We start from the raw sequence: 144,179 nt of genomic DNA on the forward strand, positions 1-144,179 counted from the left end.
GCTGGCCAGCTTGTCATTGTAGCACCCAATCTGAAAATGCAAGACTTTGAAAACTGTCAAGTACTTTCTCTCCTTTCACTTGTTGATTTGAGGTCTCTTGGTGCTGGGAGCTTTGTGTGCAAGTTTTCTGTCTGTGTATATGAGAGAATAGAGGAAAACTGTCTGCAAAGTTGCAAGAAAGCATGAAAGCAGAGAGACGTATAGTCTCTATAGCTGTTTTCACACATGCACTACAGCCCTGAACTTTTTTAGACCCTGCCCAACGGACATGCATGAGTGAATGCAAAAGATTCAGTTGGAACTGGCATTGAGCAGTCTTTAACCTGTCAGCTCCCTGCTCCATTGTAAAAATTGTGAAGGTAATAGTTCTGTGTATTCATACAGACTGAGTGCTTTTTCTATGTAAAGCCTCCAGCACACTCTACCCAAGCAGCACCCTCGCCTAAACCAAACGGTGAGAATGCATCTGAAGCAGAGTGTCTCACACTGTCAGCTACATGAGAAACAGGGATAGACATTTGAAAAATGATCTCTTTCTACTGACATGGTCTGGAGTTCATGTGTGAAAATCCCTTATGAGTCTAAGGATGTAATGCCACTTCAAGCTGTACATTGTCTTCTGATACAGCATTTAGGAAAGTACTTGCTAACGGAGCGTGACTGACAGGTCTCTTCACACAAGCACACAGAGTATTACCTCATTTATCCAGGCCCACCGCACAACACACAGATATGTGGGCACGCAAACTATATACAACTCTCTAAACTGTTAAGAGCTGTCTGCTTTTTCTTGTTGAGGCCTGATTATTATCCCCAGAGACTGTGCCGGCTGGTAGAAGGAGCTGGAGAGTCCAAAATAAAAACAGCTTAAATGGTGCAATATGAAGTAATAGCCTGTTCTGCTCCCTGTCAAGGGAGCTCTCAACAAACCCAGAACTCACTTTTTTTTCTTTCACAGCTTTACTCTCACATACTGGAACTGCATGAATGAATACCCCAAAGCTGCTTTATCTGTGTGCCTCCTGTTATTATAGTATAACTTACCAGCGTGTGTCTGTCATGTTTGCCTGTCTACATGTATGTTCATGTGCTGTCACTAAAACCTTTAATCATGTTAGAAATAACTGAGCCTCCCCTGACAGTAGATATAAAAACAAGAACGAAGAAAAAAAAACACATCCAGCAAATTCAAATTTCATTATAACTGCACCACGAAGCATTGATTCATGTGTCAAAATGAACTTGAGTTTGCTTTTTTTTTTCTTGGCATATTTTATATTTGTTATTGCTTCCTTTGTCATGGTGTTGGCGCATGAATAAAACAATGGATCCTAACTGACTCTTGATAGAGCATTTTTGTTCTTTATCATTCCATCTCGCCTATTCTCTACAGACCACTTCACTTAATCAGACATTCCCTTCCCACTGACAAACAAGAAATAGATTTGCTTTTTGGGGGATTATATGCTACATACCCTCCAGAGCTGATAAAATGATAACGCTTGCCCTGTCGTTGTGTCTTTATAGGACTGCTGGGGCTTTTCCTCTGGTGCGAGCCTTGCAGCTACTCTTGGTTGTTATTGTGACTATCAGCATTCGTCCTAGAAAATACACTGCTTAAAAAAACATTAAGGGACACGCGATCGTGAACACAAAGTCAGTTAAATTTCAGAGATATTCGTCTCTCCCGTTAGGGAACGTAAACCATTGTGAATCCATTTCAGCTGCTTAGGTGCAAATAAAAGTGGCGACAGGTTTACTGTAGAAGCAAGAACAAGACAACCCCTTAAAAAGGAAGTGGTTTTGCAGGTGGTAGCCACAGACCATTGTTCTCTTCCTATCCTAACTGATTTTTCTCTTGTTTTTCTTTTTGCTGCTGTTTTTGTCCCTACTGGTAACATGAGATAGCACCTGCAGGTCATACAAGTTGCACAGGTAGACCAGTTCCTTCGGGATGGCACATCCAGACCTTTTGTCTCAAGAGGGTTTGCTGTGTATCCTAGCACAGTCTTAGCAGGCACACCAGGACATATGCCACTACACGAGGAGAGCTGGACAAGGTCAACAATCCAGCGGCAGTATCTGCTCCTTTGTGTGAGGAGGAACAGGAGTAGCGCTGCGAAAGCCAAAAAACGTCCTCCAACAGGCTACTCATGCAGCGATACCACGGCATCTCCAGATGTTTTCCACATCTGTCACATGTGTTCAATGTGAACCTGCTCTCATCTGTGAAGAGAACAAGGTGCCAGTGGCAGGCCAGCCAGTTCTGGTGTTCGCTGGCAAATGGCAATCAAGCTGCACAGTGCTGGACTGAGAGCACAGAAAGGACGTCGGGAGCTCGTGCCACCATCATGAAGTCTGATTCTGATAGCTTGGCCAAAAGTATGCAGGAGAGTGATATATTGGAAGTTTTACTGGGTTAGTGATGCTTGACTGTTCTCTTAATATTTTGGGCAGTGTACTAACAAAAGTCTGATTAACTAAGGAGACAGAAGGCCCTTAGTTATGAGATGAGATGTCATCAACGGCAAAAGTTTTTTACATTTAAGATCATGTCTTAGAAAGCCAAAAGAAAAAAAATGAATGCACAAGCAGATTTGTTACCACATTAAATTTGTCTCACCTATGATCGATCATTTAACCACTCACTATATACTGCATAGAGTGTGTGTATACATATATATATACTCCCTCAAGTCTCTCCGTCACCTGCAAACTCATCATTCTGATTAATTGAGATTTTTGGCTAGATTCCTTCTTTATATTTCTTTTATTTTTTTCACAGTTCAGATTTTCGTGTGTATTTTTATTTCCTTGTGTTCTTAGTGGAGTTCTCCCGGTGTATGACCTTTTGCCTCGACGATGCACTTTGCTTGCTTCCTGCTGGAACTGGTTGTCCTACTGACTGCCTAATTTAGATCTAGGATTTTGCTCACCACTTCCTCGTCCTCCTACACTTGGGTCCTGTTCTCTACGAACTTTTACATCTTTAGAACATAGAAGCCAATCTAAAGCACCTCGAGATGACCGCTGCAAACAAGTTATACATAAATTCGACTGATTAAAAAAGTGTAAAAGGATCAGGGAAATTTAAAGAAAAGGCTCTTAGCAAATTCTAAACATTTAGCAAAAGCCAACATAATGGCACACAATTGGATTCTGACTGAAGTTATTGAATGAGAACTCTCTGTGGTGAGAAAATGGGAAAGCGGCTAAGCTGGTTCAACACTGTCTGTTTACAGTTTATCTGATTTCAATACTGACAGCAGTGCTACAGAGAAAAGGCCTCTTAGCTATAAGGGATGAGAGCCGAGAAAAATGTCAGCTGCCTCCAAAACATTCGTTCGCTGGTATCTCAGAGCAGGGCAACAAATGCAGCTATCAGGGAAGCCTATCAGCAGCGGCCTTCCAAGCTGCTAATCAGCCGATACATCACCCTCTGGCACTCAGGCTTTCCTCATAACCACTGTCCAACAGGGTCTCGCATCCAAAATGTTTCCCTGAAAGGTAGCAAGGTGAGAAATGTCATGGTCAGTTTGACTTTGACTACATGCTCCAGCTACAAATTTTCTTAGAGGAATGAGAATGAGATTGCTACCACCGTTTTTGGTGTTAGCTGCTAGGAAAATCTGGCTGAGGAACCTGTGGTGTCTGTTTGCCACCTTCCACCACAAATTATGTGTGAAACCTGTCTGCTGCTCCATGCAACTTAATATAGCTCCCTTTTACCGAATATATTTCTTTACGCCCTTCTTATTTATAATTTCAAACCCTATGTTTTTTCCTTCAGGAATACATTATTTTTTCACCATTATGTGAACCTACATCAAACTGAAACTCACATTTAAGAGATGCAAGTACTGTTTCCTGTACTCTCTAAATTGTCATAATAATTCAAAGAGATAAGCACAACGAAAGCCACCTGAAACTTAAAAAAATAATAGAAACTTTCAGTCGCCCTTGCTGCTTATGAGCCACTCTATTCCAGTCTTTATGGATTATTGTATTTGCCTGTGTATCCAAATTATGCAGCAAAGACTGAGATGACACAAATCGGCTCAAAGCTCAAATCAGACGGATCCATCGAGTAAACAGAGCCAATCTGATTGTATTTACTTTTTTCTTTACTTTAGTTTTGAACATTTGAGTAGCTGTGCACTGCCATCAGGACACCGACACCCCTACTGGAGTGGGATAATTGTGTGCTCAGAGGCACAAATGTCTCTGTTCTCCTCACTGGCATGTTGAATGTCTGACGATTCTGCGCTGTCTGAGCAATTTATTTACGCCATAATGCCAGTTTTGACGGCTGCCTCGCCTGTGACTAAGATGGCTGTGCCAACAAGCTGATGTCTTCATTAGCAGTGGTTTAGAAGCATTACCCCCCCACCCTCCTCCCAAGTCACCAGAAATGATGCTCTGCTGCGCCCATCAGCTCCCATCAGCCTTTCTCTGCATGTGAGGCACTCCCCCAACTGCTGTAGCACTAACTCATGTTGCTAATTAGCTGACAAACAGTGCTGTTCCATGGAGGGGCTGGCATCTTACAACACATATTTGTATACATCAGCAACCACATGCAAATATCCAAAATGTGCACTTACTTATGAAACTCACGTATGCAGTATCACATTCACATGGCCATAAAAGGTAACATGCATTCATACATATGCACATAGATTTACTCAGCATTTATAGGGTTTTTCCTTATTAAGTGTATACACTATAGTTCTTTGATATTCAGTATATGCATGATCATCTCTTCTGTGATGGAGAATCTGATTACCATCCCCCATTTTAAATCACCCAGTGGCTACTATGGTAACCCACTCCTTGAGAATATTAAGGGTAACTGTGAAGAAAAAAAATCATAAAGTAAATTAAACAGTAATTTATAACTGACATTTATCTTAGATTTATCTCATATAAGATTCATGTGATTCCTTTGTTTATACCCTGGACTACCGGTCAAATAAATGGAGAAATATAAACCATTATATCTTTTAATATTTCTGTAACTGTCTCTTTCACTTGCACTGACATTTTGAGCATCGGGTTGATGTGACAGTGAAGCATGCAGTCCTGTCAAACATTGTAAAAGTCTTAAAGAGCAGCACAGTAGGGCTTTAGGGCAGAGACATGATCTGGTCCAAGTCCACATGTAGGTATATCATATTTCCTAGTATATGGAACAGGATTACTCAAAGTCCTAATGGAGCTAAGAAAAGATCACATGATACCTTTATTACTTGTTTGGAATACATTCCTTCATTATCAGCTAGGTAAAAATGTGAATGTTATATTATCTCATCTATAAATTCTATAGATCTATATTTTCTCTCTTTATTGTCATTATAATCCATGCTGATTCACACAGGGAGGAAGGTTGGCAGTGTAGGGAAAGTTTGAATCGCTTTGCATCTGTAAGCAAACTGCAATTAGAGATGTAAATGCAGTTGATTTTCTTTTTGCTGCTAATTGAAAACATTACTGATTGGGATGTGGCCAAGAGTGCAGCAGCTTGACAGTTTAGCCCACAGAGAGCATTTCAGCAGCAGTTTCTACTCTCTCATTCAGGGTGAATTTCTAAACAAAGTTTAATTCCTTAGACACATGTCCTGAACAATTTAGACAAGAATAAATGTTCTCATCCTTTCTTTTCTCTTAATTAGAATTTAATATGGCGAATATGCTGACTAGTTAGTTATTTACAGCTTGCCTAAGAGGGTTTATATTTTACCCCCCAACCTCAAGGGCATGAGAGGAGTGTAAAAAGAGAATGCAAGGGAATAAAAATAAGCAACTTCAAGAAGAAGCTGGGCTTTTAAAATGGGTAAACTACTCTGAATGCTACCTGGAAATACTGCTAACAAAACAATAACTCAAACTTGAAGTAAACTAACCAAACCAGCCAATTCATACATACTAGTGATTCAAACCATTACTACAGCTAAGAAGTGAACAACAAAGTTCTTTGGTACACTTCTGTATTTTTAACGGGCCCTAAAGTATTCCAAGAAAATATCCCCCGCACCATTTCTGCCTTCGATCAACAGCAGCCTGATCCAAGGCAGGATGGATTCGTGCTTTCATATTGTTTATACAAAATTCTAACACTATGAATGTCTAAATGTCACAGGAGACACTGAGACTCATCAGACCAGGCAGTATTTTCCCAACTTTATGTTGTTCTGTTTTACTGAGCCCGTGTGAATTTGGTTTCCAGTTCTTTACTGGGAATAGTGACACCGGGTAGTGTCTTCCCATCTGCTTCAAGGTTAGACATATTGTTTGTTCAGAGAGGTTTTTCTGCTTTTTTCTACTGTAGAATTAACGAGTTGTTATTTGAGCTACTGTAACCTTCATATTAGCTCAAAGCAGTCTGTCCATCATTCTCCATCAACAAGGCATTTTTACCCAGAGAACCATCGCTTACTGGATATTTTTTGTTTTTCTGACCATTCTCGGTAAACCCTAGAGAGGTTCGTGTGGGCAAATCCCAGTAGATCAGCAGCTTCTGAAGCAATCAGATTAGTCTGTATAGCACCAACAACCATGTCATATTCAAAGTCCCTTAAATCACCTTTCTTCCCTATTCTTTTGCTCGGTTTGAACTTCAGCAGGTTGTCTTGATCATGTCTACATGTCTGAATGCTCTGAGTTGCTGCCATGTGATTGGTTGATTAGATATTTGCTTTAATATTAATTTAAACAGGCATTTCCAATGAAATGGCTAGCGATGTCAGCAGAATCAAACAAATCAATCTAAATTATTTGTGGTAAACTGTATGCTAAACAGCAAAGAAAATTAATCTAAATGTGGTAAAGATGTGGGATAACCCATGCGCCTGAATTTATGATTTGTGCTGTTGACTGTAGGGAGAGTGCATGGATATGATCACATTTTTACTTTGCTTTACAGCTGTGGATATATTTGATAACCTGTGTACAGTGGAAATAGCAAAATCTTGCACAGACACAGCTAACATAAACAGCTTACGCCTGGCAAATCTCAAACAGGAGATATGGCCCCATAGCATGTTTGTCACGCTTAGCCTCGCTTTTCTGGGTGAAAGTATTAAACCGACAAAGCTCATCCAAGTTTAAATCCTTGTCTAACAGCAAATGCTGTTGTTTAAATGAAGCATCTGCAGTATATTAGGGTTGTATTCGTGCTGAACAATGTGCCATAAATATACATATACAAATAAATGAACCCAGCATGAACATTAGGTTGTTCAAAACCATAATGCCAGTGGTCTTTAAACAACTTGGTGAGGGCTGGGATACAGGTTTCACTGTAAAAGAACTTAGAAGCCTTTCATCCTGAGCATCTCTCCACCACAGCAGGCCCATTAGGCGTCATGATGCAGTGTGCAGTAATTGGTATTTCTGTTGGTAAGCAGCTTCCTTATCCCAGAGCTCAGCCTCACGCTGTGCTGGAGACAGTCTGATATCAGAGCTGCAGAAAACACACGACTGAACCTGTACAGTGAGCAACATATCACTCCGATAAACACCTACCAGGATTTTTTTTTTAAGACTCCAATACTTTACTAACAAAATTCAGTCATTCTGTCGGGAAAGAATTTGTTTATTTTCCAGCCACATTCTGCAATAATATCCATATTGAACATAACAGCAATCCCTCCATAAAAGATAATGGCTTTTGGATATTATGAGCATAGTTAATAAAATGACCCTAACGAAGCTAAAGGGAAGTTTATAAATTAAAATTTTTAAATGGTCCATGCCATCAAAATTGGCTGCTCACTTTCCACGAATGGCACAAGGGTGGTCGCCCCTTTGATGTGGTAATAGGCTGTTTTGATTTCTGTGTGTCAAGCATGTTTTAAACGGTGAGAGGCATTCCCAACAGCTACTACTTCAAAATCAATTAAAACCTTTTTGCTAACAGCCCTGCCTGGTTCAAAAGGAGGAAAACTAATTCTCTCACTCTTCCCTCCCTCTCTCTCTGCCTCTTTCATACTCATACACTCAGTCATTTGAAGAATGTAGAAGAGACGAGATATACAGAGTCCTGAGGGTCCTGGATTCAGATACTTTGGCTGGAGCATTTTCTTTGCTTCGTGTGTGCAGTATGCTTACAGTAAAGCATGCACGTATGAGCCATGAGCTGAATAATGCCCTGTTCTTGATTTTTTTTTTTACATTTTATTTTTTCAGTTTTTACAAAGGTTGAGAGCCTGTTTGTAAGTTTGCTGTTGCCACAGGGATTAAGTAAATCTACGGTCATTACCTCAGACAAAAGCTGAAAGGGAAAGGGGATTTTAGTCTTAAGCCACCATTGATTGTTGCAACTAATGCTTATCACTTGTGCAATCCAAGCCAAATCTTCTCAATGACAATCTGATTAATTACTCATCTGAACTTCCTGTAGCATTTGCAAGTCCTTGAACTAACATCCCCTGGAACATTTAATATGCTTACACTAATATCATGTTTTGCTCATGCTGATCTAGAATCATATTTGCTCATTTAATCCTAACCTATAATTACCTTTAACTAGTATAAACTGTCATTATTTTCTTTGAAATAACACATTCGGTGCAAAGGGCTAACAAATCGAGTTGCAAATAGAAAATGTCAAGGCGTGCAAAGTGTTTTATGTTATGTTTCATCGGATTAAGGGCCCTCGTTGCCCTTAGTGCTTACAGTAAGAAGGCTTTGAGTTTTGAGGTGTATTTGGGCAAGATCAGATTTTGAGCACAGTCGACACATTCTTGTATGAGCCTGTATGTAGCCATGCATGACTGTTTGTGGGTCTGCACAAGATGGTTACATGTTCATATTTTTGCACCCTTTCCCCACCCCTGCAGAACAGTATTTCACCAGGAGCAAAAATACAACATTGTGTGAATCTGTTTACGGCTGTGGAGGGACATGAAAAGCACATATGAACGTGACTAATCGATGCTGGAGCGAGGAAAAGGGAGAACAGGCTCGAAGGCATGATCGGGAAGGCATTTTTGCATGCAAGTGATAGCATGAGATAATGCTTGCATCAGAGTTGTGTTGTGGTTTTCACAGCTGATGTACGTGTATCCCTAAACGTCTGCGCACCATGAGTCTCTCTGTGAGTGTCCGTGCAGATAAATATGCAAGTGTGTTTGCTTAAGAGAGTGAAGTGCATGACTCAGCCTGAGGTAGGCAGGCAGCTCATGTTTCTTCTGCTTGGCAGGCAGCACAGATAAGATCGAACTGAGCTGACCATTTAAGAAGCCCTGGGCTTTACCTCTGCCAAAAAATAAACACGGCCGACTCAGAAATCCTTATCTGCAAATGCTCAACTCCCGTGTGACTGGTTTGATTAAGTATCAGTTCACAGATTCAGATGAACTCAACCAAAAAAAATATATATATACAGATATACGGACAGATAGATACAACAGTGAGACCGTGGTACTGTCATCAGTCTACCAAGTCAGATTTCACAACTGATGATGATGTCACATTGTTTTCTGGCTGGCACAGCCATGCCCTTGCAAAATTTGTAACTTTTGTGGTTTTAGGTTCAAGGAAACTCAGGCAGAGGCTTTCCCGGATAAGTGAATGCATTACTGAAATCTGGTTACTATTAAGTTTCCCCCTGAAAAACCTGCTAGGTTAATGCTGCCATCTGGGCCCAGGGCACTCTTGCAAAATAGTTTTTGTATCTCAAGAGTTTCACTTACAAGTTAATGATTAATAAACTAGTGCTGTTTGAATTACTGCACAGTTTTGTTTTGGGCTTTCTTAAATAATATCACGACTGAATATTATTTGCCTTATCTATGATACAAGAATGGCATAAGAATGGCCATAGTGCTAAAGGCAGGTGGTTCCAGCCTGTTGGCTGGCTGGGTGGATACGTCAACTTATGACTCAGAATTGCTTGTAGGTGCGGGAAGTTGTGTGTCACCTCTTCCGTTTGTAGTCTTGTTGTCACTTACTCATTGTCCGTTGGTATGAGGGAGTGGATAATTGATGCAACCTAGTAGCTCAGTGATAAACACACTGTCACCTTAATAGCTTGACAATTTAAGTCAGTATTCGTTTTGCTTTATTGCAGAGATAATGGATTGATGCTGCTCTCATCTTTGCATGCTAAACATGAAGCTACAGGCAGCAAGCAGTTTGCGTTTCTTAATATATCAACCAGAAGCAGGGAGAAACAGCTCAGCAAAAGTTCACTAATTAGCTAGCACATTATGGCTTGTTTGTTTGGAGGATTAAATCATCTGTTACTTACTCTGCTCAGCGTGCTGGTAGGTTGATTTTTATCACCTTTTGGTTGGAGCCAGGCTTTTTCTTATTCAATGTTTATGCTAAGCTAAGCTAACTGCCTGCTGGCTTTAGTCTTCTTTCATTTCAGGAGAGAAGTGTTTGATCAAGAGCAACCTCCAGGGCTGGAAAAAAGAACCACCGCTGAAGTCCCAAAAAAAACTGCAATTCGTCAAATGTGCACTTGAGGCTGACAAAAATCCCTATTCAGTCCATTTTATTGTAAACTGCCAAACTTTACAGCAGAGATAATCATGACTAAAATCTGATATATATATATATATATATATATATATATATATATATATATATATATATATATATATGTATATACATATATACATATATATATATATATATATATATATATATATATTTATTTTTTTTATTATTTTGTTTTTCGTCTACTATAAGATATAGCAGGCATGATTTTGTTTTATTTGTGTTGCTGGATCATTTTAATGCAATTATAAAATGCTGAAGCAACAGCCCATCTGCAAAGTCTACTTCAGTAGTGAAACACTAGTATTTATACTAAGCACTAATTAGCGGGTATCTGTGTCTGAGCCATGCATCTCTCTAAAACACTTGCTAGCATTGGTTTTGATAACTTGAGCCACCTCAGGCTTAAAACGTTCATTGTTGACAAGGTTTATAGCTAGTCCTGGATTAGATGGCCCTGAAGCACCCTTTAATTTTGCTGCTATAGGCTTAGACTGCAGGTGGACCTCCCAGGAAGCACTGAACACTTCTCCTGTTTTCCACTCCTCAGTTATTATATGCCACTACTGAATGTCATTCAGTTTTGCTTTCTCTCTCACACAGTTTGCATTTTAACTTGTTTGTTGTCTCTCTGTGCTCCTCTGCCTTTTGTTTCTCTTCACCACCCAACTAGTTGCATTAAGGTACAGACACAGTAGGGAAAACAGCGGTTATAGACCAAAGCACAACCATATGCAATCCAATCACCTAGAAAGTGAACATGGTTCAATTGTTGTGCTGACCAGTCAGTCAACACAGCTGCTACTCAGTCTACTACTAACAGCAAAAAGTTCAACACATTTACTCCCTTACCACCAGTTTATCTTGGTCACATGCAGGTTGCTGTTTTTAATCGGACATAGGTCTCTGGTGGCTGTTTCTGCCGGGGAACTTCTTCCTCCACACCACAACCCCAGTGATCCAAACCTCATACTTGGATTGTTGGAGTTCCCTTTTTAATATTGCCTTTCACATAGAATTAAAAAAATGCCATGAGATTATATTGTCGCTAACTCACATTATATAGGTTGAAAATAAAGAAATAAAGCTTAATTAATTAAAAAATTAATTAAACCACTCATCAAAATATCGTCCCTTATTGCACGTAACATACAGCATGGCAGTGGCAAATATGCTAATATGCTTTTCTCAGTGGCTACATGGGATCTTTTAAATGCAGTGGGTTTGATTCCCAGCCATTGGCCACTGTGTCTCTTAGTACTTTGATGGACTGAAAATTTGACTGGAAAAAGAAACCACAGGCAATGAATGCCAGAATTGGTTGCACCACCCTTACAATACAAACAGGTATTAAACATGTGGCAAAATAAAGATACTGACCTGAAAGCATGCTGTTTGAGACAGAAGTAATCGCCATTTCACACTCACCAATTATATGCCAGCTTGCTATGACATAATTAGTACTTAATGTTCCTGCTGTCAAATTAACCCCTTAAACCACTTTCATGCACAGACCCTTTATTTAACACAGGATTATTTGAAACCAATTTGACCAATTTACCAATGAAACTGCTGTCAAGGGTAGGCGACATAACTCTAATGCTCACCATTGTTCCATAGAGATAATTACACACAATTCCCATACCTCTACCAAAGTGTTTAACCAGTTAACACTGAGTGCTGCAATTTTATTTCTTAGATATTTTTAAGAATTATTTTATTCTTTTCATCTGTTAAAAAGGCCTCTAAAAACCTGTTAAAATATGCAAGAGAACAGTAACAATTATGGTTTAGATGACCAGCAGCAGACTAATAGCCTGAAGGTAGAAGTGCTGCCCTGGTAAGCACATATTAATCCCATAATTATTGTTTTAACATGTGTTAGCACCTTTTCATAAAAAGTAAAACAGTGTTAAATGCGTTCAATGCCCAATATGTTAATATTAGAATGAGTTGTTCATTGTGAGACATTCAGATATTATTAGAAATACTAAATGTGACTGCTACTTCTCCAACAACAAAGAATAACCTGCAGTGTACATACAATTTATTGCTTGGTTTATACTGAATGTAGGTAGTAAACACAATATAGAAATATAGAGTAAAGGTAAATGATACATGTGAATGCAGCTCTCAGGATGATCCTCAGTGTCTATAAAAATTAATAACATTTTGCATGGAGTGCTGCTCCTTTGTTACCAGCTTGGATAATGATGTGATTCAGTAATCTGGTGCTGTATTAACTCTGCCTCCAAAAGCCTTTATTGCCCACATGCTTTCTCTTCCAGCCATGAGTCATGTCAGTTTTACATGGGTTGTGCGGTGTCAATGAGTTACCTTGCTCTGCAAAGCAAATGCTCCAGTAAATGTGACCATGACGAGCAAATAATGTTTTGTAGCCTGGAGTTGATAGATAGCATCTGCCTTTGTTGCTGTTACCCAACAGCAAAAAAAAAAAGAAAAGAAAAAAGGAAAAGTCTGTACCTGCGAGGGATGATGATGAAACGCGTGTGTTGTTGTGTAATGTCGTTGGTGTTTTGGGGCGTAAAGTCGAATGATTTCCCGAGCTCACCTTGATGCTCCTGCCTTCATGAGCTATTCCCTGAGAATATCTCGCCTGCGTGTGCGTCAGTTTTTGTATGTGTGTGTGTGTGTGTGTGTGTGTGTGTGTGTGTGTGTGTGTGTGTGTGTGTGTGTAAGAGAGAGACGGGCATGAACCAATGAATAATGCATGACATTCATCTGTGTTTGCATGTTGGGCAACACCCACATAATCAAGAAGAGAAAGAAAGAGAAAGACAGACAGAGAGAAGAGAAGAGATGAATGCAACACAAATGCATGAACCCTACTACAATTACTTTTAATGAAGATCCCAGAAAAAAAAAGAGTTCTGCTGCCTGCATTGAAGAACGAGTGTGCACAGCTGTCCTTCACTGAGACACAGGAGGATTTTTTTTTTTATCCACACTGCTGCCAGAAACTACCGTAATTGTATTTGACTTGTTCTGCTGCTGACAATGTGTGTATGTGAACACCTGGTGTAACACTGTGTAATTTTACCTACAGACTAGTCTAGCCAGGCTGGGTGAAAGCATCTTCTGTGGTGTCCAAGGATTTGTTCATTTTATTCAAAAGGAACAATCACGATTCATATTTAACTATACATATATATATATATATATATATATATATATATATATATATATATATATATATATATATATATATATAGATATAGATATAGATATAAAATTCCCCGCTCGCCCCTGCGGGCAGTCAATCCTTCAAGCTCGGGTCCTCTACCAGAGGCCTGGGAGCTTGAGGGTCCTGCGCAGTATCTTAGCTGTTCCTTAGACTGCGCTCTTCTGGACAGAGATCTCCGATGTTGTTCCCGGGATCTGCTGGAGCCACTCGCCTAGCTTGGGAGTCACTGCACCTAGTGCTCCGATTACCAATGGGACCACCGTTACCTTCACCCTCCACATCTTCTCGAGCTCTTTTCTGAGCCCTTGGTATTTCTCGAGCTTCGCGTGTTCCTTCTTCCTGATGTTGCTGTCATTCGGAACCGCTACATCGATCACTATGGCCGTCTTATTCTACTATGTCTGGTTGGTCAGCCACCACCATTTTGTCCGTCTGTATCTGGAAGTCCCACAGGATCTTAGCTCGGTCATTCTCCACCACCCTTCGGGGCATCTCCCATTTTGACCTCTGGACTTCCAGGTTATACTCGGCACAGATGTTCCTGTATACTATGCCGGCCACTTGGTTATGGCGTTCCGGCTTAGCGTACAGCCTCAGGGTGCTGGACTTGGGGTGAAACCCTCCATGCATGGTCAGGAGCTTTCTTGTCTTGATGTCAATGGCTTCTATCTTCTCCTTTGGCCAGCCTATTATCCCAGCAGGGTACCTGATCACGGGCAGGGTGTAGGTGTTGATAGCCCGGATCTTGTTCTTACCGTTCAGCTGACTCCTCAGGACTTGCCTGACCCTCTGCAGGAACTTGGTGGTTGCAGCTTTCCTAGCGGCCTCTTCATGGTTTCCATTTGCCTGTGGGATGCCCAAGTACTTGTAGCTGTCCTCTATGTCTGCAATGTTGCCTTCTGGTAGTTCTATCCCCTCAGTTCTGACTAACTTCCCTCTCTTTGTTATCATCCGACTACACTTCTCCAGTTCGAACGACATTCTGATGTCATTGCTGTATATCCTGGTGGTGTGGATCAGTGAATCTCGTTCACTCTTGGCATACAGCTTGATGTCATCCATGTACAGGAGGTGGCTGACAGCTGTTCCATTACGTAGTCGGTATCCGTAGCCAGTCTTGTCAATGGTAACACTGAGGTTAAGGGGTTAAGGCCTATGCAGAACAGCAGTGGGGACAGAGCATCTCCTTAGTAGATCCCACACTTGATGGTGACTTGTGCTATGGGCTTGAAGTTGGCTACGCCACATCCCCATTGAGTTCCTGATGAAGGTTCTTAGGGTCCTGTTGATCTTGTATAGTTCTAGCCATTCCATGTGTGGGGCATTGAGTCATAGGCCTTCTTTAATCAATCCAGGCAGTGCACGGGTTGGTCAGTCTGGTCTTGCAGTCTCAGCTGATTGTTCAGTCTACCAGTAACTGGTGTTTTGCGCCTCGGGTATTCTTGCCCATCCCTTTCTGTGCCCCACTCATTTATTGAGCCATGTGCCTGTTCATCTTAGCCACTATGATGCCTGACAGGAGCTTCCACGTGGTGCTGAGGCAGGTTATTGGTCGGTAGTTGGAGGGGACCGGTCCCTTCTGGGGGTCCTTGAGGATCAGGACTGGCCGGCCTTTGGTTAACCATTCTGGGGGTCTCTCGTCAACTAGCAGCTGGTTCATTTGTTCTGCCAGACGCTTGTGGAGTGCAGTCAGCCTACTGGCTGCAGTCTTCAGCCAGTAGGCGTGAACCATGTCGAGGCCTGGTGCTGTCCAACTCTTTATACTGGAGACCCTTTCTTGGATGTCTGCCACTGTGATGGTTACTGGACCCTGTTCAGGGAGGTTGCTGTGGTCTGCCCCCAGATCCACCCGTTATGGGTTGCGTCCTTCTCCCATATGCTCTTCCAGTATTGTTCAGTATTGTTCCAGCCTTGGTGGTGCTGTTCTCATATTGTTCCCCTGCCTTGGCTGGTTCTGTGGAGAACAGCTGGTTTATTCTCTTGCCTTCTATCTGTCCGGTGTACCTCTTTAAGTGGCTGGCCAAGGCTGTGAGTCGTTGCTTGGCAGTTTCCAAGGCCTCAGGTATGGACAGCTTTCTGTACTTAGGCACCTTCTTCATCGCACCTTTCTGCAACTCCGATAGTTGGCTAGCCTCCCTCTGTGCTATCTTGATCTTAGCCTCTAGCCTCCTTCTCCATGGAGGGTACTGCCCCTTGTGGCTGTTCAACTTGTAGCCAAGCATCTCACTGATCACTCATTCCAACACACGTATAAGCACCAGTACATATTATCAAGCAATCATGGCATCAAAGCAAGTGTAAAGAAGCGAGGACATAAAGTCCCACAAGGAGAATGCAGCAAGGGAGAGAAATAGTCTAAGAAAGCTGAGGGATGGAAAAGGAGACAGAGATAGAAGGAGATAGAAGGCCCAAAAAATTGGTAGCTTGACAGTCATTTCATATTAATACTCTACATTAAGAGCCCCTATGATGAATAATTAATCTGCTGGAAAATGTAGTGATTTGTGCTCCTGGCAGGCTAATGCAATGTAAAATAAAGCCCTGTGAGTGAGTCTGTGGATGTACACAGAATAAGTTTGATGAGTATTAAGTTTGAGCATGAGGCTGTATATTTGCAGACCTTAGCTTGATTTAAAAAAAATAAATAAGTCATGCATTACATTTGGTTTATAACACAAAGGTAAAATTACATCTTTAACTGCACCAGTCACTGTGTAGTATAATAACAGGTTATCTGACAAAGCAGTATGCAATCTTTCAAGCCGATGTGAAGTGTGGCATGAGAAATTGAGTAGTATTACTTTGACTGTGCAGTGACTCAACCCACATTAAATCCAACATGGAAGAGTGGCACTTGAATCTAACTGTTTTGACCAAACTGGAGAGCTTATCCCCCTTTTTTCCTCACTTGAACCTGGGAGCCAAATATTACAAAACACTTTTCTTTTTTTTTTTGGCATACAAAATGCTAGAGAGCACTTTCTCTGTTTATCTTTCCCTCGATCTTAACCCATCTGGATTATTTCCCCATTCCCCTTCTGCCTCGCTCATTGTCTCTGTCTCATTCCTCTTAGGGAAGCCTCTCAAAATAATTATAAGCAGAAGTAGTTTCAAAAGTTTACTGCACATGCTTTCTGACTCCATCAGCACTTCCCCCCCCCCATTCCCATTTATGTCAAAGATCATTTAGGTAACCAGATTCCGTGTATCCTCTGTGTACCCCATATTACAGTCAGGATTCATCAGCAAGTTGGCTGGGTGCACATCAGATTCCATGCTAGTATGGGACTCCTCTTTTCAAATGCAAGTTTATTATCTCAAAAAGCAGCTTTCTTCTGTAATTTAAAGCGACAACGACGTCTGCGCGCCTGCATTTCCATTTAAAGGATCCAAATGTTTGCGCGCACGTGTGTGAGCGAACTGCCTCTTTACACTATCATCTGTGTAATACTGACGCATTCATATGATGCAGTAGGAAAAAAATGCTCAGAGAAACCTAATAAATCATTCATATATTTTTGAGACGTTGTATGAAAATCTGAGTATGATGAAATAAGTGAAACAAAACTCCCTCGTTCCCTACAATGTGCCTCTCAGCTATACGACATAACCTTGCTGACACCACCTCAATGGATAACGCCACAGGGTACTGAAATAGTAAGTCCATATTAATAAAAGTAATAATAAGTGGGCCTGTACAAGTGTCAAACAGTGCGGAACAACTGAAAGATACTAATGAGAAAGCTGTGGCTCTCAAGGCATCATCTATAAGGGTCCTGTTATGAAGTACACATAATGCAGACTTCTCTGTTTCCATGGAGACCTATTGTGATCCCTAGCACACACTATACTCAACATGCCCCTCAAGCTTTTATTCTTCTATAAGCATGTGTTCGACAGTTGTGAAAACAGGTGCAATTGGGTCAAAGGTGAACTTGTCTTTAGCGCTGAAATAATGCTAGGCTCAAACAATGCTACTCTGGCTTTTAGCTGCCTGCATGTACAAAAACGTGGCCTCACTTGGCTGTGCAATAAGGCCTCTGCGGAGAACTGAGCTAATTTTAAGTGTGGAGCAAAAATTTAGATCAGGAGTAACACACATGCCCTACCTAGCCGGCTCTTTTTGGATGTGCATTAACTCAGCAGCACTGGACCTGGACAAACCTTTGGAAAAGCTGAGGCAGTAGTCCACATGCTTCATAGCGGTGTCTAATCCCATTCTCACTTACATTTTCTTGGCAGCAGCGTCTGCTAAAGCCTTTGTTTGCTCTATAAGCACTCTAAAAGATGTCTCTTTTTTCCCTCTTAATATCATGACACAGTTTAGACAGAGGGAGAGACAAACAGATGTATTCTTCCCATTAAACTCTCGTCTTTTAGATGTCATGTTACGGTTTATTGACGCACTTGTGCTCTGTAAACATCTCTCCCTCTGTCTCTGGCTGTTGTTCAGGACCCACACCCGTGTCACCGGTTGTTCGTTAAGTTTCATTTGAGCTCAAATCCGAAGGCGAAAGGAGAAGAGAATCATTTTTACTGCTTTCCAAAAAAATGGTTTTCATGTTGCATTCAGGCGGTTTCGGAACTTGCAATTCCCAGCTGATGAAGAAAATAACAGATGGGTCCACTGCAATTGCATTTTTTTTTTTGTACGCACATGCAAAAGGCCTACTCATTTATTTATGTGCTACACAGGAGGGAGCTTAGAGTTTTACTAAGTTAGAGCTTTTTGGGCTTTTCAATTCAATTTTTCAGAGAGCAGCTCTCTCACTTCACAGCTTCTCACCCGAGCAGTTTTATTCCACTTGTGCTATTTTCTGTCTCCCAGCAAACTCCCATTCACCCTGTCTATTTTAGATCCTGCTAATAATGCAGCAGCGTCACGAAAATCAATAAATCTGTGCTTATGTCAAAGCGATGCGTGGTTTATGTTCTCATAATCTGATTCAAAGAGGGATGGAGTTTCAACCCATGAAAGGTGAACTGCGTTTTTTTCTCAGATATTTTTCTGCAGTTCCCAAACAGAGTGGCACCTCATTATGTTGATTGCCAGTTGTGTGTAACGCAGGTGGTGTATGGAGAAGTGGGGTGAGGGGAAGGAGAGGTACAAAATCTGTCTATAACACGCAGACTGCTTTGTAAATTATACATGAGATGGCGACATTTGTGATCGGCACAAAATAAACAAACACCATCAAAGAATAACCTGATATTTTATTTTTCAAGTGATAATCATCATGCGTTTAATATGCAGTAAACAGATGTTGCGCGAACAATTCGTGTCTACCTCAAAAAAAGTGGTTGAACTCTACCCTGTAAATAAAAAGCTGGGAAAACTGGTAGCTTAAGGGGCTTAATTGCCCTCCACTCCGATTAACCTATTCAATCTATCAACGGCCTGCCCTAGAATTTCAATAAACAAATGCAAATGCGTCCTTGTCCCACTGCACCCCAGACCCACACGGCCGGGGCGTGGTTTTAGGGGTGGAGCAAGGCAGCACGCTTTCAAGTTTTCAAACTGCCAAAGTGCTTGGTCAGGCAGAAAACAAGGAAATAACCTCCGGAGAGGAGAAGCAACGGGTTGGGTTGTTTCTTTCTGGGGATGAACTGCCTCATTTGTTTGAGCTCGTAAAACCTTTTAATAACCTTGTCAAGATTTAGACGCATAGTGTCTTAAATTAGGACGCAATGCCCACTTGAATTGGCAGTAACAACTTCAAATCACTTATTTTGGGTTAGAGTATTGTGATCAATCTGATGTGGGGGTTTTTTATACAGAGTATAAAGCCTTGCTTGCCTCATGTGGAGCGCCCGCCCATTGGGCTTTCTGCGGAGCGATAGTGGAGAGATTGATTGTAAGGTCTACGGGATTTGCCGTGGAAAAAACCAGAGCCTGCTTGGACTGCTTGCTCGTGATCTTGCGCTCCCATCAGTGAAGGAGAAGGAAAATTATCCGGGACTTATTCCAGTCTGACTCCCAAAACCGTCAGCACTCCCCGCCCCCCTTCGTGTATCGAGATACGCAGGAGTCACGCCGGACTTTTAGTTTTTACTGAGGAGGCTGCGAGTGCGAATCGCCTCCGCAGTCTCGGATGCGTAGTGAGCCGGTGCTGCGAGTGAGTGGGTTGGGTCGCCTAGGCGCCGGGCATACGCACACTTCATCGTCCGCGATAAAAACAGATAGGTGAGGGTAAAGGCGAGAGGAAACGACATCCGAGGCTTTTTATTTATTTATTTATTTTAAACAGAAGGACGTTGTAGAGAGGTGGGTCGCACATTTGGAAAGCCGCCGGCTGTGGATTTGACTCTCAAGGAAGCTTTTTTTTCTTCTTCTTGCCTCCGGGGTTTTGTAGACCTCCTTATTTTCTGATTCAGGACCAGCAGCTGACCACACTGTCAGACTCCACCGGCTTCTCATCTAAAAGGAGGGGATATTAAAAGTGGATCAGCGGAGCAACACACACACATACAATGGCAACCGGTGCGCTCCTTCTAGTCTGCGCGCTGCTTGGTAAGTCATCTGAAAAAAGAAGGGGAAAAAAGCTTTCAGACTGCGTTTGTTATCTGATTTTTATTTATTTATTTATTTTTATCAGTGCTCAGATTTCCGAGATAAAAACGGCATCTGCTGTTTCGCTGCACACCTGTATGAGACATGTCAATAGACCGCTTTACAGGCAGAGGAACTGGGCTAGTAGTCATTCTGAGTCAGGTGGAAGTAGACTACATCGGTTAAATCGCTGCAATAATAACAGATGCCCGTGAACAGCTGTGTGTGTGTGTGTGTGTGTGTGTGTGTGTGTGTGTGTGTGTGTGTGTGTGTGTGTGTACACGGTGAACTAGGTTAATGTGATATTTGGTCTTTAGTTAGAGACTAAGCTTATACAGTCCTGCAGTGTTAAATGGATTGATCATATAGGCAACCAGCTGCTGTTGCCACACACACGTGTACCAGTACATCCCGTATAGATGCACATAATATAGACACACCTGGATCTGTGCATAATAGATTCTGATGTCACCCAGTGCCTGCTCTGCTTTACAGTAAGTCATCATCATAAAAACCATTTGTCACTTAGTGTAATTTATGAGACCTTCCTGCAAATGCAAGTTTAGACACATTGATGACACACACACCACACACACACTGATACAAACATTCATGCAGACATCACTGCTGACACACACATATACATTTCATCCTGCCTGTGAACTGTCCCAAACAAACACCAGATGGCTTTTCTGTTCCTGGACTGGGTGGCCTGTCAGCACTGCTGAGGGGGGGCACAGAGGAGGGGGCGGGCGGGAGTGGGAGTGGAAGTCGGCCTGCTGGAGGCCCCCACTTGGCCAAGAGGATTACCAGCCTGTGCCTTGCTTCTCATCCCCTTTCAGCACATCGTGAGTCACTTTCACTAGGATCGGGCCTCTGTGCAGGTTTCCCAATTCGAATGTGAGATGCGTTGGCCTTCACACGGTCACAGTACAGATGAGATATTGGTGGTAAAGAGGGATAAGAGAGGGGTTTTCATGTTGCATAATCATGATTCAATTTGGAAGCCCTTCAAGGTGGCGAAGAAGCTTTTGGGTGCAAGGAGGGAGACAGTAAAATGTAACAACTGTCTGTGTGGCTCCTGCTGAAGTAACAGTGTTTAACATGATACTAATGCTATTATTGCCAACATTATCAGTAATGTGAACCTGACAATTGGGACATAGTCCAAACCAAAGGCAGAAAATCACCACAACTGAAAAATTATAGACTCAGAGTAAATTATCTGGAACCAGTGTGTTAACAAAAGTGCAAATTCTCTGGCTCTGGCTCTTTAAATTGGAGTCTTTTCAGACTATTCTGATTGTTCTGTAAACAATGTCTGTGGGATTAGACTGCTAGTCAAACAAAAGCATGACATGTCTTTAGGCTTTGGTAACTTGTGATTGGTATTTTTCACTGTTAGCTGACATTATAAACCAATCCCCCTCGAGAAGACAGAAAAAAAATATTGGGGTGGCAGTCAACTGGCAAGCAGTCAAGTTCAGTTATTCCAAAATAGAAGTGGTAATTTAAATCAGCATGATGGCATCAGGAACTTTTTAAATTTTCCTACTTGAATCATCTCTGTTCGCAATGATTTCAAATTCTATACCTGTCCTGCACTTTTACAGCCATCAGAGCCATGAACTAAATAACTAAATAATGTGTCTGAAGGAAAAATATACTTATATTTCATATCAGCAGTACTGGTATTGCTATATTGATAATGCATCACTAGTATATGCACTGCCATATACTTTCATATCATTTGTCTATCTGTCATCTACTTGCATACACAAGCAGCTGTGGTAGGTTAGAGGTACTTGTCTGGCGGTGTGTGATCAGCTGTGTGATTCATTCGCACTGTGTCAGCAAGCACATGTTTGAACTTACTTTTTTTATGTTTTAGTGTTTGTTTGTGTGTGTGTGATAAAGAAGAACATAATAAAGATGGCTGACAGCTGTGATAGATGAAGGCTGTATCAGTCATTATTAAAGACAGAGGTGCCACTTACACATTTTTTTGGCAGGCAAATGTTATATTGGCTTATTTATGCTGCTGAGTTTGCAACCAGGTACGAGTGTGTGTGGGGGTGTGGGTGTGTGTGTGTGTGTGTGTTTATTTGTGGCACCAGGGTATATGATATAAAGCTTATAAAAGGAGTCGCCTGAAGGAATGAATATTTATTAGCTTTACAAACAGAATGTCTTCCTTCTCTCCTACAGAGAGCGAGAAAGATGTCATGCTTTTGGTGTGGTGTAAGAGTGTGTGTGCTTTGTGCGGGCGTTCTTCTGTTTGTGTGAGTATGTTTGAAACCGGGCAGGCAACTTGGTATCCAACATGTTCCAGTTTATGTAACTAAACTGGAAGTGTGATATGTGCGAGGCTGGCTAGTTTAACTGTGAAATGCCTCAGTGGTTTCCGTTTACTGGGTTGATAGAAGAGCGGCCAGTGGATGCTTAGGTTCTGATGAGCTGCCATTGGTTCTGTTGAGCTGGTCTAAGAGCAGCTTCACACTGTTTAGAGCAAAATCCTGACGCCTGTGTGTGTGTTTCACATTTTGTATCTCTGTATTTGTCGAATATTTCTTCCAACTTGCATAACAAGCTCTGTTTTTACTTTGTTCACATGACGCTTAAACATGTTATGAATGAATTTGCATAAACCTGCATGAGACGGTTAGTTATGGGGATGGGAAGGGAGTAATACAGGTTTTTAATGTGTAGTATACCTAGTATAGCTATGTAACATCGATAAAATCAGGTACTACAAACTCCATACCAATGATTTATGTTTTAGCTCATCCCTTACAAACTATGAAGAAGTGGATCTATAGTATAATGGTTTAAGCATTTGTGGTTTACACATTGGCCTATCAAGTGTGCTATATATCTCAGATATGCTGGTCTAGCGGCTGCGGTGGGCCCTTAAGAGGGAGCACTTGAACGTAGCTTGCTACAAAACATTAAACATATAACCCTGCTGTATCATCACAGTTTTGTGACTTTTTTTTTTTCCTAACACATTGGCATGCTAATCATGTATTGTCTGCATTCATTTTTAAACACGGCAAAGTAGCTTTTCAGGTCTGACTACAGTAAATTGTCCTTACTGGACTGTGATAATGGAGCTTCATTCACTCAATAGTCTCTTCCTTCTGCTATTAGGATTGTAAGGAAAACAAATTAAAAAAGCAGAAATGGTATCCTTTGGGAAAAAGATCAGCAGAAATATGAAGTTTTAGTGGAGGAAGTAAAACTTTCAAAAGTGATGGTATGATGGTGGTGTGTGTGGTGGCTGTTTTCTTTTTTCCTTTGAGCCATCTCCCTTCTTCTCTTGTGAGGATTTTGATGCTATTTTTTGATCACTTGTTTCAAGTCGGTAGAGAAACTGAAACCATAGCCTGTTATCCAGGCTCATTACAGTGCTATTGATCGAAAAGAGAAAAGTTTTAAGTACTTGTTGTAACACCATCAAACTTTGTGCTTATCAGCCAACCCTTTATCAAGCTGGCCCTCTAAAACCGGCCCAATCAAAGAAAATGAAGGTACTTATAAGCTCATTATCAGTTTAGACATATCTAATGTGTAGTGTTCCTTTTTCCCCCCCTGTGTTTTTAACAGTAATAGAAGGGCGGTACTTGCAGCCATTCAAGTGCAGATTTGATTGTCCATATGGTGCCGTGACAATTGTCGCAAATGCTTGAAAGTAGTTCTACTTTGATCTCATTTTTCATTCCAGACAAGCTCATTACAATGTTTGCATTTCTTAATGTGAACAAACTGTATAATTAACAGAGAAAGAAATTAGGAATCTTGCATATGAAATTGACTCATCAAGACAATTGCACATAACTGTTATAAGTGATATTATGATGCAGGTTTCAAGGGGACCCATTACTTTCTTTTCCAGAATCTTTGTGTCATTTTAAATCACACCTCTTCAGAGTCATCCTCCCTTTTAAGACCAACTTTATTCAGATTGGCTGCCTCTTGCAAACAGAAGATTTGAACAGCAGATACACTACTGTGCAAAAGTCTCAAGACATCATTCATTTCTCTATATGGAGACATGAAGCCAGACTTTCGTGTAGATTTTTTAAGGTGTTCTTGAGCAATTGTTCACCAGATTTTCTGAAGGAATTTCAAAGTTTTTCTCTGGACATTGGCCGTGTTTTCACTAATTTCAGTCCAGTTATTGTGCCTGTGTTGACTTTCAAGCTTGTAAGAATTACACCAACTTGTTTATGGCTTTATATATAGTATTTCCATTGCATGTTTCAATAAATTGCCTGTTTATTTCCTGTCTTTGAAATTAGTTTCCACAGAGTTAGCCTCTGAACCTGACCAACAATGGGTGTCTTGTATCAACAGTTTTTATTATTTCATGACATAGTTGTTAAAGTCATCGTCCATAACATAGTAACATTGCCATTGCAACTTTCACTGAACTGCAACCAAGATACACATTCATACATGAGGCCAACATGTTCAGATGCCAGATTAATGGGAAGAAGTACATGTCCCAAAGAGGTTGTCGACATCGTGCAGGTCAAAGAGCAGAAAATAAATCTGCTGTAAACTGAACATTTAAATTAGTCTAAAGCTTGAGCTTTTGACTCGTATGGCCTACTTATACATAATGCTGACCTCATTATTTGAAACCCTGGCCTTGTTTACTGTAATAATGGGTTCCCTTTGAGGAGAAGTAAGATGCTACGTCATTGCGTCATTAACTGTTTACAAATAAAATGATTGAACTGCATTGTCAAAAACAAAAGTTGTCAGAGGAATACTTGATTTACTGAAAAAAAAAGTTTCTTTTTAGTAGAAAAATTGATAAAACCACAAAATGTTTCATGTTCTTTTCTGTTTTTAACCATCTCAACCATCTATATTAAGAGCAAAAAGAAAAGTCCTTGGATATTCATCTTTTATTCTTGATTCATTCAAACTATCCTTACAAAAGCAGTATTGTTACATTATTAATCATCATCATCAATTAATAGCAATGCTTTTCATGAAAAATGGACACATTTGAAAGTAATCCTTGATCATATAAGTATATTTTCACAACACATCTTTTGCAAATGTAATCTTCTCTCATTAAACAGATTATACACATTGAATGTGATCCATTATACTCCCACGCTTTCAAGGACCGTGCTAATGTCACTGATGCTGACTCAGGCATTTCAAATTTTGTTGGGATTCAAAGTTTGCCGTGCCACTCCCTGATGCCCACCCCGCCTCTCCTCTGTCCCGAATAAGAACAACAGCTGAAGCCCCCCATCCGAAAATTACGCGCATTACAGCTTGTTTGCGGTCAAACCAGTGCGTCCTCATGCTGAGCACCTTGAGTCAGCTGTTACAGCACGGGGGAATGCATTTCATGTGTGTTTAAGCCTCAGCTGACACAAGAGACAGTGCCGTCTAGACACTGAGGCAGAAAGCAATAACTCATCGGCTAGCTGTTTGCATAGCTGATCTATGTTTATGGTATGGGAATTTTTGGTGCGAGTCCCAAGATTTGTTCCTCATTATTATTTTTTTTCCTGCTGTTGTCGCCAGAGTCAGAGGACCAATTTCTCTCTGTTAGGGGGAATACGAGCTTGTGCAGCTGTCTGATTGCAGCGCTGTTTGCTCCCCTTGTTATTTTCTGTGCCTGCTGTATTCTGTAGTTGCACGCACGCTTGTTTGCATCATAAACACCAGACCCATCTCTTTGTGTATACCCATGACAGGATGCCTTTTGTGCTATTGTTTTTTCATATCATAACATTGTTGACTCGACAGAGGGGGGGGGGGGGGGGGGGGACTACCAAAGCAGAAACAAGACTGACAGCTTGGCTATCATCCACAAACTGTGTGATAAGTTCCCAGTAAATATTCATTAAAGTTGGGATGTATAATGAAAACAGAAGCTATTCGTCGGTCAACATTATGACTAAGATGTCTCATTAGGCATGGATCAATAGAGCTGCATGAGTGGTGTTTTGTGATTGTGCCAGTATGGAAATGTTTTGTCTTCTGGGAACTTCCTGTGTCATGTGTACCTAAAAGCAAGTCAGATACTGGCTGGTATGCATGTTCTCAGGCCAAGGAATTGTTGCCCTGTAATAGACTCCACAGTCTACTACCCATTTGCTCGTACCCAATTGTGACCACAGTTTTCCTACAACATCAGTGTTGTCTGTTGTCATTTGCCCTCCTCTGTCTGCATTGTCTGATGAAAAGCTGCAATTAAACTCAGGTTTCCTTCTAAGGGAACATCCAGAAGACATCAGAAAACTGAGCAAACTTTTAGTGCTCACAATACATTTAAAACAAAAGTTCCCTATACGTACCCCCACCTCCCCGTGACCCACATCTGAGTTGTCTTTCTCCAACATGGTGAGATAAGTGACTGAAGACAACCAGAGTTCTTGTAGGAGACTTCCTGCCTGCCACGGCGAATGAGGAAAGTGGCTGGAGCTGGAGACAGAGCAGAGGCAGCGTCTGCTTTGTGTCTGATCTTAACTCTGCTGCGGTATCTCTGGTAAACTGTCAGGCCTTTCCTTACATCATAACTCTGCCACATTCTCATTGCCGGGCCTGTTCGCTTATTCACGCCTCAGATCCAATCTCGTGCTTTGCGATAACATCCCAACAACATCCCTTTAGCCATTCAGTTTGTAAACTGTTTAAGTGTTCTTTGGGGCTGATTTGCATACGTGCCCCTGCTTCTCCTCACTCACACGCTTAAAAGGTACTCCAGCTGCCTCCCCCTCCTCCTCCTGCTTCTCCTCCTCCTCCAGTGAATAGCCCCTGACCTCCATCCCCCACTCCATTTTAAACAATACTGTGCCCAGCCCACCCCTTCTTCAAAGAGCACTAATTAGAAACTGCCCTCAAGTGTGATCCAAACCAGATATTTATCTTTGGAGTTTCAGGGGAAGGTGCTATGTTTAACAATCGCATTTGCGTGGGTCTATTTACATGCACCATTATTGCTTAGTTATAAGACCAACAAACCCCCACCCCAAATCCCTGGGGGTTTTGCCGACTCCTCCCGTTTTGCGATTCTGTGTTAGGAGTCATGATGACTGGTTGACAAGAGGATTCCACTTCACTCCTCCACACACACGCACACACACACACACACACACACACACACATACACACACACACACACACACACACACAAGTACCCACAGTACTGAGTTGCTGTCCTTCCACGCTGCTACACTCCCCTGCTCCCTGCTTGATCCTCCACCCGAGCAGATCCCACGCGGGTGGGATGCACACCAGGCGGTGTAACTATGGCGACCGCTCCCCATGCACCCCCCCGTCCTCATCGTCTGACAGACACTCATCTCTATGCCCGCGTTTAAAGAAGCACGTGCGCATAATTAAATGTCTATATGAAGGTTTCTTTGCCTTCAACATTCCCCTCGCCTAATAATGAAGAGCGCTTGACTCCCTTTGCCGCTATGTTCTGTTACGGCGCTCGCTTTTACACATAAAACCAAAGATGTGCTGGCGTGTGTATGTGTGTGTTTGTCTGTCTAATTGCTTATGCATAAATGCATGAATTTACAAGCGCATGTCTTTCATTGCCTGAGAGGCAAAATGACTGACAATGGCAGAAAAAGTCTGTTTGAAGTAGAGTAATTAATAGTTAATTAGTTTTCTTTCCAATCTGCGGCTTAATGCACAAACGTGGGAACTGATAGCAAGTTGCCAGTCATACAAAAAAAACTAACCAGTGTACATAAAGTAGACGCAGCTGTCAGGCATAATTGTACACAAGTACAAGATGGATAATGACCAGAGATAGCTGTGCGGTTTTTATAGCTACATTTTCTTTTGCGACAATTAACGCGAACATTCAACTCTTCTGTAAGAGTTAGTCAGGACTGCATATATTGTGTACAGATTTATTATTATTTTATATATTTTCTTTAGTCTTATTTCTGGAGGAATAGCTTGGTTTGGGCGTAGCTCTGAGACCACAATGCTTTGTCATTCAGACCGGGTGGGGGATATGTGTGTGTGTGTGTGTGTGTGTGTGTGTGTGTGTGTGTGTGTGTGTGTGTGTGGGAGGAGGGAATCAGGTTGGTTATGACTGGGGGGTTGGGGAAGAGGAGGTTAGTGTGGTAGCAGGTGTCCACATAGAGTTAATGCATTTGGGGTGGGGTGTAGATGGAAGCACTAAGTGCACTGAAGGTGTGTTTGTGTGTGTACACGTAGATATGAATGGCCCAGACAGACTACCTCTGTCCTCTGTCCAGACGCCTTTGTCTTCCTCACAATGACTAACAGTAGTTGGAATTATGGCTATATTTGCCATGGAAAAATTGTCACTTTTAGCTATTAATGTAGACACCTCAATGTGGCACAGACGGCCCTGCTTCAAGTTCTGTTCATCAGTCTACACTGACTGCAGCCATCTGTTACACTGTATGTGTTTACCCTGCCTTTCAGTAACCCAGATTCCATAATTCAGGAGTCCCACATTTCTAGAAAAGCATTTCAAACACCTGATATGGACCTGTTATATTTATATAATTTCCAATGGCATATTTTTATTCTTAGACTCTGCTTTCATTATTTAAAGTTAAAAAAAAAAAATCCATCTTTATCCCATTCTGGGCCTTGTTGCAGCCCCTTTCCCCCTTCTTTTCAAGTTAACGGTCTTCTGATTGGCTTTCCCTCATAAACAGCAGATTTGAACCAAGATGACCATATTAGGACGCTCTCTGTCATCATCTCTGAGCCAAGAATAGGAAAAAATAAGGGGAACCAAGCATTTAGGGAAGTTTGAAGCTTTTGGGTCACAGGGATTGCTTGTACATAGGCTGGTGTGAGTAACTGATCCTTTGACCACATTAAACACCGTCATCACCGGTAATTACATGTTGCAGCAATCATGTCATGAGATAGTGTTAAAAATCCAACTTTCTGCTCTTTTTTTGTGATATAAATCATAGAGCAAAGACACCTTGACTCATTAGTGATTCGTGAGTCACTAGTAAACAATGCTTTGGCGGGGAAAGAGTTTATGAGCATCCACTATTATACAGGTTTATGACAGAAATTAGGAAATGCCTGCATAATAGGTTCCTTTGAATTTACTGTAGCCTTGGCTGAAGAGTGGAAGAGAAAGCATTACTAGCCAGCTCTGTTTTTAATCATTATGCACCGTTGTTAAGGAATGACCTTCACGCACACGTTTAAGGTTTTAATTAAATTTATATGTCAAGCTACTGCTCTAGCTGTGTATGTCACGGTAGTGACTGTGTGTTGATTATCCGTTCCGTATGATCTCTCTGGATAAAACAATAAAACTTAAAAGCTCTTTTTCCGACATGGTCCAACAAGAAGGCGAAGCAGCTGAGGGTGTAGGAGGGAGGATGAAGAGGCAGCTGTTCTGTCGAGAAGGATAGATTATGATCTGCTCTGCGCTGTTGACACTACTGACGAATAATGCCAGCACCGGAAATGGAGAGGAGAAAATATGAATCAGCCCACACACTGAAAAATTACATTTCAGCTAAGCAGGCGTATCCTTAATGCTTGGTTCCATTTATAGTGTAGTGGCCACTCACACTTCGAGCATTCAGTACCATATTGACGCAGACGTAGGAATTAGGAACCCCCCTCGGCTTCCATCCTGGTCTCACCAGCTGTTACGAGCAACAGCGCAGGTGAGGTCATGACTGCTACAGCCCAGGAGGCCCATAAATTAGAACTAGTTAGCATAGTGAGGCGTGAGGACAGCATGACCCAGGTGTGATTCAAAGCAGGAGTCCTAGTTTACACTGAGATTTGAGAATTGGATGGGAGTTATAGAAATGGAGACTATAGCATGATTGATTTGAATGCAGTAAGACTTGAATGGCATAAAAAAAAAATTCTATTGTCTTAAAATCATTGTCTTTGAATCCGGATACAAGATTGGATCCAATGGCTATTTGTCTAGGCAATGCATAGCAGATAACTCTGTTATCAGTGAACTAATTCTATGTTTCATCTCCACATAATAATAACGACACAAGGTTTTGAAATCACTATACAGTTAACTACGAGATATTTATTTTTTAAATAAAAGATGTACAACTTTCTGGAAAACTGCAACTTGGTCTTGTTTTATGACGCGTTGGTCTGAAGGGTGTAACTTGTTTTTATTTGTGAGCTTTATTTGTTGTTATAACCGAACACTCAGACTAACCTAACTGGCTGCTGCCTGCAATCTTATGCTCACCACATTTACTTCAGGTCTCCTGAAAGAGCAGGAAAGCAAATAAGTATTCATTCACACATGGACACATTTGTATTTCATGAAATGTCAAACAATTTCTCCCAAAAATTGGCTCCGTCTCACTTGTGTTTCCCCCCACAAAATAAATAAATAAATATAAATTAAAACACACACACACACACACACACACACACACACACACACATACACACAAATATATGCAAAATAAAAATGGAACTAAACAAGACTACACAAGGTACTTGCCTGTGAAGTCTGCGCACAAAGTTTAGAGGGAGCATAAATGCGTACACAGAATTGAAGTGCACACTTATTCACTTACATATATACAAAAATGTGCGAGTTAGTTTACGTCTGATCCTCTTCTTGCCCTCTGGCTTTGTTTTCTCCCATTTAACACATCTACCCCTCAGTGAATTTGGGCCTGTGTATCTGTTATTTATTATTACTCTTTTCTTTCTTTTTTTAAATCTTGCAATCATTTCCTATGTACTACTAACATCACCTCTGTCTCTTTACTTGACACATACAAAGACAAGATGGTGACATACAGTTGAACTGCTGTTCTACCAACCCCGTGGACATCCTGTACTCTGTCGTTCTCGCTGTGATTAGAAGTGTGTGGGTGTAATGGGCAGTTGTTGTAGCTGTTTGTCAGCAGTTGGATTGATCAGCCGGCCTATGTAACTGACCTCTCGTGGAAGACGTAACACTTGCTTTTTCTTTTTTTTCTTTTCTTTTTTTTTTTGCCATCTCTTCCTGTCACTCAGATGTTTGTTCGACAGTGCCTTGAGGGAAAACATTTAGTTTTTCACTTAAGTACAAAAGAAAAGACGCTCCCTCTCCTGTCATTTAAAAAAAAAAGTCCCACTTAATGAGGCTGTCAATATTAAAGATTCTGAAGCTGGAACAAGGGTCAGAGGTTGTTAATAACAGCCCTGCTGCAGCGACTTCTACAATCTGACACACGCCATGATTATCACTGCAGGAACGACACGGATGGCAAGAGGAGTAAGAGGACGAGGCCTGAATTGCAATATTCGATGCTGTCTAGAGCCTCTCCAATACGATGAGAAAACTGTAGGAAATAAAGTCGGGTATTGTCATCAATCTATTGCTGGGTTTACATTTGGATGATTACATAGTGCCATGTGGAAAGCCTGACAAGCCGAATGTTAAATTTCTTCTGCAGAGGCAATGTGAAGAATTTTAGTCTGTTAAATCACATTTCTTTTGCACAGACACTTTCACATAAGAGGCATTACAAAAATACAATCGTGCTTTTTGCGGCGCACAATATGATTTAGCATGTAAAGGTTTATTTTGTTGGACAGTTTTGAGAAAGAGGCAAGAATTTGTATTGTAAGATGATCATACCCTTACTGACTGCTAATGTACCCCTCTTGCATCAAAAAAAAATCTCTCTTCATTGATCTTCTTTCCTTCTGTTTTGCCTCATCTTGGAATCTCTCTGTGTCTTTGGCACTCTTGCTGTCTCTGGTAATGATGTTAACAGGGTCAAATGCTTTCAGGGGCCTAGAGGGAGAAATATACAGAGTGATTTTGGAGTATGGTTAATGAGTGCAGGGAAGAGTGGACAGGAAAATATTCGTCATCGCTCTTTGGTCTTTATTTCTTTCTGTAACACAAATGGCAGCACATTATTTAGCAGCATGCCTACACACTCACTGGCCACTTTGTTAGGTACACCTGTTCAAATGCAGGTTAATGCACATATTTAAGTAGCCAATTGCATGGCAGCATTTAGGCCATGCGTTTAAGCATGTGCACAATGGTAAGATGACCTGATGAAGTTCAATCTGAGCACCAGAACTGGAAAGAAAGGTGGTTTAAGCGACCTTGAATGGTTGTTAGGATCAGATGGGCTCGTTTGAGTCTGTAATTGCTGATCTACTGGGATTTTCCTGCACCACCATCTCTAGGGCTTACAGAGAATGGTCTGAAAATGAGAAAATCTCAAGTGAGCAGCAGTTCTCTGGGTGAAAATGCCTTGTTGATGCCAAAGCAAAATGGCCAGACTGCTTCAAGCTGATATGGAGGCAACGGCAACTCAAATAACCACTTGTTAAAACCAATGTATGCAGAAGAGAATCTTTGAATACAAAAAGTGATGAACCTTGAAACAGACAGACTACCACAGCAGAAGACTACACCAGACGCCTCACCTATCAGCTAAGAACAGGAAACTAAGGCTAGACTCACCAAAACTGGCCATTAGAAGATTGGAAAAATGTTGCCTGGTCAGATTAGTCTCGATTTCTGCTACAACGTTCAGATGGTTGGATCAGAATTAGGCATTAAAACATGAAAGTATAGCTCCACAGTGTACCCATCCTCTGAATGCTACTTCCATCAGGATATTGCATCATGTCACAAAGCTCAAACTATCTAAAACTGCTTTCTTCAACATGACAATGAGTTCACTGTACTCAAATGGCCTCCACAGTCACCAGATCTCAATCTAATTGAGCACCTTTGGGATGTTGTGGAACAGAAGATTTATATCATCAGCTCCTGAGGCAAAAGGGGGTCCAAACCCCAAGGTGTACTTAATAAAATATATATTCAAAAGCTTTGTGCATTTTGTAATGTTCTGCAACCTGGAGGCAACCGTTCTTCCCCTTTCGCTCTTTTTCTTCTCTGCTCCCCGTGTAATCCTTTGCTCTTCTTATTGCTGCCTTACTCTGGATCATTTTGAACCTCCCTTGGGCAAACTGGACACTGATGTCGTGCACTTTTTTATATGTAGCATGTTCATATGTTTAAGTCGTGTTTCGCTCACTCATTAGACGGTCTTCTGTTCAACTTTCCTAAGTAGTTTTTGCCGAAAAGCATTAGGGTGAAGGTTAAGGGCCGGCAGTATATCAAACACTAGCTATAATCCCAGTTCATGCTTCAAACCACTGTGCGCTAAACTAAAATAGTCACAGAACTTATTTAGTTTTATGCATTGCGTATCTCCCTGTAATATTAATAATTCATGCTAAGTTGCAACCTTATTAGTCAATATTTCATGATTTCTTGTGGTGGAGATTACCAAATGATTGAAGGTGAAGTAAACACAAGTAAACCAACTTGCTGTGAAGAAAAACAAGGAACTCACAAAGGGGAAACAGCAGTCAGTGGGGGGAGAAGCTAATCAGAGAACTGAGAAGTTCAACTGACACGTTATTAAAATTAAATAATAATAATACATAAAGTCATTGATGCAATGGTGCAGAGGGTAAAAAAATACATTTTTGCCTTTTTGAGGCTGTTTTTTACTCCTCCAGTTATAGAGATGATTTTCTTGCAGTGAATGCAGTATCACAGAATCAGTGTATTGTGATGTCATCATTATTGTGGACATATATTACTATTGTTAGACTATGATTTCTATCTCTACTGCAGAACAGCAAAAAAGTCTTCTATCTGCATCAAGAAATGATTGGAGCTATACGGTGGGATTGTGGTAGAGTGGAGTTTACATGTTCTCGCTGCGCCTGTGTGGGCTCTGAGTAGGTTAGTTTAACTGGTGATTCTAAAGTGGCTATAGGTACGAATGTGAGCGTGAATGATTGTCTGTCTCTACGTGTTAGCCCTGTAATCAACTAGCGACCTATCCAGGGTGTACTCTGCCTTTTGTCTGATGACAGCTGAAATAGGCTCCAGCCCCTATGCGACATAGAATTGGATAACAGGTTAAGAAAATGGATGGATGGATAGATGTTTGGAGTTGTGACCACCTTTTTCCACCTGAGAAACAACCTGCTTCAACCGAGAGGAGTAAACCTCTTAACAAAACAAACAACACAGAAATATAAAAACCTCTCATGTGAAAAAGCCAGAGCTTTTATTCTCGCTGAGAAAATCTGATAGTATCTATTCACTCAGAATAAGGCAATTGAATAAATGCATTTAAAAGGAGTCTAATCTACTTTTTTTGTATTAGAGCAGTCTATCAAGTGTTATGAATTCACAGTAATTTAACCTCATATATTATATTAGTAAAGCAAGGCTGACGCCTCACCTTTATATCATAAACAGAGACATATACTTTATTCAGTCCCACACTGGCGAAATTCACTTGTTACAGCAGCAAAAGGGAAGAATAGGTGAATTAGAGATGCAGATGGTTACTATATACAGTAAAATACACCAAGATTTTTCTTTTTGATATATACGTAAAGTACAGTGGAAGTGATAATAATATACATCATTTTTAAACAGTATTTATACTGTGTGGGTATTGTATAGCCTGACTGCGGTTGGGATGAAGGAACTACGTTAGGCTGATCCTCGTTAGGTTGCTTAAACTTTTTATGGGCGTCCCTGTGTGCACATATAGAATATAATCTGTATTTACGCGTGTGGGTATGTAATTAAAAATTGAAGCAAAGTGAGAATCGTTGATGGACAGCTCTGTTCTCTACATTAGCATGTGTTTGCACCGCTGTGAAAATGCCCTCTATATTACTTACGCCCTACAGTGTTTTTTATTATACACCTTTCAAGGTGTATAATTATCATGTGTCATAGAAGAGTGATGATGTGAGGTGTAGGTATGAATGAATGCGAGTGGCCTCACTGCTGTTTCCGCTGAGAATAAGACACTGGCCACGAATGATTGGATTAGTGTTTAACCCCCCCCTTCTTCTTAGCTTAATCCTCTTTGCAGCTTTCTCTCTCTCTCGCTCTCTCTCTCTCCCTCTCTCTCTGTTTGTGTGTGTGTGTGTGTCTGTGCATTTGCAATCATTTGCTCCCATTTGCTATATCCTCCAACTGATCAACAGGAAGGTCAGCTTGCTTGTGGTCATTCTTCATCACCTGACATGGGACACATGTTTTTGCTTGCACCAAAGTTGTATGGGAAGCAATGGGCCAGCTATGATGAGGCATGAGATACAGGAAAGGAATACCAGAGAAGGAAAAAGGTAGCAAAGCAGGACATCTGTGGTATGCAAAGATGGAGATGAGCGTTAATAATAGAATATCTGAGGCCTTGTTGAACAAATATGGACACTTGGAGATCAAGGCAGCGCAGCCAGAGGTGAAAAAGTTGGGAGGTGGGGGGGAGGTTGCGGGCTCAGGATTACTGTGGAAGGGTGGTGGAATAGAGCGATCAGTTGAAGGTCTGCAGGGTTTGGTTTGTCATTGTCATCCTTTCTAAACAGCCTGCAGAGCGATGGGCACTTTGAAGTTTCACAGAGCTGCTTAAATCCTGCTTGAAAAGATGCAGAGAAGCGTGAGGCACAGAAAAGAGACAGGAATATCCAGAGAAAGAGAGACTGCAGGGGCAGGACGAAGGGGAGGATTGATGATTGGTGAAACATGGAGGAAGGGAGTGAGAGTAATCAGAAATGAGGAGAAGCTTGTTTCATGAGGATGACAGGAGACAGGCAAGTGGAGGAAAGCTCTTAGTGCACCAACACAGTATGAGTCGTATGGTTTTTTTTTTTCCTCCTTCTTTTTCTGGATGTATGAGTAATATGTTTTCAGCAGTTCTAGGTGAGAAGCTGCAGCGTGAGGAGCACTAATGCAGCAGTACAGACTTGGATTTGGGTAGACCGGGTGCCGCCAGATTAGCACACTGACATCACAGCAAAGAAACACTGGGGGAACCAAGGTCTGAGTCATTACTGATGGCTCCTGCTCTTACATACTACATTCCATGCTGTGGTCAGCCAGATTTTGTCAGCACATTTCATTGTAGATGTTCTGTCTTGTTTTAAGTCTTGAGTGCTTAATGCTTTCTCTCTGTAGAAACATTTTTTATATCAAGTAAAAGTCAGTTGCCAAATTTTTAACAGGTTATGATTCATTGCAGTGTGGTACAGCTGTATGTGCAGGTCCAAAAAGATGTGCAAAGCTGGCAGATTAGCAGAAAAAAGCTGACGGCACAGATTGCATACAAATTGGATAAACAAGTATGCAAGTTTATCAACGAAAATATAATAAATAATAAATGAAAACATGTTGAATTCCCTATCTGACTGGTGTGCGCGGTTTATTAATCCATTCCTGTGGATCCTCATCTAATTATTTTTCCTCTACCACATGACCCCCAGGGGGGCTCCACAGAAATCCGGGGATAAATATTTTGCTTAGTGACTTTTCCGTTTCCATGTTCAAACAAAAGATGACTTGCCTAAATGGGTTGTGTGTTATTGATTGAATGTGTAAATAAAGCATTGTCGATGCGTTATGAAAAATGACTCAAGACCGCATTCAAAATGTCAATATGATTATGACCCCCACACACACTGCTTACGAGTGCAGCATTATTAAGAGTGGAATTGGAACACTAGTTTGTCATTTCAAGTCTTGTATAGTATTTCTATAATATTCGCACAGGAACTTAGCAAGGCTTGGTGACCTTACCGGAAGCTACAATGAGATTCCGAACTTTTATCTTGTTTCTATAGTAACACAATAATAGCACAACATAATTGTGGTGTTTGAACAGTTTAACTTGAGTTTTTTTGTGTTTTGTTTTTCAATTCTCTTTAAAGAAAAGGTCAACCTATTTACAGTGGCTGCTTTCATAATTATGAAGGCATACAGTTTTGAAATCCTCGCCTTGAGGAATGATTATTTTAATCAGTTTTCACTCCAGTCTAACTGATTTCATAGAGTACTAAAGTGAGGGACCCACAATAATAGATTTGTAAAACTTGTTCATTTGTGGAATGTGCTCAGGAATCTCAGGAAGCAAGGAAAACAAAACAACACACGAGCCCCTCATCTAGATAACGATGCTTGCTCTGACTCTATTGAAAGTATTCTCCTACAGCAAAATCATCGTAACTTTTCCTCCCGTTCATCTACGTTTCGCAGACTCTGCGAGCGCGATTTGCAAAAGGGCCTTTGTTTTTCTACAAGATTGACCTTTTTGTCGCGAGGCGTGCACAGTGGATCACTTGGATAGGCAAACATGGGTGTTAATGGACCCGCGCTAACAGTGAATGAAAGGACGGGTGTAGTGCAAGTGTGAGAGAAAGTTACTATGGTAAGAGTGAGGATGTTAAAGTTAAAAAGCTGTTCTAGTGAATTATTAATGCTGAGCATTGTGCCTACAGACACAGCCTCTTACAGACTTTCTTTCTTACACACACACACACACACACACACACACACACACATGCACCCACACATGAAAACACAGCTGCAATCCCCAGTTGCTTGTGCAGACAGGAAACAGCGTACTTGTCACTCTGTCTGGATTTGGGGGTATGTGTAAATGCTCTGTTGTCTCTGGCCCCAATGAGAGGGATGTTTGTAGTTGTTCCCTGAATGGCGAATGTTCTCTGTGTGTGTGTTTGATATGTGTGGTTTTGTGTGTGTGTGTGTGCATGTGGGTGTATAAGGAGTTAAGGCAAACTTCACATATGCTGTACGCCTAAATATAGGCTACAAAGAGTGATAATAATCGGTCTTGACAAGGGCTTGGTTTGCTCGCAGTTTGTTGCAGTCCTCTGTGATGGTTTAGTTCACTAATTATTTTTGTTTTAAATGAGAGCAGTGTGTATCCAGGGGGGAGATGTTTTAAAGCTACCTTCTTAGCAAATGACAGGCTAGTAGAATAACATGGTGAACAATGTTGGTACCGGATAAATCTGTATGATTTGACCTCAGACATTTCAGTGTTAATGTGCGTAATTAATATACACTTTAGGAAATGTAATTAATGTCAGTGAAAATGTTAATGGCCACGTATATATTTTGCAGGATATAAAATGCTTAGTTACTCACAGAGAGTTTAAAGACTTGAGCAGCATTGTACATAAACATAAAACACCAAGTTATAATCCCCGCCCCCTAGTGAGTGAGAATTACTGTTTCAGCTTTATTTCTATTGGTGCTTTCTGGTGGAAGAACTACTAAATATAACGACAACTATTTTCTAAATAGTTTATTTGGCATTCCTGTCTTAAAATTTCTTGCAACCACTGTATCCATGGATACCAATATGTTGTTCATAATAAATTTGTTTGATCATATAAACCCAGCTGATTTATGGGTTTGATTCTAATCCTTTGTCTGCTCACACCTCTACTCGTGATGTGGACTAAAGATTAGGGATGCATCAGGCCAACCAGTGTTTATTATCCGTTTCAACCACAGCTGTAGTCTGTACAGCTTGACACGCATTTTACCAGCTCATGTTGACCTCCGTCCTGACTCCCAGATGGCTGCCTTTCACCACAGTGTAGTACAGCTGCGGTGCTGTCCTTGTGGGGAAGGGTTAACATGCGAGTGTGTGTGATTGCCGTGAGCGTGATTAGATTATAGCTGTGAGCTACTGTGATTTTTCTTTTTCTTTTTTCTAAGTGGTAACCGGTGTTCAGAACTTGTTCGGGTGAGTCTGTGTGCACACCTCGACCTTGGTAAGCACACCCGTGAATGCTTAGTTGCACATGTCACACTGTTTCTGTATTCCTGGGAGATGTGGGGGGCATAAACTCTGTTAATGCTAAATATTTAAAGTGTAGTTTTGTAACCCATGCTCTCTCTTTCCTCTCTCCCTGCCTTCACCCTGTCCACTCCTCCCTTGCTCCCACTACCTCTCCATCTCTAGCCGGTGTCGCTGTGGCTCAGCGAGTGGTAACGGTGCAGAGTGGGCCGCTCGTACGGACTGAAGGCTCACACGTGACCATCTGGTGCAACGTGACGGGCTACAAAGAGGGGACGGAGCAGAACTTCGAGTGGTCCATGTACCTCCCTTCAGTACCAGACCGGGAGATTCGCATTGTGAGCACAGCTACGAAAAACTATGCCTATGCCGTATATTCCCAGAGGGTGACTAGTGGGGAGATCTTTGTGGAGAAGCTGAGCAGTGACTCAGCTGTGCTGCACATCACCAAAGTGCAGGCCAAGGACCAAGGTCTGTTTGAGTGTTACACACCCAATACAGACGGGCGGTACCTGGGATCCTACAGTGCACGCACCAACCTCACTGGTGAGTCTCTAAGAGCGCACGTGTACACACAGAAACAAGCTTATGCACACACACACACGCAGTCAAACCACATCTCGGTACCACAGGTACTAAAACTGTGTGTAGCTGAGCATGAGCATGCAGCTAATGTGACATCTGTGATACGCATACAGAAACATAATTGGAAGATTTTATACTGAATTAGCATTCAGCTTAGGCAGAGGAGGTTTACTTTGCACCTTTCAAACAGAGGTTCATTAGCACTAATCTAACCTTTGCAGCAGTGCAGTTTATGTGCCACTTCACAGATATACAGTACTGTGCAGAAGTCTTGAGTCACCCCTCATTTCTTTATATTTTGCTAGGATGGGAACTACGTGCAGCAATTTGAAACATGTACACATAACATCTTGAAAGTCAGTATTTGGTATGAACTTTATTCTTCAACACAGCCTTTCTTGTCATTTCTTTAAAAAATCTTCAACAATAGTTTTCAAGGCATTCTTGAGACATTCAAAGCTCTTCTTTGGCTGCCTTCTGTTTCCATTTCCTGTCAAGATGATCTCGAACTGCTACAGTAATGTAGTGCTCTAGGGAGGCTAGCCCATCGATGAACATGATGGATGATTTCATCCTTTGTGTTAGGTGCCTTTTTAATGCTTGAATGATTCATAGGTCAGTTTTGAGTGGCTTAACAAACAAAAAAAATGCATTCCCCTGAAAATGATCAGGTACAAGAACTGGATGGAAAATTGGTGAAAAGGCTGGAGAACTTTTGCTCAAGAGCACTTAAAAAATACAAGAAAGTGTGATACCTTGGGACCCAAATATAAAGACATGTGGAGTGGCTTAAGACTTTTTCACATTACTGTATATTCTACTGCTTATGATAGCTGCTAGCAGAAATTTGAAAACTTTAATTTATTAAATCAAATTAGCTAAAAAAAAAAAGCAACAAAAAAACATCCATTTTGGCGTAATGATATAACAGTTTGATCAGTGACTGTTAGGATAATTATAATTGTAAAAAAAAGCACCTGCGCACACTGAAACATGCATTGAAAGGCTTTCCCCTCCACTACATTGTCATATATTTCCCACCTGTTTTGAACAGGGGGAAAACCAAGACGCATCCACACAGGTATTCCCACACCACCCATTTATCTATTGCCGTGGGCTCTTTCAGTGTACTGGCAGAATGTGAGACTGTAGCAGTCAGTAGTTTCCCCTCTCCCGCTCCTTATTTTCCAGAGTCATACACACATCTACCCAAAAGGCAGTACTGAAGACACAGCTGTCACTCCATTCCCCCCATAACTTCATGCCTTTATTTCTCTCACGACTGACCTTCCTTTTAAGGTCAAAGCAGATTCCGATGGGATGAAAGCACAGTATCACTGCGAGCTGAGAAATGCAAATATTTGCATACTTTTTGAGTCACCATTGCAAAGACATTGTTTGCCTAGAAGATCAATGGTTAGTTTAGCTTTCTTTTTCACCAAATAAGTTATTATTAGGACTTCAGTGGTTTGTATTTTCTAGCATGAGCAGTATGATCTGAATGTGGGGCAGGGCTCAGTTGCAGGGCACTGTGAAACAGCAGTGCTGATAGCACACAGTATTTATAGATCAGTGTGTGAGAGAGCGCTAGACAGAGTATGTGAGCGGAGGTGTTGAGGGACTGTTATCTGAGCCTCTTTCTGTGTCTCTAACCTCTTAACCCAGTTTCTAGGGTCAGGGGTACGCAGCAGGGTCTCCATTTTTTCCCCTTTCCTCTACTGTGCCTTTGAGTCCCTGTGTATTCCCCTGGCAGCTGCTTACCTCCCTGGACCGCTGTGAGCAAACAATACCTTGTTCTCCCTCCTCTCACCCTCCTATTTCTCTTCTATAGCACATTCGTCTGGCTTTCATACTGTCACGTGTCTGTTTCTATTCATCATCAACCCCAGCCCCTTTCTCTAATTTGCTCTCCCTCTGATGTATTTAAAAAACCCCTTTGCTGATGGTGCCTTTGAGGAATTGTGTTTCAAGGGTAGTGTCAAAGGATGATCGTAAGCAGGGAGTATTATGAAAGACATATAGGCATGTAGGAAGGGAGATAGAAAGGGAGACAGAAGGGATATGCCTGTGTGAGTGTCTGGCAGTGGGGTGGCTGGGTTAATTGTAGGGGAAGAAGGCTGCACAGTAATCTGTGCCCTGAGTACTGTATTAAGTCTTACTCAAGGTGATATGTTTCATCCACTGTCGTCTTTCTGTACAAAGAGCAGGGAAAGGTTTTAATGTGGAACTTAACACCTGCTGCCTAAAGGGAAGTAGTTTCAGTCATGAACCTGGACATTATTCTGCACGATACTGTGACCTTTTGTTTAACATCTTGTATTGTCTATCAGATGGATACAACAACTGTGTGTTATTGACTACTTGAAATGTGATACCTGCTTCTCTTTATCTGAAAGGGGTTGTTTCTTTTTTTTAGGCAGGGGGTAGATAGAAAGTTTGTGACTTTTTTATCCTCCATGAAGGTAAAGCCATTAATCAACTGAAAAGGTTTCTCTGCTTGGTCCCAAAAGACCAATATTTCACCTGTGCAAATGATAATTAGCCACCACTGCACACATTCTGGATTATGTCCACTAAATTATGGAATGGCTCCAAACCGCGGGAAGATCCTTAGTATGTAGGAGAAAAGGTTAGATTTGACATTTTATTATTTTCCTCTGTGCATTTGGATTGGGAAAGCAGCTTGACTTTGACAGCATAATGTTCTTTCACACCTTTGCTATTTAGAAGTCAGATTCATTTTCCTCTTTGCGAAAAATGGTACCAGCACAACCGCATCATGGCCCTTTGGAGGAGGTGCTCTCAGTCTGGTTCCAGTTGAGCTCCAAAAGGGTTCGCTTACATCATCTCGATCTAACCCAGCTCGGGCGTACATTACATATTTGAAGTAAATAACTGATGCATCCGTGAACAAAAAGCAATCTGGCTGTTGGAAAAGTTCTATAGATGTACACAAACTGTAGCATAAAATAATTGTAGATTATCTGTTTATCCACTAATCAAAAACAGTCTTCCTGTGTTTACTTTTGTTGCTTATTTCTGAGACACTTCAGGCCAGTAAGCAGACCGAGTGTACTTCTGTGGGACATTTGTTCACTTGGATTTGTCTTTGTGTGAAAGGATACGAAACCAAGAGGTTAAAGTGTGAAAACACCCTAAAAATATTTTCTTGCCTTTGTTAAACACACAAGCAGAAGGGGATTGTGATCTTGTTTTACATTTGGTTATTTAATGAATTGGTGGTACACTCATCGCAGCTACCCAACTGTGTTAAAATTGTAGATTTTTTTTGTTGCAGGGTTGAAAATGTGTGTGGGATGTTTTAGAATTCTGTTAGTGAAATCAAATTTAGTAGTTTACTATTATGATTCGAGTATTTGCTCCTTTGTGTCACCAATATGAATTTAATAGAGTCATGGTTGAAACACCATCTGTGTCTTTCTATTCAAGCATGTTGCTTATGATTTTAACTCCTTTAAAAAAAAAAAATCTACCATGCTTCTCTGTTTTTACCTTAGTCTGTCTTAGCCAGAGTGTTAAACTTAAGTACATCTAAACACTTAAGGGTTTATTACAGAAGCTTAATCACAGCTGTCTGCATGCACTTCACAGTTGCTGCGGGTTCTCCCACATCTGTGATGAGGTAAATGATTTAGTTTCTCTCATCAGTTAAACAGGAGCGCTGCTCATGTTGTTATATGTTGAATGCTCCCCTGCTGCTTCAGACCTTCAGCTTTCAGTTGGGAGGTTTCTGATGGGAAGTCTGGACAGCAGCAGATGTAAAGCTCCACATGACTGTTTGACAGAGCAATAATTATGATTCACACCGCTTTACTAGATTAGCAAACTGGGTTGAGTGAACCACAATTTGCTATGGTCATCACAATGAAGGGTATATGTCGCATAAATGCATCACTATTTTTCCCTTTTTTCTGTTTTTTAATCATGTGTTTTTACTGTAATAATTGTTGTTGTTGTTGTTTATGCATGCTCCACTGTCATTGTCAAATATTACATAAGGCGTGCATTTAACCTGAGTGATGTGAAGCTTTTTAAAGTCAAAGATCACCTGGCATTTCCCTCTGTACACCTCCATTCTCTTAAGTTGGAGGCTGACTAAGCTCAGTCTGTTTCACTTGGGTGTATGCTCTTGTGTGTGATTTATTTTTTTTTCTTTCTATGTGTGTGTGTGTGCTTGTGCCTGTTTGACTTCCTCCTACACATCAGATTGCAGAAGAAAAGGACAACAGCCTGACATGGCCGTCACGGTTGTCCTTATCCTACGCACCAGCCTGTGTGTGAGCTTGTCCAACAACTAGCAGAACAACAAGCCCTCGCTGAGACACGCTGCTCTCCATATACCCTCACTGCCATAGAACACACAGGAGTCATTGTGCTGGCACATATACAGATTCTAGCCTCCGTGTTTGGCAGAAGCCAGGACTGTAGTAACAGAGTAAAAAAGATGGATAACCAAAGCCATGGTAAGTTTATGAACAAATGGCTTTCTGTTATTCGCCTCCTCTAAATGAGAGAAAAGAAGATGTCCATCTTGAGATGTGTGACATCAAAAAAAATACATTTGGCAGCAAGCAGTTTTGAGGAAGTAGAAGTTTCAGTGTATGTGGGGTTTTTTTTGTTTTTTTTAAGAAAAATAAAATAAAATAAGAAAAAAAAGGCAGACATGAGGAAATTGGAAAAGAGGGGAATAGGGACAGAAGGAGGCAGTATTGGAAATAGGTAGTGGAGCGACGCTGAAAAGAGTGTGTGACCAATAAATGATGAGCTCTTCGTCTCACTCCGATGTGATTGGTTACGCCTCCTAGAGGCATTACCCACAATACAACTGGCGCTATAGGGGTGCGTTTTTAAATAGTCTCTGCCTGATGTGACTCCCGAGGTTAATGCAGTTACCAACCGCCATGCAACTTCTAAATGCAATTAGCCAGCACAAATTGAGGCGTCTGAGAAGGAAAGAGGAAATGGTAAAAGACTAGAGCTGAGACCTTGGAGATTCCCATTATTCAAATACAGTTGGGCAAAAAACCCCAAAAACAAATTCACAACAAACTGCAGCAAAATACCCAATTTTTCCAGAGTTTTTATTTTGGTTATTTTTATGGCTTGTATTTCATTTATTTAATTTCTTTATTTTTTCTGCTGTGTATTCTCTTACCCAGCTCATATTCTGTTCTCTGGCATAAAAATGAACATTATTAAAAAACAGTCAACCAGTATTTTAAAGCAAAATGAATCACTTTATAAGTTAAACCATGACTGAACAAATATTTAAAAAAAAAGACTGCCAACATTGCATCTGTGTAAGTGAGTTCATAGGATGCTGAACACTTGTATTCTCTTTACTATCTTTGTGCGTATGTTGCAGGCTCATTTTTTATTTTCCCAGCTTAAAGTTACCTGTGTGTGTATTTGATGTTTTTCCTACATTGTTGAGTTTCCTTCGAGGCTATTTTAGCGTGGTGCAAAGCACAGGTGAATGTCGGTTATCATTACATGTCTGTTAGCCTGTTTCTATTAATCTTCATTCCCTGTACACCGACCAGCCACAATAAACAGCTGATCTGTCACAGTATGGACTTCAAGACACTTCTGAAGGCGCCCTGTGATATCAAATGCCAAGGCAGTAGCAGCAGATGGTCCCCTTCAGATGCATGTCTGCCATTGTACACATTCTAGGAGTGGACGGGTCACCACGGGTACTCTGATCAGTCTTGCGCTCATTAACTGTCACTTCCAGCAGTCTGCAGTCTTCTGCATGCTTTGCAATCTTTTTCTCTCACAGCCACATTGTGCTTTTAGCAGTTTGTGATGTTGTAGGTCTCCTTCTGACCTGCTGTTTGGAGATGTTTTGACCTACTTTTCTAGCTGTAACCATTTGTCCCTTTAATGTCCTTTACAATTCCTCTTTAAATATGATTAACTTTGCTTCCTGATGTTTCCCAGTGACAAGTACCATTGTATTAGAATTAATAGTTAGTGAGCAGTGATCCAGGCACAGTCCAAATAATGAATTTATGCAATTATTGGTTTGCAGATTAAACCAATCTGCAAAAAAACATGTTATGTCCATTGCAGTGCATGTAGTTTCTGAAGGGGATTACTTCTTCCCCTTTGTTGACCTGGTAATAAAAAATGTGCTTATGTAGTGAAGTGATGCCCAACAAAGGTCATAATGCAGTTATCTTTTCTGTGTAGGGAAAGGGGAAAAGAGGAGTGTGGATTTTTCGAAGCATTGCTGAGACTGTGCACTGCTAAAAACATACGTTCCCAATGAGAGTGGCGGGATCATGCCTCTGCTGAGCTCAGCACTGTGCACGTGTCTGATTTGTGCATTTCCCCTGCCTTTCTGTTCGCAGAGGATTCAATGCTGCCAAGCTGCACTCCCCTGCTTCACTTAATGGGATAGACAGAACAGGAAAATGTCATCTCACTATCTTTCGTACAAAGACACCCTCCCTCCTCTCCTGTTTTTCTGTTCTCTGCTGTCTCCCCATCTGAATCCCGCTCGCTCCATCAATCTACAGAGTCAATTCCTACTCCAGACTTCAGCCCCCCCAGCCCATGTTTGTCATGCAGGTATATGGTTTTGTCAATACAGCTGTTCACTGAGCTTTATCACTGGAGAAAGCCGTAAGGGTGACTGAAGCGCAAGATTGTGGAGGGAATCCGCGATTGAATAAAGGCTGATGAGGAAAAATGGGATGAAAAATATGAAGGGAGGAATTTCTTTTTCTTTTCTTTTTTTAAGGGAAGACTGGAAGATGAAGCCCTATGTCGAAAATAAAAAAGAAGAGTAAAATGTTTGCCTGTCGGGGGAAAGGGGCGAGTAGGGGAGAGAAAGAGAAGATGAATAGACAGGGGAAGCTGTTTCTCTGTGTCTCTTGGTATTGATCGGGAGCACAGGCCTGAATGTGACTGGAGCTTTTTATCTCTTTTGTCTCTCCTTGCAGTGACACCTAAATTTCTTTGCTTCCCCTCAGATTTGCCTTAACAGCCCTCTGTTTCTTTTTATAATTAGATTTCCTTTTCTTCCATTTGTGCACGCCTCTTGCACTTATACAGATCTTCCGGTCTTTGTGTGAGTGAACCAACACAGTGAAGGCATTCCTTTTGTGACCTTCAAATGGCTTTTTTGGCGGGTTAAATTTGGTTTTCAGGCTAATGCAAAGGTTGTCAAAGATTTGGCTAAAAAGTTAAAGGGAAAGGAGCTAGGCAATGCATTATGACTAAGTGTGTTCAGAAACAGAGAAATGTGTGTATGTGTGCGCATGCATGCACAAACTGGCTCTAAGCTGCCGACCAGGCAGGACTCCAGATGGAAAGAGATTTTATCACTGTGGCTGGCTTGCAATTTCTTGCACATCTCATCCACTTTAGCGGACGGGGTTTCCTGCTCGATAACATTACTGCCACTCTTACCCACCATACGCAGACACATTTATGTATGCACACTGGAAACACAAACACAGCCACAGTCACACACTGTAGTGAGCTGTCAGTCAGGACAGATGTCGCACCCATAATTGAGTCTGAGAGGGATGGTGCTGTAGTGCTCCCATTGGAGCACACGCTTTCCACTGAACATCAGTGAAGAGGGCTTTAACAACCCGGTGGATCATCGTGTTAGACAATACAACCACTGAATAGAACATGTAGCACTGAGTATAATAGTGCTGAATAGGATACCTTGATTCTCTGTAGTCATGTATGACAAGTCGGACTTTACACAGTTTGCACATGTACATACAATAGTGGGTAGATAAAAATGATTCAGAAATTATATTTTCCTACCAATCTATGGCTCTTTAAAACTGGCAGTTAAGCAACTACATTTTAAATTTATCTTCAGACCTTTCCCAAAACAGTCAAGATCACATATGTCTTTCTGACACTAGGTACCGCTCTAAGATGCCTCTTAGGTCCTGCCAACTGTCTGACACTCGAGTGACTTTGAAACACTGAATAGACGCGTTCAGTTAGAAAGCAGTTTGGATATCGGACAAATTAATTGTGTACATTGCCAAAGTCACAGAAGACCAAACTAATGAGGTTGCAGATACTAACAGTTCCAACATTTTAGACTCAAATGCAAGCGGATCAAACACTGGAACCTGACTTCCATAACATTATTTTTAAAGAAGGGATCTAAAATTGGTACGGTCTAAGTAAACAGGATAACAACCCTGACCCAAAATAGCGTTAAACAAACAAATAAGAAGAGAATAGTTGTTTTAAAAATACAATCATGTTTTCTGTACTCAAAGTTTGAAACAGCAATTTTATATTGGGAACATTATGATAGCTGGGCTCAGTTCACACCGCTCTACCCTATTACAGTGAGTAAGATTTGGACCAAATCAGGTCCTGGATCTTGTAAGGGACTTGCTGTACCTGTGAAAACTACTAAGGTGCAAGATGGGCCAGCTATTGGTGTTACAAAGCTGAAAACCATCATTGCCTACAGACACATTTTGAGACATTCACTGCCTTGCAGATTTTGACTGTAACACTTACAAAAATATTAACGATGTCAGTGGTGCTCTGCATTTAGTTCATTGCCCTACACCACTGAGTTTGGCAGATGAGAAAGGATTTCGTGTGTCAACAAATTAGAAAACTACAAAATGCATATTTGTATGCACACAAATGCATGTGCACGTGGATGCACATGCATTTGTGTGTATTAATGTTTATGTAATGGGCTCAAGATACTCCACCGTTCCTCTGGTTGATTTGATTAGCTTAGCTAAGCGCTAACCCTCAGGGGCCTGCTGCCTCCTCTGTGAGATTAACGGAGCACAGCCACCGTTTGAATATGAATTCACCATGAATATGGATGTGAATGAATTTGCTAATGAGTGGTTGTATTCACGTTGTTAAAATGTGTTGGTAAAGAGTGGAACTTCTAGTGTAATATCCTCGAGCAGTCACACGGTTCTGAGTGCGTTCCAGGATGCTTCTGCTCCATTGTTTACAGTTGGCGGTTGGTTGGAAGCCTCATCTGAGAATAAAGGGGGGGACTTTCTCACTTCAGTATCTGATAACCCCTTTTAATATGGACGCACACCACCATCCGAATGTATTTACACATTATTTTATGTACAAGAGCATACACAAATACTGGCATTTACGGCCTGCCATGTGGCAGGGCATAACACTTACACAACTGTAAAAGACATAACGTGTCCTGTGTGTGCAATGGTAGAATAGTGGCATTGTTGAGTTACTCTTTACTCCACCCATACAAATTTTTCGTGCTCTGCCAACTAATCTTTGGCAACGATCTTACCATTTGTGCAGCACAACTGGCTGTAGTAGCAAGCACAGAAGCTACACTTCACGTGACTGGGCCTCCATGCTGATGGCTCATACATAGCATCAAGCATGTGGAAGAAAGACCACGCAGGATAAGAAGCTGTAGATTATGTTAAGTAACAACTTAATTAAAAGGCTCTAACAATGTTATCTGCACAGAGCAAGTTGACAGGGATGTTGCACTACTTTAAGTTTTCATGGGTAACCCTGTTGTTTATAGTTCTGTATATTGTTAGCAGTCCTTATTGACAGGCATATGCAAAAAACAGCTAAAGGAGATGGGGACTTCATGGATACCGGTTTAAAGATTAGAATCACACCCACCTCATTAGCATGCTAATCACGGCCTCATTATTTGCAATGGGAAACAGAGATTTAGTTAAAATGTCTGATGTAGTGGATTTGAGTGTAGGATGAATGCCATGGGCTATTTTTTAAGTGCTGGTGTAGAAGTGAAAAATAAAAGTAGAGAAGCCCGGGAGGCTTAACTCAATTTAGTGAAGCAGCACCGAGGCAAGCAAGCTCATTGCCTTCAAATTCCAACTCGGGGACAAAACACTATCTTAAATCTGCTGTACAGATTCTAACAATGTGTACACACACACACACACACACACACACACACACACACACTTGCAAGTATCTAAAAGCTTTTGTAAGTACGGACTGACGCTTCACACATGAACAGACAGAGGCAGTCGGTTTCTCCTCTCAGTTGACCTCAGAGCAGACGACAAACATATGCTGCCACCTGTGCCCCGGTGCCTGGGTGGCCACCTTGGGATGTGTGCGGAAAGAAGTGGGTGTGAGCGTGTGGGTGTGTTGCATGTGGGTGAGAGAGAGCGAGAGGGGCAGGGCTGCCACATGCCTAATTTCCCTCAGTGCTGGCAGCTCATACAGACAGTTGCTCCCTCATCTGCTGCCCTGCTGGATGGGTGCCTAGTGATTGAGCACTGCCCACCTCCCTTTGTCACCCATCTCCTTCAGTGATGCCATTTCTGAAATGGTAACACAACACATGTACAGTTGCTAAGACTTTTCACCAGTAATAGACCCTGACTCTGTCTTTAGCTTGATTCAATGTGGTAATACAGGAGCCTTTGTCACTGCATGCTTATGCACAAAGCAAAGGCTCTAGATGACTATTCCTGGACTTGTATGCCAGTATATGCTTTTTAAGTGAGAGGGAGTATGGAACTGGCCAAAAAACAAGGCTTTGTAGTCTGATTAAAAAGCACTGATATCTCTTGCGAGGCTTATACATGCACATACACACACTAGAAAACAGAAATGGTCAGATGGCTGGGGCTATAACTGGTTCTATCCTCAGGGAAGTCTTTAATTGGTCACAGTGCTTTACCATCTGGGGCTGGAGTGACGATGAAGGAAAATGGTGGGAGCTCCTGTAAGGCAGGAGTAGAAAAGGCAGCTAGAGCAGGACAGGGATGGAGCCTATTAGTTTTAATACTTCCACCTCCAGTAATATTGCAATCATAATATGCTTGATGAAAGCCGCTTGTAGTGTGCAAGAGGAAAAGGTGCGTGAATAATTGCGCATGTTGTATTCCTTTGCCCGGGTGCACTCATGTGTGCCTGTAGGTAGACAGAGTATTGCATGGCAGCATCTGTGTTTGTGTGTAGAAGTGCGCTTAACTCTGGGATGTTATTGGCCGTCAGAGCAAAGCCTGCACATGTGCTAACAACCTTCAGGACAGTAGCAACGGATAAAAACTAACAAACCCTCACTGGGGTGGTGTCTGTTTATATTTCTCGTTTTCTGGGTGCAGAGTGTTTGCTGTAATTCATGTTATTTGAATACATGGCCAGATGGAAGATATTAAAGGAAGCGTATGACAGATGGAAAGACATATAAAGTTGGTCTTTAGCTGATGAAGAAGAGAAACACGGAGAAAGCAGGGGGGAAAAAGAGGAGGTTGATAACGAATCGGGAAGGGTGGGGTAGAAGGAATATTTCATGTGTTTAGGCATGATGAGTAAATCTTTGATGCTCTAAAGGATTTCAGTCAACGATAGCTTTGCACACAGCTCTTCTCAAACGCTCTTAGGAAGATTTGTCTTTCATACTCCCACCCCTCTTCAGACTACCCCTCCTCTCACGCCTTGCCTTTTAATCTCTTGCTTACTCTCCATCTTCCATACTCACTCACTCAGGCTCATTTCCTGGCTGGTCCTCAGTAAGAGGTAGTGTCATATTTTGTGCATATGTATGCGCTCGTGTGCCCGTGCATGTTCCTGTGCATCTTAGTTAGTCTTAAATCCCCCTCTTCTGCCTTTGTGTAAACACCGTTTCATATTTGAAAGCTTCGTCTCACCGTGGATCCCTTTCTTATCGCAAAATTCAGCTTTTTAACTCTACGTCACCATTCTCCCGCCACAATAACAAAGCCCACTCCTTCACTCACTGCCCGTCTTTCTTTTCTTCTCCCACTTTCTCCTTTTGTTATTCCACTCCCTCTATACCCGTGCTCTACAGCTCAAGAAAGTGAACAAATTCACATAAAGCTCATAAAAGCAAACTAGCGAGATACACCGGTGAATTTATACCAGACAAAACTGAAGAAAGAAATTAAATAAATGAGCAGAGAAAGACAATGAACACAGATGATTCCACACAGGAGCCCACATGGTACAATTAAGCAGTTAACATTAATTCATGCTCTGTGGCACGTATAATAATCCCGAGCATGCCTTGTTGGTTCTGAGGAAAAGATCTAAGTGTCTTTGAAAGAGGGCTCACAGTTGGGTTGGGGTGCTTGGATTTTTTAAGGCCACAGTTTCAGTTCATTAAAAAGATCAAAATAAATTTAAAAAAAAAATCTTTTTACCCCAGGCATAATCACTTGATCATTGCTGGATTGTAAGTTTAACTCCATAATTCTCATTATTATTTATATTGTTATTCATACATTATATTGTGGTTATATTTCCAGTTCAGTTCTTACCTGAGAAATCTTTTAAATACCACAGCTTTCACCAGACTACCAGTGCTGTGTTCCTTTCTTAGGCTACGTTCACACTGCAGGTCTTAATGCTCAATTCCGATTTTTTGATCAAATCCTATTTTTTTGTCTGCTTGTTCACACTACAAATAAAATGCGACAGCAAACGCTCTCTAGTGTGAACGCTCAAAGCGGCCCGCATGCGCAAAAGAAGATGTCACACACAACGCGCTGTTTAGACCCAGAGCAAACAATATTGTTTGACTGATGGCCCTTAATATAAAGACTTCGGACTTTACGTTTCCCAATTTTTGCTTTAAGTTATTTTGTTATTTACATAATAATGTAGATATAACCTAATAATTATCCTTATTGCTGTTTTAGAGGAGCGGTGCTTCAAAGGATAGTTGCAGATTTCTGTCAGAATCTGCAGATTATACAGTACAAATAAAATGTTCACGTTTCTCCAACGTTGTCTTCCCAACAGTTTCACTGACATCTACGCGGGATGGCGTTCGCGATGTCTTCTCGGGCGCTTCTCCGGCGCTGATAATTGGCGTCTGTCTTGTGTCAGTGACGTAAAAGACGGATTTAATGCGACATGACCGTTCAGACAGCAGTCGCTTTCTAAAACATCGGATATGTATCGGATTCAGAACCACATACGAAAGTGACCCAGATCGGATTTGAAAATATCGGATTTGTGCCATTCACACTGTCATACCATGATCGGATACGGGTCGCATAGGGTCAAAAAAGTCGGATTTGATGCGCTTTCGCCTGCAGTGTGAACGTAGCCTTAGACAGCGTAAAACATGGATGCAGCTTCCAGCCAGCCAACCCCCCCCCCCCCCCCCAAAAAAAAATAAAAACAGTCTGTAAGTGTCTTAAACCTGCAGTCTATCTGAAAGCCTCCGGGTGGCAATAGCTGTGGCTGCAAAAAGACTTCCGATGTCTATGGGAAAACAGCTTCCTGACTTGACCTCTGTAAACAATTTCCTGCTGAGTTTATTGGCCTGTTTACTCATTTTTGGGTTATATCATTGAAAATGTCTAACTGATTTGTAAATCCTGGGCATACTGCCTTAAAAAGGTACCTTATCTGTTATATTATTCATGCACATATAGGCCAACAATTTAATTGATAAAAACCAACGAGCAAGCAGTTTTACAATGAGACCCGCTCCTCCTCCTCACATCTGTTTTTTCTTTGTGAAACTGCACTGACAGAGGTTTCAGAGTGGGACTTCAGAAACCAGTGGATGATGTTTTTCTTCTACTGTCTGTGGTTCCTTTTACCTTAGAAATTGGAGCTGGGAGGGATGCTGTTTTAGTAGTAGTAGTGGTAGTTGTAGTAGTAAACGGGAGTCTTTCAGCCCTCACAGGCGCTAAACTTTTCTGCAGCACATTCACAAATAGAACCTTCTTATTTCTGTCCTTATTTAGACACACACCACAGCAGTGGTAGTACACGTTACAAGTTCGACAGTTTTATTGGCCAACTGTTTACATTCACTGCTGCCGTCTTCAACTGCGAGGTCGGAGTGACCTTTTTCAGTGTGAATTTGGACTTTAAGGGGGAGATCAAGATGAAAATTCTGAGTGAGAACTCGAGATTTCTGATTTACCACACATGCCTTCACATTGATAACTAGTATGAGCATTATTCGCACATAGCTAATTAGTTTATCATTACATACATATAGATGCTAACTGCTATTTCTCAAATGCTATTACTCAAATTTTATGTACACACATGCTGTTTAACCAACAATATTGCAAGAGACTCATAGTCAAAAAGTGATCTATTTCAACAAAAAGCAGATAACTTGTGCTCCTGCAGTTGGCTACCATTTGTTCCATTTTAGCCATAGCTGTTGCATAACCCTCCTCCTGATTTGTCTCTGTTAACATTCATACACTGAATTGCTGCTCTTAACTTTTACAAGGTGTGTATGTCCTGACTCCTCTATTAGTCATGTAATGGAAGCTCAACTCGAGGAGCAATGTGGAGGCAGCAGGTGGGGCAGAGGTGTAGGTAGAGGGTTATTACAAGAAGGGAAGACTACAACTCACAAGCGACCGTGGACGTTTGTATTGCAAATTCTTGGTATTAGAACCCCTGTGGTTGTTGCACAGATGGCAGGAGATTCATGCTTTTGGAAAGCAACTCATGGTATGAAGTGCTCAATTTTGATATGAACTTACATTTTCTTCTAAATTTTTATGTTGATAAGCATCATGTCCATTAGCGCTGTGCATGATTCAGTGACCCATCACTGCTGAGTCACAGCTCTGGAGGAAATGTTTGGGCACACAGAGGGAAATACCTCAGTCGCTTATCCCCATCTATGTGTGTCAGAGAGCAGCTGTTCCCTCAGGCTTGACGTTCTGTGTGTTTAGGTGAGTTTGTAAGACAGGGAGAAAGTAGAGAGAGAGAGAGAGAGACCGCCCATCTTTGATGTGCCTGTCCCTTCCACCTTTAGGTATAATGAGCTGAAATAGCTGCAGGGGCCTCGCTCTGTTTCTCCATGTCTGATTTTTCTTTTTGCACAGTGTCATACGGAGAGGATGCCACTCATTAACTAGTTTAGAATACACAAGAATTTAAAAAAAGGAACTGAGTATTATGTGATGTTAAAAAAATTAATTAAAAAAAATATAAAAGTGGGATCGAGATGCCTTCCTGTTTTCTAAAGCAGGAAGGCATGAAAAAGATGAGCTGGAGGAGAAAGTTAACTAAAAAAAGAAAGAAAATAAGTGATAATTAGGTGCTGACAAGCAACTTGTCTAACAAAGGAAACTCACCAGATCGTGTGGTGGAGGGGGCATAAGGGAGCTGGGTTTAGAGTGAAGGTGTTGGTGTGTAGCTAGAATGAAACTTAAGTGAGGAGAAAAAAATGGGCAGAGCCCAGACATTCATGGCAGAGAGAGAGACAAAAGAATGCTTGAGAGACCCCTTTATTAAACGAAGAGGCCTTTTTCCTTTCGGTCACCGTGACCTTTGTGTTACAGCGTATGGCACACATCGACGCTCAAACACCCACCCAGAGTGATGTTCCAATAGCGGTAGAGCATCGACTCCTCACTGAAAATCTCATAACAGCATGTGTAAGATCTCTCATATCCTCTTACCCCTCTCAGCTCACCCCCCTGATTTCTATTTCATCTCTCTTCACATTTTTAGAAGATTGGATTTGGTGTGATATAATAGCGCAGTGCGGAGGCCTCTTTGATCGGTCAAGATAGTGTGAGATATTCCACTCATAGTGCCCGATTTGAAAAGCAAATTATCGACTAATTTGTTGTCTGCTTTAATAATTTTTCCAAATGAGGTGGTTTACACTACAGGGCTGCAATTTGTCAGCTGTGATAATAAACAATGGTTAATGCATTCATTATAATATATGAATGATATTATTTCTGCACACTCAGCTCAGAACATGCAATGCGTTCATCTGCAGAGGATATAATGATAGTTAACAGAAGTTTGATACATTTCTTTTTAAACAGCACTTTGATGATTCAAAAGTTCTCTCCGTTTTGGCCTCCCGTCCACACTGAGACGGCGTTTTCCTCAAGGAAAAACGCAGCGTTTTGGAAACGCTCTCGAAAACGCATACATTTCAAAATGGAGCTGTCCCGTCGCAGTGCGGACGCTCGAAAACGCAGACTTTCTAAAATGATGACGCATTTTAGTCATGTGATGCAGTCATGTGACCAATTAAACAAAGATAGCGGAGGGCATTATACAGCAGTTGTTTTGATTGCTCTCAATTTTGACAGCCAGATAGCTTTTCTTCAAATTCTTTCATTCTCACTCGCTTTTGTGCATGTGCAGGAATGGAACGTAAGCGTTTTCGGTCGTTTCAATGTGGACGCACAACTCTGTGAAAACGACTGAAAACGCTAGTGTGGACGCGGAGCGTTTTCAGACGAAAACGCCGTTTTCAGACGAAAGCGCCGTTTTCAAATCTATCCGGGCTAGTGTGGACGTAGCCTGAGGCCAGTTGGTTAGGAAGTCTGATCCAGGAGCAGCTAAATGTGGGGGGGGGTCTGAATGTGGTCCAGTTTGGTGGTGAGAATGTCTGGGATTATAGTGTTGAACACTGTAGTATACAAAAACCATCCTCATGTATGTCTTCCTGCATCATCAGGCAGTGTTTTAATGACCTGGGTGCTTGGAGGAGTTTGTTTCCTAAGGGGGATGTAGTCAGGGATGAGGAGCAAAGAGAGACGGTCAGATTGTCCTAGATGGGGGAGGGTTGTCACTGTGTAGGCCTGCTTGATGTTGCTCTACACATGGTCCAGTGTCCTGTCCCCCTGGTAGGACACTTAACAGATTTCAAACATGCCTTATTAAAGTCCCCAGAAACAATATGGACACCCTCTAGGTGCTCTCTCTGCTGTTTACTGATAATAAGTTGGAGGTGGTTGAGTGCTGAGCTAACGTTACCATCAGGGTGATGTAAACAGTCAGTACTGCACGTTTCTGTTTCCTTAAATAGAAACTCCCAAAATGTAGTTGAGAAGTCTGTGTGAGCTGCAGATGAGCCTGTCAGTCACAGCTGTCACAGGACACAAATCTTTAAATCTTATTAAGGTAGAAATAATTTCCAAAATCACCAGCAGAACACTTAATAGATGACCCAAATTACTTTTTTCTTTTTTAAAAAACAATTATTGATTTAGCAGTTTTTGAGGAAAAAGTATCACTTTTTTAATAGGAGACAATTGGGGAAAAGATCAAGCAGCTAGTCATTGCGCTTCCATCTTCAAGCCAGGGTAGTAACAGCTTGAGCACATCCCTAATCCCTAATTCTAACCCTTACATATGGAATCCAGTCTCATTAATCTGTATGCCTGAATTTATGTTGATGCTGATGAGGCAAAGGAGTTCTGAAAGACTTTAAAACAGATATTTTTAGACTGACTTTTTTATAAAGGAATTTTGTTGGGTTAGGAAAGTTTGCAAAGCCCTTGTTCCTTCAGTTTTTCCCTTAAATTTGCCAACACACCTTTTGCTACTGGATGGTTTTCTAAGCTGTTGCCACCACATGACCTGAAAACCAAAAACAGACCATGCTAGTAACAGAACAGGAAATACATTTCCAGAAAACTATTAAATTAACATTTTACATGGAACAAAAACTAGTAAAACAATGTTCTTTAAAAAATTTATGGAACAAAAAAGTATAACGCAGAAACATAATAGTTTCCTTGGACAAGATATCGTAGGCCTGTGTTGTATAACACATGAATATGCAAAAACAGAAAACAGAATGGGTGGAAGGAGCTTGCTCCATATCTAAGATTCAATTAGGTACAGCTCTCATCTGATCAGAAGCTTATGTTGTATTATGGATGTGCCCCCTGCTGTGGACCCAGATCCCAAAATGACAGGCTTTGACTCCTGTCTTCTTCTTCTTTCTTTTTTCCTCCCATGCTCCCCCCTCCTTTCGGATAAAAAGGGCTCTTGTGTGTCTCTTTTTCCCTCCCAGTCCTGATCCGTTCTCTGCCCTTGCTTCCTTGTTTTGTTCTGTATCGTGTCTTTACTATCAGTGCAGGCTCTTGGGGACTATATGTAGGCCTGAGTTCATCAGAGTTTGCTAGTTGTGCAGTGTTTCATGAACTTGCTTGATTTTTTTTCTAGTCTCCTGAGAGAGTGCACTCGGTGTGTTTTTGTTTGTTTGTTTGTTTTAAATTTTGTTTTATTTTTGGTGCACTTGAATTGTGCATTGATAAGTACACTATTTAAATATAGGCTACAAACACAATAATAATTTGTTTATCCTGTTTTTTGTTTGCTTATTTTTTTTACTTCTTGCTGTGAAATAACAAAGGATTGATGCTGATCCATGTGGTTGGCTGTATCAAGCAAAAGAGCATTGTCCCTTTGTTTGTCTTTGCTTTTTTGCTCGATGTTCTTCTTTGTCTTCATCTTGCTGTTTTTCTTTTTCCTCCCACTTTACTCTCTTATCTACTCTCTCCCATTTTCTTAGTTGAACCTTTTCATCCCTCTTTCTGACTCATCGACAGCTCCACAGAAAATAACAAAGGAGTGGAGGATGTGAATGGGCAGGATGTTGGGTAATAGGAATACGAAAGACAGGTGTAGGCACAGCTTCTGTATTTATATCTCTTTCTCCAACTTCCTGACCCGGTATGCCTGCAACACAAGCAGGCATACTGGGTCAGCAAGTGACGTCTGTTCAGCAAGGAGGTTGGACTTGCATGAAGTGGAGCGGCGGCTCGCCCACTTGCTTTGTTTTCCTCTCAGCAGTACTCTTAGTTTCAGAGAGTAATTAACAATAATTACCCTACTGGCTTTGCCAAATGGCCATTTGCTTTGCAGCAACACATGCACGCACACACATCCACTCACACACTCACTCACTCTCTCTCTTAAAGCTTTTACCCACTGAAAAGTGGTAACCATTTCAGCTGTGTCTAAACATCACTAGTGCTACGTCTTGCAGTACACTTGTGATTGACATACAATATAGTGCCAAAGGTATGTATGATCACACTTTGTTTGCTTTTGGGGTTTGTTTTTTGTTTGTTTGTTTGTTTCATTTATTCATTTATATATTTTGGTGTGTGTTTATATAATTAGTTTCAGCTTAGCTATAGTCATGCTAGGGAAAATGATAATTGGTGTCCACGGCACAACCAAAATTATTGAGACTGTGTGCAATCACCTTACGATCTCCTTACTTTTGAAAAGGTTAATCCAAAGATGACGACCAGATCTGAGACCACTTGTAGTCAGTTGCCGTCTTCAAACCGTCTTTGGGGCATTAAGATGGCAACAGAAGAGCAATAAGATGGAGTCGGTCTACAACCAGTTTTCAAATGAATGGGGTCAAGTTGGTAATTGCATGCAATCTGTTTGTGATAATGTACTGTGATGAATTGCAAATCTGTTGCCGTCTGTTGCTAGTTACATCAGATTTATAGTGGAGTCTGTGGGAACTCACACCGGCGGACTGCACAAAATCCACACATAGGGCACAACTCTGAGATTGGGCCAGTTTTGCACTAACAAAAGAATAAACAGTTGGCGTGGCAGCATGCTCCAGCTACTGCGATAGGCTGATAAAAAGGAACAGCCACACTCTTGAGTTAGAAGGTCAACCTTAATCTCACCATCATTTAAAGCAGGAACGCGTGGTCCATGATGCTGTAAAACAGTTTTTGTTTGTTTACAAAATAAACAAAAAAATAATGTGCTGTGCTGTAGGAAAGCATAAAAAATCAAACTGTTTTCTTAGAAATCTACTGTAGTGTTATACTTATTAATTCTTTAAACTGACAACACATTGTGTGTTGCAATTAGACATTATTTCAAATTAAATACAGATGGTAAAGGCAAAATTAGTAAAATATCAGTAAGATAGGAGATTTGATTCTGGCATGTTGAAATATTTGTATTGCTGCATTTGACTCAGTGTCTGAAGAGGAAAGTGTGATGCTGGGAACATTGTGCCGAGACTAATCTAATCACACTAACACAATCCAGCTAATAAATGCATTTTGACAGACATATGTTATGTAAAAGCGCCTATCGAAGGAGGTAAAAGACAGAGAGCGCGAGAGAGAGAGAGAGATGTTTTCACTGTGTGCTGATCTCTGTGTAGAAATATGACTAAGAGCCTAAAACACTGGAACCCGCTCTACTAACTTTAAAGAAGAAAACAGGATGTATTCTTGTATCTGTCTTGCACTGGGATTCTCTTCCTCTCTCCCGTCAATGCTCTGTGGAGTTCAGCTCAGTTCTGATATGTTTCAATAAAATACCAATATTACTGTGGAGCAGAAATACGTGCGGTTCAGCTCTAAATGCTCAGAGGTGAGCACTGAGTAAAGAATGACGGGGCAGAACTCACAGCTTTGAGCTATCCAACTGTGCCAGTTACGCACTCTTTCTGATAATATCTCCCCCTCTCATTCCAAATAAATACACACTTTTAGCAGCAACTATCACACACGCATTGGCCGCAAAATAAGTACATGCTGTTTGGTGTTACATTTAGTTCAATTTACAGTAAATTGCCTGCCACAAACCTTAATAACTGACATTTGGGTGTTTTGTTATTTGATTGAGCAGACCAGTTGCGCTCATTGGCACGGACTGACTCGACTGATTGCAACATGTTGGCAGTGTGTCTGCATTCATAAATTAGATGGCAATTATCTGTTTTAGGCTGATTGTAGTCAGTCAGTCGGACTGAGACAGGTTGCCGCGCAGCGGGTGACCTGGGCAGTAACCTTGTAACCAAAACCCTCAACCTCTGGGTGACCAGCTGATCTTCTCAACTATTTGCAATCAGTAATGACAACAGTAAGTCAGGCCTTATTACTAGCCAGTAATTCAATCCTGAATGGAAACTGTTCATTAGAACCACAGTTTGATCTTCCAGCTACACTTAAGGCACTGGGATTAGGAGCACAACACTGATGATGATGATGTGGGTGGGACAAGTACTACCGCTTCACTTTCCCACCCAGATTTTATCATGCAAACATGTTTCTGTAACGTTTATGACTCTGTACAATGCCTTCAAAGAAAAGCTGAAGATGTCACACACTGGCACCCATGATTTAAAAATGATATCTTTGTGCGTGTATGCAGGAGTTATTTTATTTGCTGAATAGAAAGCAGGCCTGCTTTTGTGAGGACTGAAGATTTTTCTGTATCTTCCAGCATGGAGTGCTGAATGGTTGGATCTTTACAATCCACAACAACTCTAATATATAGGGGGGGGGGGGGGACCCAGCAACAAATGCACAACACTGCTATTTGATTTGCTGTTGGTGCTTTCTTTCGGTGAGATATTTTTTCTGGTCCTGTTACTTCCAAATCCATCCTAAAATGTAAAGATCAGGCTTAATAAATTATCATCTATTTTTCCATGTGTCATCTTTGTGAAATCCTTTTCCCCATGGTGGTGTGTCCCCATGTCACCCCCCACTTCTATCTCTATGTGACTGGACTTAAAAGGCTAGCTTGGGGGATGACAACCGTCACTCACATCAGAGAGCTGAAAGAGTAGGAAAAGATCTGGAATGGAGGGAGATGAAAGTAAAAATTGCAGATGAGGTAAAGCAGGAAGAGCGTAGTTTTAAAGATTTATCGAGGATTGACAGCTACGCTGCCAGTCAAAAAAAAAAAAAAAGGATAAGAAATGCAAACCATCCACACATGAAAACCTTCATCTCAAAATGTAAGATTACCTGATTCACTGGTGAAAAATGCATTTTTTGGAAATCCAGTCTCCGTCAATGTTTTGCAGAGGGTGGGGGGTATCTGAAATTCTTCACAAACCACTGAAATGTTTATTCATCCTATGATAATAAAGGCTGATTTGCAGGGAACACATGCAGAGTGTTTTGCAGCTGAGAAATGACTGAATGTGATTTTTGATGTTTTGATGTTAATAATGAATTGAAATGAGTCACTCTCATCAATGTCAGCCTTGTATCTCTGGTAGTTTTACCGGGGTTAAAAGAGAAATTCTTAAAAAGTTTATGAATATCTGAAAATATATTTTCTTATTTATAATATTTATAATATATTTAAATTTCAAATTTCAGTATGTGAGTGTTACATGTGTTTGTATTAATCCAATATGAAACACAGCAGCTCATAAGTCACATTTCTATATCAAGCCACTCCTGAACTAGAGATAACATCAGAAGCATCTTATCCAGGCTAAGGAGAAATAGAGCTGGACTGTTGCTCAGTGGTCAAAGTCCTCTTAGATGAAAGTAAATTTAGCATTTCTTTTACAAATCACGGTCCCAAAGTCTGGTGAAAGCGGGGAGAGGCACAGTATGCCGTCTGTTTGAAGTTCAGTGTGAAGTCTCTCCACAATCTGTAATGATTTGAGGTCACCTGCAGATGTTGGTAGTAGCTGGTCTGCTGTAAGTCCAAAGTCGATCCACCCATCTACCAGGAAATTTTAGAGCACATCATACTTCCATCTCCTGACAAACTTCATGGAGATGGCAATTTTCTTTTTCAGCAGGACCTAGCACCACCCCACAGTGCCAGAACTGCTACCAAATCTTTTGCTGACCATGTTATTACTTTTACTATTACTGTGCTTGATTGGGGTAGCCCACTTGCCTGACCCCATGTGAATCTATGGAGCGCTGCCAACACCTAACACTGCAGAAGAGTTGAAGGCTGCAAAGCAGCCTGGGAAACCTCAACAGTGCCACTCTCCTTTGATGCCAAAATTGGTGGATGTGGTTCAGGAGGTAGAGCAGGTTGTCCACTAATCGGTAGATAGGGGTGGACAACATAGCCAAATTTATACCACAACACTTCAGGGAAGCTTGTAATAGTGATATTTGTAGAGATACAGGGGGAAAAAGGTTGTTTTATTGGTGATTGCAGTTTACCGGCATAAGCTTGTGTAAGTACAGACAAAATTATATGCGTTTTACTGCCATTGACAACATACTGTCTATTTTGAAGTGTGAAACTATTGCCACAAGGTGCCAGTAGCAGGTTGCTGTACAATATTGTCACATAATAAAATTGAAATTAAAAGGTGTTTTCTAACGCGGCTATGTCTTGGTTCAGATTTTTTTTTTTTTGTTTAAACCAGCCATCCTTTTTGTGCAATGCAACCACATCTGCAATTTCCATCCATCTTTCCGTCGTATGGACCAATAACTATCGAGTGCTCCAGAAATACTCGTCTAAGTCACTTGTTTAATTTCAGGGTCACACATCACCTGCTGCTAGTATCTTCTGCTTGGGTGCCTTCATAGCCTAGTTGTATTCGGCAGTGTATTTTTGCTTTCAGTTTGTTGTTTCCATATTCAGGAACAGTTTTCCTGTTTGTATGAAAGTTTGTTCAAAGTTTTGTGCTTTGCTGGAGGTTGTTGAAGTGGCTTCCTTTTTGGGTTCGTTCTCAGACATGTCTGGACTTTTGTTGGTGCTGTGCACGCAAGGGAACATTGATATTGTTGATATCATGAAGAAAACATGTTTTGTTTTTTTCTTTATCACACAAAACATCATGATGGTATTATCATGGACAATATGACATGGTAATTTTTGTTATTGCAAGTCTTTTCTTTCTTTTTCAAGGAAACATTTGAATAATTTCTGGTGATATAGTAGTGTGTATTTGTATGTATATGTATATTTATGTGTATTTTATTTCATTTTTTTAAAGAAATACTGTTATTTATCCCAAAAGCTGAGATAGTACTATTTTACTGTTGGCAAAACATTTAAAAAATCAATAAAATAAAGACAATATCACAAAACTAAACTAGACACCCTTAAATGAACTGCAGTGCCTGTGTTCATTGTGATGAAAATACTTTGCCTGGTCCAAAAGTGTGGGTATTGATGTTATAACAGCTCAGACAACAACTGAGGCCTTTAACTTCTGAAGTGAAAAGAAGTCAATATTTTTCTTCAATAAAACGAGTTATTTGCCCAAGCGCTGGGCTTCGGCTACACTCACAAATTCTGCTTCTGAGCTGTGTGATCTTCAAGAAAAAAACACAGAATGTCCTTAGATTCATTTCTAAAGGCTCTTGTAATGTTTGCAATTAAGGACAGAACAGGTAAAATAAGTCCTCAGAAGTGTGTGTGCGCATGTGTGCATGCACGTTTTGTTTTTTTGGTTTTTTTTGCATGTATGCCAGAGAATGCCATCTCACGCTGTTCCTAATCCTTTGCAGATTGAGGTCAGTGGTACTATTGGATGATCCCGGTGTATTTACAACTTCAGCCCGACTGCTGGAAAGGCTGAGATTGGCTGGTGTTATCTGATTTGTTCTGTCCTCCCGACATATCCGGTGTAGGGCTCTGATTGGCTCAGACGCCTTGAGATGAGGTCAAAAATATTAAATATGCCCACAATAAACGGGCCATCCGACAGGAGGAAGCAGCTAACTGCTTTCACCGTCCATTAGTGTGTCTACAGAAGGCATGCAAGTCGGTTTCAGGATTGTGTTGGTGGGTGCGGTTGTTATAGTAACTAATGACTGTTCTCACAGGCCCTCAGCACCATGTGGGAGGGTTGCTATGGCAATGCCAGGTTGTAGCGTAGGTGTGTTGTATGTGAGGTTGCTGTTCACTCATTGTTGACAGGAGTGTCAGAGTGAGAGGACTTTGCTACAACCAGTGTTTGAAGTGCAGAACTTTCGTGTATTGAAAAACACTACAGAGCAAAGAAGAGATATTATATATTATTAATATTATTAGATATTATTAATGTTAGGGGAGTAACTTGCACTGGATTGTGAAAGTGATGTCCCAATTAACTAACCAACTCCGAAATGTATAATTTGGAGTTGGTTATATAATATAATTTATATTTTAATTTCATCTTTGAGAATCCATCATTCAAACAACACAAATTTTAGAAGAGTCCCATAAGATCACACCAGAGTGATTCTGCTGAAGTTCATAACTGATAATATTTAACAATTATTTCCCAGCAGTTACCATCATTACCACTAATTGCTCTGTTTCTAAAACTGTTACAAATAAAGTATTTGAATACAAACACTAATCCAGGCTCAGTAAGATTCCCATGTCAGTTATTTTATTATTGCAAGAAACAAACAAATATATCAGCAGGATAGCTTTATTATTCCTGCCCAAGGCTCCCATTTGCATCCCTTGCTGCTAGGCGGTTTTTCAAGCACTCAATATGACCTCTAGTGAACTTCCAATTTACCTTGAGTCAGACCTTGTCTGTATTTTTGTAAGACACAAAAATGCAGAAACTGTTTATTCTCGTCTGGACTTTTTATACATCTTTACTTAATCCATTTCAGGAGGCAGTGTCTTATTAGATTGTGGCCCACCTGATTACTTACTGTATTTTTGTGCCATTACTATCTCATTGTTTTCTTTTTCTTTGAGTGCTTTGTTAAACTCTGGATAACCATATATCGAGTCTCTCTCAAAATCTTCTTTGGTTCTATGCACTTTTGTCCCTCTGATATCTCTTTCTTTTTTAAATCAAATGACAGACATCACCACAGTGGCCTCTACTTGCATACATTCAAAAATAATGCAAGAGTAAAGCTTTTCTTCCCCATGCATCTACACTTAGACACAGCAAGTTACTGTGCAGAGGCAGACTCAAACATGCTGAATTGTAATCTTCACAGTGACATTCCCTTAGGAGCGTGAATAGCCAAACACAATGCACTTCAATTTTCTGGCTTTTAAGAAGTGGTCACAGTCCCTGCATGGCAAAGCGCAGAATCCTCTGTGTGAATTATTTGCCCAATTAAATTTTGTCCAGTAACCTTTATTTCTAGCGTGATCCGCCCCCACCCCCTATGACTGACCTTATTGCCTTTTGGTGTTTTTGCTTGTCTGTAATGCATTTAGTTTTGGAAGCTCAGATCTAATGCTGTCTCTATTTCAGTCTTCCTGACACACATACATAAAGTTTTGCTCTGGTACCTATCTAAAAATACCTCTTTAGCTATTTCAGGTTCCCTTTTTAAGGCTATACATGTTTATTTCTGTTGGTGTGTAGAGTCACTCCATCTTCCTTTCTGAAATTATCACATTTTGATGTATCTTCTGCTTCCTTGCACCCCCCCTCTCTCTGATCTCTTCTGTTCTCAACCATCTGGCTTGGATCCCATCCTTTTTATTCTCAGTTGTATTGTAGATAGAAGGGGTTGGGCTGAATTTATTACAGTAAATTTCGGTCTTGCTGTTTTGTATATTTACTATGCGTGATCCAAATGTTCCAAAAGTTTAGTGAGACACTGTAAGATGACATTTTATTATGTTTTCTGTAGCCAGCCATATGGGATATAATCGGTCTGAAAGAAGTGCCAGAGGGGTCTCTGGAGGATTCTGTCTGTGTGAGATGGAGAAAATACCATCACCACACAGTGACATGTGAAAGTCATATATGGAAGAGGAAATGGAGGGCAGTCACCTCAGGAAAAAAAGCAAGGCTGCATTTACACCTTTTCTCACACCGCATAAAATTAATAGCTAACAGTGGAATGGACTTTATCACATGTATAATAGCTGAAAACCCCCCAAAATGCTTTTTTGAGTGTATTTGGTTTTCCTTATTAATCAGCTTTCTATTGTTTAAGGTCTTTTTTTTTCTTTTGAAGGAAGCAGATGATGCTATTCTAAAATTGAGTAATTGCAGAATAATTACCATTATACACGCTAAGCAATAATTGCCCCTGTTCTTCTGTTTGTTTTTCAGTTATTGCTGACTCTTTGACAGTAACAGCTCCGGCCCAGACTTTGTCCAAAGTGGAAGGCGACACGCTACAGCTTACCTGCGAGGTGTCTCGGACCACAGTGCAGCACACTCACTTGTCAGTAGGCTGGTACTTAAGGTCCCCAGAGGACCCAACCGCCCCGCCTCAGGAGTTAGTCACATTGTCAAGAGACTTCGTTTTGCGCTCTGGGGGGCCGTATCGGCAGAGAATGGCAGCGGGGGACCTCAGGCTGGATAAAACTGGCGCTACAGCCTACAGGCTGACCATTCACAAGCTGCAGCCAGTCGACCAGGGGCTGCTCTACTGCCAGGCTGCTGAGTGGATTCAGGACCCAGATGGAAGCTGGTTTGCTATGACCCGCAAGCAGAGCGACAAGACTCAGCTCCGTATTCAGCCCACTGGTGAGTGAATCGTAAATGGACTGCTTTAAAAAAAAAAAAAAAAACTTTGCATACACAGTGCAACTATCATTCAGCTCTCTCACTGAGCCATTTATCAGTGGATGAATCTGCCGTCCAACAAGGCCGTTATACTTCTTCTCCATTAGCTTCTACTCGGCTCGACTCTACTCTGTTTCAGTCGTTTTCCATTACAAGTGAGTACCACCGCAACGTTGGTGGGCTCGACACAGGTCGTTTGGAACCCCAGCCAAGTGGATATTAAAAAAGGTACTGGTTACCAGGTACTATCATCCAATAGAACACCCTAAAACAAAGTTGAGCCTGGCAGAGTTGGTACTAGTGGAACAGAGGCTTTAGAAACACGGACATGAGGAACCGGGGCTTGAACCACTAACCTTATAATTGGTGTGAAACCTAATTCCCTTTCTCTCTGCACCTCAGAGATAGGCTGAAGGGATCGTATTCTGTGGGAAAGAAAAGGAGGGGTGGTGGGCAGGGTAAAGATATTGGTTAGTGTCAGTCCCCTCTGTCCTCTTGACTGGCACACACTCATGCATGTGGGCCGGGTTCCACTGATTGCTGATCAGTATCTCCGGCTAAGCTCATTAGCTTTCTAAAAAGGGCTTAACTAAACCTCCGCAGATTCCCTACTTTTGTATTTGTGTCTGTTTGATGGGCAACATTACAAGCGCATCCAAGAAAAATGTAACCAGCTCCAAATGGCGTGGGTGTTTGACACAGGAGACCTATGGCTTCCACATAAGCAGCTTCCCCAGCAACATGTGGCCCATGGTTCAGAAGGCAGAATGTGTTTTTCAGCCACTTCCTGCCAACAGTTTGTCCGGTGTTGATTGGGCTAGAACGCATTGCTATGAGAGAGACAGAGCTTTCTTTTAATGCTTCTGCCAAATGTAAAGGAAGAGACCTATGGAAAGCGGAAAGCATTAAGGGAGTTTCCAGCTTAGGGAGGTAGAGCGGGGGTAGCAGTAACAAGGTTTGCGTGATGTGCAAGTGTGTGGGAGAAACAAAGAATGTGTTGAGTGGGCTCATATGATAATTATTTAATAGGCAGCCAACCTCTAGACCAAAAAGATGAGGGGAAAAAGGCAGCTTAATATCTCATCACATGTCCTTATAGCTTCTCACCCGACTCGAGCCCGTCACATTCATCGTCCTGTGCTCCACATACATAAAGTATCCCTTTGTATGCTTCCAAGAAAGGGCCAAAGAGATGGGTGATAAACTGCTTTGACATTAGCTCAGTTACCAAGAAAGCACGCAGTGGCGAATGTCTCATGCCAGTAAATCACTTCAAAGAGGAGTCATTTTGCTTTTCTCCATTAAGCATCAGATCCGCTCTGGACCAATGCGACTTGATGGTGCCCCAGATAGTCGTGCGTGGATGAGAAGGAGAGTAAGAACTCCGATGTAAAGCAGGTTTGTCAGATGAGCTCCTGCTACTTTAGCGAGGAGACAAAAGGCACAAAGAGCTCATCTCTAAACACCCTTTGTCACTCTCTGTCTTCCCTATAATCTATAATGGATGCAGGGTTGTTGCGTGACAAAGAGAATAAAGCAGTTGCGTTGTGCAAGCTATGAATGTAACTGCTCAAACTTCAGTGTAATGCGTAAATTCATTTTGGTTTTCTTTCCACGTGCTTATTGCATGACGAAGGAGCCACTTGCACGCCTTAAGGCTAAACTGGTGTATCTGACGTTCCACCTGTCCAAGTGCATATTTGACAGAGAGCCAGGAAAATTTAGAAAGGAGAGGGAGCAGCTTCTCCATTAGACTCCTATTATAAAAGATGGAGTGGATCTCAAGACAGCCCCATCACTAGCTAATCACCCACTGCCGGCATCAGAGAGATGAGCAACAGACAGAATCTTAATGTACCTTTCACTCCCCCCCCCCCCTTTTTTTCCACCATACCTATCTTTTTTGGTCTTTCCACTCATCTCCTCCCTTGTTCCCTTCTTTCACATACCCTCTCATTTTTCTGCAAACATTGCTCATCACTGCAGGTTTTTTCCCTTCCTCCTCTCCTCCTCACTTTGGCTGCTTGTGCTTAGCATTTACTTCTTCTTCTTTTTTTTTAATTACACCCCAACATGAATATGTGTTGGCTCTTTAAGATGATCTTCTACCAGATCTATACTGTATTAAATTAAAAAATAATCCCAATAATGAATGCTTAGAGTTTCCTAATATGTTTTTAATAATATATTTGGAATTTGTTGCCAGCAACACATGGCAGAAGGCAGATTTATACACATTCATGTTTTGTATGTGTCAACAATATCCTCTTACCTCTCATCATAATTATCTCTGCGTAACTAGCTCCGTACTAGGGGCAGGGTTTGACCTTTTCCACACGAGTGCATTTCTCAGAAATTCACTTTAAAGTCTTTGTAATTACTGCTTGGGGCTACCAACTCACTGAGATGTTTTGCAGCTGTCTCCGATACATACAGAACTCAGCATCTGAACATTAATATAACAAACAGACACAAATGCAATTGCACATGCAGAGACAACAAGCATGATTTGGCCAGGTAGGGGGCCCTACCAGTGTTTATTCTGCTCTGTTGTTTTAGATCATGCAGGAAAGCAAAAGCGTGCCTGACTGTTTCAGACAGCTAATGAGAATTTTAATTAGAAGTGGGTTTTTTTTCCTAATTGCAGAGGTGAAAACTAGAGAGGAGAGAGCAGGCCTGTCTGTTATGCCACTATCCCACCGAGTGACCTCAACCATCTCTAATTTATATTCTTTTTCTCTGCACGAGCTGATGCCATGTTATTGCCCCATGGCTTTCCTGAATACATCAAACCCCACCTCTACCACCCACTGCTCAGTCTTCTTAACCCCTTTCTCTTGGGTAATGCATGTTCAGCTTACCAAGAAAATGAAGCAGCACTGTGCACTTCGGTTTCGAGCTGCTTTAATTGAAATCTCCGTGCATTTACTAGCCTTTAACCTTGTTGTTTTCATTTGTTTTCCTTTCGTTCAGACCGGGATTTCAGCATCCAGGTGAGCACGGAGCGACGGTCCTTCACGGCCGGTGAGCCGCTGGAGCTTCGCTGCACCATTGAGGCGCAGAATGTCCCCGAGCGTTTCTTCTCGGTGTCGTGGGTCTTCAGCAGCTCACCGGTGGCCGTGGTGGGCCCCAGTGCCGTGCCTACTCTGGGCCCCGATTATGTCGCCCGGGAGGCCGCCGGTCAAATGACTGTGCGCAAAGAGAGCGTCAACGTGCACCTGCTCAAGCTGCAGCACTTGCGCCCTGAAGATGCCGGGAAGTATATCTGCCGTGTAACAGAGCGGGAGAAGACGCCCACGGGTGACTTCATCGACCGCAGCAAGAGATCCCGCAATGTCCAGATCACAGTCCAGGCACTGAGTGAGTAATAATCTGTTCACTGAAGCCAGTTGTGTGGCCGGCCTGTCCTTAGTTGTCAAGTTCACTAAGAATGATGACATTTTGATAATGGCTGTTTTATCTTCACTTAGTCCACATGTAATATCGTGCTGTGATCCTCTGCTGCGTTTCTCTGCCACCCCACCCCCCACCCCCGTGTCCTGTCCTTCTAAGGGTGGCTATAACGGATAGCTGCAGAGGTTCTATTGTTAGCTGTGAGTAAGAGGGAATGGGATAATGCTACTCTTATTCCTGATGTATTTTCTGTTTGAGTGGATTGCTAAGGATTGGTAATGCAGCATTATGGTCCTTCCCATTTCCTTGGCTTAGTGGGGGAGATGGGGAGGGTGGGTAACACTATAGTAGGATAATGGAGAGCAGAAGAGTCCTGAGTGAAGGAGGCTGAGCTAACAGCCATGAAATGAAAGTGTGGAGAAAGAAAAGAAGCAGAGAATGGCATCTAGCTCTCCAGGGCCCTCTAAGTGGCTCCCTAGGCTAAATTAATGTGTTCTGCTGGGGCAAACCTCCTCAGCTGGGTTAAGCAGGGCTAGCCAATGGGGTGATGTCAGCCTTGCAGCTGATTGATACAAATATACAGTTAAACCTTTAAAACCTTGTTCCCAAATCACTTCTGGTGGTTTTTCTTCTACACACTCATAGCATCTGTGTCTGATGCTGCCTTCCCTTGTCTCTCTGTGCTACCACGCCTCTGAGGACTAGAACAGTGCATGGAGCCAGCCAACTGATACCAGCATAATAAAACATAATGGCCACAAAGTAGTATCTCTGCTCAAGCAGCCGATGCTACCTTATTCTGACCGCTCTGCAGTCCCTGTTAAATCACCCCAAAACAATGGCCCAGAGCCTGCAGCAGTCTCTTGGGAATATCTCTGTATGGAAGGTTTGTTTTTCCAACAAAAGGCCCTAATGCCCTATAAAGGATGTTTATAGGGTTTACACAAGATAATGGGCATGGTTATTGGTGGAGAACTTTCATGAAACACAGCAGTAGTGTTCAGGGAGCGTGTGTGTCATATGCAGACTTTCCTTATGCCTCCTTTCTCTTACATTCAGGCACAGACACACAGTTCTAAGATGTGCTTCATCACTTTAATTTGTGGAATTGGGGGAGAGCCGTTAATGGGTTGCGACAGGGGTTTATAGTTGATGATTCAGCGGCAGGCAGAGGTTACAGCGAAGGAAAAACAGGGGTAAACACTCATGACAAATGAATGTTGATGGATGGAGTTTACCTTTGCAATGAGAGAGGGAGGGAGAGCTCACTTGCCAGACTGAATCTCTATCATAAAGATGGAAGGGACAGGTGATAAGGTAGGGAAAGAGAGTTGGGGCTCTTTGGAACTGGAGAGAAAAATGCATTCTGTTCAGCACAAAGGAGAAGGAGCCGGTGGGTAAAAATTGAAAAAATAAAATAACAGGGAAAGGAACATTGACTAGACCAAGAGATTTTTAAGGGTAGGCAGGCAGATATATCTACATGTTACAATCTATTCTTAGCTGTGTAAGAAAACTATGAGCTATTCAAATGAAAGACAAAAGTAAAGGATGAAGCTTTTTCCCTTTTTTAATGTGAATCTGATAGAAATAAGAATTGAATTCATTTCATATTCACAGAGGACTCATGCTTATTAGGAGGGCCGGTGAGCTGAGAGGGAGGCAGCAGAGCTTGGCCTAAGGGAAGGAAAAAAAATGTGAGAATTCTTAAGCCGCACCCCCCACGAGACAGCAGCACTAGCTCCGCAGAGGGGAGGAGAGCTTATGGGTCAACCAGAGCTCCGTGATGTTTGATGGATGCTGAAGTGATGTGAGTCTAGATAAAGCAGAAAAACAGAGCAGAAGAGTCAGTAAAGACTTTTATCCTTCTCCTCTGAAGTGCCACTGAGCCCTGTGATCTCAACCTTCTTTCCTGTGCGTATTAAGGACTTGGTGAACAAGCTTCACAAGGTTCAGGAAGAGAATCTCAACCCACACACACACACACAAAACTTATCAGTGTGTCTACTGTGGCTGTCACTCTGATGTGCCTGGGGCCAGTTACAAAACTGCACTATCTTACCCTGACACATGCTTCCATACACACTCATAAGCATGCAAACAGACGCACACAGCACTTTTACAGTGTTGCACTCCAGGGAAAAGCTCAGCAATTTGATTTATTGCCCGTGGCCACCTCTGCTCTCTGAATTGTTTGACACAGAAAGAGTTATTCTAGCTATCTCTTGGATTCAGTTTGAGAAGGAGTTACGCTTTTGGATAAGTTCCTGTGTCCTAAAATCTGTATCAAATATAGTATCTAGAGCCGATCACTTTTCCTTTTTTTTCTCTCGTTTTCTTTTTTGGGGGCGTTTTGTGTATTTCATCTTTAATTGATATCATGGACATTTTGCCCTAATCAACACTTACACGTCATTATTTTCCATCATCTAATTTTCTATGAGCACAGTGACTGTGCTGGTGCAGTCATAGCTCTGCCTTGATATGTGTTTTATAAGCAGCCAATATTTTATCAGGATTGGAAACTAAACATAAATTATACAGTAATTTTCATACAAGGAAAAACATAGCAGACAGAAACTACAGGCTCCTACATTCCCACTAAAAAAATGACCAGCCCCAGTCTTTTTTTTCAGTATGGAACTGGTTCCAGATTTGGACCCAGCGCTGCACTAGTGGAAAAAAGATGAAAATGTTCTGAAAAACCTCTACTTTACACAAGTGTAGAGATTGCAGTAAAATTCTGGCATGGGAGTAAAACCTATGGAGAGAAATATGCCTAAAAATGCATATGCTATGATCCACAAGTGTAAAGATTTACAAATGTGTACAGTAATTTATGAGGACTCACAAATGTGCGGTTCAATCCTTGCACAAATGCAAAGTAAAACTATTTAATTTTATTTATATTATATTTTTCCAGAATGAAGACCGATCATTTACACACAGTTATTTAAGTTTGGTTTCACAGCTCTGATCATTTTCTCTTTCAAAAAGCTTTCTGTGCGTTTAAAAGTTTAAAACTGCAAGTAACATCCCTTTTCTAAAAATAAAAATAAAAATATTGGGAAAATCAGTTTTTTAAATCTACAAATATAAGTCTCGGTTTTGGTATCAGTCTTAAAAATCTTATCAGTTGGTAAGTAAGTAAGTAAGGTTTATTTATATAGCACTTTTCAAGAGCAAAATGCTTTACAAAACAGAAGTATGTATACACCAAGTTGGTTTGATTGCACTGGACTGGCTGGCGCGTTAGCATGTCAATTGAAACTAGTGCCAGCTACCCCTCACACCTCTTGATTTGATATACTTGTTAGCCTCATGATCAACCAGTCATTTCCAGTCAAATTAAAAACAAAACAAAACAAAACAAAAAGATCAAAAGGGCCCGGTGGCTTTCAAGAGAAGTGGGAGGCAGAGTAACTGATCACTAACATGAAAGGGTAAACCTCTTTGTCTTGTGTGCGGAGCTGATGTGACCATAATTGAAGAACATAGCATAAGATGACACTATGAAACAAAACACCAGGACAAACAGGAGGATTTGGACAAACAGCAGAATCTTCAGAAGGCAGAAGAGATGAAAAGAAGTTTGGTGTCATGGCAGACTATGTTCACAGAAGCAGAATTTCAAAGAGAGGCTGTTGTTAAAGCCAGTTTTATTGTGGCAGAAGCAATGGCCAAATCAACCTGGTGACAAAGTGAGGAGGAGTTTTTAAAGCGCTGCATAGTTAAAGTGTGCAATCCCAGACAAAAAGTAAGCATTTTAAGTACTAGGAATACTGTTACCGATTGTGTATGTGAGGTTGCCACCAATCTGCAAAAACAGCTGATGGAAAAAGGAGAAGGCTTCACTGCAAATTCCCTTCCTGTGACACGGCTGATACTGCCCAGCTCTCAATCTTCACGCGTCGAGCTGACTCCAGGGGAACTGTTGGGAATTAAATCAATGCAATGGCACAACTAAGGGAAAAGACATATTTGAAGAAGTAATCGAAGTGCGTAACTTAAATGAAGCTGCTTTGGGGGAGCGCCAAAGGAATGACAACAGATGGACCGCCTGCGATATGTGGTGAAAAGAGTGTCTTAGTGGACAGGGTGTGGGAGAAGACGCACTGGTGAAGTCACAGTTTATCACTGCCTTATACACCAGTAAGTGTTGTGTGGTAAAACCCTGAAAGTGGAACATGTAATTAGCCCGGTAACACCAACATTTGTCATTACATGAACCAACGGTTTAAGAGATGATGTCTGGACATGAAGGCATGCCCTATACACAGAAGCGTCATGGTTAAATGAAGGGAAAGTCCTGGAAAGATGTTTCAAGTTGAGGAGACTTGTCAGTTTATGGAAAGCAAAGGGAAAGATGCCAAAGAGCTCCTGGATGAAAAATGGCTCTGTGAGTTTGAATTTTGGTGCGAAATACCAGTTCAATGTGGTAGGGGCAGCTTCAGGGGTAGGGCCATGTGATGATGAAACATGCAAGAGCTTTTAAAGCCAATCTGGCCCTGTGGGAAACACAGATGTTAGAAGGAAACCCGAGTCACTTGCTTTCAATCGATGATGGAGGAGATCTGTACCGCTGCATTGCCCGTTGCACTTTTTGTTGAAATGCTCTGCTCTGCTCTGAATGCTCTGCATGTTTGGCAGCACTTAACTGCATTTAGCAACTTTCCTCTGTGATAAAGACGAACACCAAACGGGAGTCTCCTTACTGGTGCACACGTTCAATCCATCCTGAAAATATTCACAGCACAGAACCTGAACCAAACAATGAACTTGCAGTTTGAAGAGAAAAACAACGACCAGGCATCTGGCTTAAGCTGTTTTGCATCACAGCAAAGTGTGGTTAAATATATATGCTTCTTTTTTTAAATCTTTCAACAGATTGATCATTAAAATGTTGTTTTGTTTGTTGGTGTTAATGAAATCAGAGTAATTTTAGATTTCCATCATGGACAAAACAGTTTTAATAGTCTTCGAGAAAACATTTTTTCTGGAAATGACTCAGAAAAAAAGTGCATATTGAGAAAAATACATCAAAAATAAATTCTACTGATACATTCTTTCATTTTTTTCTCCTTTTCTCGTTTGTTTGTTAGATATAAGTGCTCTTAATTCTAAGATATTGTAGGAGAGTTAGAGTTTGTATTTCTGTATAAATAATTCATCATAATACAAATAATTATAAAAAAAAAATCATGGGTCAATTTAAGTCTGTTTTTTCAATAAAATATTTACCATGATTTGGACCTAGCCCCTCTATGACTGACCTTGACAGTCTTTGTTGTTTAAAGGCCACTCATGAGTTAAAGGATGCTGATCAGCCACAACATCAGTACCACTGATCAGTGAAGTGAATAACATTCTGCTTTGTAATAAGATGAACAAACTTTGAGTCTTAACATTAATGGCCTCAATATGGAGCACCTTTAGCAACACAGTGGGGGAGCTACACAATATTAAGTAGGCAGTTAAAATGTTGTGACTCGATGTATTAGAGCCCACTTGGAATTTGACCTGACAAACAGACTCTGAAAAGGCTGAAGAAAACTTTTCTCTGGTCTGATGTGACAGAAGTGCAGCTCTTTCATCAGAACGTGACAGCCCACAGTTTAAAAAACCACAGTTTACCCATGGAGAGACCTAAAGATGTCACATTTTAAGTCTGTTAAGACATGAACTTATTGAAAAACACTGCGAGCCATGCTGAATAGACTTTTGCAGAGTTCTGAATTTAGTAATCCATCCATCGCATCCATTTTATTTTGCTTATAGGGGGCAGGTCACAGGGGCAGCAGCCCAAGCAGAGAAGCGCAGACCTCCTTCTCCCCAGCCTCCCCCTCCAGCTTATTAGTATTATTATTTATGTAAATGGGCGTGTGGATATTTTCTCAGTCAGCTTTCTCTCTGCATCACAATCAACTCACTGTCTATCTCTGTATTTTCTCTTCCCACTCAGAAAGCAACATCACGGTGTTCTTGTCCAGTAACTCCTCAGTGGTCCTAGAGGGTGACGTGATCCAGCTGACCTGCACAGTCCACGCTACCACGGGCCCCGTGTCTGTTGTCTGGCAGTGGACAGACAGCAAAACAGCTTCACTGACCAAGGAAGTGGCTTCCATTGATCGGGATGGCACAATATGGCATAGCCCCAGCTACAGAGAGCGTGCCAGTTATGGGGAGATACGCGTGGAGAAGGTGCGAGCTGACACATTCTCTCTTTCCATCCACAACGCCTTACCTGGGGACAGGGGCCTGTACCGCTGCTCAGCCACTGAGTGGCTTCACACCGGCTCTGAATCTGAGCTAAACTGGGAGAAGAGTGAGGAAAGATCCGACACCAAGATGGTCAATGTCACAACTGTCGGTGAGCAATGTCATCCTAATCTGATCTGTATTCTAATATCTTCAAGTCAGTGAGGCATGTAAATGCCCTGACAATTCCAGCATGTCTGTACACAGAATCAAAGGGACACATATGGTTTGTGATTTGCTAAAGACTGACAAATGGCTCAGGAAAAACATGGAGTCCACATGGTAGAATAAAGCATGTTTTATTCATGCACTGCTTAGGGGCTAGAGCTATTATGACACACACTCTCACACCACCTGCCTCATGTCAAGAGCAGTGCTTCCATGACACCCATGATAGACCCACACGCACGCACACACACACACACTTGGATTAGCCAGAATTATTAGAATGGAAATGCAGTGGAAATGTGTTTCACAGTCTGTGGGTCTCCTCTGTCATTGCTGACTTAAGCTGAACATCCTCAGTACAGGCGGAGGAAGCCACTGGAGCAGAGCAGTGAGGCGCTGGCAGGGCAGGAGCACCGGGTGCAGCATGCACACACACACACACACATAGACACACAACTAACGGATTAGCTCCCTGCAGCAGCAGACAGTGGTGCTGCAGAGAGGAGATGTCAGTTTTTAAGTGGCCATTTGTTAAGTTTGGGCAACAACAGAAACATTTGTTTGAGGAACAAGGGACATATTATGCAAATCCGAAAAAAGGAAGTCCAAAGATGCTCATCTTTCTTCAGTTGCACTTCTCGACAACCCTCTTCTCCCCCATGCTTGTTGATCAAGAGGCTTTCTAAATAGGCATGATAGCATGACGGTCAATATGTGTGTTATGTCTGATTTGTTTTGGCCTGTGTTTTTCCTCACTTTAGCTTCCAAAAGCATGTTTATTGGACCTAAACCTACCATGTGAATGGAGCATTTGATTTAATTAAGCATTATTCTTTTTTTTTAATGTATTATAAAAAGAAAAAGAAGACCTTACACTTCAGTTCCTGAGCTTGAATTAGGCCAATAGTAGCATTTTCTGATTAAGACAAGGGATATACCATTGGACATGTATACTGGACATTCAAAACTTGCATCAAAAGCAGGGTGTGTCCCACCCAGCCTCTGACAACAACAAACACAGGATTGATTACTGCTTGTAAAAGCAGTGACTGACAGTGTGGTGGGTGAAATTTCATGCGCCCACTGTGCCCATACCGTATTCTATATCATCCTTATTCACAATTCCCTTTGCTTCCTGACAAGACCTACTGAGAATAGCAAGTGGATGTCCTCTGGGACTTTTGTGTTGCCACAGTGAAGACAAAGGTTCTCAGTAGAGACCTTATTTCCAGCTGACTGGCGTTAGGGGCCCTTATGGTGTTTCAGGTGGCACACATAAGCAGACACAAACGACAGTGGAGGGTAGATATTCACACACACGGTGTTCCAAACAATCAAACACACTTTGTACGGTAATGGAAAGAAACACAATGTTTATTCACACAAAAACAGAGAGTTGTATGGGTAAAAAAATGGATCAGCGTGAAATCCTCTTTTCTGTCACTGAGGCAGACAGACTGTGAGGGGAAAATGGAAGAGGGTTGCCAGGCGATGAGAGATGGAGTGAGAGGGGAGAGTTATTGTCTGTTAGAGAATTATGGCCCCAGGCGGCTGTCCCAGCTGTAGCCAAGTCTGGACAGAAAGCCATTGATTACATCCTGAAGGACGCTGAGGATGATGACTGTCAGAGGACAAGAGAGGGTGAGGGACGGAGAGAAAGCAACGATGCTGTCGACAAGAACATAATGGAGAAATGCGCAAAGTCTCAAGGAAACGAATTATCCGATCTGGCAAAAGTCAGACTTCATCAACATGTCTTCATTCCACCTCACGCTTTCATTCTTTTTTTGTTGTTGTTGGTGTTGTATCTGTGTATGGCCATCTTTCTCATTTTCAAGTGCAATCAGTCACATTCAATGAGTGCCCTGAAAAGGTGCAGCAGGGCCAGAGAGAAAAGGGATTGTTTTTTTTAAATTATTATTATTATTTATTTGTTTCACCCAGTCTATCTCTTTTCTCTCTCCCTCTCTGATCACTCTTGTTTTCCAGTGTAGGTGTCTGTTGGCAGTAATATAAGGAGTTGGGAGATTGTTTTTAGCTTAATGAGGATAGTTTAGACTTGGCAAGCAGTTGAGCGTAGATCGAACATCGGCGCTTAGAGGAAATCTCTCCCCTGGGTTTTCTTTGTTGCATCACCGTTAATTTTGAGGCGCTGTCTCACAGTCAAGCTTACAAATTCACACTCAGGCACACACACAGCTGTCTTTTGACACCTGCCCCGTAATGATGCTGGAGAATACTTGGAGACTGAGAAATGCTTTACCTGTGAACCTTTAGATAAATATGGTCTTTTTCAGCAATGGACTTTCTTCCTCCTGGTACCTACGGTGAAAAAAAAAACCTCTTTCCAGAATGTGATTACTTTTTAAACTTTATTATGTAAAGATTTATCATTAGTCAAATAAAAAGCCCATTTGACTGTGTGCCAGCCTAACCTTCTCTCCCTTCTTCTTCCATCATCTAGAGTCCTCCTTCTCGGTGTCGGCCTCATCGCGCACACCATCCATAACCTTCGGAGACTCCTTTGATCTCCTGTGCCTGGTCAAGCCCCGCCATAACCCACGCGTCCCCACTTCCGTCACCTGGCACTTTAAGCCAGCTGGAACAGAAATCGATGGCGAGGCTGAGGGAGAGTTCAAAGAACTGGTGACTTTCACGCGCGAAGGCACGCTGCAGTGGGGGGAGCAACTGCTGGGATTGGGCACCCGCACCACCGTGGACCGCTCCCACTCCCACACCAATTTCTGGCTGTCTGTGACCCGGGCCGGGCGCCGTGAGGCGGGCAAATATCGTTGCACTGCAGTCCTGTGGAGGAGGAACTACGACAACAGCTGGAGCAGAGTGGCCAATCGCACTTCCAACCCACTTGGCATCAGTGTCCTACAGCCAGGTAAAGCTGCAAGGTTGTGTTGCCAGGTTGACACACACCTAATTGGAGTGGACACAGACCAGCACACAAACGGGGATAAACACAGATTCAGACATACAGTCACACACATACAGACACACACAGACTTATACACTTTCAAATAGGGTGAAGGCACCAGAGCTTAGAGGATTTCTACCTGCTCTAATTGCTCTTAGTCTGTGGTTTAGCCACTAATTGGAGTTTCTGTGGATGTCCTTGTGTGTGTGTGTGTATGACTGAGTATGCAGGGCAGGGTGGAGCCTCCTAATGGAGCGCAGTGAATGGATTGCTAAATATCCCACAGGAAGAGAAAACTGAGTGAAGGAGGGAGGAGAGAAAGTAGCAAAGGACAGAGACGGAGCGAGAGAGAAAGTGTGATAAAGGGAGTGAGCGATCTGTCCTTGAACCCTTTTCCTCAGCGGAGGCATTAAACTGTCTACACCGCCCTCATTGGCCTTCTGTGCTTCACAGGCACACTCACATGCACGCACAGAACCCATTCAGACACAGCCCAATTAGTGGGCGAATGCAAACAAAAACCCCCACAAAGAAGCACAAACCCGCTTTGGCCCAATTTAGCCCAGTCTGGTGTACCTTAACAGTACGATACTTCATTTATTCAGGTGAATTTACCTCCGAAAAAAAGCTCATCCTGCTGATAAAATAACCCACTATTTTCGTAGGATTTAAAGCAGTCCAACTAAGCGTTGTTGTACCTGCTGTACAACAGGGGATCAGATTTGTTGGATTTAGCAGGAAGAATGTCAGTGAGATGTGTGGGTGGGATGACAAGTAGGCTTTCAACGTGTTGAAATAATATCAGCAATCATTGAAGTGAAATACAAAGATTTGGTCTGCAGTTTTCTATATGTGACCGTGAACAATGTGTGCCTGCAGGCACCTGTTCAGGTGGGGATAAGTGAGATGCTGTATTGAGTTCAGAGGCACTTTGTGATGATCAACAGCACTTTTCAAGTCGGCCAGATGAATGTCGTTGCATGTATAGTATGAATAGTCTTTCATTCCGTGGTGCTGTTAATTCAGATGCTGTTGCAGAAAGTCATACTGCAACAGATGAAACTTTCTTTAGCAAAGCATCTTATGGTGAAAGTCAGTTTGGTTGTTTTGACCAAGTGTCCCAAGTCCAGTAGAATTTCAGCAAAATCATGTTTTCATCAGTACATGTTCTTGTCAGTCAGTACAATACACTGACTCAGCTTTCGTACTTGATCCAAGGTCAAGATGACCCAGCTGAACATCACCTCTCTTCCTGTTCTCAAACTCAACTCAGACTTAATGTCTCTCCCGCTGCGGTCCTCAGTGTAACCCACGCATGCACCTCCAGATGAGTGCAGATGGGACTAAAACATGTAAGAAAGAAGCAATAAGAGCTCCGTTTTATTATCTAGAATGCAGCAATACATAATGCAAATATGTATTAAACAGACCTACAGAAGCACCACAGTGCAGAGACGGTGCTTTACTTGCGTGACTGATTCTGCTCTGACCTTAACCGCTCATGCAGACCGCGCTGCATCTCCGGCCCCTTCAAAAAGTATTTGGAAATCGACTTATCATCCTGAATGCTCATTTACCTCCTGCCCATGTGCAGTTTACTTTGTTTATCCATAACCAGAAAAATGTAAAAGGACACAAACACACAGAGACAGACATTTCATAGCAATCAGGGGTCTCCTCCTTCCACTCTCTTTTCCAGCGGTGTCTGTCTCTAAGACAAAGTGATCGGTTAGCTTGGTAATGCCATTAGTTACCATGACGATGTGATCAGTTGCCGACTTCAATCCAATCAGTAACCGTAACGATGCAGTCATTCTGTGCATGAGGGCACTGTCACACAGGGGAGGGCGAGCGACTGATTTCCTTTATCTCATTGGTTGCCAAAGCTTATTTCAGTCATGGTCATACCGTGTTCATGTCCACTGCCTCTTATGGGGTTTTCTATCTTCTTCTTCTTCTACATTTCTTTTTTTGGTTGTGTTGTCAGACCTGCATTTAGGCCGATGATTCATTTGTCAAAATGTAGGACGTCTCTTTCTGCCTCACGCCTCTCCTCACCATCTGTTTTTCCTCACTGTTTTCCTAAATGTTAACCACTCCTGGCTAAATGAGCGGCTGGCATTTACTGTTCCTCTCCCACAGAAGTGGGATAAAGGAGAGTGTGTGTAATGAGGTGTGAGCAAACACAGCATCTGACCAGATACATAATTGAGAGACTTTAAACCATGCTTCCAGAGGTACTTTTTCAATATGTATGAGCTGCTTTGGCAGCGTACATACATACTGCATATGGGCATGCCGCACACCTTATGGTCAGCTTCTGAAAGCTTTCATGTTAATACCTGACAGGTTGCGCATTAACACTGACCAGCTTGTTAAAAATGTACTGTTAAGAAACCTTGAAATCTGGCTACTTTGACCTTTGACCTACTTTGATGTACCACTACATTCAAATAATAATAATAACATATATATATATATTTTAGTGGCTTACCAATGTGTAAAGAATCACCCAACAGATAAACAGCTTCTCTCAGCTTTCTGATGGTCTATTATACCGCTATCTTTAATTCAGAAGAAAGGTACATGTGTGCCAAGCTTAGGGAGGTTTGTATATGTGAAATGGCACTCTTCATTAAAATATTGCTGAACTTCAAAAGCAGGGACTTAAAACTTGTTTGCCCTTGATCAACAGAAGAAAATAAAAATGCTGGAAGTCGATGAAAGCCGGACCAAACCCTCTGAGAAGGAGTAGGCTGGTCAGCGTTATACACCGTCAAACTAGTGGGGTGTCTGTAGCCCAGTCCAGGCCTACATTTTCCAGATTTCATTAACAGCACGATGCCTGTCCCATGGGTCATATCAGACAAGTTCACCACCATATCTGCACACACATGCAGTTATTATGTTCATTGTGAGAGGCAACTCTGTGCAGCAGTTTGGCTTGAATTATCCACCATAGCCTACATGGAGAAAACCATCGCTCACATAGGAGCACAACCATCATCATCATCCTATACAAGAGCACAGTGTGTATGTGTGCGTGTGTACACACATTTGGAGGGGGGTTGTCTCCCTGAGCAAAAGTGTAATTATCTTATGATGGAACATGATTCCGTATTAGCCCCCACAGCAGAGTATAGTCGCCAACAAACGGAAATAACATAAACACGCCGTGGCTATACAGCTTCACGTACAGTGGTAGTGATATTAGATTTCACCTGATTGAGTTTTCTCTTTGTATCTTTCTGAAACGCAATAATGGCAAACACATGTTCAGCATGGCAGATCACCGGGGAAGCCTCAGTCTCTCTAACACAATCTAATATCATCTACTCATAATGCAGACTACACACACACACACACTCGTACGCAGAAAACACAAAACTAATTATGCTGAATCTTCCCTAATGGAACGAGAATTTAGATTAATGATAATTTGGGGAGATCAATACATTTTTCTCATCACTGTAGTGTGTGCGTGTGCACTTTTGTGCGCGCGCGTGCGTGTGTGTCTGGTATGAGGAGCGGGATATTAAGGCCGCCTGGTTATTGGCTGAGTTAGAATGATGATGGTGATGATGGGGTGGGGTGTCCCACTTAGAGTTTCTCCTCATCTAATCTCCCACACATGCGTTTCCCTGGCTACCTTTCGCTCACATGATCAAACATCGCAGTGCAGGAATGGATTCCTTTTTTATTTTTGCTTGTTCCTAGCCTCCTCTCTTGTTTTGCTCCCTTGTGGTTGCGCTTTGAGTTAGAGAATATATTCCTCATACCGTCATGTCCCGCCTTGTGGGCCAGCAGTTGGAGATGCCGCGTGCGCTCTCCTTTCATGCCACTGAAATAGTTGCCTCCCAGGCTTTTATTGATAATGCTGCCTTCACTGCAGTGACTGGAGATTGCTGCGTATCAGGGAATAGATGGGAGCTGTCTGTCTTAGGGCCTGGCCTGTCACCCTCATGTCTTCCTTTTCTTTCTATATTGTGTTCTCGCTCTTCCCATAAGTATCTAATGTCTTCTTTCCCCTTTACTCTCACTTAGCTGCATGTTTCCCTGCAAACGCCCCCAGCTTCTGTCTCAGTCTTGTGATTTTCAATATTTTATAATTCCCTTCTTCCCTCCTCCTCATAATTCTTCAGATAGCTTCTTCACCATTGTTAGTATTTCCTGTATAATAAGGATATGGAAGCTCTGCTTGTTTGTGCACAATAGAGGCTTTACCACAGTGTCATTGCTGGCGACAGGGTTGTAAATCTTTTTTGTGTCCCTTTCTTTTTTCCCTTTTTTTTGTTGGCCTGCGATGGATGTAGTTTGGGATTGCCACAAGCTCACCTGAGGCAGAACTCTGTGTACGGGGCTGCTGCATCCATTTCTGCAACACATCACCTGCCTCATCTACGCAAAATGTGTTCTTTGCATATGCAAATGTTCAACGTGCAGTCATGGGCCGTTTGTCTGCACACACGCGCATAAACGCGCAAGGTCGTGATGTGTGATAAATTAAGAGACTTTGAGGGGTGTGGTGAAACGGAAAATAATTTTGCAAAAAGGTTTTTTGATTAATCACGTCTGTTTCAGACATTCAAGGTCAGGTTCCCTCCGATCGCGTCTTCTTCTTTCTCACGCGAGCGAATCCTCACGTTCTCTCTCGTGCACTCACAACGGCACATTTTTCTGTCAAACCCAATCCAATCTCGGGCTCATTTCCTTGTTCGGCCCTATCTGCCGACACAATGAGATTCTCTGTGTTGTGTCTCTCCATCTCTCATAAGCACCCGTGTGTGTGTATATGTGTGTGTGTGTGTCCTGCTGCTGCTGTAATTGAAGTCGTAACTCAGAGCTAGATACAGTGCTGCTGCTCCCCATGTAAATCAGCAGCTAATAGTAGGAGCGAGCAGAAAACGGCCCTGCAGTGCTGCCTCCTGAATACACACCCGCTCTCGCCCTCCTCCATCCTGCACTAACAGAATGGCCACTGTTCTGTGGTTTAATGTGCATAATGTGTTTTATGCTCATCGGCAGACCCCTTTCAAACACACACACAGGCAAGCGTGAAGACACATGGCTCAGTCTGATACATCTTGTGCTCTCCCCTTTGTGCAAAGTTTTTCTGGGTCATTAATGTCCCGAACGTTGCCCTGAACCCAAGAGGATGCACACCTCTTGCGCATCCTGTTCCTGCTGTCCAGCCTGCTTACAACAGTCAGTCTTTCAGACAGGCAGGCAGGAAGTAGGAAATGAATTTGGTTTGACATTGTGTTTTACAACTAGCAATGAATATATATTGCATGGGTTTGTGTGCCCTGTATGTGGATGTGTTCAAGGCTGTCCTTATGTGCAGATATCCCTATAATAGGCCCAGTCTTAATGAAATTATTCAGGGGGAGTTGTGGAGTAGAATTGAGAAGTGGTGATATCCCTTTGACACAATGGGATCATAGATATATCTTGGTTGTTAGCATAGACATTAGCCTCCTAGTTCAGAAGAGAAGCCAATTGTCAGTTGGGTGAAGCCTCTCCCTCGTTGTTTCTGACACTCTTATCTATGCCCCCGCTCACAGAGGTCCAAACAAGCTGGCATTTGTAGCATTGTATGTTGTGTGTAAAGTGGCAGGGGTTGGCAAGTAGCATCAGGCCAAAGCGTGCTGTCCTGCATGGGATTGGGGTGTGTCTAAAGCCTTCAGTCCTGACATGCTTGGTGTCCTGGCTGTGGATAAGCCCCAGGCTGTGCTAAGGCTAATGCTAAAGGCGGAGCAGGCAGCCATTAAGACTATAAGTCCTCTGGAGTGGAGCTGAAGAGGCTGCCTGCTGCTTTTCAAAATCCCCCCAGGAGCATGTTCTCACTTTCTGTCTTTTACATCTCTCTCATCTTTTCCAGGCTCTCTTCCTCCCTCTGCACCCTCACTTTCACTTGTCTTGTGAATATCTGTTCAGCTGATGATTTATCCCTTAACTTTTCCATTTTTCTCTCATCCTGTCTTCTTTAAGAAAAAAATCTCATCCCTCTCTATGCTTGCCTTTATTTTGCTTTTATTCATTCCTCTTGTGTGTGGCTCTTTCTCCCTGTCTCTTGCTCACTTTTTCTCCCTTTAAAGTGGAGGCATTATATTGTGGCCTAGTAGAAAGCTTGTCAGCTCAGTGGTCATTAAGTAATCATTAGGCTATTAAAAAAAAAAGAAGCCAAAGTCTTAGGCAGAGACCCAGCAGCACCTCTGGCGTTCACACTTCATTTACTGTATGCCTCATTAAAATTAATGTATCTACAGGTTAGTCTGTTGAATATTCATGCACGCATCAGGTGATTAGAGAGACTGGCATAAATGACTGTAGGGCAAACAGGTTATGACTGATCAATACAAAGACTGTGATGAAGGCACAGGATGAGAGGGTTGAATCAGATTTTTTTTTTTTTTTAACCTGAAACTCGATGTATTAAAAGACTTCACCTAAAGCGGCGACAGCACAAAACACACATGCAAAAAAAAAAAAGAAAAGAAAAAGGAAAATGAACTGCAATTTTCTCCCTTGACAAAGAAAAAAGGATAACTTTTTTCTTTGATTTACCATCTCCAGCTGTATTCTCCTCTTCTGAGCGCTCGGCCGGGCAGTTTTGTAGATCCTTTGAAGTTATCCTAAAATTTTGTTACGAGCATGTGCTTGTGTGAGCTGTGGTTGGTATGCTCTGATGTGCCACAGTAGCATCCTTAGCTGTACACTTCTCCTCCCCCTGGACTCAAACTTGTTTTCATCTGCTATGCTTCATAAACAACAATTGTGCAGTGCTGCTTTTGGGATTTGCAGTGCACTTTGCTATCCCCCTTTTTTTTTGCATCAAAACTGGGCTGTTGTTTGTAGCCTTTATGTACTTGCCTCCACTGATGACTAAATGGAATAAAGACAGTTTTGTCTCAACTCTGCACTTTCCTGTAGCTATTAAACCAGACAATATCCGCACACATGGAGAAGGGATGAGATGAGGGTTCAGTGAGCCAATTAGTGACTCCACTGTGTGGATTTGTGTGTACTGTAATGACTGTACATGCCCAGCAAACTGCTGAAACACAGTATTTCCAGTAGAGCCGAGACAATTGTGGACTGAGCCGTGCTCTGTCTCTCATTACATCTCCATTTCATCAAGTAAAATTCGTTTCAGGCTTTCTGTGGAGAAAGAATCAGACTTTTTGATTAAACGTTATTCAGTCATGGATGCTGATGTAAGGTTTAACCGAGTTGTGTTTTTTTTGTTTGTTTTTTTTACTTGAGGATGAGCTCAGTGACATTCTTAAATATATCCTGGCCACCCTTGTTGATCATGAAGAAAGCGTTGCCCTGGAAACCACAGAGGCAGGTGAAGAGTGCGAGATGCTGTCAACGTTAATTCTCAAGGTTAAATAAAAAATTGTTATGTTTATTCCATGAGTTTAAAGAAGAGAATTCAAGTGTTGCTACATAAAGAATTCCGTGCGTTGCTGTTCACACCCGACTAACAACTTGACTGGCACGTGAACTAATGCGGAGCAGTGAGAACAAGTGTTTCCAATTACGGATTTGTCTTACTTCGTGGATGAACCCTTGAGGCTTATTAAAGAAACGCTGTAGCAAAAAACGTGTGATGACAGTTAAAAAAGGTATCGACAGCCTTGCTGACACACAAGAATGCAGAACTACTCTTGCTGTTTAGGGAATGCACATAGATGATAAGCATCCTTGTTAACAATCAACGCTTGAACTGCCTCCCTGTGCTGGTTTTCTTCCCACAACATAATGAATCTTCCCCCATCAGTGCTGCACATAAAAAAGCACTGCACACTGTACGTACATCATCCTGAATTTTTAGCTCGTCTGCTGCTTGCGTCAGCACATGCACTGCTGGTAGGAATGGCTATAGTGTAGCTGACAGAAGGAACCTCGCTCTCTGTGGGAATGGACACGTGTCAGGATTTGACAGGCTGATCTGTGAAGTCGCTTTCACAGCATGAGGATTCTGCAGGGAGCGGAGACTTTTAAGATGTTTTGGCATATGAAAAGATGCATTTCCTTTCCTTTAATTATGCTTTCTCCTTTTGCGCTCATTGTTCTCAGATTTTATTTTTCTTCTACTTCTTTTCTTTGTTTTTTTGTTTTTTTGTCCCTTCAGTGTATGCTTGACTGAGCAATAATAACTTGTAATAGCTCATGATGCTACCTAATAGCTCTCAAATAATTAGCCTATTTTAGATTTTTAAACGGCATATCTGTAAACACTGATGTACGAAAAAAGGCTTTCAGCCCCCAGTTTTTCTCCTGGCTGCCGATTCAAACTTCAGAATGGAAATGGCAGAGAATCGCTTTGTCCTGTGCCAATCCAATCCTGCATGGTTCCACTTCAGGAGGTTCGGAAGTAATTCTCCTAGAAAAAAAAAGAAAGAAAAAAGGATTGCCAGGATTCCACAGGGCTCTACAGCAATTCCGGATAGGGACATTGTCGGGCTTCCTCCCAAGTCTAGTGGGTACAGAGGTAAAGAGGCAATGATGATGACTAATTTAAGATGCTAGCTTTATTCTTACGCAACATGGTGGTCTCACAACGCCTTGTAGACAGGCGTCTTTTGAATGCAGCTAAACACACGCATACTTAATGTACGCGGCAGCTTTGAAATATCACAAACGGCTCTCATTTTAGCATGCTTGCCAATCTGTGGATAAGGATGAGCCTCGCTAGGCAGATGGCTATGACCCTAGGCAGTCAATCATTCAGTCAGTCATAGCAAAGCCTAGCGTGAGCTAGAAGGGTGCATGAATTTGGGGATACAGAAGGTTGTTTTACAAAGGAGAAACATAAAAAGGAATTGGGAAGCTTTAAAAGGAGGTCAAATATAGTTCAAGTTATCAAACAGGAAACAAAATGTACATGACAACTCATTAACATCTAATTAATACAAATGCACTGCATATTGCACATCATATCTGTTTTTATTTACTTTTTTTTTTTTTTTTACAGATATGCCTGACTCTCAAAGCATCAATACCCAAATTTTCCTTTGAAAATGAATTTTTCAATAAAATCTTTCTTTTAACTTGGGGGGGAAAAAGCAAATGTCAAACTGTGCTTCCATCTCAAAATATAAAAAAGGTTTGGAAATGGTTGGATGGAGGATAAGTGCAAAAAGAATATGGATGTCATCCAGCATTTTATGCCAGCTTTAGGTACTCGACAGTTTTTGATATTCAGTGGAACAGATGCATTGCAGCATTGCCAAAACTGTAGGTTTGAGAATCTATGGTGCTATTTGTGATCTCAAGTATATGATATCTAAGTATCAGTTTGGGGTTTTTTTGTGTCTGTTTAATCTTTATGTTGTTAATTACAATAAAAACTGCATCTATAGATGCATTACAACTGCTGTTTTAATCCATCCAAAAATCACACGTCCTTTAGATCATGCTAGCTGATACCTCAAAATGTGTTTCTCACTCATTCTGGTGTGAAGAAAGATGGCATTTCCTCAAGATGCATGTCTATAGCTGCTAACATGTATAAAAATCTGTTTCCCTACACACAAGTTTTACCAGTCAAATTGTTGTTGTGCAGATAAGATGGTTAAAACTAGTTATAGAGGTGGTGTGCCAATTCCACTGGGAAAAACTGCTAAAAAAATAAACTATAAATGCAAAACTATGCAGACCTGTTTGGCTTAATGTATGCATATTTGATTGCTTGTAAGTACCCCTGTTATGATTGTTGAAGACAGATCTTCACTGCATTATAACAAGTATTTTCATGTCTCATGTAAATTACAGAAGCTCTTACATCATGAAAAAATGTGCTTTTCATGACAGGAACGGAGAATTGTGAGGTGCAGGTGGACATAAGATGTATGAAAACACACAATTTGTGTCCTTGTGTTTTCATACATCCTATGACAAGGATGTATATGTCTACACGCATTTGTGTGTGTGTGGTTTTTTTTTTTTTTTTTCTACATACTTTGTGCTCAGCTAATCCCTCTCCCCCCCAGGCATTTGACAGTGGGACTCTGGTTGCGGTCACACCTGATGTACCTGCAGCTAATCCTATCGCACAACCAATGTCACTGTAACCAATCCTGTCACAGCACTCAGGGCAGCCTCAGTTCCTTCCTGACATCTCAGTCACACCTCACTGTCGTCTCCTTCCTCTCCTATCTGCTCTCTTCCTTCCTTGCTTGACTTTATAAATGGATTCCTACTTCGTTTACTTTCTGGCAGACTGACAAGACCCCCCCCCCCCCCCCCCCCCCAACTGCTTTTGTCTTATATCTTACTTAATAACGTAGCCCTACTTTGCAATCCACCCCACTACCATTCACCCTTGTCTCTTCTCCTGTTCTGCATCTTATCATACATTTTTACTTTGATACCAGCAGACCTCCCATCCCTGCAGCTTTGGTTTTCTTGACATTTCCCTCTCCTTCCCATTCCCTTCTTTCTCTCTTTCTTCATCAACCGCTGCACCCACCCACACATCACTATCTTTTCCTGCCCTGGTGCCACCAGAAATAAACCTAGCAACATGTCGTCTGTCACAAAACAGAAATTGCATTGTGTACCTGTCACCAGCGCTCACATTTTCCTATACCCATAGAAATGACTGTCTGCTCCTTTTCCTTTTCTCCCTTTTCCCCCATCTCCCTTCATTCCTTGCAGAGAGTAAGCTGAGAGTGCAAAAGAACAACCAGTCTCAGGTGTACCTGGAAGACAGCCGTGTCAGGATCAATTGCTCCATCACCTCCCAGACCAACCAGGACTCCCAGCATACCGTGATGTGGTACGTGAGACGAGCGACCGGGTCGGAGGCTGACGAGCTCCTGCTGAGGATCGAACGCTCCGGGGCCTTCGAATATGGCGCCTACGCAGATGAGGAGAGACTGAGACGGCGTGTGCAGGCTGAGAGGTTGTCACCCCGTCTGTATGTGCTGACGCTGAACAGGGCTGAAAGCAGCGATTCTGGCACGTACTACTGCTTGGTGGAGGAGTGGCTGAGTGACCCAGATGGAGTCTGGTATCGACTCTCCCGGGATTCCTCAGGGTTCACGCAGGTTCTGGTCAGAAAACCAGGTGAGCAAGCAGTGCTTTTCCCTTTAACCAAATCCATGTTTATTCCCACTGCAGCGAGGTAGCAGCTGCCACTTAAGCCCTACATTTTGTGATCCTTTAAACCACTTAACCATTGTTAACTCAATCCTTCCTCCAACTTGCTTTCCTCCCTCTATGACATGCTATGACTCACTCCAATGACCTTACACCTGCCCCAGCCAGAGCTCAGGTGGAAAAAGATGGATTGAAGTCATGCCAGCTGATGGAAAACCCTAATCCTCTTGTCCAGAATTCAAAAACTTCAGCTTAAAGCTATGATGTTCCAACTGCCACCCACACTCTGACATCCCACCTCATTACAGTTATTTTAGGAACACTCCAACTTGTATCTTTTTCCTTTCCCTAACTGAATTTTCCCTTTCCTCATTTACCTAAACCCTCCTACTCTTCATATACAAAGAGATTCTTTGTCTCACCCCATAAATGCCAATAATAACTGAACAGTGAAGGTGACTTTTCAGGCACTTGGGGGAGCAGTATTCATCTGCCAGGTGTGCTGTTTACAATGCAGAATTCATATCATTGATCAGGCATCTGTCCAACTAGAATGTGAGGATGAAAACACCTGGTGATTAGCCCGTAGAGTAAGAAGTGCTTACAGTAGTATGTTTTTAAGTTGAATCTGGTCTACCAGTGCATAGCTGAAGTACTCAGCTACTCACGCAAATGAAAATATTTTGAAATATGTGCATCGTATACAAGGCTTGTTTTGAGGAGACTAACTCATCCCTTTCATGCTTCAGAGAGTTAACACAATATATGTGGAAACTCATCGTGCAACATGGACTGTAACTTTTATTATTCATGACCCTATAGATTTCAACTTTTATGGACATGTAAACATCTTCATAAGCTAAATATAAAATGTGGTATAAACTTCGAAGATGTTCATTAAGGTGTTAAAACATTCACCCAGGAAGTCATCCAGAAATCTGCCTGTCGAGAAAAAAGATGAGGGGAGACGTGTGCCAGAACTCTCCTTTTTTTCCCCTGCTTTCCTGCTGTGCTTTCTGCTTCTCATTATGCTTTAACAAGGAGACCGTTCCAAACTGTGTGTGAGAGGAGTCCAGGCATGCCAAGTCTGTACTGTCATTTTTTTTAAAACTGCAGTGGAACTGGGTCATAGTACCACCCCTGAAGGACTGTAGTATACCCGCACACCAGACACAGTAGCCTTGGGGTAGGATCCAACCCTGCTGGGAAGCTGAAAGACTAGTGATAGCTCTGGGCAGCGCTCTGAGATTTATTTATTTTTTCCTTTTTGTTTGTGCATTTGGGAAGTTTAGTGTCCCATTTTCAGAATCATTTGCTGTTTTGTAGTGTTAATTTCTTTGAATTTGTTCAAATTAGAGCAATGACTGGCATTTATTTTGATTAATTTAAAACAAACATCTCTTCATGATTTTATCAGTAAAACACTGAAATACAGCTACCGAATGCCAAACTGACAGCAAAGAAAAAAGAAAATCATCATCACAGAAGCCTTTTTTGTATGGGGAAAGATAGTCTTCAGAATAGCAGCATATTAATATTATCTTCAGAATAGCAGCATGGTAACCTACTAATTGACTGATTTGTTTGTTTTGTATTTGAACTTGAACTAAGCTGAAATTATTAGAAATTTCTTGGAGAGCTTCAGTGTCTTCAATTTCTGTTTATTTTCCGGACCCCTGCAGAGGTTCGCTTGCAGGTCGAAGAGCTGGAGTCAAACATGACTGTGGAAGAGTCCGGTCCAATTCGACTAGGCTGCAGCATTCCCTCACAGTCATCTCGAAACTCCCGCTTCTCCGTGTCCTGGTATGTAGAGCGCCCTAAAAACGACAACAATGAGGAGCAGCCAGGGGAAGAAGAAGGAGACCGGGAGTGCGTGTTCTCCATTGGACATGATGCCGTTTTTGGAAATGGAAACTGCAGCCCCATAGAGGAACCCGGGCCAAATTCTCGCTTGCAGTTTGAGAGGATGGCCTCTGATCAGTACAGCCTGACCATTCAAGGAGCCCGGCCGACAGACGGGGGCCGATACTACTGCCACGTCGAAGAGTGGCTGCTCAACCCCCGCAACGTATGGTACCGCCTGGCCACCAACAATTCTGGGTACACTATTGTCAATGTATTACAACAAGGTAAGCTCGTAAAAGACAGAATCTTTTGATCTGTCGTGACACTGAAGATTGCACAAAGCTATACTTTTATCATTGGCTGCCTTCTAACAGCATACTGGTAATTTATTACCAATTAGCTACTGCTTATTTGGAAATCTAGGCTTATCGTATGTATTGTCACACTGTGCAGTCCTAATATCTCCTAATATGTGTTTTGGTGCAGACAAATGGAAACTAATAATAAGCAAGTTATGCAGCTCTTAGTTACTTTTTTTTTTCTCGTAATTTCTATCTTGTGGGATCTGGCTTCCTCAGTTCCAATTAACAAGTAAAAATGAGAGCCAAACATGGCCGCTTACTGTTTAGCACTGAAGCTGAGTCATTTACAGTGTCAAAAACTGTGCTGGTATTTAAAGCAGTAAAATAAATCCAATTACAAAGCTCAATAAATAAGAGAAGATGATTTAGAAGTGCAAAAAGTGCAAGCTGTAAGAGACCTGCACTCTGTAGTTATCAGTACTCAGCTATTATTAACCCTCTGAAGTCTGACTCACATTGTCCTGTTTGCTGGTTCCCCTGGTTTCATTGTGTAAAAATGCTTGCATGATCTCATTTCTAACGAGTACAATCTGGTTATATAAATCTTTTATTCAGTAAATTCTAGCCTATTCAAATATCTGTGCTGCAGTGACGCTAGGTGAACTTATAAAAGTTTATGACTACAGACAGAAAAGAGAAAAACTCTGAATGTTCTCTATTTACAGTCATTAAGGTCATTTTGTTTTTCTCCATTACAGAGGGCCACATCATTTTCCTTACTTCCAGATATAGACTAGCTGATCAAAAGGGCACTGAGCTTATCTAAGAAACCTCTAAGTTCCTTCTGTTTTTGCCAAAACTTGGTAAAACTATTTTTAAAAGCCGGAAATCCTGTTAATTATTATTTTGCACAAATTCTGAGAGGTATAGTTTTCAATTTCTTTTTTTCCCCCACTTATTCTCACATAACCACATATTCATTCATGTGACATCATAGCAGCTTACATATGCTGATACAGCAGCTTCTCAGGTGGAAGTAAGAAATATAATATGTATGTATATATATCAGCAAATGGTGATATTTTGACATATGAATGAAGAACTTTTGAAAGAATAAAACAACTAACATGTGTTTATTTTCTGCCAACAGTGTCCACCGTCCAGTCAGTGGTGTGCTCCAATAGCTCCCTCTTCTACTTTGTCTTTTTTTATCCCTTCCCCATTTTTGGCATCCTCCTCATTGCCCTGCTGCTAGTCCGCTACAAGAGCCGCAACAACAGCAAGAGCCAAGAAGGCAAGAACGGTGCTCCCTTACTGTGGATTAAAGAACCTCACCTCAGTTACTCTCCCACCTGCCTGGACCCGCCAGCTCTCAGCCTGCACCCCGGCTCGGTCGACTAAGCAAGGGTCCTGCCCGACTGCCTCGCTTAAATCGTGGATTTAGCCTACACTATGCCAGGGAGCAGATCTGGACTCCACCTTCAGACCTTACTGTCGTTCACTGCTGTGTTGAATTAGTCAATCAGTTGATCAGTTTGAAAATTCACACCCTGGTGGCTGTCTGTTTTATGTTAAAAAAGTGTGTGTGCGTGTGTGGATGAGGTTTTGTCTAGTGTGTAAGCACAATTAACTGTGCACTTGCAAAGTGTGGGAAAGGAAATATCATGAGGCTCTCTCATTTTCTTTTTGTTTTGTCTTTTTTTTGTGAATCTTAATTTCTTAGTTGCATTTTTATTACTCTGAATATTCGTCTATTTTTCGAAAGAGTGCGGGGAGGAAAAAAAAACTGTGCACATGAGATCACGGGCCAATCTAGGAAGAACATTTAAGAGAAGGAACTCTATATTCAACTCTGGCATTAAGAGTATGCCAAAAAAAAAAGTCTCCGCACTGATCCAGGAGCAGCTACAGCCTTGCCCACTATGCTGGTTGCCATAGTGATGCTCTGCGCCCACTGACTTCGTAGCTGCCGACTTGGTTGCCAGGCTGCATAGAGACAAAGGCTAGGACACACAAGTCTGTGTCCTAAGTGAGGATGTGTGTATGTGTGTTGGCCCACCTGCCTTCACAATGAGTTTAGCTTGGCAGACAGAAACAGGTCCTGGTGTGCCACTTAAACACTGCCAGACACTCTGGCCTTAGTGGGAGACTGTCCCACTCTTCTTCTCCCAGAAAAGAAACTGCAAGCGAACGAGTGGGAGATGGGGAAATTATGGAAAATAAATGAACAGCTCCCTCCTGCTGAGGATATATGTACTTTAACACAAGTGATTTTTTTCAGTGCCAAGTCCTCCTTATTTCCTCAACAGCTACTCTTTGAAATTTTAAAGAGGGGGGTGGGGAGTGGTTCAAAGGCAGATTGTAAATACGTCTTCTTACCTCCTGCTGTGGATTTATGGGACTTGTTGGCAAAAACAAAAAAAAAAAATGTACTTATGTTGAATCAGTTGAGTTGTCCTGGTTGAATTTCCACATTCTTCATTGAAATTGAATTCTTGCACATTTCTTTGAATTCCCCCGTACGACCACTAAGTCCTACATCTTTAAAAGATATCAGATGCATATTTTTTTTAAGGGATTTGTATAGCGCCACACTGAAGATTAAAAATGTGTAGATGTATCATAAACCACTAAACACATTATCTGCACATCAGAAGACCAGTTTATGATAACAAATGTTTGACTTTTGTGATTATTCTAAGGTTGTTGTTTTTTTCTATTTATTGTTTTATACTGTTTTGCATAGCTTTGTAAGATTTTCTTTTTTGCTTTGAATTTCAAAAAAGAAAAAAACTGCTTCTGCTTGTGTTGCCAGGCAACTGCACCAAGCACATATGTCAATAGCCTGTGTGTTGACAATGTGGTAGAAGTAGAAATGCTAGATTTGTCCTGCGCATTGCAGTCTGTAGCATTTCATACCAGGTTGTCAAGTTCGGTCAGTGTCAAAACACTGTATATCTATAACTATAATGAAATTTACTGTGGCTTTAAATGTACAATAGTTGACCAGGCAAGTCACAAAAATAGATTCACGTAAATGCTTATTCTATTTTTTTTTCTTTCTTTTTTTTTTGTTGCTCGAGTCGCATTTATTTAGTGAAGTGTGATGTAACACCTTAGGTAGGATGTTTGGTCAAAGACAGCCGAACTGTTTAAAATGTCTTCTAATCAAGGATTCTGGCTGAAGGCATCCGCCTCAGCTCCCCTGACGCAAGGGAGAAGGATTGAAAACCTCTGTTGCCTTCTCTGGAGTGCCAGGGGAGGTGTGAAATCCTCTATCCAACGTGGGCCTAACCCCCATTCACTGCCAGACTGGACATGAGAACTCTTGAGAAACGTGACATTATTGTCGTCTCAGTCGTGTCAACGTGTATATTGCATGACAATATTGCAGGAGGAAATTTGATGTTTTGTAAACTTCGAACTCTCTGTGAATTGTGTTCGTGTGACAGAGCCCAGCCCAGCCCCTCCCCCGCCCCCACCCCCGCCCCCACCCCAAACTTCCTGAGCCAAGAGTGAATACGAAGCCCCGGCCCTAGTCATCATTTACGATATCTGACTGCCAATTCTACATGCCCTTTGAGCCTGTGAAGTAGATCATTTCAAGAATGGATGTTGTGGAGACTGTGTTTGATATTATTGCTCCTATTCGTCTTTTTAATGCTTTGCTTTTATGCAGCATTTCATTAAACATATTTATGTCAAAAAAAACAACAAAAAAAGAAGCTACAAGTATGTTTCCTATACTGTGACACAAGCTACACAGCTTCCTCGTTTTTTTAATTTTCTCCAAATGATCCTTTTCAAGTAGACAATACCATTTTAATCTGAGTGAGGCTGGGAGTTAGAAATGTGATGCATGTGCAGCAAATACAGCTACAACTAACCTGATCAGTGTCATAACAGAACCTGGAGCATCAACTAGCCGTCCATCCGTTATTATGCATATGCCAACATGATTGGATAAACACATTTTTGCGGATCATATCCGATCCCGGGTCAGGTGCAAGGTGCTCGGGGGAGAAAAAAGTGCCACACAGTGGAAACGAGACAAGTAATACCAGCTCAAAGGCCAGCAATATAATGAGGCAACATTTTGATTTTTGAAACTAAGCAAATTCTACATGCATAAAACTGGCCTGTTTTGTATACATAGCGAATGACTTCAGTGACAGATTTTTTTCCCCCTTTTTTGCATTATGATTTCTCAATGGTCCTAATTTTCTAAGTATTCTCTCACATAAGCTTGCCTAATGAAGACCTCGGTGGTCAAAATATTGCCTTATTATTTTCGTGTTTGTTTACGACTACATCTCTTGACAAGATTAAAAAAAACTCACAACAGGAAGGAAGTCAGTGACATAAATAACTGGTGTGGTTTGACAAAAATGGTTTCCACTTCTTATGGGCTTGTGCTATCATCAGCGCTAAATCGAAAGCTAAGAAGGAAAAAACAAAAAGTCTACATGAACTCATTTGTTGGTTGAGTGATTGCCTTTTATGAATCTCAGACATTTCCAGGGATGCTGGATGGGTAAATGGTGCCCACAGAACAGCTGCTTCGGCTTTAATGTGTAAATCCCACAATCTGAGACTTAATTCATGCAACATTAATTGTATCTTTCTAGACTTTAGCCAGGAAGTGGAGGATGCGGTTGTGGTTTTTCATGTCACGTTGCTCACTAGCATCAATAGCGCTGTACAGTCAGTCTCTAGTGTTTCTGTGGTAATAATACCACCCATAGCTGCCTCCCAAGATTTCTCCACACATTCTGACAGTCTTGTAGCTGTGTTTTGAGGGCTGCATGTTCTGGCTGTGTGCTGGCTCCGGATTTAGGTGTAAAACAGTGTGTGTTGATGTGTTCAGTTGAACCAGTGATGCTTTATTTTCACTGATGTATTTTTATATGACCATGGTTAATTTATTTTTCCTTATGTTATTCTATCGAATAGTTACCATTGTGACCATTGAAGAGACACTTAGCTATTGTCAGTTTATTGCAATAAAAATACATTGATTGCCTCTTCCTGTTTTGCTTCCAACCATATACATTTTGCAGAGTTTGGAGATGTGTCATTAAACCGATATATCTATCAGTTCTTTTCACAACAGTCACGACTTGCTGAACTGCTTTCTACACCCTTGCAAAACATCTACTTTTGCTTTAAATGATACTAGCACTATAGGAGGCATGGCTTTTGTTTAGTTAGTGTAAGATTTTTGTCCTTTGCTGGGCAAGAGTTACTGTATTCTGTATGTTCTGGTTTATTTTATGAATGTTTATTTATTCATTTGAGTTTGTGAGTAAAAGGAATTTAATCAGCATGTTAAAATATATATGTAGATCGATATGTTTTTGGACACTTTTTTTTGTAGTTTCACCTCTGTATACCATTACAGTGAATTTTAACCAAACAATCAATTGTGATTGAAGTGCAGACTTTCAGGTTTAAATCAAGTGATTTATCAAACTCACAGCATTAACAGCGAGTTTTATACAAAGTCCTCGATTGTCAGATGCTCAAAAATAAGTGAACAATTGACAGGCCATTTCATGGCCTGTTTAATCGTTTTTAAATTATAATATATACAAGGTATGAGGTCCAAAAAGATGTAGATATAAGTGGAGGATGAGGAAAAAAAAACAAACCTAACACTGACACTGTTGTCAAAATCTACAGTCAAGAGATGCTTTCCTGAATGGAAATACAGATTTTACAACCACTGACAAAATGTTCAAACCACTGACAAAAAGATTAACTTGTACCAGAATGATGAGAAGAGAAAAGTGTGGAGGAGAGAAACTGCTCATGGTCTGAATCCACATTATCTCAAACATGGTGGAAGCAATGTGATGGCCTGGGCATGTATGACTGCCAATACCAGTGAAAGCGATGGGATGAATTCTGAAGTTTACAGCTCTTTGCTCATATTCAGCTGCAAAGCTGATTTAAAAAGTGCTTTGCAGTCTAAAGGGATAATGACCTAAAGCATGCTGCATAACAACCCAAGGGTTTATCAAGGAAAAAATGTGATGTTCTTCAATGGCCAAATCAGTCACCTGATCTAAACCCAACAGAGGATGACTTTCCGTTACTGAAGACAGAACTAAAGGCAGAAGGATGAGCCGAAAGTGGATGCAGTAAAGATCTAGCAAAGTATCTTAAGGACCAAACATGGCATTGGGTGATGTCCATGGGTTCTAGGCTTCAAAAGGATTGTATACTTTTGTTAAACCTCTTGAATTAAAGCTGAAACTCGGCACTCCAATCACATTTATAGTAAAAAACATGTTGTGGTGGTGTACGGAGGCAAAATTACAAAACCTGTATCATAACTGTAAGTTGGATCTTGGAGATCCTCCCGCAAATTAACCAGCAACTTAAAAAAAAACAAACAAAAAAAAACACTTCTGCAGCACAGGTGGAATTTCTCACTCTTTTACCATCACTCGCTCAAACACTGCAGCAGTAAACTGTCTTCAGTCAGTCTATGCCATTTGTTTTTCTCTCTCACTTTCTCCCAAATTCATATTTACCTATTATAATGCACAGGAATACCCAGTGATGCCAAGAATAAATTCTGAAATTATTTCCATAAAGCATGACCACAGAAAAAGAAAGAGTGAGGGAAAAAAATTGTGGTTTGGTTTTCATCTGGTTTTGTTATTCATGCAGAATCTCAACTTGCCTGAAAGGGAGGCCACCGTTAAAGATCTGTTGATGTAGATAGCTAGCACACACTGTTAACACATTGTTGATTGTTGGGGGTTTTTTGTTTTTTTTCTGGCAGACTGTGTCGCAACTTCACAGGATGCAAAACACCAATTGTCCCCCTTTGAGCACTATTTCCCTGTCCCAGTTCCTTCAAGATTTCTGTGCTGTCTGTCTCCACTTTCTCAAGCATACCCTCTATGAGGAAAGATGTGTTTTGCATACAAGTTACCAATAATCACAAATCCATAGTTCTTGCAGAGAATCTAGACACCTAAGGGCACACTTGGGCAGACAGTACTTAACGATCCAGAGCAGCAGGGCAGTAGTCGGGCAAATATATTATGATTTATTACCAATAGAAGAGAGAAAGTGCTGGAGAGAATGCAAAGAAAGGACATTTTCTCTTCTGCTTGCAGTATGGTGAGCTTGGATGCATAACAAACAAGGACAGGGATAAAAATGTTTGAAGATGGATACAGATCATGTGTGAATTTCTGCAGGGAATATTCGCCTGTGTGCAAAAACATGTTAGCTTAATCACGGAGCTTAGTATCTGCTACAGACAGGTTGTTTGGTTCTTAGAGAAGAGACATAAGGGAGGCAGAGCTACAAAATTAACACCCTGTAAAGGGTGATTGGTAAATGAGGACTGTGTACAGCTTGTTGCACTCACTGTTGTATGATACCACATTGCTTTGTGTAGTATGACTCACTCGGTGATGTAAGGCTGAATCAGAAAGAACGGGCATGAAATGTTAATCTGCATACAGTAACATTTACTTCTCGAGACATTAGCGTGGATGATGGACAAGAGGCGGTAAAAGTAGAAAACAGATGTGCCACCTGTACTCTTGAAAATTGCACTGTAATTTGCTATTGATGCCTCAGCAGCAGTCTTTAATCTGTGATCTGTGTAAAAGCTGCTTGAGAAAAGAATCAATAGCTCCATTCAAGACGTGTTTGTAAAGGTTGTCCGTTGGGGGGAAAAAGGTCAAGAGATTATCATGGACACTTACAGGCAAATGATGTAATGCAGAAGACACCTCTACTGACAAACCAACAACAAAAACCCTGATGGCCCCACATCATTCATTATAGATATAAAACATTCAAACACACACACTGAAATATTCTCATCTTATTCATAATTGATACACACAAAATGAGTGTACTTCCACTGGTTCGGCTAAGATGAAGTAAACTGGTGCTAAGGTTGCTGCAACATTCGCTTGGGACCCCAGCATTTAGTCTCTCAATTCTCAGAGGAAGCCGGGAGATTCAGATGCAGACCTAATTAAGATGAGCTTTTAAAGCTTGATGAATAGAAATGCCTTGCAAAATATTTGGTTTTTGTGAAAAAAAAAAAAAAATTAAGAAAGTCCACTTAATCTCTTGAGCTTTTCAAAGCACACAGGACTTTTGACTATCAGAAGGTTTGTTTATTAGATGTATTTTAGAACGAAGCCTTAGTGAGCAGGAAGAGCAGGGGTGAAGGTAGCGCTGAGAGAGTTTTTAAAAAGTCTAGTGCTACCCATTTTATGATGCTGGAAGTACAGCGGTGGTAACATACAACAAAAATAAAGGTGAAGCTTTAATATATACACATTTAGTGTCACATTTACACCATGAAAAGGGCCTAAATCAAGTGCACTGAGGTTGGCGGGAGCATGTATTGCACAAATTTGATCAGCTTTAAAATCATTTCGTTTAAAATAAAAACTGTGTCAGCCAGAGGAGGCTGCTAAATAGAGGCAGAGGAGATTTCTTCTCGTCTGTTTTCTAGAGGCATGAAGGAGATCAAAACATGAAAGAGTAATTGCTTGAAATAAACTATTACCCAAATTTCAGTGTAATTTATAGATTTTTTCTACTCTTTAGACATAATCCATTACAATTTTGATTAAAATGTTTGTTTTAACCTCTGCAGGGAAGGCAGGAGGGGAAACGACAGCCTGCATGTATGCATGGGTGTGTGTACATTGAATATACAAAGGTACTGGACCACACCTCTTAATCGTTGATGTTTTTAGTCCTGTTGCCATGGGAGTATATAATAAACCAGGCCAGGCAGTTCAGCTTTACAACAGTTGTGAAAGAATGTGTAGCTCTAAAGATCTCATGTAAGTTCAGTGGGTGTAGTTGTAATAAAATGGCATCATTGCAATAAGGCCTATATATTTTCCTAGATATCTCGGAATCAACTGTTAAGTGGTTTTATTGCAAAGTGAAAGTGTTCAGGAACCACAGCAATCCAGTCAGGATGTGGCAGATAAAGCTGAAATCATGCTGAGGGCCATAGTCCATAAAAGTCGCCAGCACTATGCTTACTCAATAACTGCAGAACTCCAGACCTCCAGGCATTAATATCAACACAAAAATTGTGCCCTAGAGCTTCATGGCATGGATTTCCATAGCCAAGCAGCTCCTGTAGATGTAATGTGTAGGTGTCTCAGCACTTTTCCACATATACTGTAAGTATGTAAGAAGGAGCTTGTGTTGTCCTTCTGAAGGGAGATCCTGCATTAATTTAATGCATGCCAAAACATGCACAACAGTGCACCACCAGAAAACATCCTCTCTAACCAATCAACAGCCACAATACATTATTGATATGACAGTATGTTACTGATTCTCTGTACTACACTCTGTGAGTGCAATGAATGTTTGTAGAGACATAGAAGCAAAATACATTTAGAATTATAGAGTCATGATTTCTAACTTGCAAACAAATTTTGCTTGCAAGTTAGAAATTTCAATGGAGTCATTTCTTTTTTCATTTTTATTTCTCTTTTTTTTTTTTTTTTTAGTGTTAGCTTGCTACTTGCATTGACCAACTGAGCAGTTAGCTTGTTGTAGCAGAGCTGATGCATTTTTTGGCATAATGTACTGAGTGCTATGTCATCATTTGCTGGTTTCTACTGTCACAACTGAGACTGTTATGGAGGGGCTTTAGAAAACAGTCCAAAATTTTCATGTGACCCTTTTGGACAGTGCATATAAAAAGATGGACATACACCACCATTTTTAAACTGAATGTGATGAGTAAGAGGTAGACTGACTGAATAAGAGTAGGGCAATTCAAGCTAATGGGGTCATTTAATGTAGAACTGAGCAATATGTTATATTTCACGAGCTAAAAAAGAAGAAGTCATTATGTTTTCTGAGGCTATAGATCAATTTAGCCAACCAAGCACAAGACTCGCCTCCTACTGGACATTTGGAAAAATGCATTGGTTTCACTTTTCAGACTCAGACACTACATATACAGATGGCAACACATCAAGCATTCCCACCAAGAACTCAATAAATAACAGTTGTAATGAAATCTAAAAGACTTAATCTAATCTTTTGTTGAATGTTAAAATGTAGAAATAGAGTAAGTTCCCAGCTAGTGTAAAATAGCCTGATAAGTTTTTTTTCCTCCTCTCCAGTTTTCACCAGTCCCCACTAATGTTAACATCACGGAAGTGCAAAAATCTGTGAAATTGTCATTTAGGTCTCTAGGGTTTGTTCTCTGTGGTCTAATTATAATATTTAATGGCAGTCGATCTAGTAGTACCCTGAGACCAGGCAGCTAAGACCATAGGCGGTACATATAGTTATATATAAAAAAGAGCTATATGCAAGCTAATTGTCACCTTCCAGAAAATGCATTATTTCACACATCAGTAGGCCCTATAGCAGGAGCTGAGAGGCAACGAGGGCAACCCATACCTCCATCACTATCCATTATATCCATTATACATTAACAGTATATTCTATAAAGTAGCCCACCTTGCTGAGAGCTGAAGCAAAAAAGATCTTTTGTAAATTTATCTTAGGCAAGATGTTTTTAATTGTTAATATAATGATGCACATTCAATCAGATGAGCCCTTTATGCATAAGTAAAGTTGGTAAACAGCAAGCTAATCAGTGATGTGCATCTTGTTCTCCTGTGGGATGCCAAGTAATTATGAATGAGCAGGAGCAGGCAAAGCGAGTTCACTAATGTGCCTTTAGTGCTGAAGAAGACTGGAGGAGCAGAAAGATATAATTCTGCTATACAATAATCCCAGAAAAGGAGGAAAGGGTGAGGAGGCAGAGATAGTGCTGCGGGGAATAGATGGAACAAAATAAATGGCAGCAGAGAGAAGAGTAGGAGAGGAAAATGCAGAAACATAAAAAACATATTCCCCTGTGACAAGCTAGCTACTTCAAACGGCATCTTTGGATGAGCCAGTTGAGTATTTGACAGCATGTAGTAGGCTTTCCTATCTTGTTTTTCATCTCTCGTGATCATGCATATGGTAAGAGATGCCGGTATCAGAATGTCTGAGACCCTGGGGTAAAATTTCCAGATGTAGATGTAGATACTCGTACTCAAACCAGGTGTTAAAGCAGAACCCTGTTGTGGTAATGTGTGAACTGCAGTCTATCGAGACAGGTTCTGGAGAGACATGCTGTTTGCTGATCTGACCACCTTCACTGTTTGGTTGTACACCCTGTGGTACTCTGTTGAAGTCTGCAAACACCTCTGCCAGGCATTGAGACATTCAGCTCTCTGAAGATCAAAAGCTCCGCATGACGGCTGTCTGACTCATTTTTTTAGTGTAAAATCGTTTTGTGGACTTTCAACACCTGCTCGCGCGGGCGCTCTCAGCCATTCCCAGTGTGTGGTGTGTGTGTCCATTGTTTTATTTTGCACAAGGCCAGTAGCATGCTGTGAAAGGCATAGGTACTTTACATGTGACTAGGAGGACAAGCCAAGGGCTGATTGATCTGGGACCATTCTTCTCTGTGCTCCAGTCATTCCCACATCTATTATGGCCTTTAACCACAAATAACAGTACCTCTGGATGTTGTTGTCATGGCACCGGAGAAGGAAGTTTCTCATGGCTGACTTTGATCTATAAGTTAAGGGCCAGTATGTGAGGTGTGTGCATGTGTCCCTTTTTGAGCATCCTCTAATCCCCGCGAACCGGTTCTGTCCTTGTTCCCACTGTTGCTGCCGACATTTCTCTCTCTCTGCTTTTATAACTTTGTAACAAATCAACAAATGGTATGTAGATAGTGTGGAGAGTGAAACAGCAACTGTCAATTAACTAATAATGACACTACGACATGGCTTAAGTAGTGTGGAGCATGTGTAGGTGCTGACGACTCACTCACATTGAATTGTCTCTCATTTCCAAGTGGCAGCAACACAGGCATACAAAACGGCTGTCATCCTCTATTAGAACAGAAATCGGTCACAGGAGATTCACCCAATAATGCGCAAACACACATATAATACACAAACTCAACTGTAACACGCTCGCACAGTATGCAAACCTCTATATACACGTGTGCATCGACCCTGTAAGCAAAGATGATGACATTATCTGCCGTTATCTGTGATGTTAAAATAAAAATACAGATTTTTAGGCATCAATATTTCAGCTGCTCTGTGAATTGCCTCCAAGACATATGCTGCATTATTAAGAGTGAGCTGCTTGCAGTTTGAAGTATGTCATGGGTGATTCTCATTGACAGGAGGGATTCTTTCAGCAGATAAAGAGATGAGAGAAACCACAGATATGTCTCTGGTCTTTCTGGGTGTGCGGGAAAAACGAGGTTCTGCATCCAAATCTGACTCACCAAATGCAATGCTACGTATCGATTCCTGGAAACACATCCTGCTCGTAAACTTGCATTTCTCCTTGTTCAAACAAATCAGACACTGGCACCACTGCGAGACAGTAATCAATTGAAAAATAACAGCCCCCTTTTTTCAGTGTAATGATTGAAACTGACAGGGCAATAAAAGTCTTTGAAAAGCAGTCAGAGGTTAAAGCAGTGTTGTCAATATGCACAGAGACAGACGGCTCTTCTTATTCACAGCAATCACTCTGTGTCCAATTATCTTGCTGAATTTGTAGCGTTGCTGTTCACACTAGTAAGCCTGAACGCACCATAGATTACAGCACAGAGTTTTTAATCTGGAGGCTTGTAAAATATTTGTTCGTGTTTACAAGTGAATAAATACACCCCTGACTATTTAATCAAAAAGGTTTTTGTCCAAACTCGCCATCTAGTGTACAAATGGGAGAGGGGGAAAAAAATCAGTGGAAGCCAGTCACGCAGCTTGGATCATGTACTCTATATTTTCTCTGTGGAGGAGCCATTAATCTCCTTCCACTTGAGTTAAAAGAGCTGTGGAAAAATATACCCAGTGACAAGCAGAAGTCTAACACTGAAAACCTGAGTGAAGATTAATAAAAACAGACTTAATATCAATAGAAGAGATCGAGCAGGCTGCTGCAGTGAAATGTAAGATTTAATTGTCAACATTTAACACAAGGTTTTATGACAAATTCAAATCTTGTAAATGTATCGCACTAACAAAGAATAATAACTAAATTGCCCGAAGAAACAAACTGCTCCGAAGCCTGGTGGTACAGCATTGGATCCCTCCTCGTTTTGCCAGATGGCAGCAGGGTAAACAGGCTGTGGTGGGTATTTTTTTTTAGTATCCTTTAAGCTGTGTGCAGATACCTCACTGTTAACAGTGAGGCTCAATAGATGGATGCTGGTGAAAATCAAAGCATTTTGTGATGCCCCTAGTTAAGTTGCTCTCCACTGCTCCTGAGTAAAAGTTAACAAGAACTTGACATGAAGATTCAGTTTTCTTAAGAAGTACAGTCACTCTTGAGCGTCCTTAACTAGGCAGGTGTGTGCCGGCAGTGACAGGTTCTCTGTGATACTCATTCCCGAGAACTGAAATATGTTCACCTGCTGTTCATCAGCTCCACTAATGTAAAATGGGGTTTGAATTCAAGATTATTGCTGCAAGATTAATGTTTAAGGAGCACCTTACAGTTCTGTCTCATTGAGGCAGCTCCAATTTTATATCTAAAATATTTACAGTGTGTTAAATTATTAACATTTGTTTCTCTTTCATACTGCTGCAGGCATTACTTTTAAACATGCATCTTTACACTGAATTATTGTATTAAGACTGGATTTGCAGTAGCCTGTAACATGGACATCCTTCTATTTTCACAAACAGAGAGAAGTGCCTGCTGGATAAAATTCAGTGTACTCCACATTTTTAACTTGCTTGAAGCGTTTCAACCATTTAAACAGGATCACAACCTACAACACCTTTCTAGTACCGAGTTTGATGCCGATGAGATCTGGTGGCCGTGGAGACCATTTAAGTACAGTGAGCTCAGTCAGCTCAAGAAAGCTGTTTGAGATTATTTGAGCTTTGTGGTGTGTTATCTTGCTGGAGGCATGCATAAAGGCTGTGGTATTTAAACAATGCTCAACTAGAATTAAGGGGTCCAAATGAGCCAGAAAAATCCCCCCCGACCACCATTTCAGCACTACCTTATACCTGTATTCTTGATGCAACGAAGGATGGATTCTCTAAATCTCCAAAAGTTGATTCTGTTCATCTGCACGTAGCGTTGGGGAAACCTGCATTCAGCTGAGACTGAAGAAGTCACTTGGATGAGTGACGGAGCGTTTCTCCCACTGAAAACGCTACGTCCAGATGAACAGAATCAACTTTTGGAGATTTACTTACCTGGATGATTAAGCATGCATCAAGACGAAGGATGGATTCACGCTTTCATGTCATTTATGCTAAATTCTGTCCCTGCCATTCAAATGTTGCTGCAGAAATCCAAACTCATCAGACCAGGTTTGAATTCTACCATCAGTTTCCTGTTCTGACAGGTGCACCACCCAGTACGGCTTTCTATTGTTATAGTTTGTCTACTTTGAGGCTGGACGTGTTGTGCATTGAAAAGAAATGTTCCGGCAACACACTACAACTACTTTGGTTGTAGTGTGTTGTTAAATGTAGACTTCTAATCTGAATGAGTCTAGCAATTCATTCTCCTTCAACCTCTGACACAAACACGCCACTTCCACCCAGATAACTGCTGCTCACTGGATATTTTTAGACCCTGAAAACCCTAGAGTTGGTTGAGTGGGAAAATTCCAATAGATCAGCAGTTTCTGGAAAAAAAATAAATAAATCAGACCAGCCAGTCTAACACCAGCCACCACACCGTGTTCAAAGTCACTTAAATCACTCTTCTTCACCCATTCTAGTTCTTTATGTCTAAATGCTTGAGTTAATACAATGTAATTGGCTAACTAGGCATTTGTGTTGTTAAGCAGTGTACCCAATGATATAAGTACACAACGTATAATACACATTTATGGTCAAACTGCAAAGAACACACACACTACCTTTCACTTTAAACTTTTTAATCTGCAAAATCAAATTTCATGGTTTGATTTAGTGGTGTACAATACTTCTACTCAGTATAACAGTAAACAGCTTGTGATTTCAACAACAATGAACGAGTCAAAATTGTATTTTTTGATGTATGAACCATGATATCTGGGCCATTTTATTTCTGTGATTCATAGGGAGAACACAGTGTAAATCAAAACAATACTCAGGAATGTTTACAGAGTTTCTCAGAGTAGCATTGGCTCCAGTCCTGAAATAGATGTTCCTATGCTGAGGTGAGACTCGCTTTGAGTTAACTATTCAGGAGACTGTGGCAAAAAGGATGAAGTTCAAGTTTTAGGAGGCACGACGCAAGTTCACTCCATCAAAGTGATTTGGATTTGGCTGTCAACACACACCCTCCACTGAAGCCCCCTGTTCAGACTTGGACCCTCAACCTCTAACCCAGAAATGTCCGTATTGATTCCTTTCTGCTGGCTGCTGTGGTGGTGTTGCTGGGACAGGTAGGTAGAGCGTCGCTGTGAAGACCATAAATAGAACATCTCAGCGGTCCAGCGAGCGTTTCTGGATTGCTTCGGCCACCACGGTGCGCAGGAGGGAGATGACAGAACGAGGGTCATCACTGCCAATCACAGCACTGCCTGACACAATCATGTTAGCCCCTGCCTAGAGCAAACGGGAGCAAACAAAATGTAAGAAAACCTAAAAGCATATATATTTTGATTTTAGATGGTTATTTGATTAGCCTGTCATGCTTGCATCATTTACCTCTGCACACTTGTGAATAGAGTCAGGACCGACCCCTCCGTCTACTTCAATATCTAATGATGGGAACTGACTCCGCAGCCAGCTTACCTGGGTCACACATACACAGAAAAGAACTCAAAATGTGCCAAATACAATTTTCACAGATTAGTCGGAGAGCAAAGGCACACAATAATGCCGGTTTAATCACATGCACCCCTCCTCAACCAGACTGCAGGCCAAACAAAACCACTATTATTGTGGTAAATATCTGCTTCAATAATGACTGAATAATGTTTTCAGAACTGTCAACAACCAACAGTCTGCACAAATCATACAGCGTGTGCCTTGGATCAGTTTTTTGCTTTTTACACCAAATTTTCACCCACACAAGAGGTCCTCCTCAAAATGGAACACACAGATTCATCTGAAAAGCATCTCTACATGATCACTACAAAGGCCCAGCAGCACTTATACACCACATACTTCACATATACCTGAGCCCGCTGCACTGCTTTTTTCTAAGTCTGCAATGCAATATTTTGTATCAGCCTGCTGTGGGCTATGCTTGTGGAAAACTAGCATCGCCCACAGCAGGCTGACTACAAGGAATAGTCATGGTAAAATACACTATCAGTTCTAAGTGTTTACATATCAGGACATTAAAAAAAAAAAGATCTGATCCTTGCTTACAATTATTTAAATACAAGCTCAGGTGAGCAATAATACACTGCATATTATACTGTGTCATTATTCATTTAATAAAAACAAAGCCAAAATTCAGAAGAAGCGTGTGACAGTGATTCAGTAGCTTTTAGAAGCACCTCTAGCAGCAATAACTTGAACTTGACTGTGTGATTTTATCGTCTCTTACAGTGTTGAAGGAATTTTGGCCCATTTTGCTTTACAATGTTGCTTCAATTTCTTGAGGTTTGTGGGTAATTTATGTGCAGCTCTTTTAAAGAGCCCACCGCAGCATTTCAATCAGTATGAAGTCTGGACTTTGACTAGGCTACTGCAACACCTTGATTATTTTCTTTTTTCAGCCATTCTGTTGCAGATTTGCTATTGTGTTTCGGATCATTGTCCTGTTACATGACCCAGTTTGGGCCAAGCTGTAACTGTCAGATAGATGCCGTCACATTTGACTAGAATACTTTGATATACAGAGGAGTTCATAGTCGACTCAGTGACTGCAATATTCCTATGTCCTATGGCTGCAAAACAAGTCCAAATTGTCACCCCTCTGTCACAGTGCTGATAGTCAGTATGAGCTGTTTGTGCTGATATGATGCGTTTGGCTTTCACCAAACGTGGCTCTGTGCACTTTGGCCAGACATCTCCACATTCGTCTCATCTGTCAAAAGGACATTGGTCCAGAAGTCTTGTGGTTTGCTCAGATGCAACTTTGCAAAGATGAGCTGTGCTGTCATGTTCTCTCTAGAGAGAAGAGGCTTTCTCCTGGCAACCCGTTCAAACAACCCATTCTTGTTCAATCTTCTAATTTTACTGTCATGAACTTTCTCACAGAGGCCTGTAGAGTCTGAGATGTAGCTTTTGGGATTTTTGCAATTTCTTTGAGGATTGCACCCTATTACCTTGGGATAAATCTGCTGGGACATCAACTAATGGAAAACTGACAAGTGCCTTCAATGTTTGCCTTCTATGAGCAAACTTTCTCCCTGTAGAATGACAGACTTCAAATTGTTTGGAAATGACCTTATAACCCTTCCCAGATTGATGGATAGCAATAATCATTTCTGTAAGATTATGCTGTTATCCTTCTTCCTAGAGATTGAATTAACACACACCTGAATCCTCCAGACCAACAAATTAACAAAACGTCCGCTTTTACGAAGGTGTTCACACTTACTGATGGTCAGTTAATAAAATGTGTTTAATTAGCCGCACCTGGCTGCTACGTACCCTCTTAATTCATGTGGAAGGAGTATGAGTGCATGCTTTCTTTTTACCATGATTATACATTCTCCTGTGCAGTCTTTAATGCTATGACCATTTACTATGTATTTTTATTTGAATAATTTTAGGGGTAGTGTACAGACAAACGCACACTGATTTTTTTTAATGCATATTCCTTTAATTTTCTTTCTTAAACTTCTCAAATAAGACAAACAATGACCTCACACCTCATATGCTAATGAAGAGTATAGAAACTGCACTGTGCTAAATTGTAAATTTAGTAAATATGACAAATCCAATTTGTTCTGTTGTGGTTATGTGTAATGCTCTTTTTTTCTTAGAAAGGTCATTCTTCCATCTTTGCTTTGTCCTTACCTTGGGCATCATGTCTTCCATAAACTTTTGTCCCCCAAAACCAGGTTCAACAGTCATTACCAGAGCCATGTCGATCTGGTTAGCCCAGGGAGCCAGCTCTTCAACAGTAGTACCAGGCTTAATAGCCAAACCCACCTGTAATACAAGTGAGCGAGGGTCACTTTAACACTCGCATGTTTCTAACAAATGCCGGGGTTTTATAATTCCCTATCACTACAATTATACAATTACACTATAATTATGCAGATGTCTTTTATGTCAAGGCAGTGAATAAGTAAAGCAAGTCTGTCTCTTCTTTTGGGGTCTTTTCCTCACCTTCATGCCACTCTCTCTAATCTCTTTAATGAGGTTTCCAGGGTTGGTGGTGGCCTCTAAGTGGAAGGTGTACTGATTGGCTCCTGCTGCGGCCATAGGCTTGACCCATTGCTCAGGCCGAGACACCATCATGTGCATATCTGCAACATTCACACTGTCCCAATACTGTGCGGCACAACAATACAATAACAGTGATTGTTTTATCATTAAGTCTCACCAAAGAACGGGTCTTGGCCTACTGACTTCCTCAAACACTCCACCATGGGATGGCCAAACGTGATGTTGGGTACAAAGTGCCTTAAAGAGGAAACAAAGAGAAACTTTTAGATTGCAACTGTTGTACTCTTTATCTTGCATAAAAAGCTTACACTGACGTCTTGCGTAAGTGTGGAGAAAGCTAAAAATGTCAAAACTACCACGGAGAAGTATAAGGCAATAACACTTTAAAGACAGTCATGTAGTAGTTTAGCACCCAGAAGGTTTTAGCCTTCCATTTAAACCAGTTACAAAAATATCGCCTCCCCGATTTAACTTTTGACAAGCTAGGTTAGCTTGTTGATGTTAGCCAACTTTGGCTCTCAAGTACTGAGCTTGAAATTGGCTTGCTAGCAGCTAGCACGACAGGTAAACTATATGCTAACCAACTGACCCATCCATGACGTCCAGATGCAGGTAATCCGCCCCACACTCCATCATCCTCACACACTCGCTGCCCAAACAGGACAGGTCGCTGCTCAGGATGGACGGACCGATCTTCGCACTGTAAGCCATGCTGTTAATGCTGTAGTATTCTGCATGCAGCCTTGCACCTAACAAGACAAGCTCGCCGTAGCGTAAAGCTCAACTTCCGCTGATGACTTTCAAAATAAAATCCAAGAACGGGGAGCGAAACCTCTGGTGTCGTGTCGTGGAAAAGTATTTAGCTAAGCAGCATAGACAAGCAACGAAGATATTTAGGACATCATGCAAGTCTGTGTTTTATGCTAAGAAGAAGCTGGATAAACGTGTAACTGTCTTTAAGACATCTGTCTTTTCATTTGTGATATTCTTCCCGTCGATATATATCTTCAGCATATGTATTAGCGCATTTTTATGCTTAAACAAGCTAAAAGCAACTATCCAAATTTTAATAAAGTACTAAAATTATGAATGAATAAAGACGTATTTTTTAACATCTTAACTTTTTTCAAAAACTTTCCTGTTTTGCTCTAAGTGTCAATGGGTAGTTTGATAACTTTCTCTCACATGTTTTGTTGTCACACTTCCGCCTTCAGGTTAAGACAATGTGTGCATTTTGACACTAGATGGCGCAGAGCTCATAGCAACGAGCTCCTACATATATTAGTGGTTTTTATCTGAACAGCAGAGGACTGATTGGGAAAAAGAAAGATCACACTAACAAAGCCTCTTTAAAAAAAAGAAGAAAAAAATGGTTGAAAAAAAAGAAGCTATAATAGTTATTTCCCCCACAATGTAATAAGTAGGTGCAACAACTTCTAGCAAATTTTTTTTTTTTTTTTTTTTTTTTGGGGGGGGGGGGGGGGGGGGGGGGGGGGTATATTTTTAGAACAAGGCAAATCCATTTCCTGAGACATCACAACAGATAATTATGCAAACACAAATTAGTAAATGGGCTGCACTTAGATAGCTCTGTTCTACTCAATTTGCACACTCAAATTGCTTTCTGACTGCAAGCCTCATTCACTCATTCCTCACACATATGCATACAAACACTTTTTCTATGCCTAAGTGCTTTGCGTAACATTCACACAGACTCGCATAGATGCATTGGTGGCAACTCGAGGTTCAGTATCTCGCCTAAGGATACTTAAACACGCAGACTAGGGGAGCCAAGGATCAAACCAACGACCTTCCAATTAGTAGACGGCCTACTCTACCTCCTGATCTGCAGCTGCCTCAGTCACTTTAAGTAATTGGATGCTGCTGTAAAAAGTAATTGGATGCAGTAAATGGTGTAAAAAGGCCTGAAATTGTTAAGTTGTTTGTAACCTTTCTGAATTCTAATTGTTTAGCATACCGTCTGCTCCTGTCTTTTTCTCTGCAATTGACCATTGCTTTATGGTTGAATCTCTCTTAGATTTAATAAGTTTATTCTTATGACCTCTCTCTGTCATAAATATATGTTAGCGTGACTCAATCGCTAGTTTGAAGGCATTAATATAAGTCTGTTGCATCACATTTGGTATGCCCCCATTCATGGTTAGTTGGCACAAGTTGGTATAGAAGCTTAAATGAGTTATAATTCATCTCAGTTAACTTATAGCTCCCTATTGTGTGATTTGTTTGTCACTTTCACCATTCTGGATGCAGTCCCCTAAAATAGTTTGAATATTTTTCCAGATGACTGAGTAAGCTGCTGTGATTTATAACGAGCAGAAAGCTGAGCTGAGGCTCTCTGCAGCACTCTGGAAGCCACAAGAGTTGCGCTGTTATACCCGGATAGGCTCAACAGAATTTGACATTTAGGAGTTCTGGCCAGGTTTTTGCATTACCACCGCAATGATGGAAATACTAGAGGCATGGCTTATCCTGATTGACAAGCGGTCATGATACACACAGATTCTAAGTAGGGCTCAGGCAGGATACGTTTGTGCCGCAGAGAAGCTGGGGGCCTCAAGAAACTGAAGAAGGCATCACAAAAAAGAAGCTTTGAGGTTTGAAAACCATATAATGGGCTGGTGCAGTTGTTGAAAGGGGCGTTTTATTGGTCGGCTCATACAACAGTCCTTCACAGTTTTTCCTCTGTGCAAAGTGTCTCACTCTCTCGAGCAGTTCTGATGAGAGAGGTGATTCACTGCAGCTCGTTAAGTGATTTAGAAAAAATTTAAATTTAGGAGTACTTGAAAAGTCTCTTTCTACTTGGGTCACACTCAAGGTCAAACCACTGCCGGCAAGCCCAGTTGATGAATTTGTGTTTTAGGTTGAAGAGGGAGTCATTCTTTTTCCTGCAGCTGACCAAAACACAAAATGAAAGAAAAGCATTCTTACGTTTAAACAGCTTTAACACCATGCACATACTTTCAGCCAACCATAAGCCTCTGTTTACTGGGGACACACACCTTTTTATGGTTAAGAGGAGGAGGAACTGCTGAGGAATGTGACTTGCAGTCATTTTTCGGATGTTTTCAAGCTGTACTTGCTCATTCTTGACATATTCTGAAAAACAAAACAAAAAAATTGAAAAATCAGCTTTGTATCAGCCGCATAATGTCACATATTATATCAGTGTATCAGTGCATATCAGTGATTATGCACTACATATAATGCAATTTCTCAATAAGCATTTTGAGAAATAATATTATTTTCCCAACACATACAATGTTCATGTTGTCATATTGTCAAGTTTTTAAGATACATTGTAGTAATCTACAAAGCATGAATGAAGCCACGAGCCATGTTTGTTTGCTTATAATACCACGCCATCTCATCTTACCTACTTAACACTAAAGTGAGAGGGTGGACCTCTCCACAGACTTCAAAGCACAATTTATTTCAGAGTCTATTTGGATGACTGAAAATCCTCAAATGCCCGTCTGTAGCCTCCTCTATATTTTCTACTTCTTCATGGTGAGTGAAATACACGCTATGATCTCAACAAGCTAGTGGATGAAAGTTCCCTTGTTATATGCATTCCTGCATCTCACTTGCCTGTGAAGACTGTTAAAAAAATGTCTTTTCAGCAGCACATCAGGACAATTAGGAGCTTATGTGGATAAAAGCTGAAGACTAATCAATTCCATTCCCCGGTCTAGTGAGTCAGTGTGTGTCCGTCATATTTATAGTTGCCATTTTTAGAAATTTCATGGTTGGACAGTTACAGGAATTAATGTTCTTTGTTTTTCCCAGTAAACTTGCCTCACATCGGCATTCAAGGTGTCAACACTTTTTCAGTAAGTTGGCATGCGGCTTCATTGGCAGCAATAATAACAATACGTCCCTGCAGATTAGGACTTTGGTGTTGAGGTTGCTAATTAACTGGCACCCAGCCGTGTGTGTTCCCGAGCATGTCTGAGCGTGTTTAAAGAGCTTAACAGTCTTCTGAGGTGAATCATGTACCAGAATTAATTATATACAGTAGCAAATCAGAGGCAACCTCAGCTAATGCCATCATACTGGTAACACAACATAATGGAGACAGCCTATCCTATAACAATTAATCATCTGCAGGAGGGATGGTGTGTTCATAAAAGAAAAAAAAGTCCCTGTGTCTGTGTTTTAAGCACTCTTCCAGATATCGTATGTGCATGCACTTTCAGCAGCACATATGCATGTTTATGCATAAGCTGGGCTTGTGACCCTTAACCCTCCACAATTAAAACCAGGAACACAAATGGTGACCATGCTGCTCAGTGTTTTATCGTTTTTCCTGTTCTGTTGTTGATTATTAAGAACTTGGTGCAACTCCAAACCTTTTATGTATTATCTTGATTGAAACCTTCCTCCTTCATCTCGCCAGGAGTTGAACTCTAAAAGCCTGAACAAACAAACAGGAATTAACCTTTTGTGATGGTCAGAAGGACAGTGTGGAACATATCTTTTTAGCCTCTCCCTTCCTTGGCTTTATGTCATCGTGGTCGGGGTCCATAAGTGGAAAGGGAAGGGTGGGGTGGGTGCTACCTCCCTCGGCTAGGTTAATGCTCCTGATCAACTTTGTTTCCTTCTTTTGTGTATGTATCTTAAGCTTTGACACTTTACAAGGATGCTATATGTGACATGTGGGCAAAGGTACATTAGAAAAACAGTATATCAGACAAAAACAGCTTGAGTAATTCTAATGAGCTTCAAAGTCAATATTTGGTAAGACCACCTTCATTCTGCAACACAGCCTGAGCTCTCTTAGGCAGGTTTCATCTCATTTCTTTAAGCTGTCTTCAGGAATAGTTATCCTTTCAAAGCTCTTGTCTTGATGTATGCTGAATCAACCAGGTAAGGAAATCCCAAAAAGTTCATTCTGTTCATCTGGACATTGCATTTTCAGTGGGAGAAACATTTCATCACCCATCCAAGTGATAAATCAACTTTTTGGATCTTTTGTTCTATTTTCTGTCAAGATGATCTCACGCTGCTTCAGTAATTTTGAAGTCTGTGCTCTGGGGACGCCTATCCATGGCTGACGGTGTTCCATTGTGTGTTTTTCTGTCCAGGTATGCTTTTATTGCATCAGTGCAGTGTGTTTGGGATCAATGTAATGCTGAAAAATAAAACTGTCACCAATCAGATGATTTCCAGTTGGTATTATGTGGTGGAAATGCTGATGGTATTCTTCTGCATTCAAAATTTCATCCATTTTGACAAGATCCCCAAAATGACTGGCTGAAAATCACAACAGTGATTTTACAGATGGCTGTAGACACTCACTGTCATACATGTCTTCTCACATCCTGTTACATAATAACAAAGATTTAAACAAAAGGATTAATCACTACATAAGACCTGTTGCCACAGATTCTCAGTCCAGTTGTTGTGCAGTTTGGCATACCTCAGTCTTTTCTCCCTTTTTCTCTCAGTAAGACTGACTTCTTGACAGCCACCCTTCCACTGAGACCATTTTAAACTATGTCTTTGGCCTTCAAATGATGTGTTTGTGCAACAGGCTATTGTAACAAAGTGCCTAAAGATACAATTTAAAATTGGCTCTTTGCTAATAATAAGTCTGTTATTGTAGACATAACACTGGTTCCCTTGAGTTTGGTGCCTTTTTATGCTTGAATGATTCATAGGTCAGTGTTAAGTGGCTTAACAAACAAAAACATTCATCTGAAAATGGTCAGGTACAAAGATCGGACTGAAAATAGTGAAAAAGCAGCCAATGTTAGAAGCTCAAGACCACTTTAAAAATGACCAAAAAATCTGGCTCCTTGGAAAAAAAAAGAAAAACAGAAATGAGGGGTGTGCACAGGATTTTATTTAAACAGCATCACCCGGCATACGTCATGGTTTGTATTCTTTGACATGACCTCGGCATGTGTGCCCTGACCACAGCACACTTCCTAGCACTAGTGGCAAGCATAAAACAGTAATTGCCTGTGAAAACCCCCTTCTAGGGAGAAATGCAGCCTTCCATGAGTCGTAATTTAGTGCTTCATGCTGGACTTGTCACTTCAAAAGACCAGAAGTGGGAGCATATTTTTAAAATTAATAGCATGGGGTTATAGGAGAATAAAAAAGCATTTATAGAGAATATTTTTGGTGATTTAATATCAGTAGCCCACAGAGAGGTTAATCTAAGCAAAGATCACCTCCTGACTTCATAAAAAAATGTAATCCACCTGATTTAATCTTTCATATTTGAAGTCTGGATGCAACAAAACACTGCCAAGTTTAATATTTTCCCTCAGTGTGTGCCTGCAGAGTGCAGGGGTTTGGTTTATGAAAACTGTAAATCCACTTCTAATAAAAATGCTTTCCAAGATCAGTCCTATACTATATGAGCATGCCTTTCTTCTTCTAAAAAGGTACACGGTCCTGAATTTGGTGTGCCAACTTGTCCTCCAGTTCTTCATAAAGCAACTTGTTTTTGTATCCATATTCTGCCTAAACTGTGAATTGTGACTATTTTCTCCTCTGTTGGAAACAGATTAAATGTTAAAAGGAACATCAGCTGCTAAGCATGACTCAGCTGTGGAGAAAACTCTTTGGCACTGAGCGTCCATTTCCTTTGGACAAAATAAACTTATTGCGAAAAATATTTGAGAACCATCACTATCGCATGATTTAAGTGGGAGGATGGATTCTGACCCCATCTGGTGTCTTGAACAGCTGCTGGACCCACTGTGGAGCGTGCTAAAGAGCCAAGTAGTTTAGACAAATTCACCCAAATCCTTTTTTCTCAGCGAGGAGCAATTTAGGAATTTCAACTGCAGCACAGGGAAAGGTAAGTAAAAAGAATGAATATATATATGCAGTTATGTGTGTGTGTACAAGTTCAACCACTTGTTCACATCTTACGTGGACACAGACGCTAACTCTCTGTGACATTTTCTCTTCCTGTCGTTCAGGTCAAATGCTCTCCTGACAGGATTTTGACTAGGATGGCTCTCCAGGGAGGAGAGCAGTAAGTGAACTATGTCAAACTGCCTAAAACAATCATTTGTGAATTTTACTACTTTAGTGGTGGAAAAAAGTACAAAAAATCTAAAATGTTTTTAAGCCAAAAAATTGTCTTCAGAATGTTCTAATCATCAAAAGTATTCACTTTGAGAAAAATGGTATTTTCAATGTTATAGAGGAAGCGGAGTAAATTTTAAGACTTCAAGATTTTATTTTGTAATATTTGGAAACAATTTATACATTAAAAAAATATAACACATTAAAACATAGTGTGGATCTGAAGTGGTTTGAACTGGGCCTAGAAATCAGTATAATTACCTCAAAATAAAACTATAAAAACTATGACTACTATAACCAACTATAACCACTGTCTTCACTGCCAGCTCTTAGGCAAGCTTTCTTGTGAATTCTCTCCGTAGTCTTCAGGGAGAGTTCTCCAGTGTTCTTGATAACCATTCCAAAACTCATCTTTGGATGTTGGCTGCTGTTCACGCTGTTTTGAGAACATTTTGATCCGGGCTCTAGGGAGGCCGATCCATGACTGATAATGTTTCATTGTGTGCTTTTTCTACCCAGATGTGCTTTTACTACCCTGGCAGTGTGTCTGTAATGCTGAAAAATTAAGCTGTTGCCAATCAGAGTCTTTCCAGATGGTATATCATGGTGGATCAAAATCTGATGATACTTTTCTTGGTTCCAAGTTCCATTAATTTTGACAATTTCCATCATAATTTTGACAATTTCCATCATGTTTTCAGATGGCTGTAGACGCTCATTGTGGCACCGGTCTCCTGCTCTCCTCCTCCAAACATAGTGACAATGATTTGAACAGAAAATTTCACATTTTAATTGATCTCTCGGTAAGACCTGTTGCCACTGATTTTCAGTTCAGTTCTTGTGTAGTTTGGCATACCTCAGCCTTTTCTCCTTCCTTTTTAAGACAGCATCTTGACAGCCACTGGAGATGGTTCAGTTGAAGGGCCAGATGCATCTTTCAGGTCCTGTTTCAGGTTTTTGCTGGATTTTTTTCTTTTTCTGAAAGTCATGGCTTTCAGGTAGCATTCATCTACTGTAGTTACTTTTTTTTTAGACCTGACTTCTTGTGGGGGTTTTTTCCTTCACTTGTCCAGTTTCTTACAATTGTTGAAGGACACATCATATATATATATGCCAAGTGTTCAGCTAACAGCTCTTTGGAAATCACCTTGTTGGTGGAAAAATGCTATTTTATAGCAATGTGTTATCTTTGGCATTTTTCATAGATTCAACTAAAGAAATGAGAACACATTATATGCTTTTATGAAAGACTGTTTGTAACGAAGATATAATTTGAAAATTGTTCTATGCTAAGTTGTCTGTTATGTGTAGACACAACACTGGTTCATCCTTTGAATTAGGTGCTTGTTTTTTTCTTGCATGATTCATAGGTTAGTGAAAACATTCCTTTGATTCCAAAAGGTACAAACACTGGACTGAAAATGAGCATTGCAGGCAGTGTTGGATGACCTTAAGACAGACTGGACACCTATTGCTCAAGACTACTTTAAAAAAAAATAGCAAGAGCGTCTGGTTATAAAGAAGAGTTGGTTCAAAGGCTTTTCCACAGTACTGTGCATAAGCAAAAATAAACATATTCATATGCAGAAGCCAGAAAACTAAAGGGAAAATCCAATAAGCCTCTCAAAGTCACCAACTTAAGTAGGTGATAATATATTTATCTCTTCTAATATTAGTGTACTTTTCACTTATGACTCATCTAACACTGATAATTTCACTTAATGTCAGGATCTTTCTGATGTACCTAATGCTCATCCCTTTCAGTCAATGACACTTAATGCCAGGTTGCTAAGTAAAACATTCAAGCCTTTCTCTCCAGATTCACCACAGTTTATTAATCCTATCTTTAGTCAGTTAATCTCATTGAGATCAATACCTCTTTTGTATGAAAGATCATATTTAAAAGTCACACAGGGCAAACTTCAGCAAAGAACAGACAGATCCTTTCTCAAATCCTTAGGTCTTAATGTTTCATAGGGTAAGTAAGTAAACGAAATGAAACCATACCACTGTCTCTCTCTGTACATTCAGCTGAGAGGGAAAGTCCAAAGTAATTACACGAAATGTATGATAATAAGTCTCCAGATACACTTCATCAACAATGATCCTTGTCAGTGTAACAACATGGATTTCTGAGTCTTCAGCTTGGCATTGTAACAGCCAAGCACCATTATCAGGGGAAATTGCTTTACGTTCCATTAGAAAAGAAGAGGGCTATGTGAATGGCTCCATGGACCCCCCCCCCCCCCCCCCCCCCCCCACACACACACACACACACACCCACACCCACATACACACATCCTGACAGAGTGGTGTCCCACTGTCCAATTAACCTCACACAGGGAACGGACGGAAGTGAGAGCAGGAGTGTGATGGGTCAGGACCTCCTGTAGGCACACAGACCTTTAAGAGCACTTCACTGACGTTTCCACAATCCCTGTGTTTTCATTCAGCCTCTAGATATCCTTTCAGACATTTTTTCCCCTTCTTTTATTCATTTTTTTCCTGCTCCTGGTTGGCAGCATAAAAGGCTAATATTGACTTTACTGACGTATCTTTGTTTGGCATGGGAACGCTTGAGGCTTTGGCTGCTGCTGGCCTCTTTGAGTGGCTTACCAGAGAGGCCTGGCAGAAAGCCAGCATGTATAGCAGCTAATAATGGACTCTGCTACACTGGTCTGCTCATCACATGAGAGAAAAGCGAGGAGAAAGAAACAGCTATATTTGAACAGGACAGGAGACTGTAATTTGGATTACTGCATGTACTCAGCACTGCGATAAAAGTGAATAATGTTGTACACATTGCTATCCATAAAAGCCAAATAATAAAAAAAGTTACATATATTTAAGAGCATTTGGCTTCCTAAAGTGCTGCTCCGAGCAAACACTAGAGAACAGCTTCTTAGGGGAAAGTGCTTTATCTTCTTTTTCTGCCAGGAAACATGCCACGACACTGAGAAAGCAGAAAAATATGTCTTAAAATTGAAGAGCAAGGATCAACGGGCACTATTCCAACAGGTTTCATGAGCAGCTTCATCAACAGAAACGGAGGCACGAAAGGGAGTTCCACAAATCCACATGAGCCTTGACAAATAGTTTTTTTTTCAGTAATGCAGAAACTATCTGAGAGACAAATAGAAACACTGGCAGCTTTGAAGAAGTTCCACCCAGCAATGAAATTCAGCAATGTAACAAATCAAGGCTGTTTTTCTGGCTGTGACTGGGTGTTCCCTCTCTGTGTTATATAAAGTCTACCACTGGAAAATGAAAGCTGTTCATTGGGTTCATCACAGTGGTTTTTCCTTGAGTAAAATAACCAGTCCTGTGGGTAACTGTTTAATTAACTATGTTACTCTAACTTATTTTTATCGCAGAAACGTGAATCATTACAGTTTGCCTTCCAATCCAATAAACTGCAAGTTTTAAATTGGGATTGTGTGGAAATTGACTATAATATTGTCCAAAAATACTGTCAGAAATGTCAGTGGATTTCAAATAAACAGTGCACTTTGGTTTTCTTGCTGAGCACCGAGGCGATGAACACAAAGGACCGACAAAGCACCAAAGCTGTAGCTGCCTGCTGCTAATGACTGGCTGCGGTTTTCCTTTGATTTGGCTCCAGCTGAGCTGCTGCAGGTTATGAAGGTCATAAATATCAAGCTGCAGCCACGGGGCAAATAGCCCGTGGACATGAGGAAACGGCTAGCTCGTCTTTGTCTGGAGGCAAAATCCCATCCACCGAGCAAAAGATGTCAAATATTCTTTCAATCTATAATTTATAAGCTGCTAAATATACAAACAGTGTATAAGAGGCCCTGCTTCAAAACGGAGAGCTGGTTAGACATCTAAAAAGGCAACGTGGAAGAGATTCAAAGGTTAAAATTCATGCCTTAGGATGCGTTGTAGCTTTGAAAACTGTTGTTTGAGCCCCTCATCAAAGTTGCATGCTTAAGTGTGCTTTGGCAAGATACTGAGCTCCAGAATTGCGTGACAGGAAAAGAACCGTATTTGTATGTGGGTAAAATGTATAATATACTGTAAATGCAGGCTGTTTACCTAAAAGAAAAAAAGTGAATGCAACAGAAAATGCAGCACTAATACTGTATTCAGTCCTCATTTGAACTTGGACAACTAGATTCCTCATGGAATTAATTTGATCCAAACAAATACTCGTTTGTTTTGGGAAAATGTTTGTTTGCTCGCTTATGAGGATAGCGTAGCATTTTAATTTGCTTTCTTGTTGTATGTTAACATAATCAAAGATACGATAAGAGACCACACACGTTCTGTGGTGGTTTCCTAAAGACTTGTTGGCTGTAAACAAACAACAGATTTATTCAAATTTAAGTCTTTACTGTTCCTACATTTAGTGTCCTTTGCTGTTCAGTAACAAATCGGAACAAACAGAAACGGCAGCAGTAACAACCACAAGGCTGTCGGGAACAACCTGAGTTTATCTTGCACCCTATCTGCAGTTGTCTTGACAGTCGAGTGAATTTTAGTTGTGCATTCCTGTGGTATTAAGGCACTCACGGATCCCTGGCAGGAATTTCCCTCAGCCTTCTCTTCTGTTTTTTTCTGCTGTGTCCCTGCCCTGCCTGTGGAGGTGAGAGAAAGTTCATCCACATAAAATCTGAAATCTGAAAGAGCATCTTTAATTTTCATATCCAGTGTTCCACTTCCTGGGTGTGTATGTATGAAATGCTGTATGTATGCAAGTGCGTGTGTGTATGTGTTTAACAAAACCATAAAGAAACAGGATAACTGTTCTATGGTATTGACCAACGGGAGTATTGGTTTACTTCCAGACAAAGGATACGAGAAACCTGTGAATAACATTTTCATAAAACACCAGAAAAACAAGAGTTGATTCATGTCATCGCCTTGGCAGCACCTCTGTGTTCCACAGTGGATTCTTTTGTTATTTTTCTACCAAAGATGAGCTCGCCATCAGGGGCCAATTTTCAGCTTTCTTTCCAGAGCTGTCTTCAAGCCATGTTCCCCAGATGATTTATGGGTAAATGTTGACTACAATCAATATCACCTTGACTCTGTAAAGATGTGTGAAATTTTCCATGATGGGCTGATATTTTCAGAAACGGCAAAGATCAGGAAAACGGAGACACGGGTGCGACGATTGGTTTCCTGCTGCGTCATTCCTGAGATGAGGTAGTAGGCTATCATGTCCAGATGTTTTTCCAGGTTACAGTGGACACTGTGATACATTCCCTCTGTGCACGACATCTTTCCTTCCATGTGTAGCGCAGCTGCAAACTTCATGGAAATGATGAATTAAATGACTTCACTCGTAAAAGCCTTTTAAAAATAAAAACTGTTTAAGCTGCTATGTGTAATAAGGTGTTGCTGCTGTGGAGTTATCGGCTAATGCTAGCGCTGGTTTAGCATGTTTAGGAGCTCACTTTGACATTAAATGAGATGCTAGTTTTGGCTTAAAATTAAATGTAGCTTCTTCTGCCAACACTGAACAGTAGCTAACTCCTCTGAATTCGTTTTAGTGCAAACAAATGCTAAACTAAAAGAACGGGCAGCCACCTGTTACTCAAACCTGCCACATTCCTACTGTTATAGCTGTCGTCAAGCTTTTGAGGAAGGTACTGCCCACTGTTGCATCTCATGCATAACAACAGAAAAGAACTGAGTCACACTTCCTGAAGCTTTTTACACATCGGATGTGTAAAATTTACACCAGGTGATTTTCCTGGACGACTTTTCTGATGCGAATAAACAGATCTGACCAATCAGCCCACTGCATTTGGCACCAAGTGCAGCTCAAACCACCACCAATACCCACAAACAGTAAAATAGTACTATTTTATTCTAGACACAGAGCTAGACACTGCTTAAGGTCAGTTGGGTCTCTGGATTCAAGTGTTTTCAGTCGTATGACCACGAGTGTGTATAATATCCATGGAGTCTGCCTTTACAAAAGGGTCATTTAAAAGGACACTGAATTTAATCATGGTGCTGTAATGTAAAGTCAAGAGAGCAGGGTCACGAGTGCTGGGGCGCATAGTGCGTAAACCTGCCGAACCTCCTCTCGCACTGACATCAGCACAAAATGTAGTTGGCCCAGTACTTTTTTTGACTGTAGATGTTTGTTTTTTTGGTTTTTTTTACCGGATCAAAATCATCATTATCTTTGCAACATGCACAGAGGGACAAGGTGTTTATGGAAAAAAACGGTCTGGAAACCTAGCATTCACTACTTTTCAAGCACAGTAAACAGCTGTTAAAGATGGACGCTTGACGAAATCCAAAACAGAGCTGAATGTGTGTTGACATGTTCACCATATCAAAGGTATCACGCATATGTGAAATCCTCTGTGAGGCCTTCACATATGCGAGCAGTGTTATGACTCTCTTTGGTCTACAGTGTCTTTTGACTTCTTAAATGTTGACATTATCAGGCTCCAGAGGCTGATTAGGGTTATTTGCACACTTCTGCTTCTGGTTTATAAGTCAGCAGTATGTCCCAGCAGAGCCACCGCACTGTGACACTACTTTCATCACCACAGCATTCAGCATGCTTAGAGCAGCAGTCGTCACTCTGGGCTCGCACAAGACAAGACATTAAAGAAGGCACAGAACATGATATAACCAGGGAAAAGTTTACACATTGCAAACTGTCACAGTTATTTGATTCGTTCTTGTGCGTCACAGCATTCAGCACTCCTGGTACGCATTCCCCGCATGGAAAAGAAATAGCAAAAAAAAAGAAAAAAAAGAATTAAAAACATTACACTAATAATAACTTTGCCATTAATTCCGAATATTTATGTTCTATTTGCAAGTCTTCATAAGACTTGGGCTGTATGTGTCACTATATGATTAACTAAACAGGGGCTCCTTTCACATTTTTCTCATACATTATGTTTACTTGATTCATACTTAATTCATTCTAATCACGTTGCATGAGAAAAATGCAAAAGAGGTCACATTCACATTAACCCATAGTTTTTTTTCTTGTTTTTTCCATATGGTTCTGTTCAGAGGTTTGAGTTTTCATCAGGCAGCATGTGGCAGCTATGCCAAGACTCAGCTGACTAACTAAGAGTGAAAGAAATCAGTGACAGTTTATTTTATTTTTGGCACTCTGGGGCTACAGGACAGACATCAGATACACCAAATGTGGGAGTCTCTCACGACTTCTGGAAATGACAGCACAGACAGGACCTTAAAACACAATGATATTAGAGGGAAGTGAGAGCTGAATGTGACTTTGACATTGTCAGATTTCCCAATTGTCACTGACTGAATGTAACATGTGTTTTTATTGAAGACTGGCTAAAGAGGGGAAAAACTGGCTCTCCTCTGTCACCACTCTGGACCAGTGTTGTATGAGCTTCCTAGCAAGGCATGGGTTACCATCCAAACTGTGATGCAAGTATTCCAGAAAATAAGTAAAAGAGAACTGTACTGCCAAAATCTTCTAGTTCTCATCCAGGAAACAAAGACTTTCATGAAAATTTTGTACAGTTTTTAAAGTATTGGGTGCTTCCCTTTCTTTTCTCCAGAACTCATTAATTATTTGTTGCATGAATTCAAAAACATACTGGAAACATTCCTCAAAGACTCTGGTCCATACTGACACGATAACATCACACAGCTGCTGCTGATTTTTCAGCTGCACATCCATGATGCAAAACTTCACATTGCGGTTAGAAATGGGCGGACATGGTCAGCTGTCGGACGTGTTGTGCATTCAGAGATGCTCTTCCCTAGTATATTGAGTGGTTATTTAAGTTATTGTTGCCTTCCTATCAGCTTGTAGCAGTCTGTCCAATCTCCACTGATCTCTGGCATCAACATGGCATTTTTGCTTAGAGAATGGCAGCTCACTGGATATTTTCTCTTTTTCTGACCATTCTCTGTAAACCCTAGAGATGGTGGGAAAGTCCCAGCAGATCAGCACTTTGTGAAATACAAGCCTGTCTGGCACCAACAACCGTGTCACATTCAAAGTCACTTAATTCACCTTTCGTCCCCATTCTGATGTTCACTTTGAATTTCAGCTGGTTGTCTTGACAGTGTCTACATGCCTAAATGCTCTGAGTTGCTGCCATGTGATTGGCTGATTAAATATTTACGTAAATGAGCAGTTGTACCTAACAAAGTGGCCAGTCAGAGTATATAAAGCTGTTTCATTAACCTAAGACCATGCACCCTGCCAAGAACCATGTCATGGGAACACAGCCATAACAAGTCAACTTGTGAATTAAAGATAAAGTTGTTGTGTGGAATCACAAATCTCTAATTTGACAGAGCTATTCACTTTAATATCTCCAAGCTGACCCAAAACTGAGCCTGTTACTGTGAGAAAATGTAAACTGTGCCGCCATGTGTTTTCACCTGCTACGTGACATGCATACACATATTTCCAGACAAGCACGCATGGGTGCTTGCACCTTTACACCCTCAAATGTCCAGACGCACATATGCTCAGGCACATCTGTAAAACCCACAAGTCCTGATTAATGAGTGTAGAATTTAAAAGAATGGGTCTAAGCCTTTGATATCTCTGTGTTTCTGTTTCTATTACCAGGCCACCTACTCAGCACTATTTATACAGTGTGCTGCTAACATAATCCGCATAGCGGGAGAAGAAAGAGTCTGGAGAGAATGGGTTGAAAGTAACGGAAAAATGTATGAAGATTTAATTAAGAATATGGATTAAGGAGTGAAAATCATTACATGGGTGAGAGGAAAGGGAGGGAGCTGAACTATTTTTAAAGCTGGGAACCTGTGTGTGACTGTAAGTGACCTGTGTTTTATGTTTGTTTGTATTTGGGCACCCCAGTTGGGGTGGATCGGCTTAGCTGCTTGTGTGCCTCATCCATGGAGCCCCAGTGGGAGGCCCAAGTTGATGGATGATGCCTGGAAGCTCAGAAACTCCAGTGTGTTCACAGAAGAGCTGTATGAGCAACTGCAAGACAGTTACAGGTGTTCGATGCTTTAGAGTTTACATGCATGTGTACATGAGTTTGGGTGTGCATGTTTATTGATGGCTGTTGTGCTTTAGGTGTTATTCTAACATTACTGATTAGACAGGCATGTGAAGGAAAGCTATTTAATACTGTAGCAGAAAGCAGTGAAACACACACCTACACAGCCTCCTCCCTTAAATGTGTTTGTTCAACCCCCCTCACCTCCTATAGAGTTACAAACCATATACCAAGTGTAAGGCCAGGATGGGAAGCTCAGTTTGGGTTGCAGTCTTTAACCATGACATTTCAACCTCAGCGAAAATGTTCATCCATCAACCTACAGCATAGACAGGTATACGGTTACATACCTTGTACATTGTTTGAAATGTATGACAAAATGTGATTCCCACAAAGCCATCTCTATTTGGAAGATTTTTGCATAACTTGATCCCTGTTTTTTTTTTTTTTGGTGTTTTTTGTCATTTCCGTCTTCATGTTCTTGAATGAAAACTGATTGGTAACTTTTTGACTGTAAACCCTGATGATACTAGAAAATGTCCAAAGCCATGCAGCTCTGTGAGATTGTGCTTCAAAAGAGATAAAACTAACTACTGTTTTCTAACAAACTCACAAGCTAGAAGCTAGTAGATAAAATATCTACTTTTTCTCCAAGTGTTAAGTGTTGGCACCAGTGTCAGTGATTAGGGGAAAAAACAGATCAGATTCTGGATGTGGAAACGTATGGGTTCCAGTCCCACCTACATTGTGTAAAATGCTAAATACTAAATAAGTACAACTAAAGACAAGACAAGAATGCAACAGTTAAGTACAAACATGAAGTGCATTTCCTCCTTGATAGCAGGCAAACTTGTGGCAAATACTAAACTTTCACGAGTGAGTTCAATTACGAGACTTATAAGTCTACTGAGAGATATAAAAGCCTAACCCAGCTGTCTTAGGCAATAGGTAGGGTACACCCTAGACCAGGGGTGTCCAACTCCAGTCCTCAAGAGATACTATCCTGCAGCTTTTAGATGCATCCCTACTCCAACACAGCTGAATCAAAGGGTTGGATTACCTCTTCAGCATGCCATCAAGTTTGGCAAAGGCCAATTTGATGGCAATTTTTCGTTTGATTCAGGTGTGTTGGAACAAGGACGCATCTAAAAGCTGCAGGACAGTAGCTCTCGAGTACTGGAGTTGGACACCCCTGCCCTAGACAGATATCCAGTCTGTGAGAGGCCTAACAACATAGAGACATTTGCACTCACAAACCAATTAAGAATCACAACTTAACCTAACCCCATGTCTTTGGACTGTGGGAGAAAGCCAGAATAAGTAGAGCAAACACTAGAGGAACACTCTGGCCTGATGGTGGAATTGAACTCAGGACCTTCTTGGTGTGAGGCAACAGTGCTAGCCACTACACAACTGCTCATGAAGAAAAAGGACTTCCCGTGTAGAATAAATAGGTACATTACAGTGCTTAAAACATAAGCACTGTAATGCATAAGTGATCAAATATAATCAAAATACAGTTCATAAATACAAACTATATGGTAATTAGCTTTAAAGGATATTTTCTTCTTTTAGTGCATAGACATTTCATTCTGAAACCATATAGTGAACAATCCGTTTATAAAGATGACCAGCCTCAGATGTACTCAGACACATAAAATGTCTCACTGTTTCCACATTACAAAGAAATGCTGCAATAGTGACTCAAAGAACATGTCATCACACCACAGTCTAAAAAATAAATGTGTAACTGTGTCTATAGGAAGGCTGTAAAACTGAAACATTCAGACGTCTGGCTCTGATGAAATGAACAATTCTTACTCTTTCTTTAGCCCCCTTTCTAATTTTCAGTGAGCCTGTTGTGGCCCTCAGGCCATGTGCTTAACATCCGTGGCCTAGATGATGTCTTTGAAGGACAACCCCAACACTTGTTAGCGTGATACATTTTCCAATTAGCTCTAAAAAAGTACAGCTGAAGTTATGGAGAATGTCATTAGTTAGTCACAAACTTGCAATTCAGCAACAGACATAAAGAGAAGAGTGAAAGAGGCTGAAAATTTAACTTCCCTGATATAAATTATAGTCATTTTTATCCTTTCATTGCCAGACATGAAACTGAGGGGGTTTCCAATAAAATGAGCAAATCTTAAACTGAAAAGCTTTCTCCACCTCATTCTCTCCTTCGCTGTCATGCTTATGGCATTTTTTGGCTCCCAGCACCAAATCATGACTGTTTGATGCTTTGTGTTATTAAAGTAATATAATTAGATCATGGAGCAAATGATCACACAGAAAGCAGCAGGGTTGTTTTTCTCTGTGTCTTCATGTTAAATAAATCTTCATTGTCTACCAGCCTTGCCTTATCTTTTAGCTGAACTTGAATTTGTTGGACAGCTCTCCTGTCAGTTTAGAAACATTATTGCAAGATAAACTCGGTGAAAGGTTCCTGCTGTTTTCTGCCTCCTGAACAGGGAATCGGGCCGATTTACCACATCTATGCCACAGCTTCATGCTCTTGATGTCAGAGACTGGAGCTCCTTACGGGTTTCTCCTACAGCTCTCCCTTTCAAAGTTCCTTTTGGAACAATACAATAGCTGCAGCTGTGACAACAATGGTGACTTGAAGGAAATAAAACCAGCAATTGATACAGAGAGCAACTCATGACCAGTGCAGGGGGTAAAAGGGGGCAGAGGATGAAAAAAAAAGCTTGTTTAGCTTCTGAAAATCTCCGGCTCATATCTGAATGCCAAGAGGGAAATACAATCCACTGCGTGTTTTCATTTGGTCAATTGTGTGGGTGAATGCTGAAATTTGGTGTCACGCAGGGTGTGTCAGCGCTCAGTTTCCCCACCTTAAACCACCCTCACTCCCACCCGGAAACTACAACTTCCTTTCCCATTCATCTCAGTCTAATTTTGTTTTATTTCTCAGGAGCCATTTTACAAACTCATTTGTTAAGCTACATAAAAGCATCTCGAGCCCCGTGAAACCAAGCTTAGGAAAACAGTGGCGAGGAAACTCTCCTTTTCAGACAAAGAGACGGATTAAAGAAACAGCCGTCACTTATTGTAGGTATTGAGGTTATTGTACTGGGGCCAGCTGCAGCAACCCTCTACCACAATGAGACGCAGACGTTTCACAGTCAGAACCTGGGCTGGAACCTGCATGGAAACAGCCAAAGGTAGCTGACTGTGTTTTTTGTGGTTGACTACTCATTATGAATTCCTTCTTTTCGCGGCAGGGTACACGACATAAATCACAGGTTGCTCGAGCTAGAGGGAACTTACAAGCAAAACAACATAATGGAGAAAGAGTTGAGTGAGTTCCAGGGAGGCAGTGGAGGTTTCACTCCTGCGGGGGCAGTAAGTGGGGTGTTATGGAGGATGACGAGTACCTCTCATTTCAGCCAAGACGCTCCAAGGTGGCTGTTGAGTGACACGCAGACATTCGTATTCACCTCAGGGTGTAAATTTTGTGCACGTGTGTATGTATGCATGTGTGTCAGTGATGGTTTGAGAAACTCCCTGTAAACTGATACCATGCAGAGTCTATCTGTCTTGCTATCCAGACAAGAAGAAAAAGGGAGCAGATAGGGAAGGAGAAGTTTTTCTTTCTTTTTCGGTGACAGACAGGCATAAACACATCATCAGTGACAGGACGCGCTGAACTAACATACAATGTAAAATGACATGTCAGATAGTTAATGGGTAAAGACTGAGAAATAACATTTCCAGGGAACATAATCCCGGCAAAACTTTAAAAAAGTACATCGATAAAGCACACAGACCATAATTCCTTGTAGACTGCTGGCAGGACCTTTCGTTTCAAGTCTTTGTTCTTGTTGTGTTAACTGAAACTGTCAACACCTTTTACAAATACAAAGCTTTTTTTCTGCTAAAACAATACTATATACTCACCCCTTGGCTCTGTAATGGAAAGGGCAGGTACAGGGAATGAGCACATGCAGTTATTAATTCCTGCAATCATCATCATCCCACCCCTTGTGATTTTTTAGAAGATGAGCCACTTGGGAATATTGCTTTACATGCACTTCCTATAAGAATTCAGGTGTTCTAATGACATTTAATAATTCCCAGAGAAAACTCGGATAAGCTGAATAACATGTTTGGTAACGCGCACGCTGTTGCGCAGTGCACGCTGTGTAGTTTTGTAGTCTGTGGTGAACCGAGGTGGGGCGGGGGTTGTTCAAATAATACATTTCACCTTGGGTTAGAATGCGGTAATGAGAATATCAGAATGCAGGCGTACTGAAATGCTATTGTGTGCTGAATTAATGTGTGACTGGCAGCTATAGTTTGGGGGATTTCCAGATTTTCACCAAGCTCCAATTTTGTAAGGAAGACCTTACGTAGACCTCGGTTTTATATACTTTGCAAAGCCAAAATAAGCTATTATTCTGATGGATGTGGCATGTCTCACAAAGAAACAAAGGCAGAAAGAGGAGGCAGCAGCGAGTTTATGAAGCTTATTAAACTGAGTTGTAGTGCAGTGATGTTATGTGGGCTCGACTGGGACGCCCTGCTTTTGTCTGAAAAAATAACAGGCGTGTTTATTCAGTGGCATGCCAGAGTCTGACCCCAGACAGGAACCAAAGGAGGACGTTTGCCTGCTCAAACATCATCACAGACAAAACATCACACGCAGCCAAAACTTTGCCATGTGTGTGTTTTTGTCACTTCAGAGGGGCACACAAATCCTGCTTTAGATTCTCGCCACCTCTGTTAACACACCCTGTCAGTTGAGGTAAAGGCATGTCATCGCCTTTATTCTGTGGCTCCCTCTCTGGGACCAAAAATAAGCTTTCATTATCTGTAGTCAGTCTCAAAGTGTTGCTGGTAAGTCATTCATTATCCATCCAGGAAAGACGGGGTGATTAGACAGCGTGAAACACTATAATAAACATGGAAACTGTCTTCTAAAGCAAGATCTGTGAGTGTCGGGTGTTAGCCTGAATTCTTTGTGTTGCAGTGTTATGCCTTTTATTCTGTGCATATTATCAGCACAGCAGAGACAGAAAACACTTAATATGATATGATAAGAAGGCAGGTGATTTAAATAAACATTTCAGTAACATACTTTCAGAAGACGCTATAATCACCCTTCTCTCCAAACATATTACTGGGTGCTCTTAAGATATATGACAGCAAAGTGCTTTGTATCGATGTGTGTGCCTCCATAAGCCAAAAAGCAGCTGCCTTCAGTTCTCTGGCACGTCTCAGAAGTTTTATTATCGGCTCTGACACGAGCATGCTGCTGAGAAGATCGAGTGGAGGATGAACCTAAAGCTGCACATCAGGCTGAGCGCCTAAAGTCGACAGGAGGATGAATGAATTAGGTGATGTCTAAACACCGGATCCGTAGCTCGGGCACGAAGGGTGGTATAAATCAGCCCCCCAAAAGATCAGGCCTTCACAGCCATGTGTGCTCTGCCTATACAATTACATTTGAGAATCTGGAAAAGATTAGAGCTTTCACACTAACAATAAGCCACAGGATAGTTTATGAGGGGTTGGAGTGGTAGGTAACAGGAGAGAACATCACATTCAAGGTTCATGCGAGGCTTATTTTGGAGCACTCTAATCTGTGTCTAATCTGTGTTTGATCCATAAATTCAAGTTGCAGCCAAGCAGTATGGCACTCTGAGTCCTCCATATTTTTAACATTTTAAAGGAAATCAATCAGTTTTTCTGTGACTAAAAGGAAACCAAGGAAAGCATACTCTTCAGGAGAACTTTTAAGCGCCTTTCAGCTCATTTTTTTTTTTTGTTTAACTTCATAAACTTTAGAGGTATAAACATCAACATGCAGCTTTTTCAACAAGGAACTTTCTAAAATCCAGCTGTAGACAGACAAGCAACTATTTGGATGTAGTGGAGAAGCAGGGTATTTACCTCAAGGGTTGTAGGACACCAAAACAGAGCTAAAAGACATTTTTTCCATCATCTTTGCATAAATGCTAACGATTGCTCTCTTAAAACTTTAATTAGTGTCTGAAAGGTCTCCACGGTGCTAATGTATTGCATCAATACATATATATATATATATATGTATGTATATTTATAGACGGTGGGAGGGCCACAAGCCTGTGCACCTGGATAAAGTGGAGGCCTGTGTACAGAAGGGTATCTGTTGTAAAATCTTTGCCAAATCAAGCATGCAGATCATCAGTATTTATTTTATAAGTCCCAGTTAACTCTGGATAAACTCTTTTATAGCCCAGTGCATCAGCACTGAAAGTGCTGATTCATTTCCATTATTTGTATTTATATATTTATTTATTTATTTATTTTATTTATTTGGCTGAGTCAGAAATTTCTGCATAGATTAAAAGAGCAACAAGCAAACAATTCATGGGCAGATACTAATAACATTAAGTGACATTTTGTAAACACTATGAAATGCTACCAGACTTTTATTTATTTTCTTCTGCTCTGAAGCAGAAAATGAGAAAATGATCTGGTGCACCGACCAGCTGATCTAAGCAACATAAACTTCAGCTTTTGTTATCTTTCAGTTTCTTTTGATGTACTCCAGCCCACACAAAAATATGGCCTTAATTTTTTTGCTATCACACAAGGTTATATAAGCTGTGAGTTTGTAAATGGACATGTGGTGGTGCTTGAACCAAAATCGCATTCAGTGGTCGTTTTACTTACCATCTGTCCAACATCTGGGCATAGCACTTGCCCTCTCCTGACAGTAGTGAAGTCATGACATGCTAAACTGACCCCGGTCTTCTAATTTTCTTTCTGTTTGCACTAAAAAGTCCCTATGAGCAAAAGCAGCTGCTTTTTAACCATTCTTCTTCATTAATAATTCAAGACCCCTTCTCGTTGTTTACTGCTCATGCAAAATTCCCTCCAGAGTGAATGGAACAAGCTTGGGCTTGACTAAGATATGAAACCACTTTAAATACCTGGAAATCCAGGAATGATCTTACAGTTGCAGTGACTTCACAAGCTTTTTGTGTTTGTGTGAATAATATGTACAAAATATGTACATTTGTAAAGTGTTTCCCATAGAAAGCATTTTAAAAACATGTCTAAATGCTCTAAATTACTCCCTACCTCTGCACCTTCCCTCCGTTTCATAATTCATTAATGTTATCTCTTTCCAGCACGAGATGGAGACAATCGTGCTATAGGAAAAACACTCCCCTAATGGTGTTCATTTCTGGCCCATTACCTGTTTTATTAAATCAAACTAAAACAGATAACCCCCATTAACACTGTACTGTAGTACCGTAACTCATATATGACCCTGCTGTAAGGCAAGGCAAGGCAAGGCAAGTTTATTTATATAGCACAATTCAACAACAAGGTGATTCAAAGTGCTTTACAGAGACATTAAAAACAAAAACAAATAAAAAGCACGATTTAAAATTGATTAAGACAAGCAAACAAACAAACAAACAAACAAACAAACAAACAAAACAGTATTTAAAATCAAAAATCAAAACAGTAGATAAAATCAGATAAAGTCAGTAGTTAAAATGTAAGTTTTGAAATTTAAGCTTAAAAGTGTGGATTTGGTGCTTTATTCAAAAGCAGCTGAGAATAGGTGAGTCTTCAACCTGGATTTAAATAAACTGAGTGTTTCAGCTGATCTGAGGCTTTCTGGGAGTTTGTTCCAGATATATGGAGCATAAAAGCTGAATGCAGCTTCTCCGTGTCTGGTTCTGACTCTGGGAACTGATAAAAAACCGGATCCAGATGACCTGAGGGATCTGGAAGGTTCATACTGGGTCAGGAGGTCACTGATGTATTTTGGTCCTAAACCATTCAGAGCTTTATAAACCAGCATCAGAACTTTAAAGTCTATCCTCTGACGGACAGGCAGCCAGTGTAAAGACCTCAGAGCTGGACTGATGTGGTCCACTTTTTTGGTCTTAGTGAGGACTCTAGCAGCAGAGTTCTGAATGAGCTGTAGTTGTCTGACTGATTTTTTAGGTAGACCTGTAAAGATGCTGTTACAGTAATCAAGCCTGCTAAAGATGAATGCATGGACTAGTTTTTCCAGGTCGTGTTGAGACATCAGATCTTTTATCCTTGAAATATTCTTGAGGTGATAGTAAGCCGATTTTGTTATTGTCTTAATGTGTTTTTCTAAGTTTAGGTCTGCATCCATCACTACACCCAAATTTCTCGCCTGGTTGGTGGTTTTTAGGTGTATAGATTGAAGTTCTCTGGTGACCTGTAATCGTTTTTCTTTGGCACCAAAGACTATTACTTCAGTTTTGTTTTTGTTTAGCTGGAGAAAATTGTGGCACAACCAGTCATTAGTTTCCTCAATGCATTTACCAAGAGCCTGTACAGGGACTCGGTCTCCTGGTGACATTGTGATATATATTTGTGTGTCATCTGCATAGCTATGATAGTTTATTTTGTTGTTCTTTATAATCTGTGCCAGTGGGAGCATGTAGATGTTAAACAGAAGGGGTCCCAAGATGGAACCTTGGGGAACTCCACATGTGATACTTGTCTGCTCAGATGTGAAGTTACCTATTGATACAAAGTATTTCCTGTTTTCTAAGTATGTTTTGAACCAGTTTAGTACAGTTCCTGAAAGACCTGCCCAGTTCTCCAGTCGTTTGAGTAATATGTTGTGGTCAACTGTATCAAATGCTGCACTGAGATCCAGTAAAACTAAGACTGACATTTTTCCACTGTCTGTATTCAGACATATGTCATTAAACACTTTGGTCAGAGCGGTTTCAGTGCTGTGGTTCTGTCTAAAACCTGACTGGAAGGCATCATAGCAGTTATTCTGTGTTAAGAAGTAATTGAGCTGTTGAGAAACTGCTTTTTCAATGATCTTACTTAAAAATGGGAGGTTTGAGATCGGCCTGTAGTTATTCATTTGTGTCTTGTCAAGATTGTCCTTTTTCAGTATAGGTTTAATTACAGCAGTTTTTAGTGATTCTGGAAACACACCTGACGTTAAAGAAAAGTTTATGATCTGTAACAGGTCTGACTCCAAAGTCTTTGAGACCTTTTTGAAAAAACTCGTTGGCAGGACATCTAAACAGCAAGAGGAGGAGTTCAGTTGACCTAAGATGTCCTCCAGGTCTTTGTTGTTAATAGGGTGAAACTGTTTGATGGTGTTTAAACAGTTTTTTGGTGGACACAGTACATGTCCTGGATCTGCTGTTGATGTACCAATTGCTTGTCTAATCTTTTGGATTTTTTCTGTGAAGAATTTGGCAAAGTCATTGCAGGCCATGGTCGAATGAAGTTCAGCTGCCACTGACACAGGAGGGTTTGTTAGCCTGTCAACTGTAGAAAATAGGACCCGAGCGTTATGACTGTTTTTGGTGATGATGTCAGAGAAGTAGGACCTCCTTGCACTCCTCAGTTGTAAATTATAATTGTGAAGTTTCTCTTTATAGATGTCATAATGAACCTGGAGGTTTGTTTTTCTCCATCTGCGCTCAGCTTTCCTACACTCTCTTTTTTCATATTTCACCAGTGTGGAGTTTCTCCATGGAGACTTCTTCCTTCCAGAGATAACCTTCACCTTAATGGGAGCAATAGTGTCCATTACATTTAACACTTCTGTAAGAGAAGCAAAGGCTGAACAGGATATTGGCTTTCTGTATCTCATAAATTTTGTTGTAACTCTTTCCATTTGGTGGTGAAAATCGCACAAATCTGAGGTACCCTAAGTGCTTTGGTGATAACAATAAATTGCAAACACTTTATCTTGTAAAAGAAGCATTAAGAGGGGGATCTCTTAACATTTTTCAGTGCTTGGCTTTGCACAGAGCACTGTTTCAGTATGTTTGACAGATCCTGTGTAAGCAGCATCTAATAGAAGTAGAAGAAGCACATCAGATCACAGCATAAGTGTAGTTCAAGTAAAATATAGGACATTCTACTGCAGAGTGCTAGAAGGGAAATTTACATATATATTATTACTTTTCTGACTCTAAGGGAGCCCCAACTACCAGAAATCACGAAGGAAATGTAATTCCGATGGATTGCATGTTACTATCAATATAATGAGGAAAAGGTGAGCTTAAGTATTTGCCTCTAATTAGATGAGAATACATCAGTACGATGTCAAAAGACGTCAGGCACTTTGCTCACCCCCACTAAATATCCAGTTTAAAGTAATCTAAACTTTCTTGTGGTTACAGTTACAGCACTCTTTAAGAATGATTATGGTGCAGTTTTATATGGAAAAGTCTTGGGCTGATTGGGACAACATGTTCAACTATATTGAACCAAAACCGCAATGTTTCTCCAACCTTAAACGTCCTGCTTTTTGTTGCTTAAAAGCTAACCACAGACGTGTGGGTATCCCTCCATAAAACCTCTTCTGCATCAATACAGTGCATAAATGTGGCAACTCCGTAAATTAAAGAAAAAAAAAGATTCTTATAACAAACACCAGCCAGCAATTGTGTTGCTCGCTGGGGTGGCTTGAGGAACTGTACTGAAATATATACAGTACATTTTAGAACCTCATCTGGAATTGCACATACTGCGCTTAACTATGCAAACATCCATCTTCCATGTGTAATTGTAGTATCGAGGCAATATGATTGCTTACCGTCATGCAAGTAGGCAGCGCATGGGATGTTTATAGCCTCAGAATGAGCTGGACCTGAAGGCACACAACTGCAGGGACCCCTAGACTCACTGTGTAGCAATTACTTTTATGGTGATCTGGAAATGGCATGGGTTTTAAAGTGGAACAGCTAAAAATTTTTGATTTATTTGCACTTGGTTTTTTAAACATGTATCCAACTAAGGTTGCAGGCGGTGCTCGGGCAAATAGCAGTCTGTAACTCTATGTCAGGGGTGGGCAATCTCAGTCCACGAGGGCCGGTGTCCCTGCAGGCTTTAGATGTGTCCTCGAACCAACACAGCTGATTTAAATGGCTAAATTAGCTCCTCAACATGTCCTGAAGTTCTCCAGAGGCCTGGTAATGAACTAATCATGTGATTCAGGTGTGTTGACCCAAGGTGAGATCTAAAACCTCCAGGGACACCGGCCCTCGTGGACTGAGATTGCCCACCCCTGCTCTATGTGAAAGGCCGGCTGCACCCTGAGCTCGTTGCAGAGGAACAGGTAGCCATTCATGCTCATGTCCACAGCTACAGCCAACTGAGAATCAACATGTAACCTAATAATTTTTTTTTAAAAAGCGGGTTTTTGCACTGTGAGGAAACTAAAGGACCCTTAGAAAGCTTACATAAGTGCAGGTAGAATATGCAAACGCCACACAAAAAGGCCTCAACTGTCAAGCACCAACAGTTTAAAACCTGTAAAACCCGTCAAGCAACTGCACAATCCTTACCAACATTAATTTTTTTCCTAATCTAAATCTATTAGTACTCAATAGTATTGTATAGGGAAAAAATGATAAGTTATCTAGTATTTGCCTGTGTTACCACGGGACTGTGTTACAGGACTGCGAGGCCAAATCAGTTATTTTTTAAGTCAACTGCTCTTTTATTCTGAGTCACTGCTCTACTTTAATATCTAAGTTTCTTATGTTTCTGAATACCTTTCAATTAAATCATCTCACAACACATTGAAATTTGGGAGCACACATGCTCATAAATGCTTGATCGGGACCTGCATACAGGATGATCAAGAGCAAAAGAATCCATTTCTCAGTTAGTCAGAAGCTGTCTCATTCTTTCACTGCAGATGAGCAAGTTAGCAAGGGTGAAATGAGCCGTAACTAGGCTTTAACATCAGGAATGTATTGACAAAGTTCAGGGCAGATAGCTTGGGCTTGTGTGTGGAAAATCTTTCACACCAGAACAGATAGAGAGGCCATAGCTCTGGTGAGGCGACTACCACACGCTGAGTGCTGAAAGATCACGGCAGACTCTCAGACAAGAAGGAGGCCGGGAGAGTATCATTAGCAGAGCACTGACTAGGTTGACCTTTGGATATCCCTCCACAGCTTTCTTATCGCAGTAATTTATTATAGTCTGACATAAATGCACTCCTGGTTCAACAACGAAGACTGCCGATCTGCTCTTCAGCTCCCAATATAACACAGCAACACAGCGTGTCAGCAAGACTATACTGTCCCAAGGTTACTACAGCTGGTGGCGTGACTTAACGCTATAAAAGGAGGTCAAGACACTGAAAATATGTAGACAAAGGTTGATGAGCTGTTTTAAAATGTGTTGTTTTAAAACGTTAGAAAGAGCAGGCACATACTCAGAAACAAAGCCAAAACAGAGTTATTGTTATAGATAAAATAATAGAGTTTTGGTACTTTAAATTATGAGGATAACATTATCAGTGACTCTTGAGAAAAAAAATTATTATCCATTTCCTCAGGATAGGAGGGAACACTGGAAGGAACTGCATCAACACTTCTGCCCTCAGGCAAACATGAGCATTGACTTTGGCCAAGATACCTCACTCTTGGCCATCAAGATGATATTCCTTAATGAGCTCGTCATCCCATTAGAGGGGTGTGCACTGGCTAAAGTATTTATTGCATGCACATGGAAGTTTGCAGGTCAAGCACTGGGCATGAAAATCCAAAAAAGTGCTTAGTTTGCATCTTCTTGGAACAGTTTTGCAATTTGGTGGCAGCACGGCTGCTAAAAAGATATTAAATCCACATTTGTATATTAATCTGGTGGCATTTTTGAAGGACTTGAACTGCTTCCTGTTTGTCCTTGCATCATTTAATGAGAAAAGACATGAACTAATCAAGGCTTTTCATCTGACCCTGAAAATAAAATCTGTTTCCTTTTCCTTTAGTTTTTCAGTATGACAATAACTAGAAAATGTGTTTTCCTTTTTATACTAAACCGTACCTCATGAACTATAGCTGAACCACTCCTGTCCAAGAGTTTAGCATATATTAGACGTGGCAGCTGGGATTAACAATGAAAAGCGATACTGACTTGTCTTTTAAGCTGAAGATTGATGATTCTTTGGATGGATTTATTCAAACTGTGTAGCAAAAGCTTTTTCTGAACCACATTCCATTTTTTTAAAAAGTTTAAGAAAAAATAAACAATCATTTGGGGTGAAGAAGAAATCACTGAAGCAAAATATTTTGTCTGCATTTAATATAGAATAATACACATGTTACACATTACCGTGTCAAAGGAATGCCTCTGTTCTTGTAGACACATGTTTGCTTCTCAGCTTCTTTCGAATTGCAACATGAAAAAAACATTTCAGTGTAACAGCTTACATATGTAACCAATCACATGAGAAGATGTGCTCTGTGTCAGCATATTAAAAAAAGAAAGAAAGAAAGAAAGAAAGAAAGAAAACATCCTGATTCGTACAATAGACATCAGGTCGACTGTATTATTTACATTTTATAACATGTAAAAGTCTTCTTTTGCTGTCATGCCCTTTCATACACAGACACAGGGCATCTGTAATACCTGGACACCTCCACACACACATACACACACACACACACATGCAAACGTGATGATGTTTTTGTTATTTGGTTGCCAATAAACACTTGGGTGTTGCCTGTATGAGAGGAATAAAGCTTTTCATTTATTTTGGCCATAAGGTTTGCGCTGTCTGCGGCCTGTGTGATAACCCAGCAGGATCAATACCACATGGACATGTGTATCTCACTAGCACAGATACAAGATAAGAGTGACAGCAATGAATACTGTATAATGCCTTCCAGAACAGTCAGAAGCGACATAAATCTACTCTTGGAGCTCAGTAGCCACAGCTGATGGTTCCAGACTGATGGTCTGGAAAGATTTACGACCAAAATAAAACTGAGCCGTAAGGTTAAAGTAGGAGAGTAGGTTAAGTTGAGCTGAGCTAATCAGCAACTTGCTGTGTTTATGTTTAGTTTAGAAATATGAGAATAGCATTAATATCATAAATTCAGTCAGACTGAAAAGTCTGTCTTTCAAAAGAGTTGAAGTGTTCCTTTAATAGGTAGAAACCTAAAAAAGTCTTTTGTCGTATTAGTAGGCTTTTTTTGCTGATGTGAGAAGAGGTTGTGGTCAATAACACAGCAGGACTTAAATACTGAGGCAGCACTGTATGAAGTGGAGCTCTGAGCAGAAATCAGTGTGTGAAGACATTTAAGAGGAAAACTCATTTAAAAACATATAAATACAACTATATACAAAGATATATATACATTGAATACACATACAAACTTACAACAAATACAATTCTACATAGACAGCAAAAACAATGACTTAACACATTTACAATCACTGGTTTGGCTTTACAATGATACTAGCTACATGATTTCTGTAACAGATTTTATAATAACATTGCTTTCTAAGTGCTTTTCAATCAGTCCACCAGAGATGAAGGGTCACGATCTTCAAGCTTTTCTGTGACTCTAGCATTTCCTCTTTTCATTGTCTTCTAATGTCAAACATAATGTTGATAATAGACAAAACAAATCAGCTGTAAAATAAGTTTACACTGAATTAAAAGCTTCATTAAATGCTTTGCAGAGATTTGTAACTTTCAAATCTGTGGTGGGTTTTCTACGGCTACAGCAGAGTACTCGGCCTCAGACACGTTCGAAGCCTCAATAAGACGTGCCAGGCCCGTCCTCGTTGAGTATTTGAAAATGAAAGCCTTCATGAGGTCATAGCGATAGTTTCTGTTGATGAAGTTGTAGAGGATGGGGTTGAAACAGCAGTGAAGCAAGGACAGGCACTGGGTGAGATGTAAGGCCACATAGATCACATTCTCCAGGCCACAGGTCAGCGGCACTACGCCCAGCTGTGACAGAGCGTCAGCCAGAAGGACACCGTGGTAGGGCCCCCAGCAGGCCAGAAAAACCACAATGTAAGCTAGGATCACCCTGCGGCTCACGTGGCGCTCCTGCTCCACTGGGGAAGACGATGAAGTAGAAGAAGAGGAAGAGGAGCGAGCGAAAGCTCTGGCCAGCAGGATGTAAAACACAGCAATGATGGGGAAGGGGAGAACAAAGCCAAGGAGGATGAAGCTCAGCTGCACCCCCACCATCCACTCCTTGGGGTTCTCCTCTGGGTACTCAGGCCTGCACAGCATGGTGTCCCCGTGTGCTGACTTCACAGTATGCAAAAAGTAGGTGTCTGGCAAGGAGGCCATCAGAGCCAGAAGCCACACCCCTATACACGCACCACGGCGAATCAACTTCCTGCGTGCACCTCCCTCATCTGGATGCCGCGTCACACTCAGGTAGCGATCCACACTCATGCAGGCCAGGAAGAAGATGCTCCCGAAAAGGTTGACGAAGAAGAGCAGGTGAGTGAGTTTGCATGCCACTTCACCAAAGGGCCAGTGGCCATGCTGGGCCAGTGAGCTCACCCATATAGGCAGCGTAGCGCACACGCAGAGGTCCGCAACTGCCAGGTGTGTGATGTACATGTGTGTCTCATGGCGAGGGCTGGAGTCTCTTTGTGCGCGGATGTTGACCCAGAGGACCAGGGCGTTAGCGGCCAGGCCGACGATGAAGATGAAAGTGTAGAGGACGCACATGGAATTCAGCAGAGCCGTACGGTTGAATGCCGTTGCACACACCATTGATTCCACACTTGTTATGTTGCTGAATGTGTCAGAGAAGTTGAGCTCATCAAAAGAGTCCCAAAAGACCTCCATATCACTGCTGCTTAGACTCATTTTTCAGCACTCGGAGAGGACAACAGACCGCTGGGAGGTAACACACACCGCCTCTGATTGGGACAGAGCCTGAAAAACATGACAGTAAATTATAATTTCTTGTAACATATATTTATTTTGATAATGACACAGCTGCCAAATGTGAGAGGTTTTTCAACAAACCTTTGGGTATTATATTTAAGACCTAAGGTTCTGTTGCATAAAGTCTGGCTTATTTTACTCATGTGCACTGAATGAACTAATAAAACATAAACCCACTTGTGGTATGCCACCAGATCCCAAAGAATCTTAATGCGGTTAACTTGTTAAAACACTGCTTTCATGACTTAATAGAGGCTCTCTGTTACCGTGTCACAAACAGTGGGATTTTCTATGATTGATGTGCAGTCAGGGGGCAGCACAATAAATGTTTACATTAGCTCCACTGGCTCAGAGTGCAGATTAGACACAAGGAAGTGGGATCGAGAAGTCCAAACAGGGTGTATTTCCTGGACGTTCCGGGCATTCCAAGATAAAGCAGTGGTCAGGGTGGGAAACCTGATGCCAGAGTCTTGTTTGTTTTCTGCTCATAAAGCAGGCAAAGATCAGCTGTCACTCCCCAGATGATCAAAGAAAAGGCAGCTCGTAACTTTGAATACGTCATTCTGCAACATCTGAATCTTATAACGCAGCAGCACATGGCACACACAGACACACACACACACATTTTAAAAAGAAGAGGCTTCACACATGCACCAAATAAGGTGGCTGAAACAGTATGCAAGATTAAAGAACTATCAATCTGGATCACCTTGGTAAGTCTAAAACCAGGCGTGATTTTGTTCACCCTGGCGGACCACCAAAATATTCGCCCTTACATGGTCTTCATTCACAGTATTCTGCTGTGATGTCTCTCTCAGCTAACTGTCAGCTTGACACAGTGTGAAGGATCAGAGGTGAAAGGTGATACATCAAAACCAGAACACAAGAGGCTTAACCCCGCCGTCGCCCCCGACTGACTTGTACGCCCACAGAGTGAATTGTGCGCGGAGACCAGCGGGAAGGCTTGACGCCTTCAGAATGGTCTGACCACAGTAAACATGGAGGTCACCAACCACTGCGTGACACAGCACGCCACAGAGCTGTGAAATGTGACCATATCAGACATCTGTCTGTGTAAGAAAACGGTGCTGTACATATAATAATTGGCACCAATTCAAAAACGATGATGAACAAAAAGACAAGTTTTAGTCTAAACAAGGACAGCTGGAACATATTAAGATGTGCAGCTGTCTAGGGAGGGTTATGTCTGCTCTTGAAGCCTGCAGTCAGTTTGATTATTTATTTTCATTTTATGTCACTTTACACCTCTGCCGTGACAAATTTTGGGTAATATTGGTCAGTCCAGTTTACTTTGCACCATTTTGCTTTTAAGCTGCAGGACTGGTGGCAACGTTTTTAAATTACTGAGCAAAACTTTGTGAAAATATTTGATTTTTTAAAGATTTTGCATCAGTATGATGACATGATACATTTTTAAGCAATACCATACATTAGAATGAGTTAAAAAGGAAATTCCAATCAAAATAATAATAATAATAATAATAATAATAATAATAATAATTTATATGTAGTGTTAAATTACATGTAACATAAAGGGGTACCTAGGGGATTTTTGGTTTTAATATCAACATCA

At 41.2% G+C, this 144,179-nt stretch overlaps 3 protein-coding genes across 3 annotated transcripts in view; 1 reads left to right on the forward strand and 2 right to left on the reverse strand.

Moving 5' to 3' along the window:
* Positions 1-19,643: 19,643 nt before the first annotated feature.
* igsf3 (immunoglobulin superfamily, member 3) lies at positions 19,644-95,969 on the forward strand. Its single transcript, XM_063498552.1, has 9 exons — positions 19,644-20,222; positions 39,083-39,463; positions 66,030-66,449; positions 69,462-69,848; positions 75,844-76,251; positions 78,772-79,197; positions 89,902-90,312; positions 92,028-92,474; positions 93,643-95,969. The coding sequence occupies exons 1-9, from the start codon at positions 20,183-20,185 to the stop codon at positions 93,891-93,893; spliced, it is 3,171 nt and encodes a 1,056-aa protein (XP_063354622.1). The 5' UTR covers positions 19,644-20,182; the 3' UTR covers positions 93,894-95,969.
* Positions 95,970-107,434: 11,465 nt separating this feature from the next.
* rpe (ribulose-5-phosphate-3-epimerase) lies at positions 107,435-111,631 on the reverse strand. The gene is made up of 6 exons (XM_063498365.1): positions 111,444-111,631; positions 111,012-111,091; positions 110,795-110,934; positions 110,480-110,614; positions 108,209-108,295; positions 107,435-108,106 (listed from the first exon to the last, which is right to left on the reverse strand). Exons 1-6 carry the CDS (start codon positions 111,563-111,565, stop codon positions 107,984-107,986), a joined length of 687 nt encoding a protein of 228 aa, XP_063354435.1. The 5' UTR covers positions 111,566-111,631; the 3' UTR covers positions 107,435-107,983.
* A 28,306-nt stretch (positions 111,632-139,937) lies between these two features.
* Positions 139,938-144,179, reverse strand: part of ackr3a (atypical chemokine receptor 3a) — a 5,517-nt gene continuing 1,275 nt past the window's right edge. The window contains exon 2 of the mRNA XM_063499871.1: positions 139,938-142,573. Coding sequence (XP_063355941.1) covers positions 141,362-142,504 — 1,143 coding nt within the window. The 5' untranslated portion in view covers positions 142,505-142,573 and the 3' untranslated portion in view covers positions 139,938-141,361. The remainder of the gene's footprint in view (positions 142,574-144,179) is intronic.

Source organism: Pelmatolapia mariae, linkage group LG16_19, assembly GCF_036321145.2.
Source record: "Pelmatolapia mariae isolate MD_Pm_ZW linkage group LG16_19, Pm_UMD_F_2, whole genome shotgun sequence".
Lineage (NCBI taxonomy): Eukaryota > Metazoa > Chordata > Actinopteri > Cichliformes > Cichlidae > Pelmatolapia > Pelmatolapia mariae.

Bases quoted from the DNA above. Each gene is read 5' to 3' on its own strand.
- igsf3 (XM_063498552.1), top strand. From the start codon at position 20,183: ATGGCAACCGGTGCGCTCCTTCTAGTCTGCGCGCTGCTTG. The intron at 69,849-75,843 runs GTGAGTAATAAT...CTTCCCACTCAG, and splicing joins GATCACAGTCCAGGCACTGA to AAAGCAACATCACGGTGTTC. The intron at 76,252-78,771 runs GTGAGCAATGTC...TCCATCATCTAG, and splicing joins GGTCAATGTCACAACTGTCG to AGTCCTCCTTCTCGGTGTCG.
- rpe (XM_063498365.1), bottom strand. From the start codon at position 111,565: ATGGCTTACAGTGCGAAGATCGGTCCGTCCATCCTGAGCAGCGACCTG. The intron at 110,935-111,011 runs GTGAGACTTAAT...TGAATGTTGCAG, and splicing joins AGGCCAAGACCCGTTCTTTG to ATATGCACATGATGGTGTCT. The intron at 108,296-110,479 runs GTAAGGACAAAG...TGTGTGACCCAG, and splicing joins TGGAAGACATGATGCCCAAG to GTAAGCTGGCTGCGGAGTCA.